Raw genomic sequence first — 144,179 nt, forward strand, 5'->3', positions numbered from 1 at the left:
GGACCACATTGAATGATTTTGGTCCTCCAGCCCCGCAAAGAAACTGGAGTACTCTGGGGAGAATGCCCACTTTACATATTGGATACAGCTTTGGCTGTCCTTCAAATGAAAAGTCTCCATCATTTGCTCATAGAACTACAAGTATTCTCAAACAGAGTACTTGGCGTTCTTATGATAAGGCGTGATGACACTCCTGATTGCCTTAATCTGTTTCAATGGGTCCTTAAGCAAGGCCCTTTTTGCCTTATTGGCCTTTTTGGTTCGGATAACCCTGGTCCATACATCCTCTGACTCAGAGGCACTGCTCCCAGAGGTTCCTGCCTGATCTTCCAGGTTTTCCCGGATTCTGCGAGCCTGGGAATGGCTGGCAGAATGTGGGGACCTGGTCTCCTGTATCCTGCGCCGTTCAGAGGAGTCTTCAGATTCCTCCTTGCTGCCAGGATTTGATGGGTACCCCCCCCCACTGACCTAACTGGGCAGAAGTTTTCAGGATGCCCTTAATGGGCCTATTCTCCTGGGGTTCCCCACTAAATTGCACTGTGCTTGGGTGCCCATACCCGGATGCCCGCCCATCCATTCCTGGGAGGTACTGGTCTATGAGCCCCATGCTTCTGGCTGGATAGTAATCTGCCATCCCTGTGGCCCGGTGCTCATGTGCGCCAGGGGACATGGGGGTGGCAGAGTCCAGGGACTGAGAGAGATAAAGGCCTCTGGTACTAGGGCTCCTGAGGTTATGCTCAGGAGTTTCCCTTTCCCAGCGAACCTGGTCTCTATCCGCCCCTGCTCCCTGTTGCAATGCAAGAGCCTGCGCTTTCAGTTCCTCAGTTAAGGCCTTACTAGACTCTATCAGTCGCTCCTGCATCGCTACCTGTTGTTGGAGCCTATCATTGTGCTGAAAGAGAGCCTCATTTTCTCTCTGTGCCTCCTGATTGGTCCTGGAGAACTGGGCCAGTCTCTGCTGCAGGAGGGTTACCTCCTGAGCTGTGTCCCTATTGGCCTGCTCCTTTCTTGCCAGAGCATCCTCCACCCTCCTGGTGTGCTCTAACAAGTTCTGGTGTTCTTTTTGGAGGTCACCCAGTCCCTGGAGGGCCAGGTGATTTTCTTCCATTTTCCTTTTAAGTGGCAGACTTCCTGGCCTAAGGTATCCCTTTCCTGACTAAGAGCCTGCATCTGTGCCGCCAGGTCGTCCCTTTGCCTTTGGAAGGCACCAGTTTTCTGGCGCTCCTAGTCAAACTCTGCCTGGGTATCCAGGTCTTTCAAAATCAGTTTATTGCTCTCTGCCTTCTCCCTATCTAGGTGGCTTTGCAGGGTGACTACCTGCTCAGCACATGCCCTATTGAAGTCTAACTGTTGCTCCAGCTTTTTCTGGCTCTGCAGTAGGGAGTCCAAACCTTCTTGGTACTCCTTCTGCAAGGCCAGAAATCTGGTATCTGGTCCGCCTTTTCCTGTTGCAGCACATCCATATCCTCCTGTATTTTAGTGATGTACCGTCTGCTGTCATTTTCTGACTCCTGGCTCCTGAGCAGCCTCTGCTCAGAAGAGTCCAGATAAGATTGGGCCTTCTGTAATGCCAGCAGTTGCCTACTCGCCAGATCTTGGCCTTCAGCACATTTGTCCTGCATGGCTCCCATATGTAAATATAAATATGTCGCTACCCTGGCAATCCTGTTGTGCTCATCCTTGGCCTTAGGGGCCATGTATAATTCACTCAGGGCCACATGTAGGGGACCCTGATCTCCCCATATATCTGACCATGTTTCAGTGACCTGTTCCGCGATTGCCTGCAACCAGACCGTTTGGTCCTGATGAGTCCACTCACCTCTCACAAATAGCTTATGTAAGAAGTGCCCTCTGGCTATTTTGATGTCTACCAGTGTCGTCATTCTGGAATTTGAGTTCTTTCCTGACTTACAGAAGTTTGTATTTTATTTTTGCAAAACAAACCGTTTCCTTAGAGCTTTCCTTTGAGGAGTGCTTTACAGCGTAACACAGCGTGGTGATCCGCCCGGATGTATGTCTTCTGTCAGTTAGCACACTGTATTAATCTGCACAAGTGATAAATCTAACCCAGACGTCCGGCTCGAGCCCCCACTTTGTAAGAGGATTCAATCCAGCACTACAGCTAAGTCAATGCCTAGTCTGGGATACTGAATGGAAACCCTTATTGATATATCTTTATGTCCAATTCATGAGTTCTGGATGACTACCCCTATATAACACCCCTCTCTTGGAACCCCCCTGACCCCACTGAGCCAAGAAGTAGTTCTGTTTTGCAAGTTTAAACGGTTTATTTGAGAATGTAAACAATATATATATATATCACACTTTATAATAAATTAATAATTAATATCACACTTCAGAACATGAGCAGTTAACAACAATGGGTAATGTTCTACTAATAAACTGATTTGATTACCCAGGAGTAGTATAAAAGATGAGGTAGCACGCTTGGGAATAGGAACAGAAGAATAAGGTGGTAGGGAATGCTTTATCTAGTTTCAGATGGATGCAATGTTGAATGAAAATGCAATACAGAAAATACTCAATATGATTTCAACAAAACAATGTAATCACTTTTCTCTGGCAATCCACCCCCCCCCGCCCCCTTATGCAATGTAAGGAAATGAAGAGGAGAGCACACAGTTCTTAGAAATGCAATCAAATAGAATTCAGTTCAATTCCCCCTCAGCAGCTTATACAACAATAGGAGTTTTGAAACACACGCAAAATGCTTTGAATATGGTGACAATGCAGCGAGAAATATGCTGAAAATGCTTTTAATTCCCTTCAGGAGGTTCAGGGTGAGTGGTATCTAGTTAATATGAGTTCAGGCTCACTCTAGCAATGATTCAGGGATGGTTGTTAAGAGGCAAATGAAATTTGAGCAGTTAAGGCAAAAGCTGCTGATTTTTACAGTAAAGAAATCGGGCCAAATTGCAAATCGTGGCAAAATTCGCGAATGCGTGAATCGTGATTGCGGAGAAATTATAAGGAGTAGGAAGTCGGTTCTAGGATTGTTGGAAAGGTATGATTCTAAGCTTCCGGAGGAAAGTTAAACCAAGTTCCTAGCCCAAACGGTTACGGAGTTATGAACAATTTTGTGAAGGTTGTTTTTCGGATTTGAAATTTTAAAAGTTCAAAGCGACAGGTTACAGCTTGCAGCTAGAAAATGACAGGTGACAGTTAGGAGGCAGTTCTGGTTAGATTAAAATAGTTTGGATTAGATTATTTTAACTAAGAGATTGGTTCTGCACAGTTCTGCTAGATACTCACAATATATTTTTGAAATAGGCCTCGCCACGGATCTGGTCAGGCTTTGGACTGGACTCCGGTTCGGGTCTCGGCACTTCAGAGTGATCTGGATCAGCTCTCTGGTTCTGCTAACAGCGGTCTGGGTCACTCTGGATCTCTGGCCTCTGGTTCTGGATACTGCTCTGTTTTCTCTGGGTACTGCACTGCTTCTGGATTTTTCTGGCACAGGGTTTTAGGCCAGAATCAACAGCTGGGTCCGCCTGTGAATAGTCTGCAAATGATTTTTGGGCCTGCTGACAAATACTTTTGCTTGCAGTGGGCCTTCTTGCTTCAAGGTTCTGTGGTCTCTGTTTAGCTTGGAAGTCTAAGTGTAGGATCTCTGGATGTGAAGTCGTCGGTCAGCATGCTCCGCAGCAAATGGAATTGAATCCCTCTACCTGTCCCAGCAGTCTCTTTTTATGTGTTTTGAAAGTGGGTGTGTGCCTGGGCCTAGCTAAGCATGCCCCTTTCTACTTGTCATTGGCCCAATTCTCCCCTCTCCCATGATTGGGGGAAGGAAATGTGAGTCAGAGTGATGCTGTAGGTTTTATGGGTCAGAGGATCCTCCCCTGGTCAGTTTGCCCACAAATCTATATTTGACCTAAAGACATATTTCATAGATACACAGTGGTTTGAAATTACATGCACCCATCATGTATCACATGAGGTATACTCTGTTCAAACTCTAATGTTTCTAAGAGCTTGCATTCAGAAACAGCAACATTTTGCGTTTTTTAACTGGTTTTGCAATATTGGTTTTTCATTAAACATTATACACATATACACGGTCTGTCCATACATACTCCAGTAAATTCCCATGTCTCTAGCTTAAACACAGAGTCTGTAGTATCCATAAATAGCGGGGTTTTGCCCCAGAACATCACACAAATTGGAGTTTGGGCTTGAATCGAAGGTACATTTTTTAAATTAAGGCTCTCAAAGTTATACATTCCTGTCATTTGATTACAAAGAGTTATCAGTGTTTCTGTAAAATATATATTTTGCTTTCAATTCAGTTCTTAAAGTGTTGGAGTCCGCCTCCAAGACTTGGGTGGGTCAGTGATCACATGTGTCTTCTGCTGGGAGCTTTTTGTGTACAGTCAACAGTCAACATCAGCATATTCTATTCAAGTGCAAGAGCCTATTTTGTGGTCTCCAGGAGGCTGCCAGCCAGTCTGCCTTCTATCAATCAAGAGGTCATGTGAGATTCTGACTCCTGGTGTGAATCTCTGGAGGTGAGAGGTTTCCCAGCCTTTGGCCTGTTAATTAAATCAGATTGTCTTCTGGGAACAGCATGTGGTTAAGATTTTAATTAACTCCCAGCCTTTGATGTAAAGGCCTCTCCTGCAACTCCTGACATGCAGTTTCCCTGTCAGAGTTTAGACCGCTAGCGCCGCCCTCAGTCAAAAGCGGGTACTGCATGCATTTTTTTGGATCAGTCTTGAATTCAAGCATTTCAAACAAGAGATATTACATGGAAGTATATTGTCCAGGTTCAACAAATGGCATTGGTGTAGTTCTGCAGTAAAATAATTTTGTGCCCATAAATTAGCCATGTTTGACCTGAAGAAAACGAATTCCCAACAGTTATGGATTGCTTTTGGCAATCAGCATTGCCCCTTTTACAATGGTTTTAGGCTCTGTACCCTTCTGTGCTCACAACATAGGCAAAAATGGGTGGCACCTTGGGTGACCATCTTGGTGTGCGCACAAACTACGTGGTTCTCCTGGATTCTGGCGCACATGTGGGCTTTTTGGCCATCTTGGATTTTCTAAGCCCACAGCACCAAATGTTGCAGCATGATAGCTCAAACGTGGGTCAGGACACCCAACATGTACTACTAGGTCAGACATACAATATGCCAAGGATGCACAAAATATGCGTGCACCTACGTCCCTCGCATGCACACACACCCCTAGGGCAAGATGGTGAGTATGGGCTGTGTTTCAGTGCTTCCTGTCGTACGACCTACTGGAGGGTTTCTAACCAAACAAGTGTGGAAGACTGCCCGGCCAGAGGATGTAATGCCTGGGATTGTTTAGCTCATGCAGTTTGGGTATCTGCCCATAGTGTCTGTATGGAAACAGAATCTAACCAATGCATTGTTTGTGCCAGAGACTTGGGAGGCAATATAATGTAGCTCCTGGGTGGGTTAGGCTACTCTCACACCAACTGGACATTGGGCCCCCCCAATAAAACCTCTGGCCCACCTAGATTATACATTCTGGAGCCGGGCCTGAATGCTTTATAACAGTAAATTGATAACAGTGATATCTGTTAGTATCTGACAGTAACTGATGAACCATGTCGGAGCCAGTAATGGATTAGAGATAGATAAGTACCATTTAACAGTGACCGCACAAAGCAAGCGAATGCAGCATAGAGTAGCACAGGTGTACAGCTACAACGAGAGTGACGCTGTGACTACCTCCAGCAGAGAGGAGGAGCCGAGGACCCGCTTCGCACTCTCGCACTGCTTGTGCGACATCAGCATTGCACTTCAGTGTTCATAAGAGCCAGGCCCGGCGTTGACTATTGTTATCCTCATTAACCAAGCAAGAGCGCTCATACATTCTGAGCCGGAGAATCACCAGCAGGGTTTAGTATTACTCCGACTCATCAGGAAAATCCTCATGTTTCAAAGAAGCGCAAAGATATGCGTGAGAGGCACTTGACCAGAGCTGACAGCTCTGACTACACCGCAGCCCAGAGCAATCAGGCACACGAGACATATGAAGAGGAAAGACAGGTGCTGGCCACAGGAAAACAAATAAAGCTTGGTACATCAAAGTACTAGACAAAGGAGATTATTCTCTTTTACCCTAGGACGTCAGTACCAACGCAGCAGTGGGCATGCACAAGACACCGTTAAGGTACCAGCCACACACTACTCCGGGATCTTGTCTGAAGAAGTGAAGCATAATGCTCGCCTGCTAGTCTTTAATAGAATCAATACTCCCTGTGCAATGAGCAGGGGGAATCTTCATTTTATACTACAGAAACTAGCAATGTTACACCATGCTCACTTAGCATGAGGTTATTGGGATAATTAATTAAAACACATGCATACTAATCAAACATCCGTATGCACCAAAGTCAAACGGATGTTAAGGCACATGTAAATCTATCAGGAAGCACTTTAAACCAGTGTGGTTATTTACACTGTTTTAGGCCACTTAGATTAATAATATGGAAACCAGGATATCCTTAGAATAGCAATAGGAAAACACAGAGGCAGATTCAGGAAATAAGCAGCATGTAAAACACTGGCATGTTTGCTATTATGATTTAAATGATATGATGTCATGTGTCACATACACGTACTATCATCTGTATGCTATAAATGGTAAACAATACACAGACCCACGAGGCATTTGCACACGGGATGCCGCATATCGGCAGGGATGATTTCGGGCTGGACATCCCGATATATATATATATATATATATATATACATATGTACATACACAGATTTAAAAATTCAGGTAGGTTTAATGTTATCTCCTGGGGGCAACCAGACGTGGTCTCCCTCTCACTGTGCTTAGAGAGGCATCAGCTTCACCTCACTGATGATCCCCAACAAGGGTGAAACACGTGTATGGGGTTGCTGGTGGTACTCTCGTTCAGATTGGAATTGCCATTGTATTTCGGTGCTGGACTGCCCCTGGGCAGGACAAAGACTGATATGCAAATGGATATTTCCCATCTGTGAAAGGCACAGTGAGTAAAAGCAGTGGCTGCGAACTCTCAAGTGGTTAATAACCACTGAACAGGTTATCATGTCTGTTCTTGCGAGAGAGGGGCGCCCGCTACCTTTGTAAAATTATTTGTTAAGGAACCTGGGATTGGTAACCCTAGGTCTCCTGGGGGCAACCAGACGTGGTCTCCCTCTCACTGTGCTTAGAGAGGCATCAGCTTCACCTCACTGATGATCCCCAACAAGGGTGAAACACGTGTATGGGGTTGCTGGTGGTACTCTCGTTCAGATTGGAATTGCCATTGTATTTCGGTGCTGGACTGCCCCTGGGCAGGACAAAGACTGATATGCAAATGGATATTTCCCATCTGTGAAAGGCACAGTGAGTAAAAGCAGTGGCTGCGAACTCTCAAGTGGTTAATAACCACTGAACAGGTTATCATGTCTGTTCTTGCGAGAGAGGGGCGCCCGCTACCTTTGTAAAATTATTTGTTAAGGAACCTGGGATTGGTAACCCTAGGTCTCCTGGGGGCAACCAGACGTGGTCTCCCTCTCACTGTGCTTAGAGAGGCATCAGCTTCACCTCACTGATGATCCCCAACAAGGGTGAAACACGTGTATGGGGTTGCTGGTGGTACTCTCGTTCAGATTGGAATTGCCATTGTATTTCGGTGCTGGACTGCCCCTGGGCAGGACAAAGACTGATATGCAAATGGATATTTCCCATCTGTGAAAGGCACAGTGAGTAAAAGCAGTGGCTGCGAACTCTCAAGTGGTTAATAACCACTGAACAGGTTATCATGTCTGTTCTTGCGAGAGAGGGGCGCCCGCTACCTTTGTAAAATTATTTGTTAAGGAACCTGGGATTGGTAACCCTAGGTCTCCTGGGGGCAACCAGACGTGGTCTCCCTCTCACTGTGCTTAGAGAGGCATCAGCTTCACCTCACTGATGATCCCCAACAAGGGTGAAACACGTGTATGGGGTTGCTGGTGGTACTCTCGTTCAGATTGGAATTGCCATTGTATTTCGGTGCTGGACTGCCCCTGGGCAGGACAAAGACTGATATGCAAATGGATATTTCCCATCTGTGAAAGGCACAGTGAGTAAAAGCAGTGGCTGCGAACTCTCAAGTGGTTAATAACCACTGAACAGGTTATCATGTCTGTTCTTGCGAGAGAGGGGCGCCCGCTACCTTTGTAAAATTATAGGTTTAATGTTATGTAAGGTATCCTGAGCAAGTGCAATCCATATTTAAACTAGGATAAGCTGTTAGAATTAAAGCAATTTGAACTATATGATGAAACATGAAATTACAACGGGCATCGTATTTTAATGACAGTAATACTGACCACACACAACAGGATTACTTCAGGCCCCAACAACCATGTAATACCTCACCGGGAACAGCGGTGAATAAGCAGTATGGATCTTTCAAATTAGGCTCAGCAGTAGGAGTGAACAGTATATATTTTAACTAATGGCACTGTACTGAGTTGTCTTCTTCCTGTGAGCCCAGAGAGAGAGGATGCCGGTGCTTGGCATTGTAACGTGGATGTTACCATCTGATAAATATGACTCTAAGAACTGGATGTAATACTCTGGAACTTAATAAAGAAGTGACCTATTCATCTCATGATGTCAGAGTCATCTTACCTGAACCCAGATTTCTACATTAGCGACAAGGATGGTGGCTGTGATGGGGGGACAGCACAGAAGAAGGAAAAAGCACTGCCCCCCCAACCCAAAGAAGACACTCTCTCTCAGGTAAGGCGAGCGCTTTATGCAGTAGGCGCAGGAGGGCCCAGCGCAAAGGGCACAGGGGCAAGAGATAAGGAGCTGTGCCAGTGCCAGGGGCCGGAAGATCTGGCAGCTGTTGAGCAGGTCAAGGACACTGTGAGAGCCAAGAGAGTTGCAAAGGAACGTTGGCAGTGCTGAGGGCCCAAGGACTGTTAGGCAGAATCACATGAAGTACCCTTGGGGAACACTACATTCAATTAAGACTACAGGTATCAGTAAAATGTCACCTTTGGTACAAGCTTGTACTATACAGTTATGTGGTAGCAGTGGCTGAGCAGCCAGAGTTATCTCAAGAGTGGAGTGAGCAGTAGACCAAGTTACACAAAGGACCACCTAATACAGTGATTCAAATACATACAGATTCAAGGTTTCGTGGTAAAATAATATACATGGATTTACTCAGTCAGTTAGAAAACTTTACACTAGCATAAGTAGCTCAATATCACACACTAATAAACCACAAAAATCCACCCGGTAAGTAACTGAACAAGTTTAGCTAAAAAATGAAGTGTGAGCAAAATGGCACTTCAGGTACTTAATAAAGGAGGGAAAAGACAAGGTTATAAGAATAGGCAGCCCAAATACATTCATAGGCTGGGCAAAGGGTTTCAGTTAGATACAACTTAGCAATTCTTCTCAATAGGCCTTGCCAAAGTCAATGGCTCAGAGTCTTTTGTATAGGATATCACAGTTCTGTAAAGTAACGGTTAAGTCTTTGCCACAGATTTTTAAAGGATTTGGCTAGACGAAAAGTTTGACGAATGTTTAAGGAAGGACAAGCCTTCGGGTTTGAGAAAAGTTTCACGCATTTTCTCGATTGCCGAAAATATTTCCGCACCACGTTTGCACAGTACCTTGTCAATGAAGAAGAGCTGTAGTTGAGGCAGTTGTTCCTGGCAGATCCTGCAGACCTCACTGTTCCTGAGCTTCAGTCATGGGAACCAGAAGGAGGACATCGGGAGGATCCTGCACTGCCCAGGGAAGAGGGCAAAAGCTGTAGCAAGATGTCAGTTTAAGGTGTTTCTTTTCCCTCTGGCTAACCGGTTTTCAACAGCACTCTGATGAAAATCCGACCAGATGGAGACGGTGTCCAGGTGGCTTGTGAGTTGGTTAGTCCCACCAAACTCAAGGGAAGAAGTTAAACTTGAAGGGCTTCTCTTTCGTCGGAGTTTCAGGCAATTCGGACCTGCAGCAGAGCTTCACCGGTCATCCAGGAGTTGCAGCAGCCCTCTTCCTTCCTCTCCTCTTCAGTTCTTTTGTTCCAGTGGTCGACTCTGCTTTTCAAGTCCCAGAAGCCTGCTTTTAAACAGTTTTTCCCCCATTCATTCCAGCCTGGCTGTCACACACACAGCAAGGTGGCTGTCCTTGCCAGACAGCAAGACAGCCAATCACGCCAGAGTGCATTGAGGTCTCCTAGCAGACTAAGCACAGGGAGTTTCGGGCACCTCCCTCACATCCTGTCCACCCCAGACACCCTGGCGCCAAAGGAGGGCTTCAGTACTGAAGCCCACCAAAGGACAATGAACAAAGGGAACAAACATGGTTTGGCGCGCAGAGACAAACAGAAGAAGGACCTTTCCTAAAAGAAATGGTGAAAAAAGTCGACCGGAGTCTGTTTTTACAGACAGATCTTGGCCGTTATATTGAAAAACATGGCTGACCCGATTTTTAGCTAACGCGCTTTGCGTTGGGGAAAAATCATGGTAGTTTGATCTAAACCACTGCCACCAGTCATTTCAAGTAGGAAAGGGTAACATTTGACTGTGACATGCGTGTTTTGACTCAGGGGGAGCTAGGCAACCCCTCCAGCACTCTATAGTAAGATAGGGTGTGCTGGGTCAGTAAATTTAAAGAGAGTAGTAAAGTCAATTTAACTTTACATACTCTGGGAGACAGTATTCTGTCCCAGAGAAGGTATTTAAACCTTGGGGAGTCTGAAAGACACCCCTGGGCCACTGCACTGGAGGTGTTTTGTGACACACAGAAAAAGATGATGCCATGGAGTTTGTTTAAAACACCATAACCAAAGAACACAAAAGTAAAACACACATCAAAATACATGGGAGAGTGGGGAAAAAAATGCTCACACTCTTCCCAGGTAGAAAAATCAACTCCTAGAAATCCAGCAAAGTTGCTGGGGCTCTCAAGGGAAATAAGCACATTTTGAGAATTCTCCCTAACGAGGACTGTATTGAAGGGGTTTAGGAACCCAAAGCTGCGGCATGGAAGGGCTTGTAGCCCTTGGCAGCAGCAGTTGAAGGGGCTTGGAGCCTAAGCTGCGCCTTGGAAACTAGAAACTGGGAACCCATGCTATGCAGCTGAGGGTCTTGGAGCCCATGGCAGTAGCATTTGGGGAGGCGTGGAGCCTGAGCTGTGCCTAGGAGAATCTGAGAAGTTATCTGGAGGGGCTCAGAGCCCATATGCTGTGCAGAGGAGGGTCCTGGGGGCCATTATAGTGTCTGGAGGGGCACGGAGCCCACACCAGTGCTTTGCTGAGAAGGAGCATAGAGCCCAATGCAGCACTTGGAGGGGCATAGTGTCCACAGAACTGTGCAAAAACATTGAGCAAGTCTTACCTGGTGTCGTTTGGGGCAGGAGGAGCGTAGCAGAGGAGACTGTGTGCTGCAGGCTGGATGCACAGGCACTTTTGGTGGTGAAGAAGTTCTGGTTGCTGTGTTTGGAGCTCATGTGGGAGACGTTGGGGCCCTGCACAGGTTTTATGGGACTGCGGTGATGGTTGGAGCACAGAGCTCCACTTCCCTCCTGTTAGTGAAGGCAATTGATGAAGTCACCTGAGGGGCCTGGGGAAATGGTGATTGGGCGTTCTAAGATGTCACTTAGAGCTTTTGTAGCTGCAGTGAGGCAGAGAGCTGAGTGTCATTTCAGGCCCAGGGAGTTTAAAGGAAGGCACCTAAGATGTTGTTCAATGTGATCGCGTGGGGTTATTCCAAAACAGGAAGTGAAATCCGCATTGGCTGGTTCAGACGACGCGACTGTCAGCATGCATAAGGAAGTGAATCAAGCGTTTTCATTACACGCCGACAAAGGAGGAGGGCGAACATGGAGAGCAAGTTTTGTCAGCATAGAGCAAGTTTTGTCAGTGGCAGCATTGTGGGGCACAGCGTAGAAAAGTCTTGCCCCATGTCAGAAGAGGTGCTGGCCGCAATATGGAGAGTGACACTGCTGGTAATGGGCGATGCTGAAATCTATGACAGTGCTGGCAAAGCAATGCGAGTGGATGCTGTGGACAAAGCTCCAAGCTGCGTGGGCAGCTGATGGCTGGGTTATGACTGTGGTCAACAAAAAGAGATGGGGCAGTGTCCCCAAAGGTACTTGTGGTATAACAGATGCTGACGAGGAGCAGTGAACAAAGCAATTTGATTATTGGTGCCATGTTTGTATCAGTTCTGTCCAAGTATAGTTGTTTTGGATTTACGTGTCATGTGAGGCTTGTTAATGATATAGACATCTTTGAGTGTAGCTGAGTTGGGATGAATGAAGTGAGAGTGGATGTTGTAGCCTCTGTTAGGTGAATTTATGTTGTGACTTTATTAGGTATTTAGCAAAACGTTGATTTTAGTGTTATTGGCGTGTTTAACAATGTATTTTTCCCGCATATGGACTCTAAAGCTAAGTGTAGTTTGGACTAGTCAGAATTTCAAACAATGTTGTTGAAGAGTTAATTTATTAAGTTTCTGCAACATTAATCATTTTCTTTTGCAGGCGGGACATTTTAGATGATGGTGGGAAAGACTGTTGATGAAAGGGTATGACTAAACTAATGTTTTCGTTCACTGGTGGGACTTGTATTCATGCTTAGTAACATGGAAGTTACCATCTGATAAATATATGACTCTAAGAACTGGATGTAATACTCTGGAACTTAATAAAGAAGTTAACTTTATTACCTATGCACAAGGAAGTTCACAATTAAGTTCCACTTTGCTGCTTGGGAACGCTGCTTTTCGTGTGCTCTGTGTGTTTCCTGCTGTCAGCTGATTCTACTGACTTGCTACGGACTTTCCTGATTTAATCAGGTGATTGACTCTTTTCAGCAGCACACTGACTTTGCCTTTTGGCCTTGCTGCCTGATTGTTTTATCTTGTTTGATTGTAGTGTTTTCCTGCCACCTGCAACTTTTGTGAGTGACAGGATACTTTTGTCCCGCCCAGGAACCGGCGAACTTCAACGTGCATATAATCTGCACCCACACGCACAGCGTGCGCGCACGAAGAAGTTCATGATTAAGTTCCGCTTTGCGGCTTCGCCGCGACGCAGCAGCCATGGCTCTTTCTCTTTATAGTGTCTGGTGATTGGTTTTATTCAAGTAAAGTAAGCGCAAATTCTCCTGGGTGATTGTTGGTTACTGGTGTCTGAGGCTGGTATTTTGTTCATGGTTTTTATTCCCTACTCCTTAAAAACTAACATGCCTGATAACTCTCCCAACATTTTTTCAAACTCAGCTACCCCCTTTCACCTGGTCTCCTAGACTACCAGACACTCACGCTCCAGTTTCCCTTAGCACGACTATGCCCCAAAAAGCCAACCTTGAGCTGAAGTCGCACAAGCCACAGCTTGAGACGATTGGTGAGAGTTCTGAGGTGGTGTCCAATTCCACAGCTCAAGCTTCTTTGATACTCCGGCTCAACCTACTTGGTATCGGAATCGCAGCACAAGCACCATTGACTATATTTTTGTTGACCAGAGTTTGTTCAGAATGACCCAATTGTTGATAATCATTGACTACCCCTGCAGTGATCACAAGCTGCTAACCCTTTCTATTGCATGGCAAGCACCTAATACCAGAGTCACTACACTAAACTGTGGTTTGGGATTAACAGTGCAAGGTCTAAAATAAAATGGACGGATGCTAGAGTTATCGAGTTTGAGAAATTGTTAACGTCTAACCTGTCCAATGTGGGTGTACAGTACACTGAGATACTCACTCCCTTTGTCCACACAATCTCTATTCCAAGTAAGAATCACATAAAGCACTGTCACACTTATGATCAAGTGGTTAAAGAGAGAAAGACTGAGAAAGACTCAAACGAAATATTCTTGCATCAGACAATAGAGACCGCTGGCAATTACTAAAAAATGCCAAAACCCGCTTTAAGAACTGGGTAAAGAGTCATAAATCACTAATGTTTCAAAAAGATAGTGAAAGCATGGCTTGGCCAGGGCAATATCTAATAAGAACTCTGCTAAAATGTGGCATCTTCTTGGAAATTATGCTTGTAATAGAGATGCAGATGCCCAACTAAACTCGGTTAATGAACATCAGTGGGTCGAGTATTTCCAAGATCTTTATGCAGATCCCAAATTTGACCATAAATCATTTCTTCAAACGCGGCCAGCCTGATGGCATCTAGTTTTTACCATTGCGGACATAGAAGAAATTATCAAGAAAGCAAGCGGCTCAAGGGCCACAGGCCCCAATGGCATTTCAAACGCCATGCTTAAAGCTAATCGGGTCGAATGGGCACGCATCCTATATCGCATATTCCAAACACTTGTCAATTCTTGTACTATACCATCATCTTGGAAATCTTCGATCATCATTCCGATTTTCAAGAAAGGGGACAGATGCAAGCCCAAGAACTATCACCCAATTGCACTTTTAGATTCCCCTGGCAAGATCTTTTCTAAAATTATTCTATATGAATTTAACAAATGGACTCTTACAAATTTGTTATGAGATCTTTACCAGACTGGGTTCATTGCAGGGATGGGCATCCAGATTAATTTGTTAACATTAAATTCAATTAAAGCACATTGTCGGGATACAAAGCAAGCATTATTCTTAGCCTTCATTGACTTGCATTCAGCATTTGATTCCATCTCAAGAGTGCTCCTATTTGACAAATTGAAACGTGACCGCTGCCCTTCAACCCTATTTGAAATCATTCTTGCCTTTCACTCAGAGACCTCTATTTGTGTTCGTCTCTCACTGGATGGGGTCTTGTTATCACCTATACCAACAGCTCGTGGGTTAAAGCAAGGTTACCTCTTGGCTTCCTTGATTTTTAACTACTTCATTCATGACACAAAACAAATATTCCAAAATGTGACCTCTGATTCCCCAAAAATCAATAACCAGCAAGTAAAAAGCTTGATGTACGCAGACAACAATGTTCTCATGTCAAAAACCCAAATTGGTCTGCAAAAGCTTCTTACAGCTTTTAACAACTATATTGTGCATAACCAATTGAAAATTAATACTAATAAAACTGAAATAGTTTTGTTTTCCCCAAAAAGGAAAGTCAATTCATTTTTGTGGTCCATTAACCAAACAAACCTTACTGTTGTTCCACAATACACATATCTGGGCATGATACTTGAACTGGCTAATCATTCCAAAGCTCATCTGGAAAGAGTGGAGAAGAAAGTGGATAAGGCCATTTCGCAAACTAGACTAATCATGTACAAATACGGGAAATTTTCAATCAAACCAGCATTAACGTATTGGAATCAGAAAGCTGTTCCAGGCCTGTTATATGGCTTGGAACCCTTACCCACAACTACCAGTCTAAAATGTGATAAATGGGAAAGCAAATTCTGGAAAAATACATTAAGACTACCACCGTCTATTCTGGTTTGCTGGATCCGTTATGAGATGGGTCTAATATCACTGCAAGCCTTGTACAACTGGCGCATATGCACCCTCTTTAGGAAATGTTTAATAGCGTCTGAACACAATATCCTCTTAAGGGAGCTTACAATTCACATGTTTGCCACTACTCATACCTTCTTCATGTTGTGGCTTAACACTGCGTATGCCGTCTTGGGAAATGTGTGTGTTTCTATTGATACTCTAATCAAGAATCTGGATAAGGTAAAATCCCAAATTTACACCTATGATTGGATTAAAACATGTGAGCTATGTTTGTCTTATGTGGATGGGGACTCAACACGTTTTCCCCTAAAAAAATGCGAACTTTGCCTTTACATCTCATTAGAGCACCTTCTGTTAAAACTCGCTCCGCAATTTTGCGACTGTGATTTAATATCTGGCCGTCCAGAGCATTATTGCTGAAGCGAAGGTTAATCGCAGCCACAGAAAGTCACTGCCGCTTTTGCAACATTACTACTATCCTTGAAACTCTACAACATCTAATCACTCAATGTCCAGCATTAGCCCCTCAAAGATCAAAGCATTTTGGAAGACATTGTCGGTACCTTGGTAATTTAGAACCTGAGCAATGTTGGTCTGTGATACTGAACTCCTCATACATACCAATCCAGGTAGCAACTGTTGCTTCCTAGAAAGCTTGCATCTGGACAAAGAATCGGTTATTAATAAATAGCCGAACTTGCTCTCTTTCTCTCCCCTCTAGGGCTACATAAGTTGAGAGGCAAATTATAGTTGAGTATAGCTGTGGGTAAATGATGAGTTGCCAAATCTTTATTTCTGTTTAGCATGTTTTAATGTGCCTAAAATGTGAAGCCTATCACTGTTTTAAGTGACCTTGTATAGTTCAGAATTAATATTTAGTATCTTATTGTATAGACTGATGAAAAAATATTTTAATGAAATCTTCTTGTTTTATATGTTCTTTTTTCTTTCTTTGTTCTTTTTTTTGTAATGTTAAATTTTATCTGTGTGTAATGACAAACACTTTCTTTGAAAGGTTGATTTTTTTAACCAATTCAATAAAAAAAAAGAAGTTACCTTTTCATCTCATGATGTCAGAGTCGTCTTACCTGAACCCACATCTCTACAGGCACCTACTTATTCTTTAGAATGCAAATATGGAAGACTACTGGATATGCTACATATACTACTGTAACTAGTGGAATCATGGAATCATCATTGATGTACTAGGTTGAGCGCATTACAATTTATAAAACAAGTAAACACAGGAAAATAGAGACAGCACGATTTGAATTGACACATGCACACTGTGGGACTGGAATTATACTAACCAGTCAATGAATGAGCACGCGTTGTTACTTACAATTCACATCAAGCCATAATTTTCACTTGGAAGTCTGGGTGTCTAGCTGCTCTCAGAATCAAAGCACAGAAGTGTATTAGGCTAAATCAGTACATGATGGGATATTGACGTGACACTAGTTTGGAGATGTCACGTTGTGTTTTATTGTTACACCGTAACAGTACTTTGCGACCAATTGGTCTTTACTAACTTTACTAACATGTGATTAGAGATTACTGGTAACAAATCTATAACCCATGTTAAGCCTTGATGAGAATCAGAATGGTCGACACACATGGCAGCGGGGGCACTTTTGATCTATTCTTTATACATCATTTAATGATGATCTCAGTACAAGAATGACAATTGTTTTCTTCCCTATTATGTGCAAAGTACATGTGTTTTGCTTGACACCAAAGATGATCGTAGGATTATTGCATTCTTTGTGATCAAATTGCATATTAAATGCCAGAGGCCAGCTAGTACATACAGGAGTCCTTCACCTTCAGTGAGGTGCTAGAGTAGCAATGCAGCAGGCAGACAGCGACAGGTGGTCTTGCCCCAACAGCAGTTCTCCCCCAATTGTGCCCTGGGGATGGTTAGGGAGTAGAGCCTGCCTCTGCCCTGGAACATTCTATCTTCACCTTAATGGCCAAGGACTTTGGAAAGGTCTGCTCTCCCAATAGAGGGGTCCACATTAATTCTTCCTGATGTCCTTGAAGGTCCAAAACGTAATCAAAGAAGGACACAGAGACCTGTTCCTTATAAAGTCAAAAGGTCAACAGAGATGAAAAAAGCAAGTCTGCTTAAAGGGGTCCAACCCATCTTAAGGTAACAAGTGGCTGTTGCATTATGAAAACAAACCCAATGTTCTTTGCTGTGCAGAGAGTGTAGGATGCAAAGAGAAATGAAAATCCTACAGAAAACCATGAAGCAGAAATCGTACCTCGCTTCTATTATGCTCTGCCTAACTGCCTACCCCTGCCCCCTCCCTAAGTCGGCACTTCAAAGGCCTTTGGTATGCAACACCTTAATGGGTCTAATGGCTGGTCCTTTTGTTTAGAATGTGCCTTTTGAAACTCATTAACGGGGGGGGCTCATGCTGCAAGTTGCCCTGATGGAAATAAGTGTTCACCGATCTTACAAAGGATCAAAGAGAGTTGCAGTCTTCATGCTCATTGTCCTGCTGGCTGTGCAGAGATGGCAGTCTGACTAGAATACCCACAGCCCTTCCCTGGCTGGCTTTGGATCACAGTGTTGACATGTGAATGCTACAAAACTGGGGTGGATTTTTTATAATTATGGGAACTGCCAGGAACCATGCCAAAAACTAGGTATGGCTTACATTTCGAGATTGGCCTGTCAACTGGCGGTAGTTTATGATAAATAATTTGGTTTTAGAGGTGCAGATTTAAATGCATCCTCTGTACTGCAGTGACTTTGCTGTCACAACAGCTGGCAAACAGGGCACCTGTACTCTCTGAAGCTACTGTGAGCTGCAGATTAGGTGAATTATGCGGAGGAAAGCAGGGGTCACTATGCTTTTGGCATGGAGATTTCTGAAAGGGAGGGTCTGATTATCAGATCACCCTCTCTGTGATAAAAACCAAAAAAGCCTGGGTTCCTACACCCAAGCTGGAATTTATCAGCTGCAACCCTGAATCATATGGCTGGAATTTAGGGTCCAAGTAAAACCAAGGCAAGCTACCTAGCCTAACTTAAACATCTGTCAGATATTAGAGGATGCCCTCACGGTTTTCCATCATTTTCACTGGCTTAGGTCGGGAGCAGACACTTGGGGTTTCTACGTCCCACATCATCCTACTTCACTATATATTTTTAATTGGTGTGACAAGTCAGGTGTGATTTTGTAAGGTAGACTCTCTAGTCTCATTCCTTGTTCACGCCTATGATGTTAGTTAAGATGTACACAACCCCATTCATTGTTCTGTATCTCTTAGTGGTTTCTATGTAATTCTGTTAGTTGATGTCATCCATTAAATGGTAAGAAAATTAGCACAGGTGACACTTTTTGTATCTATCTTGCCAGTAGCTTATGAAAGTTCAACATTCCTACGTCTTCAGACAATCAGGCATTTTCTCCAGGTCAGCAAAATTATAAAATGTCACTTGGGGCCAAAAGATCATATCAGCAACACATGGGAAGAAGCTGTAGGAGAGGACCTATCAGAATAAAACTTGATTGATATCAGTAGAGAGGTTTCATCGTCCTCAAACACGTTCTACTTCTTGCTCCAATTGTATTACAATACACACGTGTGGTTGTCCCATATTACCACTTCTGTCTGAACCGTGTGATTGAGGAATAGCAGCAATAGACCTAGTTTCATACAAATATAGTGGTCATGCTGTGCAGTCCATAAGTGTTGGAAAGAAGCAGTTAGCTGTATACATGAGTTGACAGATGTACGTTGCCCTCTCTACTCTTTCAAAATCATCTTGGTGGGTAATCATAAGGGATGTTCTCGTATAAGAGCGTATTTTGGGCCCCATCACGAGGTGTGTGGTATACCAGTGGTAAATCTTCCAGAATACTGCCCAACGTAATTACTGTTACCGCCACTTGTTCCGGTAGTGGTGGCAGTGTAAGTCCCCATTTTATTAGCGTCCATTGGACTCAATGGGGCATTTTCAGCGCAATTACTGCTGCTGTAATTCCGTCACGACAATTGTGCTGAAAATGGCAGAAAAGTCAACAGATTTACTTCCAGCTCAGAGCTGAAGGTGAATCCTCCAACTTTCCACCCAACACATAGTTGGGCCGTGCGATAATGCAGTGGCAACGATATTACCACCATATTTGTACTGCAGCGCCCACCTCATGATGAGGCCCTTTATGCATAAAGGTTTTTCAGGTCAGTCTTTACTTTTTCTTATTCATTGCTCATTGTTCCTATGACAATATGTATCCTCTGTTTTGGCTCTCTCACTTTCCTCCATGTTTTTCTTAATAGTGGTTCCTTAAAACAATACAGATTTCAGGAGACTTTACAGGATGTACTTTCCAACAAACACCAACTGGTCACACTAGATCAATAGAATAGTATTCAACCCTGTTCGATTCCTGGAGCACAAAAGAGCATTTACAATATGCGTATGTCAAATATCTTCTGTATGGTTCCAGTAGTGTAACTCCCTAACAGTATTTACTCTCATTGTGTGACGTTTTCTAGAATAATTGCTTCCTCATGCAAACGCTTGTTTAAGTATGAGCAACCGAATACATCTCTGCTATTTCCTGAAATTAGACTTGCTCCTCATAAACACGGCAATGAAATAGAGGAATAAGACTGGAAGGAGCTGAGCTCCTGTAGAAGGTTGCAAAACTATGAGGTAACCTGCAATATCCTTTTTAGTGTGGGCTATTTGGTGTTGCTTGCACCACCTAAAAGCTTAAACTATTGCTTTAGAGTACAGATAGGGAGAAATGTCATAAGAGGAGGGACACATAGCTTGTTGGTGTTGTTTGGTGTGTCTGTTGACTGCCAATGGCCAAGTTAATCCCTATGGCTATTCACACCCAGTTCCCGCCCCTCCCCGCTCAAACCACCTCCTCCTGGGAACTCTTTCAGCTCCCTTTAATCAAGGATTTTTCACTAGAAGTGCCTGCTAGTGTTTTTCAAAACATTCTTCTGGGAGTTAATGACTTAATGGAGCTGTAAACTAACTACTGGTGTAATAGAAATGTCCTAACCAGGTCTGCCTTCAGTCACTCGATCTATAGGCACTATGCGTGTCCTTCACTGAAGTCCAGTTAAAAACAAGCATTGGTAAAGCAATGACAATTGTTTCTAATGTATATGTATTGGACATTTTCCAGGCACTGGTGTTAGATTCCCTTGCACTTGCACCATTTTGCACCCGATATAATTAATGGCCTGTTCATACCACTACAGCAGTGCCTGGCAAGTGTCTTTCCCATGTCTACAAAAAAAGGCCAAACTGCTGCACAGCCCAATGCTGGTTGGTGAGTGGTAGGGTGCATTTTATTCCTTATAACACACATTCGTGGTTGCATATTTGTCCTCTTCAATACTTTTTCATGCACATGCAAGATACCTTCCAGTTGATCATAAATAGAAGAAATGAGAATCTCTAATGGATGACAAAGGCCCACCAAAACACTTTTTGTAATTTCGACTAGACAGCCGACTGCTCTCCTCTATTAAACATCAGCAGTGCACTAAATACACACGCTAAAATAAATCTCTCCATATGTAACAATGCCATTGAATTGTTGAAGGCAGTTCAGAAGAAATACATCTTAATAGCATGTGTGCTTCTAATGCACTAGCAACAACCATGGCAGCAGTGCCAGACAATCATGTGGCCAGGAATGCATGTTGTATTAGTCAATCAAAGACCATGTCCCATGATGGCTGGACACAGCACATCTGACACTAACTGCCATTTTGTTTCTGCCCTCTCGCCAGCACCCAGCCCCTCACCTTCCGACTAGAATCGATTCCTGGCATCTGCTAGCTGCGGCCACAAGCACCATTTACCTGCTTTGTCTCGTCATCACACTCTGACATCTGAACACTCAGAGACCTCATCAGTCTCTGTCCACTGCCAGCAAAATAGAAAAGAGACCCACTGATGCTCCCTTTACTGTTTATCTGGGGGCCATCTGGTTTGTAGTTTCTTTTAGCCAATTTGTTGTGGACTGATTGCATGAAGAAAATGATACCTTTAAAAAAAAAGCCTGGCACCCCAGGCATTCAACCAGGATGCTAATAGCATGAATAGCAACGGGAGGCTGTACAGTACAGGCTCACCAGGCTGGACATGTCCCTGAGCGCTTGGATCGCTCTGGCCTTTCACCTCGGGTGAGCAGTCAGGAAGCAGCCATATAAGCCCTGACGGTGAACGGTAAATTGGCGAGTGGAATTCTGCTCTGTGTTGGCTCATGCAGTAGCATTGAGAAGTCACAATCACCTGCAATGAGTTATTGCCGCTGTTTAATGATGTAATTTTCTCATTGGAGGTGCTAAGGTGATGTGCGATTTCACAGGAAGAATATACCAACAACGTCATATAAAGGTATGTGTACAGCTATTACAGGCTTCCATGCAGTAATTCTTCTATGGCACGCGATTGTTAGGTTGAAAACCCTCTGCCCTGATGATGAAAGGTGATCAGTTATTTAGGCCTTGTTAATGCATAAACATTTTTTAAATGTAATTTCACTTTCAACAGGGGATAGTTAAGTCATATTTGATGTTATTTCCCATAAATATAAACAAAACATTTAAATAAATAATAACAACACAGCACTTTCACAAAAACCACATACTGGTATACTGGGCATGTTATTCATTCCTAAAATAGAAACAAGGGGAATATTTGTTTTATTGCAAAAGTGCTTTTAGTAGGATTATGTATTTGAATTACATATAGACAACACATTCAGATGACTATCGTAGCGTTAACATATGTCCTTACTTGTATTTCCTTTTTATTAAGACGTGCAATCACTTTTCCCGACTGGCTGCATGCTTTTATTGTGAATCGCTGTCCCCAGGTCTACTGTATGAGTACATAAATTAAATTGAAAGGGCACCTAACATGACCGCCGGCTCGCCTGATAAAAGAAGGAAAGCGAGCTGCTGCGGTAAAGCCGTCCCTCCATCAACATGATTTAGTAGGAATCAAATATGTGTGTCTAGCACAGTCAGGAAACACGAGTAGACAAATCGGTTTTATTTGAGTGTGTGATGTCAAGTAAGATCGGGAAGACTCTTTGAAGCTGGGAGCGGAATTTAGGTGAAATTCAAGCACACAAAGCACAGTAGCTAGGGAACCATCTTTTACAATCCCTTGACTGTGTTTAACTGAGGCTACACGTCTAGAAATGTAATACAATGTGGGCATTATTCTTATTGTGACATGGGCACGTGGATGTAGTGTAAAATATACCCAAAAAGTCGTGGTGTTTTAAATTCCTTTTGGTTCCACTTAAAATAAGACTCATGTAGGTAGGGCGGTACTGAATAGTAGATGTAAGTATTCGGCCGAATAGTTGGTCAAGTATTTGACTGTAGCTGAATATGTAGCTTAATAGTTGCATTTTTAATAGGTTGAGCATTAGGTATGTGTGATCAAGAGCTTTTAACATGTCTGCTGTATCAATGCTCTTCCCTTGGCTCCACATAATTTCCATAACGTTTTTTTATTTCCTAAAATAATCTGCCCACTTTAAATCTATGAATGCATTTTAACTAGAGGTTTTAGGTGTTTCCAAAGCCGCGAGGGTGTCTCCACGTGCCAGTGGATGATGGGCCCGTGAAGGCATGGGGACGATCGCCTAGTTACCCTTCCTTGGTCATCATTGCATTGCATTGCAGGCAACAGTCACAGAACCCTGTGTTTTGGACACCACCACCCCTTAATGCAGAGTCTAAAGTGCTCTGTACAGACCCTCCAGTTTATAGCGATTTTGCGATCCCGTACAATGCCGCAAAAACGGCCGTTTTGCGCAAAATGCTGCAAAAATTGCCGTTTTGTGCAAAAATGGCAGTTTTTGCAAAAACACCTGCAAAAACTACCATTAAAAAAAAAAAGAATACTCAGGGTGCCAGGTTCTCAAAAATGTTTAAAGCAAGAAAAGAAATGCGCTAACACATCTCATCACATGCACCCAAAAAAAGAGCAGCCCAATCCACAAGGGACACCTGAATGGGCACATTGTTATGCTAACCTGGTCTCTGCGGAGGCGATGGGGCACAGTTGCAGCCCTCCCAGGGGTGAGGTTGCCGGGTCCGACTTCGCCCTCTGTGCTTATGTGGTGACTGGTGGTAATAGGTGATGCTGCTTGGGACTGCTCCTGCCTGGAGAATAGGGGGCATGAGTATGCCAGCTTGTGTGCCTGATCCGCTTCCAGACCCCTTCTCCCAAACCGCGGTAGCCGTGTAATGCGCTGTCCCTGGAAAGCTCACCTGTTGATTAGTTTTGGCGAGCACTCTGTCCTGCTGCTTCTGGCAGGGGCGCTTGTATGATCTCGACCCATTTCCTTCACTGGTCCCTTGCACGTGGTAGTCCAGTCCTGCTGCGACTAAGCCACTGTACTTCAGGTAAGTGTTCCTGTTTGCCTTTGTCTTTCCTCGTCTGTTTTTGTTGTATTGTAAAGTTTGTTGTCTTGTATTGCTGTCCGTTCCACTTTTGATGTTTGCTCTTTTCCTTTCTTCCCTTGCAGGTGATCTTGCCATCCCCGCAGAAGCTGCGGAGCTCGAGGCGGCAGCCGGAGGGAATGAGGAACGAAGCTGCAGTGGTACAGTAGCTGGTAAGTTTTTAACTAGGGGGCACGCAGGGTTCAAGTGCGGCACGGCCCTAGGACGGATGTTCTAACCTTGTCTTTCTTCTTCTTCACAGGGTCCGAGTTAGTTGATGCGGAGTGCGGTACTGCGGCGTCGGGATCAAGATCACTGGATGTCAAGAGATGGGTCTTCAGATGAAGCGATGAAGCACCGGTTTCCTGAAGGTGAGTATGCAGGTGAACACCTGGTTTCAAAGGTAAGTAAACTGGTCCAAGCGGCGGTGAGCATCAAGTTTCATGCGAGTGCACAGTAATGCGACGCACCGGCCTTAAGGATGGAGTAGCTTATATAGCTGAGCTTCTGAAGCCACGCCCACCAAGTTCAGCCTGCCTGCCACACCCTGCCACACCCGAGTCAGCACATGAAGATGTTCTCTGAAATAAAGGCTTTCAGCTCCTAGAAAGTTCTTGTAAAATAAAAGCACTCCTGCCCTGAAATAAAGTGTTCCTGCTCACATATCTATATGAGCCTGGTGCCAAAGGTGCCAGGACTGAGTCCAGCTAGGGCCCCTGTGTTTATGGGTCCCAAAGGGACATAGGTGAGTCAAGTGACCCATTGCCCCCATCACTAGATGGTGTGGTTTTTGTGTTCTAGGGACTTTAGCCATGACACACATTTTATATGCGCGCCCATTCAGATGGCTTTTTTCACCTCCTTGAGCAAATCAGGGGGCGTTTCTGCAATTTTAAAATTGCATCCCAAACTTCCAAGCAAGATGCACTTTTAAATGTGCAGAAATTGTAGGCAAACTTACGCGCACAGGAGGTGGGGGTGCCACTGCATGACAAGGTCTTTCCTGACCCTGTCATGCATTTCTTTAAAGGTTTTAACTGCTGCTGTGTCGCTTGCATTTCTGTTCCTCCTACAGGATAGAAATGTGTTTTTTGGGTCACATTCTACAGTGGCAGGCCCCTGTAGGGCCTGACACTGTGAAAGGCACTGGGAGCTTGCAGAACACTGTCAGGAGAGCACTTCTATTCAAGGCACTACCCATTTTGACTGACAAAAATCGATCGAATGCTACAATTTGACCTATTTGGCCCAGTACAATCCGATCGATTTTTATAAATACTGAACATGGGGATCGGGGATTGCGGGGGTGTCACCCGCTCCCCATGTTCAGTATTTTTGGCCTTGGGGGTTGCAGAGGTGTCCCCTGCTTCCACAAAATTGGAGGTGGGGGACCGAAAAAAACCCTAAAAACTAAAAAGGGACCATGCGGTGTCAGATCCGACCCGCGTTAGAGGGACAGATCTGACACTGCAGGTTTGCAGGGGAAGCGGCATCGACCAAGCAGTTAAGTAGGGTAGGGGGGGAATGGTGGTGAAAGGTACATTTTCTGTTGTCTGGCTGAAATGCAAATCAATTTGCGGCCAAACTGACAATGGTCTATTCTGCCGCAAATAATTACACTTCAGTCCAACAACCCAGAACCCTATTCAAGGCAGCTGGCCAGCACACAATTTGCATTACAACTCAGCCCCGTGGAAATGCGCAGGTTACCTTTTAGAATAAGGTGACCTGCTCATTTCCAAAAATGGGTTGTCTAAAAATAGCATATCCTCAGATCTATTTTTAAATGCCCAGTTTTTTGAGGATCTGGGTCAAAATCTACATTTAAAAAAATAATAAAAAAATTGTCACACTATGAGAGGGAAAGGAGAGGGAAAGGAGAGAGAGCGAGAGTGATGGGTGAGATGTGATGTGATAGGCAAGAAAGCAGAGGGAGAGCAGTGAGCTGCAGATTGTGAAAAAAGATGTGTGAAGAGTGCGATAGAATAGCCGATAGGATGCAAGATGTAGAAGCAGCACAATATTGTGGGAGGAATTGTAGAGTGTAAGGTGTGAGTTGAGGGTATGATTTGGAGTGTGGCAGGAGCTGGGAAGTGCAAATTGTGACTTGACAGTGTGACATAGCACGTAAGTGTTTGTATGACAGAGGGAGAGCTTCAGGAATGCAAGTTGTGATGGGGAGTTGGTGAGATGTGTGTTGGTGAGAGAGGTGTGTGGGTGTTTGGAGGATTGGAGAGCATAGAAGGGGAATATTTTCAGCATTACAACTGATAATGATCAATTTAGTTAATACCATTAAACCAAAAATATAGCCAAAACAAAAACCTTTCTGCCAAGCCAGAGACATATGTTGTAAAAATGAATACAAAAGATACATCATAATGACACCCTGGCTCTCTTGTAGCCTTGCACTCTGCCTCTTTCATGCAATGTAGCAATCTTACACCCTCCAGGTAGTACAAAATGTCCCGCAAAAATGCTGCAATAAATACAGGTTTGTGCTGCAATATTTGCCATTTCATGCCGCAAAATCCTGAAAGGTCTGTCTGTAGGAGAAAAAAAAAGTCCCAATTAGTGAAAAGAAATGCTTAATTTCAACCAAAGTCAATTTATTAAAATGTTGCTAGCAGTATTTGTTCTAATGGTATTACAGTTCAACCCGTAGTGTCAGAAGAAATTATAAATTATTCCCAGTAGGATGCTCCAGGAGCTCAGTGGACTATGCCTGAAACAGTGCTACAAAATTGTCTCCAAATGGGGGTTTCTGCACGTATGAGCTCTGCAGAAGTGCACTTGAAACAATGTTGTTGTTTCAGGATTTCCAACTAATTGATCTACCGGCAGAGACCTTTTCTCACCAAAGAAACAAGTATGCAAATCCAATATTCTGTAGACAGAGAGTTTAAACACCAAACCAAGAGTTTTCTGAGCACTTGAAATGCTGATGGAATAGGAGAAGGAGGCCTGTGACCTGCACAGGCAGGCCTACAGCGAGTGCAACTGAAGACGGCAGAAAGGCCAGATGAAGGATTATACCTACACCCAGGGCAGACGTCAGGCCAGGTGCACCCTTCAGTAGCAGTCCACCCAACCTTTCCCATTTACTAGAGACAGATGTAGCCACTCAAACAGATCTCACCCCATGGAGAACATTATAAAAACAGATTTTCCTCTCAGTGAGTGTGCGTTGTTAGAGAAGATTGTGTGGCAGTTGAAGAGCACTGGAGAGAGATATGAGGACTGTTAATGCAGTGTTGGCGACAATGGGGGGATAAGTGCCAGGACAAGGTTATAACACAGAGAAGGAGGTGGTATCAACAGAAAAAGAGGTGGAAAAAAGCTGCAGAGGGGCGGGTAATAACATAGGTGGGGGAAGTAAAAGTAGAGGAGTTGACAGCAACACGGGAGGGGGTAGTAACAGAAGACGGGTTAGGGGTAACAGCAGAGAAGGATGTGGTAACAGCATAGAAGTAAGGGGGCTACCAGAACCATACAAAGCAGGACCGCCAATAATCTCTTTGCTGTGGCCCAAGAAAAGTGAAGGTTCTTACTCCCAAAGAGTTGTAACCTCTGCCTGGTACAGGCACTGCTGCAGAAATGCTTAGAGATAGAAGAATTACACTCAAGAGAATAAGCAAACTCTCAGAGATCGATTACCACGCATGTTGATTGGAACAGAGTCTCTCTCATTTGAGTGGGGGTTATGTGCAAACATTCTGAAGGAGATGCTGGGAATCCCACGACATAAAAAGCAGCCTAACTCCACAGTCTTATTCATTCTATATACACACACACGCGCACACACACAATGATTAATACATTTGAGCAAATGAACTAGTTACTGATAGTAACAACATCTTATCTCTCCTCTGACGATGCAACTTCAGGAGACTTGATGTTCACTAAAGTCCACAAATGGTACATGCTGCTTAGCAAGTCGTGTGCTTCTCCTATCTCTATAAAAAGATGCAGTCTTTGCAGGCAGCTACATTTGTGATGGGCAGCTGTGTTCTATTTGTGTGCCCTTCCAAACCCTGGATCGTCTCCACCACAACCAGACAAAAAGGATATCAATACATTCTGTGTCTTCACGAAGAAAAGACTCCTTCAGTGCGTTTACAGGCTATTGTCCTAGAAACGGTTTACAGCAGAGAAACAAATAGATTCTGTATGTTCATCAGGCAAAAAGGGGTTTAGTATTTTTAACATTTAAAGACCTGAAAAAAGTTCCTTACAAAAAAAAGTGGCAGTATGAATGTTGTTCAAACGAGAAAGGTTTTCAGAGTCATGTCTTACAAACGTCCAAGCAATTGATACACAAAGGCACAATTACAATCATAGCCTTACATTTGTTTAAAGCTTAAGCAGATGCAAAGCAAGATCACACATTATTGGCTAGGTAGATGCATACACAGTTAAGCAATCTGGGATTGAATTAAGTGCCTAAACATGCACGATTCAAGTTAATCCTGCAAAGGCCCAGTGTCATGAGTTCATGGTTTAATGCTCTGATACCTTTCTGTAGGTGAAGATTGTCATAACAGTGGTGACAGCAGAAGAAAAGGAGTGGGCAACTAAATAGGACGAGGTGGTGACAGCAAAGAAGGCATAAGTAACAACAGAGGAAGAGGCGCTAACAGCAGAGCACGATGGGGGTAATAGCAGAGGAGGAGGTGATTATATCAGTCCAGAAGAAGGGGGGCAACCCCTTAGCAAAGTACAACAGGAAGCCACAATGAGGCCGAGATGGCCACAGGCAGGCTGAGGAGATAGGAGTATAAACACAATCCTGGCAAGGGCAGCAGAGCAGGAATAGGAAGGATCTTTGGGAAGGAGTGGACTGGAACAGACCTGACCATAAACCAGGCGTCTGAAAGGGGGGATGGTAACTGCTGTCTCCAATGCAACCCGACACAGAAGATACAAATATCCCTTCAGCTGGTGAGGAAATGATACATCCTACCAGGGAACAAGGACTGGCAACAGGGTTAAGGAACCCCTAGGTTTGAGGTTTTGTGATCCCTGGGAACCACTGATGGGGGATACAGCATCACACTGCATGCTCAGCTGTGGGACAGGTTGTGGTTAGTGCCAGCACACATGCATGAGGAGCACTAAAGACTGCAGGAAGTTGTGGGATAAACTGAAACTGCATGTGTGCAGCATTATGTCTGAACAGTGGCAAGAATGAATGGCAACAGGTGAGGCACGGCCCCTGATCCACTCACGTAGCCCTGGAAGATGAAGGCAGCCAGCCAGCGTGGTGAATGTAACAAGAGTGACAGAAGACAGGGATGCAGAGGTTGGCCCAGAAAAGTAAAGTGACTCCTTTGTGTCTGTGTGGTTGCAATGTGCCTCTGTAGGAATATGTAAATGCACCTATCTGTCATGGAAGCAGAATAACTTTTACTCGCTCATCTTGACCACTGTATAGATAGTGCATGGTTTGAGACCATTTGGCACGTGTGAAGGCATTTGTAATGCTGAATTTTTGTTCTAGCGTTGGTCATCACACATTGTGTGAATTTTTCACTTAGAATTACAGCTGAATGCGTTGTTAATCTGGTACTGCTGGTTTTATAAGGGCAAACACGTTAAAAAATGATGCTTAGCAGACTGTAGCTTGCAAATGGACACAGTTCAAATGTTTGCGTACTTACTGGCCGTTTTCTCTAAAATCCCTTTACATGAAGTCATCCTCTTTAATATTCGACTGTATTCATTTTTCTTGTAGAACACAAAGTATCCTTATAACGGCATAAAATAGCACTTTTTTTCAGAGATCGGTCATCATTGATTGCCCAAAAATCCCCATTGGATAGTGAATTTACTTACAGTTCAGCTGACCGCAACTCTTGTTCTCATGCTCCTCGTTTCATCGTATCTTCTCAAAGTGCAATTACAGTTTTCAGTGCAAAAGATAATCCATGTGCAAAGAATCAACAGCAAAACTGAATTGAAACGTGTTGTAGCTGCACAGCCATGGCGCCTGATTTACAAAAGCGTGTTACAATGGCACAATCCCATTGGAAAACGTTTTGTAAATCAGGCCCCTGACTTGGAATCTCATTTTATTTTTGGAGTCTCATTTTCTTTTTGGATTGGGCGGTGCATTTGGTCCCATATGTATATTCAGCATAAGGGATTGAAGAGAAGTCTATAACGTGTGTCCGGTCATTGCATTTCAGTTTTGCAAGCAGCAGAGAGCTTTGGGAGTGCCGAAAGAGTTAAAAGGCTAGCAAACTCGCGTAAAGCAGTGATTTGCAGTGTGGTGGAGCTGAGCAGAGAGGGAAACGAAACATTCAGGATAGAGCATGGCCAGAGCAGACAAAATACAACTTGGCTCTTGTGAGGGACACATAACAAGCTGTTTAAAAACAAAAAAAGGAGAAGAAACTTGTTACTTGTAGAAGCATAAGTCATTTAAGCTGAAGGAACATTTTAATGGTGATGTGCTTAACACATGGTCAAGCAGGCAGGTTCTTTGGGATGCGTTTCAATGAGTGGGCTGTTTCATATACAGTACAGAAGATGGCGTGTATTAATAGATATTATAATAAGGAGACAGGAATAAAGAAAATGCTAGTTCATTTGGCTTTTGATTGGAATCCGGGCTCTCTCTGTGGTTGGCATCTGGAGCTCTCGCCAGTAGCACACGGGCCAGGAGCCTGGGGAGCTCTCGCCAGTAGCACACGGGCCAGGAGCCTGGCAGCTCTCGCCAGTAGCACACGGGCCAGGAGCCTGGCAGCTCGCGCCAGTAGCACACGGGCCAGGAGCCTGGCAGCTCTCGCCAGTATCACACGGGCCAGGAGCCTGGGGAGCTCTCGCCAGTAGCACACGGGCCAGGAGCCTGGCAGCTCTCGCCAGTAGCACACGGGCCAGGAGCCTGGCAGCTCTCGCCAGGCTGCTACGGTATAGGGCAGTGGATTGGGGTGACTGCTCGCCCTCCCTTTTGACCTGATTTAAGGAGGGCCTGCCACCATACACTCAGGGACATCCTGGGTGTCACACCCACAGCATGCCGCCTACTCCCCACATTCATAAGATATCAATTTTTGATGCATTTTAATTTGGCGAGCGAAGAGTCATTTTGATGAGCTCAAATGAATGCTTCCTTGTTATCTGTGAAACTCCATCACATAACCATGGGGTTCCGCTTCCAAATGATAAGGATACATGAAGACATCTCTTCAAAGGCAAGTGATACATTAGAAGTGGCCTTGTTCGCCTCTCTTGATGAGTGTGAAAAAGTGGGTTACTTCAGTCTCCTTTTTTTTCTTGTTGCTAAAAGTTAGTCGAAAAGTGGACGGATTCTGACAAAAGTGAAGAACTTGGTTGCTTCCTCATTTCTCCTTTCTTCCCACCGTCTTCACTTGACTGGAAAAAACACGATTCACATTTCAATTGTAAAAGGCATTCGTGTGTAAACTCTGAGAAATGTTTTTGTTTTATACCAATTGAATTGGGCTGAAAAGTTGTTGTGATCAATTAGTGGGCAGCACTTCCGTGATTCAGGGCCTCACTCACAGAAGCATTTTATAATCCCACTGGAAAACGCTGCCGAGTCCAATTACACAATATATCCATAGGTTCATATTAAACGGCGTTTTTGTGTGCGTGAACAAGTAAAATAAATATTGTTTCAACAAAGTTTGTTCTGAAATGAGTACAGAGTAACTGGTAAATCAGAAATGCAAACACGTATGCAACGTGTGTGCTTCCTTTCAAGGTAGTTCTCAGTGTTCGGTCCAAAATCCCTTTTATCTTTATTTGAGGTCCTACCCAAATCAGCAAAGGTTATGTTTGCCTGTAGGTGCTTGGCAGCTAAACGCCTGGGTTCAGAGAGGTTTTAAACAAACATGTTGTGGTTGCTTTGTTCGTTTTGTGGCTTTCCGTTCTAAAGGGAGCATGAAACATGGCTTAGGCCATTGTAAATGAACAAAGCAATTACACAGAATCCAGGTTCTTTGTATTTATGACGTTTTTATCTCAGAAAGTTGAGAATAATGACATTCGAAGTTAGCCAGGAAGGCTAAGGTGATTTATTTTGCACGGGCAGTATTTTATACAGCAGTTCCATGTTCACTGTATTGTCAACAAATGACAATGATTCTGAGAAAGAATAGCTTGTCATACTCACCAGACAAATATTGTTTGTTTGGAAACGTGTTATTCAATCCAGGAATGAGGTAGTGCAGACAAGCGTGGCTTGCAAAATCGCGGCAGATAAAAGAGAAAGTTACATGTTTAGAACAGAAAGTGTCTTTGATAAAACACCACGCCCCAGCCGATGATACTAAACCTGTGACCGAGGAGGCAGGCAATTAAATTCATTTGGATCAATTAAAGATGGTACGCATTCCTGAACCATGAAGCATGCTCCCCTAGACAAGAGCAACACTGAGAACAGGAAGGAGCAGAGAGCAGGCAGCTGCAGGAATACTTTATTCAGCTCACACAGGAAAAACAGAGATTGAATAATTCCCACAATGAGAGGGACAAACGAATGGAGAAAGGGGCACAGGGCTTGAGTACACAGAACAAACAACTAGCAATGCAGCTGGAAGAAACTACAAATAATGTTCTCAGCTCTGCTGGAATGCGTTCGGAATCTCCTGATTAATGTGCACAATATAAGACACAGATCGCTGAACTGCAGGCTCCTGCTGCAAGGATGACTAAACAGTGTGAGATGGGAAGTTTGTTTGTAAACCTAGACAGAGAGCTTACGAAACAACAAAGCCTGGACCAAAACAGCCCTTATTTCATGTCCTGCCTGTGTCTCCTCCTCTTTTTTTGCTGCTCTTCCAAGCAGATAAGTCACCCTCTTTAGTGCTCCTGTATGTATATGGAAACAAAGCAGTAATGCAGGGTTTATAGTAGATCAGTGTGTTAGAGTGCAGAGTGTGGATGTAACATAATAGACAAGGGATTTGTAGTAGGGGAGTAATGCGTCCTCATTGTATCGAGCGTCTTCGCTGTGCTCTGAAGTTCCTTGAGTTGCCTATTGTGGGTGGCGATCACCAGGTTTAATATTCTGAGTAAAGGTATTACGGGCGGCGACAGCTGCTTATTCCTTAACACATCGTTTGTTCACGGCAGCCCCAGTGAGGTCATAATTTCATGGAGTACATGAATTACGGGTGGCGGAAGCCACATATTTCTTAACACATTGTGGATACGCAGCAGCCCCCCCACCCCCGTGGGAGAGCACAGGGACCACAAGTCAACTCGCTCACTTCAGGTGACCGGTGCGCACCCTGGGGCTCAAGTGCACTTTGCGTAGTTGCTTTCTGACTGGAAGAAGAGTTCAAGGAAAGGACCTAGTGGAAGCGCAGGGTACATGGCGCGCCACAAGGGTAGGCGCAGACGCATTACACTCTCCGAACACAGAGAAGTTAGGAGTTTTTCAACCGTTGCCAGCCATTTGTAGCCACTGTTCCACAAGGATAATGCACACACTGCGCGAGTTGGAGCTCTTATCTCTCCTACAACAGCCTGCGGCACTCAGGCACTGTAGGCACACGTTCAAATGGCAAAGAATTTACACAAAAAAAAAATGATTTGTGTAATTGCTGCCCTTTTCCAGGAAAAGAATATATACTGGATCCAGAGAGCACCAGACTAGAATACAGTGACTGGAAAGAGACAGGGACCTGTCCTTAAGCTTTAAGAGAGTCCTAGGGGACTCACTGCCTGTAGCTGTTTCACAGGGAGTGCAAACTATCCAGAAACACCTTACGGTCCTGGAATTCCTCATTGCTGCAACTGAGATAACCCCTAAGAAAAGGAAGAGAGAGCTCAGCCCTGGCGAGGGCACCTCACATGACTGACCCAAGAAACAGGTTGTGCATAAGGGGGAGGACAAGACTCAGAAGAGCCCCCACTCTTCTACCCCCCCGGATCAGAAAGTAGGGGACCAAATGATGCCCCACGAAGTGGCCGACCCAGTCGGCAAATTGAAGAGTGCCTTTCTAGGTAGAACGGTGGTGCCAAACCTTTTACCCCCTACCCAAGGGGTGATACACACAGGAGCAGCCAAAGATGGCAGTGAGATCTCCGGCGAGGGGGAGTAGGATGGAGATGATGCCCTGATTGATAACGACAATGTCAACAGTAGCAGCAAGGGTGGTGACCCCAAGAGTACACAATTGGCCTTACTGAATCCAGAAGTAGGAGACGATATGGGTGATATGTTCGATCCCTAGGGCATTAAACACCCAAAATCCACTGAATGGTCGCCATACCAGAGAGAGGATGAGGGTGGAATGCTCCAGGCCACAGCTCCCGGGTAAGGTTATGGAGACACCGGAACTAGACGCCAGGATGGTCACCTCCGTCACCAAGGCTATGAAGGACATAAGACAAGGTGTCAACTGGGCCTGCAAGGGTTGCCAAGATAAAGTCCTGGATATGGCAGGGCCCCTGGCTAAAATAATGGATTTAGCAGAAAGATCCAGGGATACTGGCGACTCCGTAGATGCAACCACCCTATCCAGTTGGGCACAGAGAGCAGTATGCTTTCTAGGTGACGCCAGCTGTGTGTTATCCTCAGAGAGGTGGTGCAGTCTCTTGCTCAAGATAGATAGTAAGGTGGGGGACTTCGCCAACTCAGAGGTGAGGGAATCAGCCCAAGGTGTTCTCTTCGGGGAGGTCTTTGCAAAAGAGATGTCCCAGTTTGTTGGGACTTACACAGCACTGGAGAAATCCCAGACATCAATCCACAAGACATTTACCGGGCGGGTTTCCACTGGAACCGGCCATCACAGGCCGTTCCAACACAATGAGGAGGCCTCAAGGTCCCAGAGCCCAATACTGGGAGAGTAGGCAGCAGGATGCCTTTTTCCCCTCCTGGGAAAGTGTTTCCTGGGGTTGTAGAGATTGTGGAGGATACAGACAGCAATGTGCAGCCGGCGGTACGTGTGCGATGCAGGGGTTACCCCAGGGTTGGGGGACGAACCTTATTGTGTATAGACAAATGGCACAAGCTATCAAGTAATGCTTGGGTTTTACAGAGAGTAGCAGGTTTCAGACTGGAGTCTGTGGGCTTACCACAGCAGGCACGCACTCTGACGCAGCTCAGGATGACAAAGGAAGAGGAAGGTCTCCTCGTGGCAAACCTGTTAGAGAAGGGAGCTATAGAACTGTGACCTTCCAAGCTAGTGAGATTTTACAGCAACAGGTTCCTAGTGCACAGGAAGGGAAAGTCGAGGCCTGTAATCAACCTCAAAGAGTTGAACAATTGGTTAGTTTAAAGGCACTTCAAGATGGAGGGTCGTCACCTCCATTGGGACATTCTTTGCAAAGGGGATTGGCTAGCAAGGTTACCTTTGAAGGGCACCTACCTGACAATTCTAGTGACACAGGAGCACAGGCTGATCCTGAGGTTTTTCTGGAGAGGAAATAGTTGGCAGATCACATGTCTGCCGTTCTGTCTAGCCTCACCTCCCTGTGCATTCACAAAGATGATGATACTGGTGGCGGAGACAGAGGGATCAGGATCATTATTTACCTGGACGATATCCTGATTCTAGCATAACTAGCAAGTCAGATGCACTAGACAAGTGCCCTTCTGTAGGATTTCTATTCATTTGAGAGAAGTCAGAGCTAGTCCAAGACAGCGGATGGAGTTCCTGGGGTTTGTGGTAGACACCAGGAGAGCCATGTTGCAATTGCATCAACAGAAGATGAAGGCGATAAAGAAAGAACTGAGGTTTGCAGTTCAGAAGACACATGTTTTGCTTCGGAGTCTAGCGAGGATAGTAGGGATGTTAGCGGCCTCGATCCAAGTGATATTCCAAGGTCCCCTACACTACAGTGGAAAGGATCAGACAGCTGCAGGGAATTGTGAGATATCATCAGGTAATACAGTTAGACAAAGTGGAGCTACACTGGTGGTGGAAAAATATGGAAGCCTGATATAATCAGACGCAAGCAGGTCCGGTTGAAATATTAAAAGAATATCAAGGCTTAATACCACATAATAGAAATACGCCAGTCATGAGTATTAAGGTACAAGTACACTTTATTTTAGCAGAACAGCTGTCTGGATCTCAACCCCCCAGCAATGTGTGCAAGCAGACACCATGAGATGAGAGATTGATGGACATTTAACAAACATGAGTATTTATACATTTTTCTCACAACCCTGGACACATTGTCCAGTCCCTCTCCGTGTAACACATTTACCTGGGGTACATAGCCTTTCCACATAACTAATACATGTTAAAACATTTTTGAATAGCTGAATAGCTGGTTGTTGTCTGTTAGACACTTCATATGTTTTTCAAACATTGGACACAAAGGTAACAGTCCTTATTTCATTTACTTATATTTGTCTTAAGTTTAAAGTCAGCTTAGTTTCAAGGAGTGAAAACCTTCTGGCAATCCATGTTCCATGGTAAAGGCAAAGAATTGTCCTACTTTGTCAGTGCCAACTTAGGTTTTATCATCAAAGAATACTGTGGGATCCACTGTCTACAATATGAGGCCATGACTATTCAAGCTCTGACCTCTTTCTATTTATTTGGAACAGACATATCAGAGTTGGTTTGTATCTGTTCAGGTGTCAGTCTTCTTCCCTCCTTCGACAGGAGAAAGCCCAAATAGGCAACCTCCTATCGACAATACTGAAACTTCTTCAATGAAGCCTTATGCCCATGCTCTGCTAAATGAATAAGCAGCAACACAGTGCCCTCTTTGCAAACAACTTCAGAATCAGTAGCTAGAATTAGATCATCAACAAATTGCAACAATGTGCAAGTGTAAGGTAACGCAAGCGTTTCAAGCTGTTCTTTCAATGCTCTACTGTGGATGCTTGGACTCGACACACGAGTGAATGTGAATGAGTGTCCGCCTAGGGTGAACGCGAAGAAATATCTGATATCAATATGCACAGGGATACTATAGAAAACATTTTTCAAATCCACAAAACTAAAATGTGTAGCCGGGGCTGGAATCATAGTCAGAATTGTGGTAACATCAGTCACAATTCGAAACTGGGGAGCAACAATCTTATTAATTGCGCGCTAATCAATAATAAAATGAAAAGGAATCGCATTATCCCCTCTCTTGTAAAATGGTAAAATCAGACTATTACACGCACTCCCTGCAATTTCCTCAATTACACTTCGGTGTAAGAATCAGAAATAATACTCTTCAAAGCCTGTTCACCTTCATCCGAAATCTTATACTGCAGAATACGCGGCAATTTAACTCCTGGTTTCAACACAATTTTAACGGGTTCAGTTTGTAAAATTCCAATGTCATTATCACTAACTGCCCATAAACATGTCCTTATTCAATTCAATTGGTAAAGGCATTCACAAAAGTTGTGGAATGAAAGTCTGTTGGCGCGAAATCGTTGAGTACACTCCATCTGGAGAACAGTAAATCACAGCATTCAATTCCTTTAATAAATTAAATCCCAACAAAATGTTGCCGCAATTTGCCGTCAATAGAAATGGACAAGAATCAGTTAATGGTCCCAGTGAAATTGGTACGAGCAGAGAGACCACACTTACCACTGGCGTACCAGAGAACCCTACAGAAATGTTGTACTGCCCTGACAGTGGAAGATCTGGAACCCGTGAATGATCAATAGAACACTTCTGTGCTTCTGTATCTATCAAAAAGAGATGCTCTCTATTCCCCACCTTCTTTTCAACGTAGGGCCCTTTCTGATCGATGGAAATAAGTATCGGTTCCAGACCCTGCTTCGGGCTGTCCTAACGGAACAGTATATCGTCAGATCAAAAATCCTCAGAAAAATAGACATTCAAAGGATTATCAAAAATATTCCCACAAGTAACACTCTGTTGCTGATTATCTTGTGATGGTGTCTGTTGATTCTGTGCAGACTTACTTCTACCAGGACCCCCTATCCCATGACGGCCTCTGGATGGTCGACCTATGGCACCATATGGGTGGTTTCATATCTGCTGAAGGATAGGAAATTGTTCTCGCCAATGACCCTCCTATCTACAATATGCACACTGGTTCATATGTACAGGACCCAGTTGTGTGCCACCCTGTGGTGTAAATGGACCTCTGAACTGTGTGGTATGTTTTAACCCACTTCTGCTCTGCTATGCTGCAGCACTATGTTATGATGGTGCCAGAAACATCAAAATGGCCGCAAAACCCTTGTGCGGGCAAAAACCCCTGAAAATCGTGCTTTGCAATGCACAAAAAGATGGTTGCCCAATCTGCCACTCATGTTGTCAGTGGTGGAACAGAGATCTCACTCCTGAAATATGTCACTGGGCTCCACAACAAGTAAAAATGGAGTACAGAAGGAAAAAGCAGTGTTGCTAAATGAAAACCCAAAATCTTGCTTTAAATCCCTTGTTCTTTGTTGCTGAAACTGCAGAATGCCGGTACAGAACACCCTCAAACATTCAAAATTCTTGCTGGGTGCTACAATTCACTTAGTTTAAGAAATCATTGTGAACTTGCAAGGTCCTGAAAAGCTGAAAGCATAAAGGGATTTCCACAGCAAAAGTGGCCTCTCAACATCTCAAACATCTCTGTGCTGCAGAGGACTGCTGTGATGACAGCTGTCAAGAGCCTGCCTGATTAAACTTTAAACATGTATAAACTGAAATCAAATGTTTGCAATCTAAGATGCCTGTTATTGAGAGTAGCCATCTTGTAATTGTTTTGATCCTATGGTTTAAAATCTTGAATCAGAATTCTAGCTGCTAGAAATCACCAGTTTGTTTTAAGCTAAGGAAACAGAATTAACAATTAAATCAAGCCTGGCTAAAAGCTACCAAACCGGAATATCAGGTTTCTCCACAGAAGGACGGCCTTTCCTTCCAGCAGGAAATCACACCAATGCGATAATTATAGGGTTTGGAAAGAACCTAGTCTACAGAGGCAAAAGGGAACAATGAACAGCTGCTGCTAAGGAAATGCGAGGTGTGAGGACAGTCGTAAATGGCCTCTGCAAGGAGCAACCATGGGGGATGGCTCCTGGGCTTCCAGGGAGAGACCAAGGGGTGGAGCTAAAACAACAATTTGCTGCTTAACAAGGACAAAGAACACATTTTAAAAAGACGGATAACTTACTGTTTACAGTTGTGAAAAATATGAAAATAACAGATTTGTGAATGTAAATGTTGGCTGCACGTTTCAAGAGGCGGAAAAATCGTGTGACATGTTCTGGAGAGAAAGGTCAAGAAATGTGATTTTACACAAAATTTATTTCTGCTAGAAGTATGAAACTTTATACACTTATGCCCATGTTAAATGCGCATACTTGTAGACATTTGCTTATAAATTGGACACTGTGTTCCTGATGAAAAGGGCAAAATTCTGTGAAAAGCTAAGACAAGATTCCACAGCTACGGGGTTTTGAGGAATAGCTGCCATATACAATATGCAATCTGTATATGTGATTCTTATAGAGGTTACACATGTGTAAATATGTATGGTGCCAAAAGTAGATTTTGTGTTCAAGGGGCTAGGGGTGGATTCTCTGCCTCATAAAATCACACCATAAAGGTGACACACTGTTTCTCTCCTCCTATCAAGGCAGAGAGGAGACTCTGACCCAATCACCTGTCAAAAGGGGCGAGCTTAGGGGAAACCAGCCCACACACCCCCTTTATGACATTTGTTTATAGCATAAATAGAGAGAGCTCAGCACTCAAAAAGACAGACAGATTCACTCACTATCCTGATACTGGCGGAGCACCCTGCTGCTGAACTCTACATCTTCCTTGCTCCAGACTCTAGAAACTTGGCAAAGCAGAAACCCATCGCATAGCTGAACCATTTTCAGCTAGGCTTCAAATTCCAGAACCAGAACCCCACAAACCTAAGGGGAAGCATCAAAATACAACCAGGCTGTGCTGTACTGCTTGCCGGCTAAAAGAATTATCATCAGAACCAAGAAGGGCAGATCCAGTCCCATGCTGTGCCGTGTTGTGACCAGAGTGCTTTGGAGATCCAGTCCAGTCCGGTGCCGTGCTGTGACCAGAGTGCCTTGCTGATTGCAGATCCAATCCGATGTGCCCAGCTGTCTGTCCTGGAACCAGATCCAATTCCCTGACCAGAATCATGGCGGACCAGAATCCTGACGGTCCCGTTTAAAAACATATCTAGTGAGTATCTATAGATAGAACTGTGTCACTATCATATGTACCCTGCTTAGTTAATCCCTATCTTAAACCCATCGTATCTTGTATTCAGAATCTGTGTTGTTAGGAGTATTTTTTAATTGTCTGAACTCTCTATTCAAACCATCCTATCTTCCTCCTGTACTAGTATTGCTAAAACTATCTTTGTGCTGATATTTTCTCATCTGAAGAAGGCGAGTCCTTAGCAGGCAGTCATTCTGACCAAGTGGCTGTGTTCCTGTGGGGTATTCATTTTGTTCATAGTCATCCTCTAGTGTAAGCAACCCATTTGTCATTTTAAAAGCGCATTCCTGTTTCCCATTCTTGTGCCTATCTCAAAAAACGACTTCCACTGAAACGTCCATAACTCCCTCCGTTTTTGTGCTAGAAACAAAATTCAACTTCTGCTTGTAGCTAACGTCCACAGCTTTAAATCACATCCCAAATCCATACGGTTCTCCCGTTATTGCGATTATTGCACAGTGAAATGTTTGCCATGAATTGTCGTTTAGGGAAATTCTTACACTTGTAAAACAGCTTTTGATTGCTTCCGACTTGAATTTTAAGATTTCAAATTGTTTCTTGGTATTAAATCATTGCTTGTGTTTGGGTGCAACTATCCAAAGCGGCTCCCATAAGAACTTTTTTTCAATTTCAGCAATTGTGACCATATTTGGTGTTTCTGCCCAGTCCATTCTAAGATAACTTTAAAAGCCATTCTGACAGCTTGACTGTCAATTCCGTTTTTCTCTTGTGTTTGCTGGTGGAAAGTGGGATTCATATTCTGTTTGATTCTTCCATTCCTAAATACCTGCTCTCTCCTCCAATCTCTTTACATTGCCTATTGGGGGTTGAGGGGTGTGCCGGGGGAACCTTTAACCACAGTGTTATCTGATCTGAACACACCCACAAAAGTATTATTTGTGTGCTGAATTGTTTTACTCACTATTACTCCTTGTGTATTAAAGAGATTATTTAGTGTTATATCACCCCATTGGTGATTATTGTGTACCCATTAAAACATAGTGTGATTAAATTGTAAATACATAAATAAATATTTTACCTTTGCAAACCAGCCTTATTCCTGGTTCAGTGTGACCGGGGGGAGGGGGGGTTCCAGGAGAGGGGCGTGATATGAGTAGTATATCGTTCAGAATAAAGACGTTTTAGACAAGAATAAATAAGGATTTCAGTTGTGCATTACACGCTAGGCATTGACTTGGGTGTGTGCCGGATTGAAATCACTTACAGCTTGGGGGCTCGTCACGAGATCCTGAATTAGACATACCGGGGTACATACACCTTGTTGGGCTACCATACTGTGCTACACTGTAAAAACACCCTTCAATAGAAATACTCAAAGAAGATGGGCCTGTTTTGCAAAAATAAAATTACCGTGAGATAAGTCAGAAGGAAATTAATATTTCCGGAATGGTGACCCCAGTGGAAATCAATATGGCAAAAGAACATCCACTGCACAAGTTGTTTGTCAGGGGTGAATGGGTAGAGAAGGATGATAATGTCTAGCTGAAGGAAATCAAACAACAAATCACTGCATGGAACTAGATACATGGCAGGACCAGGGTCTGTTACACCAGGCACTTAGTGAATTGTATATGGCCCCAAAAGTAAAAGAAGAGCAATGTAAAATTGCCAAAATAGCGGATTACCTATACCTCCATTGAGTAATACAGGAAAAATATGCCGAAAACTTAGATCTGGCAAAGAGGCAAATACAATCCCTAGAGAAAACCCAAACTGATTTGGACTCTGCAGAGCAAAGGCTACAAAAGAGCCAAGAATCAGAGAGAGAAACCAGACAGTACCTGACAAAATGAAGCAAGAGAAGGTAGAGCAAGAAACCAAATTACTGACACTGCAAAAAGAGTGTCAGGAAAGATTGGACTCTCTACAACAGAGCAAACAAAAGCTGGAACAACAATTAACTTTGAGCAGAGTCTGTGCAGAACAGCTCCACGTTTTACAAGACCAGATAGACCAAGTAAAGGAGGAACATAATAAATTAATAGTGGAGAATCTCCACATTCAAACAGATTTTGATGAGGAGCGCCAGAAATTATGTGCCATTAGAAAACAAAGGGACGTCCTGGCTGCACAGAGGGTCACACTAATTCAGGAAAGGGACGCCATAGGCCAGGAAGTCAGCCATTTAAAAACCAAGGTGGGAGAAAATCACCTGGCCCTTCACGGACTGGGTGAACCCAGAATGGACTACGAAAAGCTGTTAGAGCATACCAGGAGGGTGGCAGATGCTCTGGCAAAGAATAATCAGGCCAATAAGGATCAGACTCAGGAGGTGAGTCTCCGGCAGCAAAAATTGGCCCAATACTCTCAAAGCAGACAGGAAGCACAGAGAGACAATGAGGCTCTCTGTGAAAAAAATAACATGCTCCATAGACAGATAGCCATGCAGGAACAACTAATTGAGACCGGTAAGGCCTTAATAGAAGAACAAAAGGAGCAGATTCTTGCATGCCATCAGGGAATAGGGGCTGAGAGAGATGAGGTCAGATGGGAGAGGGAAAACCCTGAGCATAACCTCAGGAACCCTACCCTCGCCAGAGACTTTAATCCCTTCAATTACATGGACTCTGCCATCCCCATGTCCACTGGCTCAGATGAACCAAGGGCCACAGGGATGGTAGACTTCAACCCAATGGTAAATATGGGGCTAATAGGTCAGCGTCTCCGAGAAAAGGATGGGCGGGCATCTCTGTACAGGTTCCCAAGTGCTAGGTACATCGTCTCTGATTAGGGTGACTCCAGTGAGGGGAGATCCTCAGAAATATAACTTACCAAGAGATCAAGAAGTGAAATTTGGTGGGGAATTCCAAGAGACTAGGCCCACTAAGAGCATACTAAAAACCTCTTCCCAGCTAGGACAGTGGTGGGGGGTACTCAACCAATTCTGGGAGCAAGGAAGAGACAGAAGACTCTTCTGAGCACCACAGGTCCCTAGAGACTAGGCCCCCACAATATGCCAGCCATTCCAAGCTCGCAGAATCTGGGAGAGTCTAGAAGACCAGACAGGCACCTCTGGTAGCAGTGCCTCTGAGTCAGAGGATGAGTGGACTAGGGTGACCAGAACTAAAAAGGCCAACAAAGTTAAGAGGGCTTTACTCAAGGATCCCCTGAAACAAATAAAAGCTATTAGGAGCGTCATCACGCCCTAACACAAAAATGCCAAATATTTGGTTTGGAAGCACCTTGAATTATTTGAGCAGATGATGGAGACTTTATATCTGAAGGACAGACAAAGCTGTATTTAGTATGTAAAGTGGACGTTTTCTCCTGTATTCTCCAGCTTCTTTGCGGGGCTGGAGGATCAGAACCATACCAGATGGTCCACCTATAGGGTGGCCATCCTGAAAAAATATTCTATTCATAGGAACCCTCAAGAGGCTCACAAGGCAGCCTACAACTTACAATGTGGGGAAGACCAGGCCCCACAAGAATTTGTTCAGGAATTGAGACGCGCCTTTGCGCAGACCACTAGAAGGGTGCACACGGACAGTAAGAAATTTGTGAACACCTTCTTTCTCGCTCTCCTGAAATGCATTATGACCCAGCTAGTGAGGGACTTTCATGAGAAAAGATCACTAGACTGGGTCATTGAACAAGCAACGTGCATCTATGAAGTACAGAAGCCACTGGAAAGTAAAAATATTAGCAAAAGCACAAAACCAATCAACACCCCTGCTGCTGCTAAGGTGACAGAGGTGAAGGTTGCCCCCATTTTAGATCTGGAGATGGGGGGGCCTAAAAACCTTCCTGGGCAAAATCCGACCATCCCAAACCCAGAAGGCTCTCGGGCCAATCCTAAACAGGGAGCCAGGGAGGCAACCCCACACATGGGACCCCTTACTCCCCTGACTACATCAGCCCACGCTACAAGGGAAATAGACCAATCCTGGGCTATGTGTGAACTCCTCCAGCCCAAGGGGGGGGTCCAACCAGACACCTGGAAACCCAGGAAACTTCCCTCCTCACTTTCCCCAGGAGGGCAGTAATCCCCCAAATGCCGGTCCAAATTTCTTTTCCCGGTACCCGCCAAACTTCAACCTCCAAAACAACCCTTCTTTCTTTCCCCACTTTCCTGAGCCCAGAAAGCCCAATCAGGAGAGGGGAGGCCAAGGGTGGAGGGGTACCCAAACTATCCTAACCAGGGGTATTATGCGAGAAGGGATAGTTACCCTTCCTGGGATTAACCCAGGGTAGACCTGAGGACCCCGTACCAGCCAGAGCGGGTGTCCCAACTAGAGCGCCAGGTCCAGAAGATGACACAGGAACTGGGTCGCATGCTGAGGGCTCAACAGAACCCTCAGATGAGCATGACGGCTCAGAAATCCTCAAATCCAGGGTCTGGTGCTCCAGAACAATGACGGGGGAAGAACCCTGACAACCCACTGGTTCCCAGGGAGGAGGCACAAGGGGAAGGGGGGTATAATGCCTTAGAAGAGGCTTCCTTCCCCACTTGTGAAAAGCCCCTGGAAACCCAGGAACCGGAACCAACATCTCCTGCCCCCGAAAGTCTGCAACCCAAGGAACAGTCGTGGAGTAGGAGAAATAAAGAGCCTAAAAAGGCCCATTTTGAGGAGGTGGTGCAAATCTTCCAGTTTGAAGGAGAGGGGTCCTCAGATGATTTTGGGAAAAGGATCTTCTCCTTCAGGGATGGGGGAACTCCTCCCAAAGAAAAATGGGTCCCAAAGGATCCCAATCCAGACTGGGTAGATGTGGGGACCAAGTTAAAACCACCCATCATCAAACCCCAAAATTACCAGCACAAACATCCCCTTATTCAAACCCATTCTGGTGACTGCCTCCAAAAAGGGGGGAGCAGCCCAGAATCAGAACCAGGGGAACCCAAAACTTCCCCCGTATCTTGCTGTCACCTTTTTCTTACAGGTTCCCAAGATCCCGAACAGAATCCAGCCCAAATCACCTCTCTGTCGGTATCCAAAGCAAGGAAAGTAACCCACCATTTGGCCAAAAATGTGCATTATCTTTGCCCCCTCGAGGAGAAGGAGGGAAGATTTTATGCCCCAGTCCAAATACAGGGGCAATGTACAATGTTGGTAATGGACTGGATCCCAAACTACCCTTCTGTCAAAAAGGGCCTTTGATCAGCTGAATTCTGGAAGGGGGGAGAAATACCAAATTCCTCTCACCCCTCTTCCTGGACAACTTCAGAACTTCGATGGCAAGGAAATTCCTGTCGAGGGGACTGCGGAATTAGACATTAAAATTTGGCGACAAAAGGTGAAGTACCCAGTTTTAGTTGTGACTCCAGAGGGCACACCATGTTTACTAGGGAATGACATCCTGCGTAGATTGTCTCCCCTCATAGATTGTGTAAACAAGGTCCTCTGGACCCAGACTAACCGACCAATAAAATTGAAACATAGTGTCAACCATGTTAGCTTAAACGGCACATGCCACATGGTTGAACAAAACCTGACCAAATTGAATTCCACTTCCAGAATAATCAAATCCCAAACGTGACAGTAATTGCAGTAGGACAACAAACTGCTGATGGGGAGTCCTCTGTCATGATGCCTACCCCCGGGCATCCGGGTCAAGCCCATCAGCCCCGGGAGCAGGCATCCAGACATTTACAAAAACCCCAGCAGCCCCAGCTAGGGGCTGTCTGGGTTCAGTCCTGGCGCAGTAGGCACCAGGCTCATAATAAAAATCAGTCCTGGCGCCATAGGCGCCAGGCTCATAGACATTACTTACCTCATGCAGACCATGCTGCAAATAAATCCAAGCCAACATGTGGCCTGGATGGTACTATTTTACTACAGGGACTATTTTTTACTTGGGTGTGGTCCTAGGGAACTTCTTTCCTGGGACTACTTTGGAGGCTATTTAAACCACGCCCGAACAGCAGCACATGCTTCGTGTTATTCTGCATCCTGCAGCGTGACTCTCATCGTGCCTGTAGCCAGCATCCAGTCTTCTGCCACGCCCGCCTCGAATCCGGAGCTCCTAGAATAAAGAGGAAGAAAAGGACAAGGTTAGAAAACAAACTTATTTCAAATTCCTCACCTGATTCCGGATCCATTTCATCTCCCGACCTGGAAAGTACATCAGTCCTGCACGCGTCGCTTCGCCAGCTCCAGCACGGTGCCATACTCACCAGTTCTCACAGCATCTTTTGATCCGGCACTTTCTCCATCATTTCTTCGCCGTACTCTGGCACCTAGGGGCACAGGAATAACAAGGTGAGCCAAGGGAATCAACAAATACCTCTTACCACCATAGACTTACCTGATTTACCACCGGCGGTATTATTCTCCATATCTTCATATGCCGCATCTATAAAGAGGGAGAAAAACAACACGTTAACGCATGCAATAGTTACCGGACAGCGTTGGGTAACACAGACTCTTACCTGAACGCCAGCAGCAGCTACAAGACCTTCTTCTCACGAACTCAGTTGCAACTTAAGGAAGGAAGGGGACAAGAGTGAACATCGGGCACATTGAACTCTTTGAACTTGATACTTACCAATCCCGCCTGGGACTCCAGAGTCAATATTTACCAGAACTCTCCCAACGCCTTCAAACCAGTGAAGTAACTGGTATCTACGCGCCCCTGCAAGACACGCAGGATGGAGAGCTCATCTTTTACAAACATAAGGTGAGGTTACTAAGAGGATATCAGAGGTGATGAGTGGGGGAGAGCGAGAACAGTTGGGAGGCCATCACTAGAACCCACAGGTGGCTAATCCCTGTCTCCATTTGCAGGAAAATACTTCTTCGGGTCCAGCAGACAAGACTAGGCGGGCCAGTCCAGACAGTCATCTCTGCACTATGCATCACGTTGACAGAGACCACCGTTGTCCGGGTCCGATCGACGCCCCTGTGGGGTCCAGGTGAGCGTAACAGAACACAAAGCCTTTCTAAAAATACCCACACGGGTGTTATGGAAACCTCGGAAACCGACCAACTGGCCCAATTATTGGGGGAACCTAGGGCGGAAGTACATGCCGCTCACCAAGAGACTAATGCCCTCAGGAGAGAACTGATTGTCTCAAAGGAGCGCACAGATGATCTGGCTAGGCAACTACTGCAAAACCAAGCTGGGCAAAAGCCCCTACCCGGATATGGGGGAAAACCAACCCCCGTTTCATCAAGCAATCCTGTGCAAGTGGTTTTACCAGGAAATATTCCGTTAGCTCCACCCGAAGGCTTTGCTGGGGACCCCAAAAGATTTGCCGTGTTTATGAACCAATGCCGCTTGCACTTTTTATTCAGATCGGGAGCCTTTCCAAATGACCAAGCCAAAGTAGCCTTTGTATTGTCATATCTTAGTGGCAGCGCAGCGGATTGGTCCATTCCGTTAGTCAACCAGGATGATCCTCTTCTCCGGGATTTTCAGGGTTTTCAAAGGAGCATGGAAAAACTATTCGCCAGACACTCACAGGGTCAAGCCCTGGACAACGAACTTTTATCCTTACGACAGGGTAACCAGGATCTGCTAACATATATTGCAACCTTCAATAGGTTGGTGTTGGAAACCGGGTGGCCGGAGGAAAAACGAATTACATTGTTTCATCGTGGACTTCGGGGAGAACTCAAAGATGTCTTGGCTCAAGTTGTGAACCTACCTCAGGATTGCACAGAATTTATAGACTTAGTGGTCCAGCTAGACCACCGACTTCAGAACCGAAAGACTGATCGAGCTAAGTTTGAGAATCGGGTATTGGTTAAACCCAACGTTGCCCCCAAAGGAACAGATGCATCTGAACCTATACCGATTGGGGGGCTTAAAGGACCCTTAACTCAAAAGGAAAGAGAAAGAAGACGACAGATGCAGTTGTGTCTGTACTGTGGAACCTCAGGACATTTTCTACGGGATTGCCCTACAAAACCACCCAAGAAGGTGGTAGGAGTTGCTGATAAAAGCCACATAGAGCCTGATTCAGGAAATGACCACGCCCGACAAGCATAGAGGTCCGCTTGCCGAGCTTAAAGAAGGACACTCATAATCCTTGTATAGAATGGCGAGAGAAGAGAATAACCTTCCCGGATTGTGCACACACCTGTTACCCGGAGAAAACTCTGAACAAAGGCCTGGCTACAGTTGTTAACCCAATCATGCAGTTACCTCAGGAATACCAAGAATTTCAGGATGTTTTTCAAAATGAACAGGCCAATACATTACCTCCTCACAGATCATACGATTGTCAAATCGACCTCCTACCAGGTGCACAACCCCCATGCAGTAGAATCTACGCCCTCACGGAACCTGAAAATCTTCACCTACGGCAATACTTGGACCAATACCTTGCTAATGGCTTTATTCGTCCTTCCAAGTCTCCTGCATCCTCAGCTTTGTTCTTCGTGTCAAAAAAGGATGGTGACCTTAGAACGTGCATAGATTACCGCGCATTAAATCAGATTACAGTAAAAAACAGATACCCATTGCCTCTGATCCCCGAATTACTAGACCAAGTAAAGGATGCTTGTATCTACACTAAATCAGATCTCCAAGGGGCATATCATCTGGTACGTGTCAAGAAAGGCGACGAATGGAAGACTGCCTTTCGCACAAAGTACAGATTGTTCGAATATCAGGTGATGCCCTTCGGGTTGTGCAATGCACCAGCAGCCTTCCAGTATTTTATGAACGATGTCCTTCGTGAACTCATTGACGTCTGTGTCGTCGTATACATAGATGATATTCTAGTGTACTCCTCCTCAGAATCAGACCATGTTAAGCACGTGCGTGCAGTACTTGAGAAACTACGGCAGCACAAGTTATATGCAAAATTGGAAAAATGTGTTTTTCATGCTACAGAAGTTGAATTTCTTGGATTTATCCTGACTCCAAAGGGAGTGCGTATGGACTCTCGAAAGGTGGACGCAATTCTCAAGTGGCCATCACCCAGTTCAGTCAAAGGGGTACAAAGCATGCTCGGATTTGCTAATTTCTACCGCAGATTCATTCCGGACTTCTCCCATGTTGTACACCCCATCACAGCACTTTTGCAAAAAAACAAACACTTCTTGTGGACCGAAGAGGCTGATAAGGCCTTCCAAGACTGAAAGCGAAATTCACATCAGCACCTGTCTTAAAGCATCCACGCCCTGAGCTTCCATACATAGTAGAAACTGATGCATCCAGTTTAGCCATGGGAGCTGTCCTGTCCCAGAAGGATCCTGAAACTGGTCAACTTCACCCAGTAGCGTTTTGGTCCAGAAAGTTCTCAGCACTTGAGTTAAACTTTGCGATTACCGAAAAAGAGCTATTAGCTATCAAATCCGCCTTTAAGGCTTGGCGGCACTACCTTCTTGGTGCCAGGCATACCATTACCGTAATCACTGATCACCGGAACCTGCAGTATTTAAAAACAGCCAAAGCCCAATCATCGCCACAACTTCGATGGGCATTGTTCTTTGCCAGATTCGATTTTGTGATCACTTATCGACCAGGCCGCAAAAATGGCAAAGCAGATTACTTATCCCGAATAGGGATGGGAGAAGCATATGCAAACCCAGAACCGGTGCCAATAATTCCAGAGCAAAGAATTCTTGGCATAACTACTCAACAGACACTAGAAGATATTCATTCAAAAATCCAACAACTCTTCGATCCAGCAACCCTGCAGGATTGCGTAAAGAAAGGCCCGGACTACTCAGTCGTCAATGACCTACCTTACTATCAAGGATGACTATTTCTACCACACAAGGAAATACAAGAACTAGTCATCTCCAATTACCATGACACCCTGATGGAGGGGCACCCAGGTATCGCAAACACTGAAGCGAAAATTAAGAGACAGTTCTGGTGGCCCACTTGGCGAAAAGACATAAAGTCATTTGTGATGTCTTGTTGCATTTGCGCCCAAAACAAAAGCCAGAAGAAAAAACCCTCTGGCCTTTTACAACCTTTGGATATTCCACCTACACCATGGCACACCTTGTCTTTAGACTTTATTACAGATCTACCTCCATGTAATGGATTTAACACCATCCTACTTATTGTGGATCTTTTTTCCAAGATGGCCCACTTTACTCCTTTGAAAGGATTACCTTCCACTTCAAGTTTGGCCAAAGAGTTCCTCAAAATCATTGTTCGAATACACGGATTTCCTTCTGTATTGGTCTCTTACTGAGGCAGTCAATTCATTTCACAATTTTGGAAGAAATGTTGTCAATTGGCGCAAATTGACGTGAGGTTATCAACCAGTCACCATCCCCAGACCGATGGTCAGACGGAGAGGACCAACCAGACCCTTGAACAGTACCTACGTTGCATGCTGCACCAGACCGAAAGCAATTGGAAGGATATTTTATGGATTTCCGAATATGCATACAATAACTCAGTACATTCTGGAACCGGACAAAGCCCCTTCTATACCATATACGGACATCACCCTCGAACCTCAGAACTTGATTCGCCTCAGCACTTAGAAATGCCTGCAGTTAGTCATTTACACTCTACTATTACACAAGCCTTTAAGGAGGCAACAGAACATTTGAATCAAGTGAAAGAGAAATATAAGAAAAATGCTGATCAACATAGAAGCGATGCTCCACGATATCAGATTGGGGATCAAGTTTGGCTGGCTACAAGACACATACCTCTAAAAGGAACTCAGACTTTTAATCCTAGGTATTTGGGACCTTACACTATTATGGCCATTATCAACCCGGTGGCCGTCAAGTTGGAATTACCCTCTAATTTGCAGATCCATCCTCTCTTTCATGTTTCACTTCTGAAACCAGTTCAACCCGGGACAAGACTTGCCAAACCACCTGACCCCATCCTAATAGATGGAGAACCTGAATTCGAGGTAAAGAATATCCTGGACTCTAAGTTGGTTAAATCAAGACTTTTTTATTTAATCGACTGGAAAGGTTACGGACCACAGGAAAGGTCATGGGAGCCTAGTGACCACGTTCATGCACCTCGGTTGGTGAAGAAATTCCATCGGAACTTCCCAGACAAATCAGGGCCAAGGGGAAGAACAACTTTAGGAAGGTCCTTGGGGGGGAGTGCTGTCATGATGCCTACCCCCGGGCATCCGGATCAAGCCCATCAGCCCCGGGAGCAGGCATCCAGACATTTACAAAAACCCCAGCAGCCCCAGCTAGGGGCTGTCTGGGTTCAGTCCTGGCGCCGTAGGCACCAGGCTCATAATAAAAATCAATCCTGGCGCCATAGGCACCAGGCTCATAGACATTACTTACCTCATGCAGACCATGCTGCAAATAAATCCAAGCCAACATGAGGCCTGGATGTGACTATTTTACTACAGGGACAATTATTTACTCGGGTGTGGTCCTGGGGAACTTCTTTCCTGGGACTACTTTGGAGGCTATTTAAACCACGCCCGAACAGCAGCACATGCTTCGTGTTATTCTGCATCCAGCAGCGTGACTCTCACCGTGCCTGCAGCCAGCATCCAGTCTTCTGCCACGCCAGCATGCCTGCAGCCAGCATCCAGTCTTCTGCCACGCCTGCCTCGAATCCGGAACTCCTAGAATAAAGAGGAAGAAAAGGACAAGGTTAGAAAACAAACTTATTTCAAATTCCTCACCTGATTCCGGATCCATTTCATCTCCTGACCTGGAAAGTACATCAGTCCTGCACGCGTCGCTTCGCCAGCTCCAGCACGGCGCCATACTCACCAGTTCTCACAGCATCTTTCGATCTGGCACTGTCTCCATCATTTCTTCGCCGTGCTCTGGCACCTAGGGGCACAAGAATAACAAGGTGAGCCAAGGGAATCAACAAATACTTCTTACCACCATAGACTTACCTGATTTACCACCGGCGGTATTATTCTCCATATCTTCATATGTCGCATCTGTAAAGAGGGAGAAAAACAACACGTTAACGCATGCAATAGTTACCGGACAGCGTTGGGTAACACAGACTCTTACCTGAACGCCAGCAGCAGCTACGAGACCTTCTTCTCACGAACTCAGTTGCAACTTAAGGAAGGAAGAGAGAGAGTGAACATCGGGCACATTGAACTCTTTGAACTTGATACTTACCAATCCCGCCTGGGACTTCAGAGTCAATGCTTACCGGAACTCTCCCAACGCCTTCAAACCAGTGAAGTAACTGGTATCTACGCGCCGCTGCAAGACACGCAGGATGGAGAGCTCATCTTTTACAAACATAAGGTGAGGTTACTCGGAGGTGATTAGTGGGGGAGAGCGAGAACAGTTGGGAGGCAATCACTAAAACCCACAGGTGGCTAATCCCTGTCTCAATTTGCAGGAAAATACTTCTTCAGGTCCAGCAGACAAGACTAGGCGGGCCAGTCCAGACAGTCATCACTGCACTACGCATCACGTTGACGGAGACCGCAGCTGTCCGGGTCCGATCGGCACCCCGGTGCGGTCCAGATGAGCGTAAAATCCTCTCTATTTCTTAAAATCAACCTTCCTTCCAGTCTAAGGTGGCATTCCACACTGGAAGGAAACACTTAGAAATTCTATACAAATTCACAATCATAAACTCCCATTACTATAGTCCAAAAAGATGAGAAATCAGCTCAAAGCTTGGCTGATGTTCAGAAAATTGGAGAGCAGTTGTTGATCCCTATTCAATTTAACTATGGGAAGGACTCTGTTCTCGTCCGAGTATGTGTGAACAACGGTAAGAGCTTCATCAGCAAGGCCATGTTCCGCAAACTCTCAAAAAGATCCAGCCATTCCCACATTTAAACTGATAGACAAATAGGAAATGGATCTGGAAACACCCAATTCCAAACATCTCCTGCCTAGCAGGTGTATGCTCAAAATTTCCATAGGCAACAAGAGCATAGTCCATAATTGTTGGGTTGTGCGAGATGTCCCTGCTGCATTTTATTTAGACAGTGACATTCTCAATCCCTTTGCCATTAGTTTGTACCTAATATACTTCAAAGCTTGGTCCCAATTAGCGGGTAATACCATGGATTTTGATGACCCAGAGAAAGCATTTCGGTCAGCTCAACTGCTGCCATATGAAGTTGAAATTCAGATTGGAGAGGAAGTCACCATTCCAGAACGGACCTGACAATTCTCACTGGAAGTAAAAATTAAAAGAGGACAGAAATCGAAAAATCCTGACGCCTATGTCCATCTTAATGCCCATTTACAACAGCAAGGGTTGGGGGTAAACCCAACACCACTAGTCAACATAGAACAGAACACCATTCCCATAGAGGTGGATAACAGTGACCTAAAGAGTATTACTCTGGGCACAGGCACCATTATTGGAATGGCGGTTGATGACAGACATTTTTCCATAGATTTAGGTAACAAACTGTTAGGACCAATCCCCAAGGACTGCTTTGACGTGATAGCGATGATGACACAACACCAGACAGGATCTTCACCCGGCATGGGGGGAATTTCCTGGTGTACTCTTCCTGCCCTTATGGTAAGGAAGATGTGACCTGTGACTTCAGGAGGGATGAGGTAATCTTTCAAGTACACAAGGACTGCCTTCCCGACCTGAAGCCATTAGTCCAAATTAGCACTCTGACCAGGGACTTCTCCACCCAGCTGGAGGAGGCCGCTGAGGTAGCCAAACCGGATGTCTTTCCAGGCTTCAGGCAGATGGTTGAAGAGAGAGTCAACCTAGCTGATGCCTGTGAGACTCTGGAGCAAAAGCAAAAATTGAAACATGTTTTCTTAGATTTTCAAGATCTCTTTGCGGTGGACTCATATGACTGTGGTCGCACCGACATCCACACAACAACAATTCCCACGGACCCTGGCATGACTCCAGTGTTTGTGAAGCAATACCGCTTGCCTCTCGCATCAATGGAGTCCCTTACTGAAATAATTAAGAACCTTGAGTCCTGTGGTATAATTCGTCCAGTCCACAGCACATTCAATAATCTGGTGCTGGGAATTTTGAAACCAAACGGCCAGTGGAGACTCTGTGCTGACCTAAGGGTGCTCAACAAACGGGTCCATACTTCCCAATGGCCTCTTCCCTACATTGACCAAGGGCTGGCCCAGATCCAGGGGTCAAAAGTATTCACTGCCATTCACCTGACCAAAGGGCACTGGACTGTACCTGTCAGTAGGGAGGACCAATACAAGCTGGCCTTTACCTTCAGGGGCAGCAGTACACTTGCACCCGGACCCCCTTCGGATACATCAACTCCGGCAATTAATTTAACATCTTTCTACACAAGGCCATGCCCGACTTGGGTGAAAGGGGTAACCTGGCCTACGTAGATGACGTCCTAGTCAAAAGCTCAACTGTGGAGGAACACATAGCAGAGATCCGTTATGTCCTGACACAGTTGAGGGCTGCCGGAGAAAAACTCTAGTTTCAAAAGGGACAGTAGTGCAGAACCCCTGTCAATTTCTTGGGGCATGAGATAACTCCTCAGGCTCTCTGTCCCCAGGAAAAGAAAGTAGAAGCCCTCCAGAAAATAAAAGACCCCACAACTCTGCGGGAACTAAGGAGCCTCCTTGGACTAACTAACTACAGCAGAAAGTTAATTGAGGATTACGCAGAGATCACAAGACTCCTGATCCATCTTTTGAAGGGGGGGGTCAAGTGGGAGTGTGGTCCAGAACAAGCCGAGGCAGAAGGACAACTCAAAAGAAGCCTCTCAATAGCACCTTGCCTAGCTTACCCTATTAAAAACAAGAAGTTCTTCTTGGAGACAGGGTTCTCAAATACATGCTTGACTGCAGTATTATATCAAAAGCATGACAAGGTCAATAAAGTAATCTCCTATGCGAGTAAGACTGTATCCTCTGTGGAGGAAAAATTCAACGATTGTGAGAAGCCACTCCTGGCAATGGTGTGGGCATTGAAGAATTACCAGCCGTTTATCCAAGGGGAACACATCATAGTGGAGACTCCACACCAACCTTTGCAATTTCTTCAAAGTGACAGAATCTGGGCCGGAAATGTGAGTAATTCCCGAATTACTTCTTGTATTCTGTCAATGCAAGGCTTTCCTGTAGAGGTCAGATATGGCCAAAACAAGAAGTGTCCCCTCGCGCAAGAGCTGGCTGACTTGCATGATTGTGCCAGAGAAAACTGTCCCAAGGACGAAAGTCTTAAAATCAAGGACAACATGGAGGCCTACCTTAATTCCACACACAAAGTCCATGGAGAAGACCAGTGTGAGGGAATGGCCGCTGTCTATGTGGATGGGTGCTCCTACCATGTTGACAACAACAGGGAAAAGGAACTTGTGGCCGTCGTGGGGAATGCATGAATGAATGATGCCACAGAACCCTCTGCTGGGTACAAAATCGGTGCCCGAAGTAGTCAAGTGGCAGAGTTGATGGCTGTGCATCAATCCATCCTCACTGCTGTCCAACACCAACTCCACGAACTGGTCATAATCACAGACTCCGATTACGTATGGAACAGGTTCGTGGAGGACCTGGTTAGTTGGAAAACCAGAGGTATGTTATGTGCTAAGAACAAACCATTGAAACATGGAAAATTAATACAAAATATTGATGATCTGGTCACCTCGAAGGGGATGACCATCTACTGGAAAAAGATCAAGGGTCATTCCAAAGTAGACGGACTAGACAAAACTGGAAATGACCTAGCTGATCAGCTGGCCAAACCCGGAGCCACCCAAGGGGATCTACTTGAGATCGAGTCCCTGTTGGGTGAAATCCAGGTCACTACTATCACTAGGTCCCAGACAAATGCTCACAATGAACTCTCAACAACACAATGGAGCAAGGAGACCCCAGATGCTGATTTGATTACGGCTCAAAAAGGGAATCCAATAATTGGTAAGTTTTATCAACACATTGAGGACCCTGAGAACTTTCCCCTGACGGATACCGATTACATAGGGAAAGAGGATCTCAGAGTGTTGATGAAATGTCCAAAAATGTTCCGAATCCAAGACGATATGCTGGTAAGAACATCCATAGCTGGCCATGACCAGTGGGTGGTCCCTACCTCATTCCGAAGCCTGATGCTAAGTCACGCCCATGATGTGGCCACAGTCGGTCATCGGGGGTTTCATACGACACTAGAAATCTTGTGAGAGGTTGCATACTGGCCACACATGGGGCAGGACCCCGACCAATACTTGAAGGAGTGTCTTGTGTGTGCACAATTTCAGCCAACATCACTCACACACCATGCTCCCCTCCAAAAGAGGGGGATGACACTGCCTTGGTCAGATTTACAAGTCGATTTTATCGGGCCCCTGATTCGCCACTCTAGGCGGAACAAGTACATGTTGACCGTAACGTACCTGTTCACTAAATGGTGGAATGTCTCCCTGACCCAAATTGCAAGGCAGAAACAGCAGATGCCCTAATGATCAATCACATCTTCTCGTGCTTTGGACTACCCCAAAGGATTGAGTCAGACTGAGGCAGTCACTTCACTAGCGAAGTGATCACAAAGATGTGGGAGATACTTGGGGTCAAAAGGAAACTACACATTGCCTACCGGCTAGCCTCTAGTGGTGGAGTTGAGAGATAGAACAAGACTATTGTGAGCATATTAAAAAGGTTTGTGGCAGACTCTGGGCCAAGTCGGGACATTTGCTTACCCCTTGTCCTGATGGCTATCAGATCTACCCCTTCTTCTGCAACAAAAATGTCTCAATTTGAGCTGATGACTGGATGAAGGATGGTGCTACCCCAGCATCTGCTCTACAGAACCCAAGAGCAGACCTTGGTAAATGCCTCCACAACTCATGAGTATGTTGAGAATCTGAGAAAACATCTTCAACATGCTTTTGCCTATGCTCAGCGGAATCTAGAAAGATCTGCAGACAGTATGAAGACCCACTATGATCATAAGAGAACTAAAAAAGAATACCAAGTAGGAGTCTATTTGTACAATTTCCAAAGGAACCAAGCCAAACAGCGCAAATTCCTCCCAACTTCGCGGTGTCCTTTTGAAATTGTAGACAGAATCTCACCAGTCGCCTACAAAATCTGCATCCCAAAGGGCAGTTTGGCAGAAAGGGAAGACAAATGGGTCGACATAAACCATCTGAAGAGTTGCCATCCCAGGCATGCTTTGCGGCAAATAGAGGAGCCGACCGGAAACCTAGAGAGGGACATTCCGGGAACCTAAAAGAATCCACCTGTTAAAACTATCAGTAAATACAGGCGGGGAATATTGTAAATTGTATTTCAATGTATGCATCTGCCCCACTACATGAGTAGTAGTGGGGAAATGTCCATAACCATGCTCTGTTTTGTCTCATAGCATTGGAACCAAGAATTTCTAAGTACCAAGGAGGACCAGTCGGGGACCGGGAGGAAAGACCCAAGGAGCCCAGAGTATCGCTCCATGTTCCCATCCAGAACCAGTGAGGAGAGTATGTCCATCCAGCATTTATGGGAGAAGCAGATGACTTTCTCCACCTGGACCAAAGAAAGAAAGAACATCCTAATCTCCCGTCTTCCCCTTGACGGGCGGTCAAACTCAAGTCGTGAGGGGGGCTCTGTGGGATGTTTTAACCCACTGCTGCTCTGCTATGCTGCAGCACTAGGTTATGATGGTGCCAGAAACATCAAAATGGCTGCAAAACCCTTGTGCACACCAAAACCCCTGAAAATCGCACTTTGCAATGCACAAAAAGGTGGTTGCCCAATCTGCCACGCATGTTGTCAGTGGTGGAACAGACATCTCTCTCCTGAATTATGTCACTGGGCTCCGCAACAAGTATAAATGGAGTACAGAAGGAAAAAACAGTGTTGCTAAATGAAAACCCAAAAACATCCTTTAAATCCCTTGTTCTTTGTTGCTGAAACTGCAGAATGCCGGTACAGAACACCCTCAAACATTCAAAATTCTTGGTGGGTGCTACAGTTCACTTAGTTTAAGAAATCATTGTGAACTTATAAGGTCCCGAAAAGCTGAAAGCGTAAAGGGATTTCCACAGCAAAAGTGGCCTGTCTGTGGATGTCACACATCTCTGTGCAGCAGAGGACTGCTGTGATGACAGCTGTCAAGAGCCTGCCTGAATAAACTTTAAACATGTATAAACTGAAATCAAATGTTTGCAATCTAAGAGGCCTGTTACTGAGAGTAACCATCTTGTAATTGTTTTGATCCTATGGTTTAAAATCTTGAATCAGAATTCTAGCTGCTAGAAATCACCAGTTTGTTTTAAGCTACGGGAACAGAATTAACAATTAAATCAAGCCTGGCTAAAAGCTACCAAACCGGAATATCAGGTTTCTCCACAGAAGGACGGCCTTTCCTTCCAGCAGGAAATCACACCAATGCGATAATTATAGGGTTTGGAAAGAACCTGGTCTACAGAGGCAAAAGGGAACAATGAACAGCTGCTGCTAAGGAAATGCGAGGTGTGAGGACAGTCGGAAATGGCCTCTGCAAGGAGCAAACATGGGGGATGGCTCCTGGGCTTTCAGGGAGAGACCAAGGGGTGGAGCTAAAACAACCATTTGTTGCTTAAGAAGGACAAAGAACACATTTTAAAAAGATGGAATACTTACTGTTTAAAATTGTGAAAAATATGAAAATAACAGATTTGTGAATCTAAATTTTGGCTGCACGTTTCAAGAGGCGGAAACATTGTGTGACATGTTCTGGAGAGAAAGGGCAAGAAATGTGATTTTACACAAAATGTATTTCTGCTAGAAATATGAAACTTTATACACTTATGCCCATGTTAAACATGCACACTTGTAGAAATCTGCTTATAAATTGGACATTGTGCTCCTGATGAAAAGGGCAACATTCTGTGAAAAGCTGAGACAAGATCCCACAGCTACGGGGTTTTGAGGAATAGCTGCCATATAAAATATGTAATCTGTTTATGTGATTCTTATAGAGGTTGCACATGTGTAAATATGTATGGTGCCAAAAGTAGATTTTGTGTTCACTGGGCTAGGGGTGGATTCTCTGCCTCATAAAATCACACCATAAAAGTGACACACTGTTTCTCTCCTCCTATCAAGGCAGAGAGGAGACTCTGACCCAATCACCTATAAAAAGGGGCAAGCTTAGACGAAACCAGCCCACACACCCCCTTTATGACATCTGTTCATAGCATAAATAGAGACAGCTCACCACTCAAAAAGACAGACAGATTCACTCACTATCCTTATACTGGCGGAGCACCCTGCTGCTGAACTCTACATCTTCCTTGGCAAAGCAGAAACCCATAGCATAGCTGAACCATTTTCAGCTAGTCCTCAAATTCCAGAACCAGAACCCCACAAACCTAAAGGGAAGCACCAAAATACAGCTGGGCTGTACTGTACTGCTTGCCTGCTAAAAGAATTATCATCAGAACCAAGAAGGGCAGTTCCAATCCCGTCCTGTGCCGTGCTGTGACCAGAGTGCTTTGCAGATCCAGTCCAGTCCGGTGCCGTGCTGTGACCAGAGCACCTTGCTGATTGCAAATCCAATCCGATGTGCCCAGCTGTCTATCCTAGAACCAGATCCAATTCCCTAACCACAATCTTGACGGACCAGAATCCTTACGGTTCCGTTTAAAAACATATCTATTGAGTATCTATAGATAGAACTGTTTCACTAGCATATGTACCCTGCTTAGTTAATCCCTATCTTAAACTCATCCTATCTTGTATTCAGAACCTGTGTTGTTAGGAGTATTTTTGAATTGTCTGAACTCTCTATCCAAACCAGCCTATCTTCCTCCTGTACTGGTATTGCTAAAACTATCTTTGCGCTGATATTTTCTCATCTGAAGAAGGCGAGTCCTTAGCAGGCAGTCATTCTGCTCAAGTGGCTGTGTACCTGTGGGGTATTCATTTTGTTCATAGTCATCCTCTAGTGTAAGCAACCCATTTCTCATTTTAAAAGTGCATTCCTGTTTCCCATTCTTGTGCCTATCTCGAAAAATGACCTCCAGTAAAACGTCCATAACTCCCTCAGTTTTTGTGCTAGAAACAAAATTTCAACTTCGGCTTGTAGCTAACATCCACAGCTTTAAATCGCATTGCAAATCCATACGGTTCTCCCGTTATCGCAATTATTGTGCAGTGAAATGTTTGCTGCAAATTTTCATTTAGGGAAATTCTTACACGTGTAAAACAGCTTTTGATTGCTTCCGACTTGAATTTTAAGATTTCAAATTGTTTCTTGGTATTAAATCATTACTTGTGTTTGGATGCAACTATCCAAAGCGGCTCCCATAAGAATTTATAGCAATTTCAGTAATTCTGACCATATTTGGTGTTTTGCCCAGTCCATTCTAAGATAACTTTAAAAGCCATTCTGACAGCTTGACCGTCAATTCCGTTTTTCTCTTGTTTTTGCTGGGGGAAAGTGGATTGATATTCTGTTTGATTCTTCCATTCCTGAATAACTGCTCTCTCCTCCAATCTCTTTACATTGCCTATTGGGGTTTGAGGGGTGTGCAGGGGGAACCTTTAACCAAAGTGCTATCTGATCTGTATTAAAGAGATTATTCAGTGTTACATCACCCCATTGGTGATTATTGTGTACCTATTAAAACATAGTGTGATTAAATTGAAAATACAAAAATAAATATTTGAACTTTGCAAACCAGCCTTATTCCTGGTTCAGTGTGACCATGGGGGTCCCAGGAGAGGGGCATGATATGAGTGGTATATGGTTCAGAATAAAGAACTTTTACACAAGAACAAATGAGGATTTCAGCTGTGCATTACACGCTAGGCGTTGACTTGGGTGTGTGCCGAATTGAAATCACTTACAAATGTGTATTCCCACCTCTGGCTCCTCTAGCTATTTGCTGCAATAATACTCTAGTTTGCAGGTCTCCCATCTTTTTTTCCACCTTCTCCTTCTCTGTATTAACCCTATTTTCATAGTACTGAGCCATGTGTAACACTTCAGATTGTGATTTCGCTTGCGATGCACTGTCCGAAGTCTTGATCTGTGATTGGAGTTCAGGCAATAATCCACACACAAATTTATCAACAAACAGCCTCTTTCCTGGCTGAGAGCGCAGAGGAAACCCTTTCATGCAGTAGCCTCGGCCACCATAGCTTGATGGGTGAGAACAGTTATGTGCTTAGCATGTGTAGATTAAGACATCTTTGGGGCCATTCTGTAAGGGGATCAATGGCATCCAAGGCATTTGCGGCAGAAGCCTCTCTGCACAATATATTAGGGTCTGCATATTTGTCCTCTGAAGCTACGTTTAAGACCTTAAGTTTCATCTGTAGCTACAGTAGTATTTGGCAGCTTTGAACATGCATAATGCTCACTTCCGGTCTTGATATAGAATGAAGATTATCCAGGCTTATAGCGCCAGGAGTCTTGATTATATTAAAGACACGGAGGGTGGGATATTTGCATGTTGTACTGCAGATATCATTTCATGTACTAATGCTGTGCTACTGTCACATTGTTGATTTTCATAGCAGCATATTGCCTGCCTAATTGTGTGTCTGGTTGATTCCAAGGGGATGACCTTAAAGGCAATTGAGCTGAGAGATTTCTGGAGGATCGAACATGCTGGGGAAGACAGGTCATTTGTGGATCAGGAGCAAGATCCGGAGTTGGTGAAGTGTTTTGTTCTGAGACTTTTAATTGTGAAGATTTTTGGTTAGACTGTTTACTGTTGGTTCATCAAAGAAAGTGGAGGATACACAGGCAGGACATGACATAAGGGCTTTGTTGGTCCAGGATTAGTTGTTTTGACAAAGTCAGAAAACTACAGAAACACTGGAGACCTCTGGGGATTTGTCGTCCCGTGTAGTGGAAGTTTTGTTTGAATTTAAATGTTTTACTGTTAAAAAAATGTTAAACAGAAAAAGTAAAGATTTCAAGAAGCTGCTGTGAAGAGTGGCATTAAAAAATTAAGCATAATGCTCGCCTCTGTGTCTTTAGTAGAATCAAGACTCACAGCGCTATAAGCCTGGGTAATCTTCATTATTCACAGTGAAATATCCCACTGGCCCAAATGCAGAGAGGCAGTTCAAAAAGAAGCTAGAGATAGAGAAAACAATAATGTATGTTTTTGAGCTGGGTGCCCAGAGCTCACAAAATGGAAATTTGAGATTTTCACTCCCCATCTGGCACATACAGGTTTATTTGTGAGCAGGAACAAGCAACTGTTCATCATCCAGACATTCCACAGGAAGCAGTGAAAACAGCACAGGCCCACATGAAAAGGTAGAGTACCGCATTGGCCACAGGGAACAATGTATTTAGTGATGTGGGAGAAAAAGCCAAGAGGCAAACACAATGTGATGCAAGAAACAGAAATGTGATTCTGAATACCACCAATGTATTAGCCAAGGCAGAAGGGGAATGCCTAAAAAAGTCCTGCAAATCATGCATGAAAAGAACAACTAGCCAGTAGAGCAATCTGAAATCATTAAGATTACAGAGCTATTAAAAATATACACCAAAGGTGGGAGTCTTTCTATTGAGGAACATTTTGACATATATAGCATTTTCAACTTTGGGGAATGTAAGGAAGGAAAGGTCTTTTCAGACCCCCCTGACATTCCCAGGTGAAATGGATCTCGTGTTTACCCCAAATGGAGGGAGACGTCACCTCGTTTGTTTGTCGATTCTAATAATTTGGCTTTAAAGTAATTACACAAAAGACGGTAAACAAAGCCATTTGAGGCAAAATAAGACTTTGTTTTGTGCTACCCTAAAACGCCATCTTTTTCCATGCCCTGTCACGATTTTCCAAAAGTCATCGCTCCCTATGCCCAGCGCCATGCACAGCGAGCCCAGCCAACACCCTCTTCTCCTCCTGGCAGCTCTGCTCAGACCCATTTCTCATGGAAGCTTTTGGTCGTGTATTGCTGCAAATACTCATTATCCTTCTTTCTTCTTCTGAGCTCCTTGACCTGTGTGTGACTGGAGCAAGCTCTGGCCTGCGTGCCCATCCGACTGCACAAACCTGCCTGTGCCACCTCAACACCCACCTTTAGAAGTTACAGCTCATAGGCCCTTTGCCCACATTCCTCTCTCTCTTTCTTTGAAGTAACTGCTGGATGACCCTTCCCCCCCGGACGGCCCAAAATTGGCCACCATACATCTAATCCAGTGTGATCATATATCCTTCTGCAAAACAAACACCCCTCCATCCACCCGTTTCAACCATGAGGCACCAGGGAGAACAAGTCACGGATAAGGTCTTGAAGATAAGACACCTGGGAGAAGGGCCAAAGGTACCCTTGCCTCCGTAAAAGCCTGGGTTAGAATGTACATATATCGGTCCACATTGTATAGCCTCGTCAATCCAAATAATGGCTTCATGTCTAACATTACTCTTCGCATGCCAATGGTCATTGTGTAGTTTAGTTAGAAGTATACCATCTTGTGAACAAGGTCTGACCTTCACCCTGTGAAGATGAGCCCAGCTGACCCACGTGCCAACTGAACCGCCCCAGCCACGGCAACCAATTGGAGGCCAACATCGCCTACATCCTACATGGCACCACGCAGGCTGTCCAACTAAAATGATTGTACTGCACTATATGTCATTGCGTCACTCATGACGATTCTCTCGTTCTTATTGTGCTGCCCATGTATGTGTTGGCAGAGCTCCCTCAGGGCAGCAGAGTTCTCTGCATGCGCAACTTTATTGATATCAACTTGTACTCTATCTCCTGATCTCATTCCCTACAGGGGTGCATCCTTTATTTGGTTTTTGTTTTGTATCGTGTTGGCACCAGGTGCCTTCAAAGTGGTGACCTTTCTGACATGATCTTTCTTGGCGCCCATGTGGCGAGATCCGGGGCTTCCCCAGGAGGGCCAATGCCACCTACGGCTTGCAGACGTCTACAAAATGCATACGCTCCTGAGCAGGATATGTGGGTCCCGGCATTGCGAATACCCAACTGCTCACTGGAGCTGCCGCGGGGAGGCCCCCCTTCTGGATAGATCGCAAGCGGAGGCTCTCGGAATGCCACAGACACGTGAGTATTTATTGCAAGAAGAATTAAAGGTGGGAAATATGAAGGGTATGGAGCAGATTTAATTAAGGGAACAGCGTTATGGGCAGATTTTTAAGGTTTCATGTTTTTTGTTCAACGTTCTTAGCAAAATTTATCAGTCCGTTATGTCTAAATGTTAATTGGTTAAATGTTTTTGTGCTGCGGTTGGATTATCATTACAATGCATAAGTAATTGATGTATTCACGAAAATTGAAATTACAAGTTTAATATCAAAGGTTGAAAGCTGGTGCTGTAAGCACGTAGATGTACACACTCTAAGAGGAGAAGAAAAATAGCAACACCATGGGCATAGACACGCCACTTTCACATATTTGTAAGCAACTCCCTCTATATAGCGACAAAATAAAGAAATATCATGGGCAATGTTTAACAGAAGTAAAAGGGCAGGGGCCACCCCAGGTCTGGCCAGAAGAAGGGTTTTTTGATAGAGTAGTTTTAGATCATGTAGAAACGTATTTAATGGCCAAATATAAAGGAAAAAAGCTCCAAAACAGACGTGAAGTATTAGATTTGTGGAGGATGTTTGAAGAAATGCCCACTACAAATAATAAGGCAAAAGAACCAGAGATCTCATCAGTGCCAAAGGACGAGGGAGGGGAAAAGGACAAGGGAGGGGCATAACCGAAGGAATTTTACCCACTACTCACCTCCCCACTGAAGAGTATTTACCACAACCAAGCGCTCCGACCACCTCAGCAGCTGCACCACCTCCCCCATATGTCCCAGACAACCGCACAGGTGCCTCAGATGTAGAAGTATTAATGACGAACACACAGGCAGAGTTAGCGTGATTGCAGACATTTTGCCAAACAGCATTGCCCCAGCTGCTGCCCCCCTTACAAAGCTCTACCGAACTGCCAGAAGATCAGTGGAAATCTGGAGGTTTCCTGTTCTGAATAGACAGTATACCAATCAGGAAAGTTTGGATATAACGCGAGGGAGAGACAATGAGTGTGGGGCATGACACAGTAGCATCAGACGGGGAAGAGGAATGTTGGAGCAACTTTGATGAGATAGAGGAAGGATCAGTGGGAGGAACACAACAGATAAAATGGGAAACTCCACAGTGGACAGAAGCAGGAGAAGAGGGGTGGGAAGAAAGGCTTCGCAATAGGCTAAGGCGAATGGCAATAGCTTAAAAGAAAGGCGGAAAGGTAGGCAAAGGAAAAGTGAGGTCAAAACTGCAAATGCCCCTCATCCACAAAGATGCAGGGCCTCCCCATTATGTCCCTTGGGCACTGATGGACAAGATTCATTTAGTAAAAACACCCGCTCCACTTTCAAGGGGGTGGGAAAATGGATATACGCCTTTGAGAAAAGCACAGCGAGGGTCACCCTAGCAATTGGGGACATTAAAAGCCTCTTGGTATCGGCAGTGGGTAACCAAGAAGACATGGTGTGGGTGAAAGCAGGGTTCCCGGCTGTGACAATGGGAAATTATGAACATGATGGGCCGTCCTTTAATAACGTAAGAGCACAAGTGTGGTATAAATGCGGAGGACCTTCCCCGACAACCCAGATCTATACTCCATATGCAATGCACTATGGGGGAAGGCTCTGCAGTTCATTCTTCAGATGAAAGATATGTGGCGGGCGGAGACGGGTACAGCGTGGCACCAATCCACATCTTTGTTTTATTTCATTATCAAAAAAGGTGTCCCAAAGGAAGTACAGAAGGCCTTTGATAAAATTGCTGAGATAGAAGCCAAAGGATGGCCAGAAATTCAGAGCACCAGAGTACACCAATGTAGGAGGATCAAAGAGAGAGAAAAAGAAATAGCACAAAGAACATTAGCAGATGAAGCAAAGCTGGTACAGAGCAAGTTAGTGAAGGTTGCAGCGTTAACTGCAGGACTGCCCCAAGAACGGCAGGGAGAATAGGGGAAGGGAACGGTAGCATTACAGGCCAAAATGGCATCTACATGGGCGGATAATGGCCAGGAGCAGTGGGGAGGAGAGGAGCAATACACCAGACCCCAGTGGCAGGGCAGGCATGCAAGAGGAAGAGATGGGTACAGAGGCAGCATGGAGGAGGGTATGGAGTCGAAGGACCTAGAGGAGGAGGACAGGGGGCATGTTGGTCATGCGGGAAGTGGGGTGACTTTGCTAGGGAATGTCGTACCCGTCCTATGGCCAACTATCAAAATAATCAAAGATGCCAGTATGGGCACCCGCACCCAGGGAGCCCCTATGGGTTGCCGATGGGGGATAAGCACAGGATGAACAAAACAATAGCAGATACACAGCATCACCCAATGTACCCCGACAACCACCGCAAAATACGCAGACACATCTTACATGTCAAAACCAAATGACACACACTCATGCCAACCCCTTTATTACAACTGCAAATGGTGCACCGACCCCATTCTGGGGAGCATGTGTGCTCAGCGACAATGCTTTCTCATGCCCCAGAATGGACACTCACCCAGACTAGGAAAGCTCACAGAGAGCCCTTGTGTGTCCAGTCCTGTCAACTACCTTACGCCCAGAGGAGGAAGCACTGGTGGGGCAGAGATAGGAAACAAACATTTAATCTTTATGGTGGACTCGGGGCAGAGAAATCATGTCTATGTGAAGGCAAGTTTCCGTTATCTGGCAAAAATCTCGAGACGTAGGATTCTCTGGGGCTGTGGTCATGGTTCCTTACATTAAAGATTTGGATGTAAAGATAGGGGGCAAAACAGTGAGAGCACCTCTACTGTACCATGAAGACTCACCTGTAAAATTGTTGGGAAGGGATCTCCTCAGTAAACTCAACATGACCATCGCATTCATAGAGAGGGTGTGGTATGTTCTATGCAATGCTATTAATAAAAATAATGGCAAATGAAACAGCAGTGCGAAGAATTCCCACCAATACAGATATCTTCATGTATGGCATACAGGTATTGGCAAGAGTAGTGCCAGAAATAACACGGAAAGAGCGGAGAGTACCTTCTGATTTTATTTTCCGCCCTGTAGCAACACCCGACATACTACCTGGTACAGTGCTCTCACTAGACTTGCAGGGAGTGCAGGTGTCGGCAGAACGGATTGTGATGATTGGACTGGACACGCACAGGTGTGAATGGTGAACAGTGTTATGCATAGACCCAAATAAGGCTTTGAATGAATTGACAGATGAGCAGCTGTTCACTGATGATGACCATGATGGAGAAATAATTATGGAAATATGTATGCCTTGTGATATAATGGCTCATGGCTATCGTCAGTGCACCACCATCATTTTGCAATACAGATTTACAGCAGTAACCATCACATTTTTGCACCACTAATCCCCATGATGTAAGGTTATTACAATAAGTGACCCCCATAAGAATCAAAATAAAGCCAGGAGCAGTATTGCCTAGGGTTAAACAACACCCTTTATCAAGAGAAGCAGAGGAAGGAATATGAGAAACAATACACGCATTACTCCAACAAGGTATTGTTGTCCACTCCAACTCCCCATGCAATACTGTGATTTATCCGATCAAAGGGGGGATCATGGAGGATGGTGCAGGACCTTCGACCTCTTAATGACATTGTCAAGAAAGAATTCCCTCTTGTCCCAAACCCGGCATCCATCTTGTGCAGTATCCCAAAGAAGGCAACACATTTTACTGTAGTAAACTAATTCTAAATTAATAAATTAATTCTTCTCCGTGCCCCTGGACCCAGACTCACAATACCTGACAGCATTTACATTAGGAGAGAAGGTATCAACATTGTAGATTTCCCCAGGGGTACTGTGAGAGCCCCAGTATTTTCAACAGCGTACTGCACGAAGCCCTAGGTAACATTGCCTTTCAAAGCATAATAATTCAGTATGTGGACCAGCTACTAATATGTAGTGAGGGAGAAGACATGTGTAGGAAGGATTCCGTCCAATTACTCAACCTGTTAGCCCACAAGGGGTACAAGGTAGACAAAAGTAAACTCCAATATTGTCTCAAAGAAGTATTGTATCTGGGATAACTGATCTCAAAAGATGGAAAAAGAACATTTCCAGATAGAGCTGCAACAGTAAGAGCAACAGCAAGACCCCACACAGTGAACGACATGCAAACATTCCTTTGCATATGTAATTACTGCCGAGCATGGATATTAGATTACGCCGCCTACACAAGACCATTACTACAAAGGCTCAAGGAAGCAGAGAAAGAAAACAAAACATAACATGAATACCTGAGATGCTAAATGACCTGATTTGCACAGCACCCGTTGTTGCTAAACCAGATTATGAGCAGGAATTGTTCTTATTCTCCCACTCAGAAGGGTCATTGCAGTACTGACATAGAAAACATCATTAGGGCACAAGCCCCTCGCATACTACAGCAGTACTCTTGATGCTGTAATGCAAGGCCACTTCGCTTGCAAACAGGCTCTTGCCACAGCTGCCTTTCAATTGAAAAAAGTTCCACCATCGTGATGGGATGTTCTGTCACCTTGTATGTGGAACACTCCCTGTTTGCAATATTTCCACCCTAACAACAAAGAGAGAAACAGCATACAAAATAATAAATCAAGCACAAACATTCATGTTGTTCGTTGTAAAACAGTAAATCTGGCCACTTTTCTCACAGAGAAGTACAGTAGAAGACATGCAGAATCATGATTGTGCCACATATGAAGGGGAAGGAGATGACATTCCCAAAGCAAGCGAAAATGCATTGAACGAAGGGGAAGTGTATTTTGTAAACGGATCAGCTTCAATTTGTCTGGAAACAGGTGAAAAACACGTGGGAGCAGCAGTGGTGAGGTTGGAAGAGGGAGAATATGAAATACTGTTACAAAAGCACTTGCCCATGCACTATTCACCACAAGCCGCCAAATTGGTAGCACTAATAGAAGCACTCCATGCAGCTAAACGGTACGCAGTGACGATTTATTCAGATTTAGCATATGTGACCACAACGGTACATGCTGGGTTGTCTAGATGGAGAAGAAGGGGGTTCAGGAGAGCAGATGTGTCCCCAGTACAAAACGCTGAACTTTTAAATGAACTAATAAAGGCACTGGCAGAAGCATCAACAGTAGCAATGGTAAAATGCAAGGCCCATATGAACAACAGTGATGAAATCTCACTAGGGAACGTGGCAGCAGACGCTGCAGCTAAAAAGGCAGCATACTTCTTAAAAATATTACCTACAGAATGCGTGCAGAAATGCAAAGTGGAGGAACAAAAAGAAGATGGGTATACTGCATTGCCAATAGCACAGGTGATAGAATTACAAAAGAGAACCCCACCAGTAGAACAGGATTTATGATTAAAAGGCAGTTGTACACAATCACCAAAGGACCTCCTTTGGAGACAGAATGCAACAGGAAAGGTGGTAATGCCTGTAGATTTATTGTAAATAGCGTTCCAACAATTGCATTTCCCTGACCACACGACGAAACAGCACATAGCTGCAGATATTCAGGAGGATAGGTTTGTTCCAAACCTCCAAGAACATCTTTCCAAAATGTCTATTGAATGCATAACGTGTCAAACACATAGCTCAGGAATGACCCTTCGCACATTGCGCAGGACATTACCTCGCACCATTGGACCTTTCCATGAACTGCAAATTGATTATGCAGACATGGGAGAAAGGAGCAATGGAGCACAATACTTAATAGTGGTGGTCTGCCCCTTTTCACATTGGGTGTAAGCAGGACCTTGTGCACATCCGGACACAAAATATGCAGTGAAATTCTTGGTGAGAGACGTGTTCCCATGTTGGGGGATATGCGACATCATTCGCTCTGACAATGGAACACATTTCGTTTTAATGACCTATCCAAGGAAGTAACTGCACTATTGTCATGACCCTCGCCCAAAACCCCCTCTGGCAAACCCACTGGCCAGGTGAAGTCAGGACTCGGGCCTCTAGAACCTGGCATCCTCTTCAAAAACCCTACTGGGGCCAGTCCTGGTGCCTATGGCGCCAGGCTCATACACCATGAAAAACATTGTGCTTGGGAACTACTTTATTGTGTTGTCAGCCAACATGGAGGCATCCACATAGCAAGGTTCTTAGGAACCAAGCTATGCGGTCTAGTGTTTTGGGTGTAGCAGCCTAGGGACTACTTTACCTGGACTATTTTGTTGGGGCTATTTAAACCACACCCGAGCAAGACAACACGCTTTGCGTTACTTTGCAGCTTGCAACGTGACGCTCACCGTGTCCAGCTATTCCCTCGAACCTCAGAGAAGCAGAACCTGCAAGGAGAGAAAAGGAACATCATTAGCAGCAGCATCTTACCTGCAGTCTTCATCTTTAAACACTTGCAGCTACTGAGAACAGCTTCCTCGAATCTGCATGCCTCCCGGACAGAACGACCTGAAAGAGGAAGACAGAGGCAACATTAAAGAAAGCAGTAGAGACATTTACAAATTACGAACTGCTCAAAAGGCTTAGCTGGCTGGTCGCCTCTCGGTTGGCACCACTCCGGACATTCCACTCGCGCTGAAGAACACTGCGACCTACAAGGAAAGAAAACACTGGTTAACAAAGGCAAGACTTCGCAGCGCTGCGCATATCGCTTACTTACCGCATTATAGCGCTCTTAATGCGCCATCATTTACCAGCGGGGCTCAACCAAGCCAGTTCGCCGCACTGAAGCTCTGCATAACTAAGGGAGAAAAAAGAGACATTTTAAACAAAGAAAGGCATGCAGGATAGCAACAAAACTAAAGAACAGCAATAAGACCTATCTGAACAATATCAAACGGGCCGGCGTCAGTGAAGTAACTGGACCGCACTCACCCATGAAAGACAACGAGCCCCTGCAAAGAAGGCAGGACGGTGAGCACGCCTAATTCTACCACAAGGCAGAACTTTCCCCGCAGACCACATCAGGGCAAAGCTGAGAAGCATACCAGCGAGTAACCTGGCTGGGTGGCGTCCCTGTGGATGCCAGGTGAGCGTAACAACTATTGGGCATAAAACACAAAGGGCCTAATTCATGGAATGTTTTCCTATAGGATTGCACCATTATAAACCACTTCCATGAATCAGGCCCAAAATGTGCTTGCTCGATGTATCACCTGAAAGCAAACAGGGTTGTCCAGAAGATCAACAGACTCCTTAAGACCAGGCTATCAAAATTATGTCACACCCCCAAGAAAAATTGGGGGTATTGCCTACCTTTGGCACTGTTCCAACTCCCCACACAACCTAGCAAAGACCACTTGTCACTGCATGAAATAGTGATGGGAAGGCGCATGCAAACACAACTTTCCTGAGTAAGGAGAGTGTCAGACGCCCATAAACAGCAACGATACTGGGGGAAGAGTTCAAAGACTACTTAACACAGTTAACACGAGCAGTAAGAAGCATTGCTAAGCAAATAGCGCCACCCTTCACACAGAATATTGGAACGGACACTTTAACCGCAGCAACAGATAGTCCTGCAACACAACTGAGGCCAGGGGACTTAGTATACATCCACAGTTTTGTAAGGAGATGGAACTCTCCAAAATTTTTACGGCCCTTATGAAGTGATATATTGTTCTGCTTCGGCGGTGAAGGTAAAGGGCTTGAAATATTGGATCCATCTGTCTGATGTTGGCAAAGCGCATGACAGTGTCGCACCACAGACGGTAGTGCCAGAGGAACATGTGGCAGTGCCCTAATGAGATAAATTTGACAGGGAAGTAGGGAAGAGTAAGATGCATAAAAGACAATGGGCCTCATTACGACCCTGTTGCTAATGGGTTAACGGTGCCGTAAAAGGCTGTACCGTAGGTACCGTACTTAGCGCCTTCGCCATTCCCATTATGCCCTATGGGGCAAAAATGGGAATGGGGAAGGGCCATGGGGAAATGGGGAAATACCGCCCCGCCAACTTTGGAATGAGGCAGTATTTCCCCATTTCACCATGCCGGACACGTTACGATACCAGCACCAACCATGGTGCTATATAGCACCATGGTTTAGCACTGGTATCGTAATGAGGGCCAATGAGGAGTAGTGCACACTACTTTTACTTCTGTGATTATGAAAAGAAACTAAAAGAATACAAATAATGAAAATGTATAATGCATAAATGAATAGTGTCTTTCTCTCTTTCTCTCTCTCTCTCTCTCTCTTGAATTAAGCATCTCAATGAATATGACAGTAGTGTAATAACTGAATGTGTACTTAACCCACTTTCATTCCATTATATGAGCAACAATGGCTGAGACAAGCCCTCTGAATACAGACAGAAGAAAGTCAGATAGCAGTAGGGGCAATGTTAGTGCCACTAGGGCTTACTCTTATGAATGCAGACTTTATTTTGAAGCAATATTGTTTTCCATTATACTGTTGTGTTTGGGTTTCTACTAGTGTGTCTTTTATCATTGATAATGTAAAAGAAGGGGGAAGGGGAAAAATTAATACAAGAAGGCACTAAGCTAATATGGGATGGAGTAAAATTGATATGGGACCACAATATTTCTGCAAATCTCACCACGTTACATAAGAACCTTACAATTACCCCTTTCCAGCATGACTTGCCTATGATGAACGTTAGTGACAATATAATATATGTGTAAAATGATTACCACCCTACTGCAGAAGCATTTGCAACACCACACACTCCTTTGCATCCTACCTCAAATGTCGAATTCATGCACACTATGCCCCAAGCTACCACACCAGCTAGTGCACCAAATGCGCAGGCAGTATTGGAAATATAATAGTAATTATGAGGAACTGTTGAACACGGGTATTTTTCCTATTTATTTTCAGAAAGCTATGTATGTCCATGGTGGCCTAGGGGGAAAAGGGCAGAGGAAAAGGGAAATACAACAGCATAAATATGAGGCCTATCATGGCTTGGGATTAGATGCAATTGAATACCCCGTCACCCAGAACAATCTAACAAATTGTACTCAGATATGAGCATCACCGGCAAGCAGGCCACTAATGAAAGTTGTTATGTGTGTTCACTGATCCCCCACGCATCAGGAGCACCTTAAGTTTTAGTGCTCAGGAAACCGCATAGTGGAAGCTCAGTGTCTCCTTCATCTCGCATTGTGTAGAATTTGAAGTACCTTCCAGGCACACACAGTGAAATTACAACTAGAACCTCCTGACTACAACCTCCTGACGAAAAGCTATGCAAGAATAGACAAGAAGGTGCAACATGTTTTAAGGAGCCATTTGTTTTTTAAATTAAGGGGACTATGTTTACTGAAAGCAAATGGCATGATGCAACAATGATGTGCAACGCTGAAGCACTATGCAAGCAGACAGATGACAGACTGAAGTGGATGGAAGACACATGTGCAGGAACGTGGTCAAAACACATCACAAAGCTTACTTGGGTCACAGCTCTCGAGAAACCAATAAAAGTACAGCATGAAGACACATTTAAACTTTGCTTTCGTGGAGAAGGAAAGGTGGCCCTGGGATCAAATAAACATTGCAATAGAACACTTATCATTCCTGATATGCGAAAAGTAACTGCTGCTTTGATGGTCAAGTATTGGGTATGTGGCAACCAGGCATATTTGCATCTCCCGCAATCATGGGGAGGCGATTGTGCTCTGGCATCGCTGCATTCTACCTTGATGGTGATCGCTGAAAGCCATGTCCAGGGGGAGAGGGTGCCCACCAGGCTGTCGCCGGCACCCCAGTCGACGAAGGAAAAACCCCCATCCATAATGTACTGACAGAAATCCAGCTGCAAGAACAGGTATTGTGCAAAAAAAAACCATCCAACTACCCCTCTCGAGACTCTTCCGACCTTCTGGCGCAGACACCTGACAAGTACAAACTGTTCAACTCAGCAGAGAAATTTTTTGCATTACTGATACCAAGCATCCAGAGATCGAACAAATGCCAAATTGCTATAGATAGTCAGATGGGAGCTGACCCAACTGGCCAACAACACTGAAGAGGGGTTCAACATCCTCAAGATGGAACTAAGAATCTTGCGGTTGATGACCATGCAGAACCGCTATGTCATGGACCTCCTTGCAGCAATGGAAGGCAGTGTTTGCCAAAAAAATCGGGAGCGCATGTTACACTTTCATACCTTCTGCAGATGCCAACAACGGGACACTATCACATACGATTGCTGCTGTACATGAACTCCGGGTGAGAATGAAAAGGGAAGGAGGGGTTCAGCCCAGTGACTGGTTCGACGCAGTATTCGACTGGGTACCATCATGGCTCGGGACTGCAATGAAGATGCTGGTCCCTATCATCGTTTTTCTGCTGCTGATTTTCTGTGTGTGCCAGTTAGGGGGTTCATGCTGTGCTAAAGCAATTCCTAGTAGTGCTATGATGATGGTGACAGTGGGTAACCCAAATAAGGTGCTTCACGATACTAGGGAATCATGAGTGCAAACAGGTGAAAATAATGAGCCTAAATACTGCATGACCGCAGTGTATGACATGGAAGATATAGTAGATAATCTCTGGCATACAATCATTGACGAACCCCAAGATTTAGAGAACCATCAGGAGGTATGGGTGGACCTGGATGGGGATGGGGGTTGTATTTATATAATGTGCACTGCTGAAGAATATGCTAGGAGGGGTGAAAGCTTGAGACATGTATGCCATGCATGGGATGCAGCAGTAAAGAAAGCAGAAGAATGCAGAAACACTGGTCAAAGGTATTTGTTACTTTAGTAGTAGCGAAAGCGGGGAATGTAAGGAAGAAAAGGTCTTTGCAGACCCCCTCTGACATTCCCACATGAAATGGATCTCGTGTTTACCCCAAATGGAGGGAGCCGTCCCCACGTTTGTTTGTCGATTCTAATAATTTGGCCTTAAAGTAATTACACAAAAGACGGTAAACAAAGTCATTTGGGGAGATGTACAGACTCCATTTTGTACAGACTCCATTTTGCGCTACCCTAATACGCCATCTTTTTCTAGGCCCTGTTACGATTTTGCAAAATGTGAAGGATTCGAATCAGGCGTCAGACACCGGACCAGGACCCTTGGTCTTAGTCTAGGATGTAGCGCTCAATGAGAATACTTTTCTTTATTTTCTATGCATTTGAATTGATCCGATACTTAACCCGTCTCACACCCCCTTTTACAAATACCCCGGGTCACAATGGACCATGAACCAGGCCGGTGGGTGGTAGCACAATATTTATTTATTTTAAATTCAAAGAAAATCACACAATTTTTATATTGGGCAGCAATCACCAATGGGGTGATAATTACAATGAAAACCACTGAAATGCACGTTGGTAACCTTCCACAAGAACATACCCAAAGCACAAATGAATAGGAGTAGATTTACTATTTGAGTAGATAGCACCTGAGTTAAGGTTTCCCCCTGCAATGTTCCCTCAACCCCAATTAATTGAATTCTGAGTGGATAGGAAGAAGCAACAGGGAGTCAGGGATATGCCCTTTGCAATTGCACAAAATGACACTCGGATTTTGACAAATAATTAATCATATGCAGAGAGCACTTTCCCAGGGCCCACACCTTGGAGGGGGCCCCAAAGGGCTGCCTGTTCTGAAGAAGATTCAATTGTTCACCAGTCCTAAATAGAACACATCAGGATATTTTATGGGGTGCTTCTGAGGCTCTAAACCCATTGCCTTTCGGTTCTGACAAGTACATTCTGCCTTGATCAATTTATCATGTATTGCTTTCTGTGTTCCCTGTGGTATCCATAGTTTGTGTGTTCCTTACGGCACAACTCTGTAGCATTCTTTCCTTCCTGTGGGAATTATGTTGATCATGTGCAAAAGGCAATGGTGAAATGCATATTGATAAATTGAGTGCCACAATGGTTCAGAAGTTAGCTCAGTGTGTGAAGCTCCCTTTGCAGAGATATGTGTTCATATGTAAAATTAGAATATCACATTCCAGCAAGGCAGGCTGAGCCTTTTCCATGTCTGAAGTTTATATATCTGACTGCATATGTACTTGGCTTTGGAGAACAACATCTGCTATTATCAGCAAAGTACCTGCACCAAATAGGGGTTGCTATAAAAACTAACATGTGATCTGTATGGTGAAGGTCTAGAAACTGGTTTGTTCAGGTGAGGTGTTGGAAAACCTAGGCAATCGCCTCCCACTGTGGCCTAAACTTTTAGTCCAAGAGGTGAATAAGTATCCAAATTCAAGACTATGGGCCTCATCACGACCTCGGCGGTAACCCTTAAATCCGGCGGTAGCGCTATTACCGCCGGATTTAAGGGTCTGCCGAATCAGGGCCTCGGCGGATTTCAACCCAGCTCTGAGCTGGTGTGAAATCCGCTGAGAATTCGCGCTATTACCGCCGGCGGGAAATCCGCCGGCGGTAAGAGCGCAAATTTTCCCCATTGAGCCCAATGGGGAATGGGGCATTCCCGAATGGGCTCAATGGGGAATGGGGATTTACTTTACCGCCGAACTCGTGATCCGGCGCTATTTGCGCCCGGGAGTTCGGCGGTAGGGCTAATACCGCCGGCAGTAATACCGCCGGCGTTACCGCCCAAGTCGTGATGAGGCCCTATGGAACTAAAGTGTTCATGCTTGTATCCTGGATTTGCCAGCAGACGATACAGTGATCCTGGTCAAATCATCTAAAATATCTTACATTACTGTGCTGTCTTCTGTACATTTTGTCTTCTTGCATGCTGCTGGTATCGTTTAGCCCATTACCTGATCTTTCTTCTTATGTAGGCCATATGGGTGGAAGGGTTGGTAGACAGAAGAGAGCGGACCAGATGTTTCAGGCCTCAGGCAAGCATATTTTAAGGTCTGCTTGTTTGACACAAAAAACGGTTTGCTTTTTGGTAAAAGTCAAAGGTTTTTATGCACGTTTATAAATGGAAATGTCACAAGCCATTGTTTTGGAAGTATTTAAAGTTTTAAAATACAAAAGACAAACCCAGATTAAATTTGTTAAATCACATCTATTGGTATACCGGGACTTATATACTTCCCTTGATGATGGAGAGAATGAATCTAGAATCATTCCAATTTTGCATAGCAACCTTCTATAATATTTTGTTTAAAAATGGTCATGTTTGGTAATGTGATTTGTGTACTTTCCAAGTCCGTTTTTATATAATTAGATTGTTTTAGTTCACAGTAAGAACTGGAAAGGAACGTGTTCAAATGCAGAAATTGCAGAATTGGCACAACTCCCAGCTTAAACCCTTCACCCCTTAACCAATGTGTGACCTTGGGCATCCCATTTAATCTTGGATTGCCTAACCTCTCAATATTGCCAGTATGTAAACCTTTCAAAATTGTCAGCCCTTCAGAGTGATTTCCTTCTCATGGTATGATCTTCATAAAAGCTTTATTCATGGTCTCGCTGGCTATAGGGTTTCTTCCACTTTAATATTGAGGTTATTTATATCGCACACCACAGACATTTGTTCCTTTTTTATCTAATGGCAGCACTATTTGAAAACCATATCCCACATCCAATCTCTGTCTGGATAAAGACATCTTCCTAGTGGCTTCTAATCTGCATCCAGTATCCATGCTACGGTATGTGTAGCTTTCTCCTTCCTTCCAACTGGTCTCCTCTATACATGCTTGAGCACTTTTCCATTCTGTGAGGCAGCTAATGTGAGTTCTCTGTCTATTATGGGTTACGTGTACCTTTTACATACGGTCCTGCATTAATACTACAGGCTGCATACCTTCATAGATGTTATTGATAAAAAGTATCCTGTATCTATACTAGAACAGTAACCTCTTCATAGACTGCTAATGTTGGTCTTCAAATGCTACTTGTTTATCATTCTGATTAGAGCAAGAATGAAGAGGGTAAGGGGACTTAAAGGGAGTAAACGTGCCTACTATGCTGCGAGACAGCATATCAACCAATAGGTTGTGAGCGCGATGGGTAGGGGGTGGGGCGCGACTAGTATTCTTGATCTCTTCATTCCTTTGGTTTGGTGGAGGGGGCCCCAAAGATGTCAGTGCCCAGGGACCCAAAAATGCTTAAGATGGCCCTGATTATATGTGTGGTTAAATAATGAGGTACATATGTTTTATCACAGTATCAGGGATGTAATATCATTAGCAACTGCAAGGCAAGGTATCACAAAGGCCATACAGTTCAAAAGCAATTTGAAAGTGAGGACACAGTGCAGTCAAATTACACGTGGAAAAGTTGCAATTTACCCTTTTTTCAGATTTAAATGTCAAAACGGTTTTTAATATAAATGGGTGAAATATACAGAATTGGAATGCTGTTTTTAGGCTGGGGAATAGATGCACATCACAGGGACAACATAAAAGTGAAAGAGCGACTCTAGCTAAATAATTGGATGAGATTTACAAGGTAAAACATATTTGTTTTTGGTGAAATAAAGCCGTTAAAAAGAGAAAATCAGTTTGGAAAGAAAGGGCAAGTTTTACTTAAACTACACTATCAAGAAGATAGCGCTGCCCATAAAAATAGGCTAAGCGGCCGCATTAACCCCCTTCATGCCGCGTGTCTCTTTATGTGTAAATTTACAAAATTATTCAAAATACTGCTAAGTATTTATGCAAGAGAGATATGAATGGCAGAATTGCGCTAGCACTAGAAAATCAAAGACAGGGTGCACAGAAAATTCTAACAGTCTTAAACAAGTTACCAAGGCATGGATAGGATTAGTTAGAGAGTAGAACAAAGGCAAAGTATTAAGATGTGGTAGACTATGGATGGCTATGGGATGGGGAAATACTCACAATCCGCGCTTGAGTTTGGGATTTGGGATAGCCAACCGGGTTCTGAACTCAAAGGGCTCTGGTCACAGCACGGCGGGCGCCCCTTACAACAAACAGTTGGGCAAGTCTGGTCATTGGATTGCAAGGGTATAGCAGGAATGCAGGTAATACTCAAAGATCCATTCTGGTCACAGGATACTCCCCAAAGGGTACCACAGCTTTCCCCCCTTGTTATCAGGATTTTAGTGGGGTTTCTGGATCAATGGCCTTGCTGGGATGGGGTCAGCTATGCTTTGGCCTGGCAGTAGACTCTGGAATCTTGCAAAGGTAGATCTGGGAAGTCTGGATATGCAGCCGCTGGAAATTCAGTAGAGAGTGTCCTGTCCCTGTGAGCTCCAACCCCTTATATAAAGCGGGTGACACCACTCGGTATATTGTTGGGCAGAACTAAGCTAAACCTACCCCCAAGAACCGGATAGGTCATCCCATGCTGGTCGCCTCCTCCAGGAGGGGACTCATTTCAGGGGGTTGTGTTTTATGAGATGAAAAGCCATCCCACAGTCCTTTTTGCCAAAAGTCCATCTTAACATAAATCACACATTTATACAGTTGCAGCATTTTTGCAAATTACATAAGCAGATTATATATTTCACATAGAGCATGGCAGTCCAACTCTCCAGTTTGTAGGACTTTGTTTCGTCCGTATAATTGTTTTCCGTTATTTTCTATGAAGTTATTTTACCTAAAATTCTATAACTTCAAATGTGTATAGATTATCATAAGGCATGTAAATATATTCTATAACTTCAAATGTGTATAGATTATCATAAGGCATGTACATATTACATTTCAAAGTTGTATCATGTACACTTTCCTCAGAATATCCAGTTTGCTGCCATTTTTGTCCCCACTATGCCAGTGAAGGCTACCACATCTTAAATTAAAGCCACCAAAATTACATTGATTGTTAAACCTGCGCCTTACTGCGTTGTCCAATTTTGGAGATAAAAAGTCTTGACATTTATTAATAAAATAGCCTTTTTAGCTAAATGGCCAGCATTGTCTTCCAAATAAGGGCATAGTTTACAAAGCTGCTCTGGAGTTGGTTTATAAGCTCCCCAGTAGAAGTTGAGGGGAGGTGGGTTTCCAAAAGTCACACGTAAGTCTCCCAGAATCTTTTGTTTCAACCTGGAGCACAGACAAAAGTGTGACGAGCGTGTGATATGCTGCCTCCTGGTCCATTCAAAGTTTCAAAGGGCATAATTAACATGTAGGTGTCCCTGAAATCCCTTGTGGCTTCTCTTGGGGCTAGGGCCTTCCTGTTGTCAGCCTCCACATGTCCCTTTAGCCATAGTAGAAACCCTGTTCTGATTTCCCAGTACAGCCAAAACATGTATTATTTGATTTTGTTTTGAATCAGAAGCAAGCCTGTTGAAATAAAACATCCCATATATGTTTCCCAGCAAAACACCCTTTACATTGCTAGGCCAAGACAGGGCCTTATTCAACATTACACTTTTAAAACAGGTATGTTTTCTTATTTGCAAAAGCACATTTTAACATGTGGTGAAGTCTGCTGGTGTGTCCCTTATAAAAGGTTTTCTCTTCTATCTGACTTCCCAACATTATTTTGCAGCCCTAGTCGGTTTCTCTAATACATCAATCCATTAAGGACACAGGTCCACTGAAATTGACATATGCCCTTAGAGCTAGGGTTTCTTTTGAAGCATTGGTTTTTGACATTTTGTAGCCAAAAAGACAAGCATTTTTCCATGCAGCTGAAAGTAAAACTTCTGTGGATTTCCCAGATATGGCCTGACACAGCCTGTTATTCAGGGATAATGCTCTCATCTGCAGGAGCACAAACTGAATATGGATGGGCATGGCAGGGCCTCACTGATAAAAGCAGTGTGATGTTGAACAGATGAAAAGAGCATCAGAGCGGCATCATTTTAAATGTGAAATATTCCCCTTTTTCAATGGGAAACTTTGGGCTAGCAGCAAAGCAGCGCTGCTTTTCACTTTGCTTCTTCAGTACATACAAGCACACACCCTGGCAGCCTTTCTCGGGGTGCTCCCTGTTCCAACTTGCTCAATGGTGCTTGGCAAAACAGGGCAGCCATCATTTTGTATCTGCAAAACGCAGTTTTAATGCGGGGCAGTGGTGCTCAAAGGAGCCAGGGCAGTCATTTTGCTGTTAACTGCTGGAGTGCATCTTGGTTATGGATGGGAATTCTGCTGAGTGGGTCAATATATCCCACCAAAAGCCATCTCTCCCTCCGGCCAGCCCCGCACACACCGAGCCCAGCCAACCCCCTCCTCCTCCTGGCAGCTCTGCTCAGATCCATTTCTCACAGAAGCGCTTGGCCATGTATTGTTGCAAATACTCTGTATCCTTCTTTCTTCCTCTGGGCTCATTGCCTGTGTGTGACCAGCAAGCTCTGGCCTGCATGCCCATCTGTCTCCACAAACCTGCTTGTGCCACCTCGACCCCCACCTTTAGAAGTTACAGCTCATAGACCCTTTGCCCACATTCCTCTCTCTCTTTCTTTGAAGTAACTGCTGGACGACCCTCCCCCCCCCCCGGACGACCCTAAATTGCCCACCAAATACCTAATCCAGTGTGATCAATATACTTTGGCAAAACTAACACCCATCCATCCACTCGTTTGAATTGTGAGGCACCAGGGAAAACAAATCATGGATATCATGGATAAGGTCTTGAAGATAAGACACCTGGGAGAAGGGCCAAAGGTACCCTTGCCCCGTAAAAGCATGGGTTAGAATGTACATATATCGGTCCACATTTTATAGCCTCCTCCATCTAAATAAGGGCTTCATGTCTAACATTACTCTTTTCATGCCAATGGTCATTGTGTAGTTTAGATTAGTAAGAAGTATGACATCTTGGAAGCAAAGTCTGACCTTCGCCCCGTGAAGATGAGCCCAGCTGACCCACGTGCCAAATGAACCGCCCCAGGCCCCAGCCACAGGAACCAATTGGAGGCCAACATTGCCTACACCCTATATGGGACAGCACGGGCTGTGCAGCTAAAATGATTGTACTTCACTATATGGCATTGTGTCACTCATGACGATTCTCTCGTTCATAATGTGCTGCCTTTGTTTCTGCTGGCAGAGCGCTCTCATAATAGCAGATTTCTCTGTGTGCACAACTTTATTAATATAAACTTTGTTCAACTTGCAGTCCTTCTCCTGGTCTCATTCCCTAAGGGGGTGTGTCCTTTATTTGGTTTTGTTTTGCATTGTGTTGGGAGAAGGCGCCTTCATGAATATGAGTAAGAATACATGATATTCTATCAATGGACAGTTTGAGCTCAGTACTCCAGTTTGTTCAGAGATCGCCTCTTGGAATTTGTACAAGGATGAAGTCAATAAGTCTTTTTCTCATGTATCAATCACAGCAAGAGAGCAAAGGGAGCAGCATACTCGATAACAGCGGGCCGGAGGAATCACTTAGGGAATTTTCACTCGCTCCCTGGAAGGAATTCCTCAGAATTGATCCTGAATTAAACAAAGAATGAAAGAATTTTAAGAATTTCTACTTATGGGTTCAATCCTAAAAACAATGTGCAAATAGCTAGGGTTATTCCGATTGGAAGGTGCCACCAAGATGTGGGAGGTTCTGTCACACATCTGATCTCTGATCCAATGGAAAAGAGCAGAAGGGTATGAATCAAGAACAAAAAATCCAGCACAATTGTAACTGAGATAAAGTCTGGGAGGAGTCTGGCATTGGGGCGTAGGAAAGGCAAAGCGCAGTGTACCCCAGAGAAAGAAAGAGAATTTGCTGAATACAAAAGCCCACATGAAAAACTACCACTGCACCGTCATTCACCTTTCATTCCATTGATTCACCTAGTTTGTGATTTCGAATTATCAGGCCCTATATCTGGTTTCCAGGTTTCATTACAGTCCAGCTGAAGAGAGGAGCCCCATAAACCAAGTGCCATTAACAAACATTTGGGGATTACAAAGAATTAAGACTAGGAAGCAGATGTGACCACCTCGCACTGACATCTGGGCTCGACAATCACCCAGGGCTAAGGTCAGCATAATGCCAACCTAAAGCTGCATGAGTCCTCAGATTTATGCAAGTGTACTGCACAAGGTGTATGTGCACACTAATAGGCCTTCAGCAAACCCAACCCTCTCGCCATTCACCCCACTGCTGAAGCAGGAGTTTGGGAGAAGCCAAACCAACTGCAGATACCGCAGCATATTGTAACAATAACAATTGAGCTGTCTAGTATAACTCTAACCAATACAGACCCAGATTAAGAAATGATGCTAGGGAGAAAGAAATACACCTGAATATTGAAACCCATTTGAGGATCCTTGGATAGCAGGCTGTGTGACAATCCGAGGAATAACCAACAAGCCCCAATGCAGAATCAGAAGAGATAAAATACAAAGGAGAATCAAGTAGCTCATGAATCATGAAAGCAGGGGGAAGGCAGCGGTGTCATAATTGACTCTTTTTATCCTTTTAATCTGAATCTAATTTGAGTCTGAAGAAAGCACACGTTTGGAATGACAATGAAATCAAAAACGTAAACAGAAGGCAAATGATATTTAATTTAGCCCATAACCAAGCAACCAACCACCTGTTCAAACAGATTATTACTTTAATGTGTATTAAGAGTACAGAATCAACACTATCCTACGCAAGTTGGGAACCTCCAGAGCAGCAAAGAAAAATACATACCAGTAAAAACATAGTATTCTTGAGGATGAGGTGAATATTGAGACATTATACACAAATCAGCACACACAGAAAAAATGAAGTCACAAGACAGAATGAACAAAGCCAATTCAGATCAGGACTCTGGTTACATGTTAAGATACTGGGAACAAATATGCTTGTCTCTTTAATTGTGGGGCCCAAGCGTCCCCTACCAAAAGGGGTGGTCGAATATTTTACAATGAGCAGAATACTAGGACAAGTGGTGTTAATGAGACACAGAGAGATAAAGGATATGGGCAAAAACTGGCAAGAAAGTTGACTCTACAGAAAGGAAAAGCAGTGATTTTATTCTATTCTTTAAAAAAATCTAATGGCAACTCTATTTCCACAGATCTAAAATCCAAGCACGAGGTGCTGTCGGTGAGAGACAGCACAGGGTATTTCTTCTATCACACATTTTTTTGTGAAATACAACCAGCAGGTCAAGTTTTACATGGTAAAACACAGACACCGGGCACATATCCTTTCCTCGCAGGAAGTGCCAATATATAAACCTGGGTAGGAGTAGCGCAGTGCCTCTGCTGCCTTTTGGAAAACATCCTCAACCAAGTAAAATATTTTTTTCATTTGTCCACTATAAAAATCAAACGTGTTTCTATATACTGGGGATGAGTCTAGCACATGATAACCCCAACTGTGCCGCTATGGCCTGCCCCCAGAAGCAATTCCGATATCACAATCTTAGTACTGTATGCATGAATTTTAAAAACAAACACTACATGTAATACACATACATATTTCTAAACTAGAACCTGATCAAAAAAAAACATTGGACGAAAATGTGTTACTCTCTTTGATGAACAGATCTTAAATACATAAGACTCGTCCTCACGTCTTTTTATTTCCAATTTAAACAGATTATACAGAAGAGAAACTCAGGAGAACATGGCAGTAACTAAGTACACTGCAAACACGTGAAAAGGTCCCCCATGTGTTAAGGGGCACCAGTCCTAATTCATAAAACCAAACAGCGAAAGGGGACAATATCCCAACCTCTCAAAATGCCTACCTCCATTACCACACCATCAAATACATACCTTGAACCCCAATGTCATGAAATGGTTGTAAAAAAAAGGTTGACCATTCACAGCCTCGAATCAATGTGCATTGCTGTTTTGCTGTTCCTGCATAAGGAACAGATAGGACATCACCACACTCTTGTAATTCTCTCTGAGAAACAACAAGACCCAGCATGGACTAAAACCAGAAATATGTCTACATCGTAGCAGATTCTTGGATTCACTGGATAATGATTTACAGCATGCAGTGAAATATTCAAGCATAAAAGGAGTAACTCGGCACAGCTGAACTTCACTGATCTTCAACGTGTGACTAAATACCAGACTCTGTAGTCAATTGTTCTCATTGATTTCTCAACTTATTAGCTCTATCAATGTATAGCAGTACGGTACACTTAAACATCTTTTCAAATTCTAAAATATTTATTCCTGTTATGACACTTAAATTGACTGGTTTTAACATATACATTGGGGCTCACTATGCAAGCCCTGGAGCATTACAGTGTTTAAAGTTATTTTACCACCCCATGACATTGGGCCTCATTACGAGTATGGCGGTAGGGGGTTAACGGCACCGGTAAGGATGACGGTGCCGTTAAACCCTACCGCCGCATTCCGAGGTCCCTTAAGGGGTCCCACTAGGGCCGGCTGGTTTTACCAGCTGCCCTTAACGGGACCCGCTCAGGGACAAGTCGCTAATAACGGGCCCGCTATTTGCGGGCCCATTATTAGCTCCTTCCCCATTCCTATTGAGCCCTATGGGGGCTCGAACGGGAATGGGGAATGGTTTTCAGAATGGGGACTTACCGGGTCCTCCAAGGTTGGAATGACCCGGTAAGTCCCCATTCCGACTACCCAGACCCAGACACAGGTTTGGAGGCAGCCATGTTGCTGATAGCACCATGGCTACCTCCAAACTCGTAATGAGGCCCATTGTCTTCATGTTTTGCAGGTGGAGTAGGAGACGCAAGGGCAAATACGTTTTCGCCATCACATTACCGCTCTGCCTGAGATTTTCATGCGTTTGAAAAAGTAATGTATTCTTATGGAATCTGCCACTAAATTAACATCTGCTAAAAGCAAGTGGGTCCCTTAGGAATACATTGTAAAGGACCCCCTGCATAGTATAATTTTCAGGTGGCATTTACATTTTTCACAAAGCGTACAGAAAAAGAAAAGGGTAAAGGTGATTTTGCCTGTATTTCCTCTTTCCTTTTCCACTCCTTTTAGTGAAAGTTAAAAATTGAATTTAGGGGATTCACAGCACACTGGCAGTCCCTGCATGCAGTTTGCATACATTTAATAGCTAGCTCAAAAGTGGTTCCCTTCGTTACAGATGTCTTCGAATTATGAAGCACAGCACAGACCCATGCTGTATCCACGACATGCCTTCCAAATTCTAATCATGTTGCTGATATGCATTGTCTGTCACACTCTTGACCTCTTTAAAGGTGAAGGACACTTCTTTTACTGTGCATGACTCAATAAAGATTTACTGTATATTTTATGTTAATTTATCAAATGAATTTGTTCCATAACCACCAAAATAAGGGAGACTATGGCCCTCATTAGGAGTGAGCCGGGTCCGGTTACGGGACCTTTTCTAGACCGCTCACTTTGAGTCTGCCGGTAGGGGCTGTGAAATACTGGCAGGTCTGACGTGCTGGTAGTTTAGGCCCATACCGGCAGATAAATAACTAAAGCACCGTCACTGCTACTTCAGTGTTCCCATTCCCATCGAGTCCTATAGCACTCCACGGGAATGGGAACTTACTGTTTCACTGCCGCATGTAATATCCCGGTATTACTGGGATATCGGATGCTGGAAACAGGAAGCCGAGGTTGCTGGTAGGCCATCATCGGTACTACCGGTGGCATAATGGCAATCTTATAATGAGGGCCCGTGTGATTTACTGGCTACATTTTAAACTGTAAACACAGAAAACCAGTTCGCAAATTCCAGCTTCTCCACTTGACCCCATTAAGTGATCCTTGGCAAATTGTTTTACCTCAGAGTGCCATATTTCATTAACTGATAAAATGTGGATTTCCTCGTGGTGAGTCAGTTCCGGGAAAGCTATCTGAAATGTCTTACTTATACATGGGGCCTCATTACACGGATGGCGGTAAGGGTTTACCGGTACCGGTATTTTACCGGTACCGGTAAATCCTTACCACCTTACTACGAGGTTCCTTTGTGGGTTGGGGAATTTAACTCCTGCTTTTTGCAGGCGTTAAAAACCAACCCGCAAAGGGACCCAGGGAGCTAATTACGGTACCGCAATTTGCGGTACCGTAATTAGCGCCTTCCCCATTCCCATTATGCCCTATGGGGCAAAAATGGGGAAGGGCAATGGTGGAAGGGGGAATTACCGCCCCGCCAACCTTGGAATGGGGCGGTAATTCCCCTTTCCGCCAAGGCGGTGCCGGTATTTTACCGGCATGAACCATGGCGCTAATAGCACCATGGTTCTCCGCCATCCGTGTAATGAGGCCCCATCTTTCTCATTGTGTGACTCATTTATAGTGTGGCGAATTGAAAATGTGCTGATTTTCCACTGGCAGAAATGGCTGTATTTAAAGGTTGTACAGTCTTGGTTTTACACTAGACATCCACTGGTAAAATGCTGGCAGAAACGTATTGAAAAACACTTTGTGAACCAGGCCGCAAGGTTAGGTTTCCAAGGCCTCCTTCCTAACAGTAAAACAAACAGAATAAAATGTTTACCGCTCAAATTCACTTTGTCACATTCAAAACCATACCTCGATCGGTCCATCTTACACCCGCTCTGTCGCCTGCTCCACCTCCACACCCTAACACCTCACAGGGCCCTTTTTGTCATTCTTGACCACATGGCCCTTTGTCTTAAACCTGTCACTGGCTGAAGTGATCCACGCCTTCAAAAATCATTAGTACCCGGCACGCGCGGCTGAACAGGAATACTGTGTGGTGATTGGCTCATTTGCGAGCCATACCACACGGTATTCCCGTCCACGCCATGCGTGCCGGCTACTCTGTTCCCGGCAGGGGGCGTGGCTGCCCTTCAGCCAATGAGGAGGCTTGAAACGGGGCAATCCAAGCTCTGCGCCTCCCCATGGCTGGAGGCTTCTTTCGTCCCCCGCCGGGGACTCAGGTAAGAATTTTTTTTTTCCCTTCCTCCTCCCACCTCCCACCCCACCCGACTTACCTTCTATCCTGCAATCTCTGGCAGGGACGATGGAAGGTTCCTGGTGTAAGAGGATTCAATTCAGCACTACAGCCAAGTCAACGCCTAGTCTAGAATACTGAATGAAAACCCTTATTGATATATCTTTATGTCCAGTTCATGCGTTCTGGATGACTACCCCTATATAACACCCCTCTCTCAGAATCCCCCTGACCCCACTGAGCCAAGAAGTAGTTCTGTTTTGCAAGTTAAAAGGTTTATTTGAGAAGTAAAGCAATATATATCTATCACACTTTATAATAAATTAATAATTGAATATCACACTTAATCTGAGATGATAAAGATTAACAACGGAGAATCTGGCACTAGCACACTTCTTGATAATCACTAAGGAGTTAACATGAAATGGATAAGATAGCAACAATACTTTTATGGTTTCAAATGGATGCAATGTGGAATGAAATGCAGTAAAGAAAATAACTTGATAGGATTTCAGCAAAAGACAATGTAATCACTTTCTTGGACAATTCACCCCCCCTTTTATGCAATGCAAGGAAATGGAAGGAAGGCACACAATTCTCAGAAATGCAATTCAAATGTAATTCAGTTCACCCAGCAACTTAGACTACAGAAGTTGAAAACACAGGCAAAATGCTTTGATATGTGCTGGCAATGGAGTGAAAATATGTTAAAATGCTTTTAATTCCCTCTAGAGGTTCAGGGTGAGTGGTATCTAGTTAATATTAGTCCAGGCTCACACTAGCAATGGTTCAGGGATAATTAGCAGGTTAAACGAATTTCTGGCAACTGAAAGGCAAGCAGCAGCAGATTTTTACACGTGAAGAAATTTGCAAATCGCGGTAAAATGTCAAATCGCGGCTAAATTTGCAAATGCGCCGAGCGCGATTACAGAGGAACTACAGGGACTATCACTATCTTTTTGGGGTCATAGAAAAGCCTAGGATCTCAGCTTCCGGATGAAAGTTACTGCAAGTCTCTAGCACAAACGGTCACGGAGATATGAGCGATTAAATAAAGGTCGTTTTTCAGATTTGAAATTTTAAAGTTCAAAAAGACAAGTGCAGCTTGCAACTAGAAAATGACAAGTGACAGCTTTACAAATGACAGGTGACAGTTAGGAGACAGTTCTACTTAGATTAAAATAGGATTGAATTATATTATTTTAACTAAGAGATTGGTTCTGCACAGTTTTCTAGGTACTCACACTATATTCTTGAGTGAAATGGACCTCGCCACGGATCTGGTCAGGTTTTAAACTGGACTCTGGTCTCTGCACTTCACAGTGATCTGGGTCTGCTCTCTCTCTGGATTCTGAAGATTGAGAGATTTAAAGTCTGGATCTTTCTGCACAGCTTTCTCCAGAGATTGATGGAGGTAAAGTATGGATTTTCCAGCAGAGCGTCCCGCAGCAAATGGATTTGAAGGTCCCTATCTGTCCTGTCTCTCTGCTTTTATGTGTTTTTAAAATGGGTGTGTGTGAGCAGCATCACTAGCCAGCCCCTCTCCACTTATCATTGGCCAAGCTTTCATTTCTCCCCTAATTGGGGGAGCTAAGTTGTGTCAGAGTGATGTCATTTTACAGCCTGCAGAAAGTCCACTCCTCCTGTCAACTTACACACAAATCTAGATTTGAACCAAATACATATTTGCAGAGGTACATATTGTTTAAAATTACATGCACCCATCATGCATTACAGGAGGTATACCCTGTTCAAACTCTGCTCTTCCTGGGAGATTGCATTCAGAAATGGCAATATATTGCACTTTTTAACTGGTTTGCAATACCGGACATTACCCCAAATTTACACACATGTGCGCAAGGAGTATGGACATTAGTTGATGAAGTGTCAGATTTTTCACATGCACACATTTTGAGTAATATCCTCTTTTCCGCTAAAACCCCCCTGAACATACCACCGGTTCTAAAAACCTCTTAAAATGTGGGCAGAAAAATCACAAGAATTATGGTATCATTTATAAAATTTTCACATGTCCGCTCTATGAGTTATTCATCTTTTTAGAGTTATGTTCTGGCCCCAAAGGGGTGTGGTTTTCCTCCAGCACAAGGTTGAATTTCTGGTTTTTCCAGTTCTGCCAAGCCAGCTTGCTCTCACGGGCAGTGCCCCTCCTTTGTCCTTCCAGGAGGAAGCTACATTTACGACATCTGCAATAAACCATCTGCCTGGGTCAGGACAGGGCTTTGTTCAGAGCTCCTATATTCTGTGGGGGCTCCCCTTAATTCAATTATCAGAGAGATGGCATATCCTTAGTGTGGCCAGCAAAAGGCAGATAGGCCTGGGAACACAGCTGTGACTCAAGTTTCACTCCTGATGGGGGGTAGTTGGTGGGCAGAATTCAGTTCCTTAAGCCAGGTTTCAGATAAAATGTCACTTTTTGTTACCCAGTTTAAGTCAAGACAATTTTTTACATATGCAGCTAAAATGCTGATTCTAAGTTTAAAACTATGACATTTAAACAATTGCAACCTATGTGCCACTCAGAAGTAGGTCACTCATTTCTCTTAAACATTGAGATTTTTAATGTCTTTCAGTCCAAATTTACTTAAACTGCTGAAATCCACAGCTCAGCCAGTCTTGTTATAAACCTTCAAGTCACTTCAGAATATGACTTTAGATTGTATCCACCTCTCAGTAAGTCTTTCTTTGGCATGTTTTGGGTTCATTTATTCCGTTTTCTACAAAAAAGTAAAATCTGGTTGTTTTAAAACGCCGGCTTTCTGATAGTGGTGAGTACTGGTACTGCACCCCTTTTTGGGATTTAAGAAAATGAATTCCCAACAGTTATGGGTTTGCTTTTGGCAATCAGCATTGCCATTCCCAATGGTTTCAGACTACTGTGTGGGTAGTCCAATGGTGGTTTTAGGCAGTGTCCTTCTGTGCCCATAACATCGGCAAAAATGAGTGGCAGCCTATTCTTCATGCATTTCCCTGTGCATTTTCTGGGAAGCTCTGGCCATCATGATGTTTTCCATGTCAGTACTGCACAGTTTTGAGGTAGGGCTCGGATGCATGGGTAAATACATCCCACAAGCCCCCCTCTTGCGATGGCCATTCGGTTTCACTGATGGGACTTGCAAGATCTGGGATGTAGTTCTCATCTTCTTCCGGTGGATGGCCAGTTCAGCATCTCTTCCTCCATCCGGTACTGGTCGATCGATTCTCCTCGCCGGTCCTGATGGGAATATTGGGCGGTACCCCGGGCCCGTTGCGTCTCTGCTCCCGGTCTCCGGATCGTCCTCCTTGTCCCATCTCCAGGTTTTCTTTCTCCTAGGACGACAAAGGAAGAGCGGCAATACCTATCCATAGACATTTTTCCACCACTGTTGAGATAGTGGGGCAGCATATGCATTTCATCATAACGAAACATTACATTCTTATTTTGAAAAAAAAAACAGTATAACTAAGAGACAGTTTCATGCAAATCACAATATTTTAGAGACTAGATGTGGTATGTGTTATGGTTGGAACTGAATTAGTCTGAGACAGTACCCGCTAGGATTCCAGAGGATTCCTCCAGTTGTTGCAGAGTGTGCCTGCGATGGCAACATTTCAACTGGTTTATGTGGACCCACTTGTCTTCCCCCGCTGCCAAAGGACCTTTGGGGATGTGGATTTTGTAGGCCACAGGGGAGATCTTGTCGATGATCTCAAAGGGTCCCTTCCATGTAGGCAAAAATTTCCGCTGTTTTGCCTGGTTTCTTTGGAAGTTGTATAGATAGACCCGGTCCCCTACCTGATATTCCTTCCTGGAAGTCTTCAGGTCATAGTGGGTCTTCATGCTATCAGCCGATCTTTCTAGATTCCGCTGAGCGTAAGCAAAAGCATGTTGGAGGTGTTTCCTTAAATTCTCCACATACTCATGAGTAGTGGAGGCATTTATCAGTGTCTGCTCTTGGGTCCTATAGAGCAAATGCTGTGGAAGCACCATCTTGCGCCCAGTCATCAACTCAAATGGTGACATTTTGGTTGCAGATGAAGGGGTAGATCTGATGGCCATTAGGACCAGAGGTAATCGGATATCCCAACTTGGCCCAGAATCTGCCACAAACTTCTTTAATATGCTCACAATAGTTCGGTTATATCTCTCTACTGCCCCAGAAGAAGCTGGCCTGTAAGCAATATGCAACTTCCTTTTGACCCCCAGTATCTCCCACATCTTTGTCATTACTTCACTGGTGAAGTGGCTACCTCTGTCTGACTCAATCCTTTGAGGTAGACCAAAACGGGAAAAGATGTGGTTAATCATCAAGGCAGCTGCAGTTTCTGCCTTGCAATTTGGGGCTGGGAGACATTCCACCCACTTGGTAAACAAGCATGTCACAGTCAACATGTACTTATTCCCCCTAGCAGAGCGAATCACGGGGCCTACAAAGTCGATTTGTAAATCTGACCATGGCAGTGTCATCCCCCGCTTTTGGAGAGGCGCGCGGTGCGTGAGGGATGATGGCTGAAATTGTGCACACACAAGACACCCCTTCAAGTATTGGTCGAGGTCCTGCCCCATGTGTGGCCAGTATGCAACCTCTCTTAAGATTTCCAATGTTGTGTGAAACCCCCTATGACCGGCGGTGGCCGCATCATGGGCGTGACTTAACATCAGGCTTCGGAATGAGGTAGGAACCACCCACTGATCGTGGCCAGCTTTGGATTTCCTTACCAGCAAACCGTCTTGGATCCGGAACATTTTTGGACATTTCATCAACACTCTTAGGTCCTCTTTCCCAATGTAATCGTTATCCGTCAGGGGAAAGTTCTCAGGGTCCTCAAGGTGCTGGTAAAATTTACCAATTATTGGATCCCCCTTCTGAGCGGTAATCAAATCAGCATCAGGGGTCTCCTTGCTCCATTGTGCAATTGAAAGGTCGTTGTGAGCATTTGTCTGGGACCTAGTGATAGCAGTGACCTGGATTTCCCCCAACAGGCACTCAATCTCAATTAGATCCCCTTGGATGGCCCCGGTTTTGGCCAGCTGATCAGCTAAGTCATTTCCAGTTTTGTTTGGTCCCTCTACTTTGGAATGACCCTTGATCTTTTTCCAATAGATGGTCATCTCATTCGAGGTGACCAGATCATCAATGTTTTGGATCAACTTCCCATGTTTCAAGCGTTTGTTGTTAGCACATAACATGCCTCTGGTTTTCCAATTAACCAGGTGCTCCACGAACCCGTTCTGTACATAATCCGAATCTGTGATTATGACCAGTTCGTGGAGTTGATGCTGGACAGCAGTGAGGATGGCCTGATGCACCGCCATCAATTCTGCCACCTGACTACTTCAGGGACCAATTTTGTACCCAGCGGAGGGTTCTGGGGACTCATTCACCCATGCATTCCCTACGCCAGCCACCAGTTCTTTCTCCCCGTTGTTGTCAACATGGTAAGAGCATCCATCCACATAGACAGTGGGCATTCCCTCACACTTGTCCTCTTCAAAGACTTTGTGTGGGGAATTAAGGTATGCCTCCGTGTTGTCCTTTATTTTTAGACTTTCGTCCTCGAGACAGTTTTCTCTGGCACAATCATGCAAGTCAGCCAGACCTTGCGCGAGGGGACTCTTCTTGTTTTGGCCATATCTGACCTCCACAGGAAAGCCTTGCATTGACAGAATCCAGGAAGTAATTCGGGAATTACTCACATTTCCAGCCCGGATTCTGTCACTTTGGAGATATTGCAGAGGCTGCTGTGGAGTCTCCACTATGATGTGTTCCCCATGGATAAACGGGTGGTAATTCTTCAATGCCCACACCGTTGCCAGGAGTGCCTTCTCACAATCGTTGAATTTTTCCTCCACCGAGGATAAAGTTTTGCTCGCATAGGAGATTACTTTATTGACCTTGTCATGCTTTTGGTATAATACTGCCGCCAAGCACGTATTAGAGAACCCCGTCTCCAGGAAGAACTCCTTGTTTCTGACAGGGTAAGCTAGGCAAGGCGCTTGTGAGAGGCTTCTCTTGAGTTGTCTTACTGCCTCGGCTTGTTCTGGACCCCATTCCCACTTGACCCCCCCCTTCAGGAGATGAATCAGGGGTCTGGTGATCTCTGCGTAGCCCTGAATGAACTTTCTGCTGTAATTAGTCAGTCCAAGGAGGCTCCTTAGTTCCCGCAGAGTTGTGGGGTCTTTCAGTTTCTGAAGTGCTTCCACTTTCTTTTCCTGGGGACAGAGGCCCTGAGCAGTAATCTCATGCCCCAAGAAATTAACACGGGTTCTACACCACTGTGCTTTCTGAAAGGAAAGTTTTGCTCCGGCGGCCCTCAACTGCGTCAGAACATAACGGATCTCCGCTATGTGTTCCTCCACAGATGAACTTTTGATGAGGACCTCATCTACATAAGCCAGGTTAGCCCTCGCACCCAGGTCTGGCATGGCCTTATGTAGGAAAATATTGAACTCATTACCGGAGTTAAGGTATCCGAAGGGAGTCCGGGTCCATGTCTACTGCTGGCCCCCAAAGGTAAAAGCCAGTTTGTATTGGTCCTCCCTACTGACCGGCACGGTCCAGTATCCATTGGTCAGGTCTATTGCAGTGAATACCTGTGACCCCTGGATCTGGGCCAGCCCTTGGTCAATGTAGGGCAGAGGCCATCAGGAAGTATGGACCCGTTTGTTGAGCTCCCTGAGGTCGGCGCAGAGTCTCCACTGGCCGTTTGGCTTCAATATTCCCAGCACTGGATTATTGAAGGTGCTGTGGACTGGACGGATTATTCCCCGGGACTCAAGGTTCTTAATTATTTCAGTAAGGGACTCCATTGATGCGAGAGGCAAGCGATATTGCTTCACAAACACAGGAGTCATGCCAGGGTCCGTGGGGATTGTTGTTGTGTGGATGTCGGTGCGACCACAGTCATATGAGTCTACCGCAAAGAGATCTTGGAAATCCAAGAAAACTTGTTTCAACTTTTGCTTTTGTTCCAGAGTCACACAAGCATCAGCTAGGTTGACTCTCTCTTCCACCATCTGCCTGAAGCCTGGAAAGACTTCTGGTTTGGCTATTTCAGCGGCCTCCTCCAGCTGGGTGGAGAAGTCCCTGGTCAGAGTGCTGATTTGGACTGGAGGCTTCAGGTGGGAAAGGCAGCCCTCATGGACCTGGAAAATCACCTCATCCCTCCTGAAGTCACAAGTCACATCTTCCTTACCATAGGGGCAGGAAGTGTACACCAGGAAGTTCCCCCCATTCCGGGTAAAAATCCTGTCTGGTGTTGTATTGTCCTCACTGTCACTGTCAAAACAGTCCTTGGGGATTGGTCCTAACAGTTCATTTACTAAGTCGATGGAAAAATGTCGGTCATCAACCGCCATTCCAATAATGGTGCCTGCGGCTAGAGTAATACTCTTTAAGTCGCTGTTATCCACCTCTATTAGAATGGTGTCATGTTCTATGTTGACTAATGGAGTTGGGTTTACCCCCAACCCTTGCTGTTGGAGAGAAGCGTTTAGATGTATGTAAGCATCAGGGTTTTTCAAATGTTGTCCTCTTTTAACTTTCACTTCCAGGGAGAATTGTCGGGTCCTTTCTGGGATGGTGACTTCCTCTTTGATCTGAATTTCAACTGCATAAGGTAGCAATTGAGCTAACCTAAATGCTTTTTCTGGATCATCAAAGCCCATGGGATTATCCGCTAATCGGGACCAAGCTTTGAAGTTTATTAGGTCCAAACTAATGGCAAAGCGATTGAGAATGTCACTGCCTAAGTAAAAGGCGGCAGGGACGTCTCGCACGACCCAACAATTGTGGACTATGCTCTTGTTGCCAATGGAGATTTTGAGCATACACCTGCTTGGCAGGAGATGTTTGGAATTAGGCGCTTCCAGGTCCATTTCCCATTTGTCTATCAGTTTGAATGTGGGAATGGCTGGATCTTTTGGGAGTTGGCAGAACATGGCTTCGCTGATGAAGCTCTTACCGTTGTTCACACACACTCGAGCGAGAACAGAGTCCTTCCCATCATTTAACTGAACAGGGATGAACAACTGCTCTCCAATTTGCTGAATATCAGCCAGGCTCTGAGCTGATTTCACATCTTTCTGGACTGTAGGAGTGGGAGTTTCTGATTGTGGATTAGTAAAGAATTTCAGGGTGTTTCCTTCCAGTGTGGAATACCACCTTAAACTGGAAGGAAGGTTGATTTTCAGAAATAGAGAGGACCCCCCATCACCAGTCTGTTGTCCTACTGCTATTACTGTCACGTCTGGAATTTGGTTGTTCTGGAAGTGAAATTCTACTTGGTCAGATTTTTGTTCAACCATGTGGCAGGTGCCGTTTAAACTAACATGGTTGACACTCTGTTTTAATTTTATTGGTCGGCTAGTCTGGGTCCAGAGGACCTTGTTTGCACAATCTATTAGGGGTGACAACCTTCTCAGGAGGTCATTCCCCAGTAAACAAGGGGTGCCCTCCGGAGTCACAACTATGACTGGGTGTTTCAACTTGTGTCGCCCAATTTTAATGTCCAAATCTGCCGTCCCCTCGACGGGAATTTCCTTCCCGTCAAAGTTCTGCAGTTGTCCAGGAAGAGAAGTGAGAGGAATTTGGTAATTCTCTCCCCTTCCTGCATTCAGTTCATCAAAGGCCCTTCTGGACAGAAGGGTAGCTTGAGATCCCGTGTCCACCAGTGCCAAAATTGTACCCTGCCCCTGTACTCGGACCGGGGCATAGTATCTTCCCTCCTTCTCCTCAAGGGGGCACAGATAATGCACATTTTTGGACAACTGGTGGGCTAACTTTCTGGTTTTGGACATCGCTAGCGAAGAGATTTGGGCAGAATTCTGTGGAGAGCCTTGGGAATCTGAAAGAAAAATTTGGCAACTGGAGATCAGAGCCATTGTGGGTTCCCCTGGCTCCGGTTCTGGGCCGCCCCCCCCTTTTTGGAGGCAGTCACCAGGATGGGTTTGAACCAGGGGATTTTCTTGCTGTTGGTTCTGGGATGAGATGGTGGGCGGCGGTAGCTCAGTCTCCCCATCTCCCCAGTCTGGATTTGCATCCCTAGGGACCCATTTTTCTTTGGGAGGAGTTCCCCCCTCTCTGAAGGAGAAGATCCTTTTCCCAGGATCCTCTGAGGATCCCTCTCCCTCAAATTGGAAGATCTGTACCTCCTCCTCAAACTGTGTCTGTTTGGGTCTTTTGTTTCTCCTACCACCCCTCTGCTCCTTAGGAGGCAGACTTTCAGGGGCAAGAGATTTTGTTTCCGGTTCCTGGGTTTCCAGGGGCTGTTTACAAGTGAGGAAGGAAGCTTCCTCCAAGGTTTTACACCCCCCTTCCCCTTGTGCCTCCTCCCTGGGAACCGGTGAGTTATCGGGGCGCTGCCCCCGTCATTGTTCTGGGGCACCAGGTCCAGAGTTGGGTGCGTTCTGCGCCGGCATGCCGATCTGAGAGTTCTGCTGAGCCCTCAGTATGTGACCCAGATCCCGCGCCATGTTTTGAACCTGGCGCTCTAACTGGGAAACCCGCTCAGGCTGATACGGGGCCCTGTTTTCTCCCCTGGGCTGATCCCGGGAAGAGTAGCTGTCCCTCCTCTGGTAATACCCCGGGTTGGGAAGATTTGGGTACCCCTCCACCCTTGGCCTCCCCTCTCCCGGATTCAGTGGTCTGGGCTCAGGGAATTGGGGAAAGAAGGATGGATGGTTTTGGGGCTGAAAGTCGGGTGGATATCTGGGGAAAAAGTTCTGCCCAGGATTTGGAGAGTTTCTGCCCTCCGGTGGGAAGTTAGGAGGGAAGTTCCCTGGGTTAGGTGCTTGGCTGGATCCCCCCCCTTGGGCTGGAGGAGTCCACACATAACCCAGGATGGGTCTGTTTCCCTTGTAACGGGGACTTACATAATCAGGAGAGCGAGGGACCCCATTTGTGGGGCTGCCTCCCTGGCTCCCTGTCTGTGACTGGCCCGAGGACCTTCTGGGCCTAGCATTATTAGGTGCAGGTAGGTTTTTAGGCCCCCCCATCTCCAAATCTAAAACGGGGGTGACCTTTACCTCTGCCACCTTGGCAGCAGCAGGGGTGCTGTTGGCTTTGGGGTTTTTCTGGGCATTACTTTTGCTATCTACCGGTTTCTGCACCTCATAGATCCGGGTAGCCTGTTCAATGACCCAGTCTAAAGATCTTTTCTCGTGAAAATCCCTCACGAGCTGGGTCATTATGTATTTGGGCAAGGCATGAAATAATGTATTAATGAATTCTCTACTGTATGTGTGCACCCTTCTGGTGGTCTGCGCAAAAGCACGTTTCAGTTCTTGCACAAATTCTTGTGGGGCCTGATCCTCCCCACATTGCAAATTGTAGGCTGCCTTGCGAGCCTCTTGAGGATTTCTATGAATGGAAAAATGTTTCAAGATGGCCGCCTTATAGGTGGACCATCTTAAATGATTTTGGTCCTCCAGCCCCGCAAAGAAACTGGAGTATTCCGGGGAGAAGGTCCACTTTACATATTGAATACAGCTTTGGCTGTCCTTCAAATGGAAAGTCTCCATCATTTGCTCAAACAACTCTAAGTGCTCCCAAACAGAATACTTAGCGTTCTTATGGTAAGGCGTGATGATGCTCCTGATCGCCTTAATCTGCTTTAAGGGGTCCTTAAGCAAGGCCCTTTTTGCCTTATTGGCCTTTTTGGTTCGGGTAACCCTTGTCCATTCATCCTCTGACTCAGAGGCACTGCTCCCAGAGGTTCCTGTCTGCTCTTCCAGGTTTTCACGGATTCTGCGAGCCTGGGAATGGCTGGCAGAATGTGGGGACCTGGTCTCCTGTGTCCTGCGCAGTTCAGAGGAGTCTTCAGATTCCTCCTTGCTGCCAGGATTTGATGGGTACCCCCTCCACTGACCTAACTGGGCAGAGGTTTTCAGGATGCCCTTAATGGGCCTACTCTCCTGGGGTTCCCCACTAAATTGCACTGCGCTTGGGTGCCCATACCCGGATGCCCGCCCCTCCATACCTGGGTGGTACTGGCCTATGAGCCCCATACTTTTGTCTGGATAGTAGTCTGCCATCCCGGTGGCCCGGTGCTCATGTGCGCCGGGGAACATGGGGGTGGCAGAGTCCAGGGACTGAGAGGTATGAGGGCCTCTGGTACTAGGGCTCCTGAGGTTATGCTCCGGAGTTTCCCTTTCCCAGCGAACCTCATCTCTATCCGCCCCTGCTCCCTGTTGCAATGCAAGAGCCTGCATTTGTGCCTTCAGTTCCTCAGTTAAGGCCTTACTGGACTCTATCAGTCTCTCCTGCATCGCTACCTGTTGTTGGAGCCTATGATTGTGTTGACAGAGGGCCTCATTTTCCCTCTGTGCTTCCTGGTTGGTCCTGGAGAACTGGGCCAGTCTTTGCTGCAGGAGGGTTACCTCCTGAGCTGTGTCCCTATTGGCCTGCTCCTTTCTTGCTAGAGCATCCTCCACCCTTCTGGTGTGCTCTACCAAGTTCTGGTTTTCTTTTTGGAGATCACCCAGCCCCTGGAGGGCCAGGTGATTTTCTTCAATTTCCTTTTTTAAGTGGCAGACTTCCTGGCCTAAAGTGTCTCTTTCCTGACTAAGAGCCTGCATATGTGCCGCCAGGTCGTCCCTTTGCCTTTGGAAGGCACCGGCTTTCTGGCGCTCCTGATCAAACTCTGCCTGGGTATCCAGGTCTTTCAGGATCAGTTTATTGCTCTCCTCTTTCTCTCTGTCTAGTTGGATTTGCAGGGTGGCTACCTGCTCTGTGCATGCCCTGTTGAAATTGATCTGTTGCTCCAGCTTTTTCTGGCTCTGCAGTAGGGAGTCCAAACTGTCTTGGCGTTCCTGCTGCAAAGCCAGAATTCTGGTATCCCGGTCTGTCTTTTCCTGTTGCAGGATGTCCATATCCTCTTTTATTTTAATGATGTACTGCCTACTATCATCTTCTGACTCCTGGCTCCTCTGCAGCCTCTGCTCAGAAGAGACCAGGTCAGATTGGACCTTCTCTAACGCCATCTGTCGCTTATTCGCCAGATCTTGGCTTTCAGTACATCTATCCTGCATGTCTCCCATATATAGGTACAGGTATGCCGCTATCCTAACAATCTTGTCGTGTTCATCTTTGGCCTTCGGGGCCATGTATAGTTCACTCAGGGCCACATGTAGTGGACCCTGATCTCTATATATATCTGACCCCGTTTCAGTGACCTGTTGTGTGATTGCCTGCAACCACGCATCCTGGCCCTGCTCGGTCCATTCACCTCTCACAAATAGCTTATGTAAGAGGTGCTCTCTGGCTATTTTCATGTCCACGAGTGTCGTCATTCTGGAAATTTGATTTCCTTCCTGACTTACAAGAGTTAGTATTTTATTCTTGCAAAACAGACCGTTTCCTTGGAGCGTTCCTATGAGGAGTGCTTTACAGCGTAACACAGCGTGGTTATCCGACCGGATATGTGTATCTGGTCAGCTGGCACGCTGTATTAATCTGCACAAATGGTAGATCTAACCCAAACGTCCGGCACGAGCCCCCAATTTGTAAGAGGATTCAATTCAGCACTACAGCCAAGTCAACGCCTAGTCTAGAATACTGAATGAAAACCCTTATTGATATATCTTTATGTCCAGTTCATGCGTTCTGGATGACTACCCCTATATAACACCCCTCTCTCAGAATCCCCCTGACCCCACTGAGCCAAGAAGTAGTTCTGTTTTGCAAGTTAAAAGGTTTATTTGAGAAGTAAAGCAATATATATCTATCACACTTTATAATAAATTAATAATTGAATATCACACTTAATCTGAGATGATAAAGATTAACAACGGAGAATCTGGCACTAGCACACTTCTTGATAATCACTAAGGAGTTGACATGAAATGGATAAGATAGCAACAATACTTTTATGGTTTCAAATGGATGCAATGTGGAATGAAATGCAGTAAAGAAAATAACTTGATAGGATTTCAGCAAAAGACAATGTAATCACTTTCTTGGACAATTCACCCCCCCTTTTATGCAATGCAAGGAAATGGAAGGAAGGCACACAATTCTCAGAAATGCAATTCAAATGTAATTCAGTTTACCCAGCAACTTAGACTACAGAAGTTGAAAACACAGGCAAAATGCTTTGATATGTGCTGGCAATGGAGTGAAAATATGTTAAAATGCTTTTAATTCCCTCTAGAGGTTCAGGGTGAGTGGTATCTAGTTAATATTAGTCCAGGCTCACACTAGCAATGGTTCAGGGATAATTAGCAGGTTAAACGAATTTCTGGCAACTGAAAGGCAAGCAGCAGCAGATTTTTACACGTGAAGAAATTTGCAAATCGCGGTAAAATGTCAAATCCCGGCTAAATTTGCGAATGCGCCGAGCGCGATTACAGAGGAACTACAAGGACTATCACTATCGTTTTGGGGTCCTAGGAAAGCCTAGGATCTCAGCTTCCAGATGAAAGTTACTGCAAGTCTCTAGCACAAACGGTCACGGAGATATGAGCGATTAAATGAAGGTCGTTTTTCAGATTTGAAATTTTAAAGTTCAAAAAGACAAGTGCAGCTTGCAACTAGAAAATGACAAGTGACAGCTTTACAAATGACAGGTGACAGATAGGAGACAGTTCTACTTAGATTAAAATAGGATTGAATTATATTATTTTAACTAAGAGATTGGTTCTGCACAGTTTTCTAGGTACTCACACTATATTCTTGAGTGAAATGGACCTCGCCACGGATCTGGTCAGGTTTTAAACTGGACTCTGGTCTCTGCACTTCACAGTGATCTGGGTCTGCTCTCTCTCTGGAATCTGAAGATTGAGGGATTTAAAGTCTGGATCTTTCTGCACAGCTTTCTCTAGAGATTGATGGAGGTAAAGTATGGATTTTCCAGCAGAGCGTCCCGCAGCAAATGGATTTGAAGGTCCCTATCTGTCCTGTCTCTCTGCTTTTATGTGTTTTTAAAATGGGTGTGTGTGAGCAGCATCACTAGCCAGCCCCTCTCCACTTATCATTGGCCAAGCTTTCATTTCTCCCCTAATTGGGGGAGCTAAGTTGTGTCAGAGTGATGTCATTTTACAGCCTGCAGAAAGTCCACTCCTCCTGTCAACTTACACACAAATCTAGATTTGAACCAAATACATATTTGCAGAGGTACATATTGTTTAAAATTACATGCACCCATCATGCATTACAGGAGGTATACCCTGTTCAAACTCTGCTCTTCCTGGGAGATTGCATTCAGAAATGGCAATATATTGCACTTTTTAACTGGTTTGCAATACCGGACATTACCCCAAATTTACACACATGTGCGCAAGGAGTATGGACATTAGTTGATGAAGTGTCAGATTTTTCACATGCACACATTTTGAGTAATATCCTCTTTTCCGCTAAAACCCCCCTGAACATACCACCGGTTCTAAAAACCTCTTTAAATGTGGGCAGAAAAATCACAAGAATTATGGTATCATTTATAAAATTTTCACATGTCCGCTCTATGAGTTATTCATCTTTTTAGAGTTATGTTCTGGCCCCAAAGGGGTGTGGTTTTCCTCCAGCACAAGGTTGAATTTCTGGTTTTTCCAGTTCTGCCAAGCCAGCTTGCTCTCACAGGCAGTGCCCCTCCTTTGTCCTTCCAGGAGGAAGCTACATTTACGACATCTGCAATAAACCATCTGCCTGGGTCAGGACAGGGCTTTGTTCAGAGCTCCTATATTCTGTGGGGGCTCCCCTTAATTCAATTATCAGAGAGATGGCATATCCTTAGTGTGGCCAGCAAAAGGCAGATAGGCCTGGGAACACAGCTGTGACTCAAGTTTCACTCCTGATGGGGGGTAGTTGGTGGGCAGAATTCAGTTCTTTAAGCCAGGTTTCAGATAAAATGTCACTTTTTGTTACCCAGTTTAAGTCAAGACAATTTTTTACATATGCAGCTAAAATGCTGATTCTAAGTTTAAAACTATGACATTTAAACAATCGCAACCTATGTGCCACTCAGAAGTAGGTCACTCATTTCTCTTAAACATTGAGATTTTTAATGTCTTTCAGTCCAAATTTACTTAAACTGCTGAAATCCACAGCTCAGCCAGTCTTGTTATAAACCTTCAAGTCACTTCAGAATATGACTTTAGATTGTATCCACCTCTCAGTAAGTTTTTCTTTGGCATGTTTTGGGTTCATTTATTCAGTTTTCTACAAAAAAGTAAAATCTGGTGGTTTTAAAACGCCGGCTTTCAAAATGAATTCCCAACAGTTATGGGTTTGCTTTTGGCAATCAGCATTGCCATTCCCAATGGTTTCAGACTACTGTGTGGGTAGTCCAATGGTGGTTTTAGGCAGTGTCCTTCTGTGCCCATAACATCGGCAAAAATGAGTGGCAGCCTATTCTTCATGCATTTCCCTGTGCATTTTCTGGGAAGCTCTGGCCATCATGATGTTTTCCATGTCAGTACTGCACAGTTTTGAGGTAGGGCTCGGATGCATGGGTAAATACATCCCACACTGGCGTGTGGAGACTCGGAGCGGGGCTTCCATCGTCCCCTGCAGGAGACGGCGGTACGTTTTAATGTTTTAAAAAAAATGTTTTTTTTTTCTTCCTCTCCATCCCCTCCCTTCCGCCCTCCCGACCCCACTTACCTTCTTTTTTCTTCTGCTCTTGGAAGCGAACGCGCTGCGTCTGCTCCCGATGGCCGCCATGGAAAGGAAAAACAGACTACTTTTTTTGGCTTTGTTTTTCTTTTTTTTCTGTTCTGAAACATGTTTCGGAACAGAAAAAAAAAGAATTAGTACCCCGGTCTAACGGGCCGGGGTACTAATGGCAATAAGCCCGTCAGTGGCGGGCCAAAACCGCCCGAGGTAATGCCCCCGGGGCACCGTTAAAGCTCTAGCTTTGCTCGGGCCTATAACTCGCCCCGGGGGCATTACCTGGGGCGGTATTGACCCGCCACCTCGTGGCTTATTGCCACAATACACGCCTTCTTGGATAAGACTATCTGGGCCTGATTTACAAATCATTTTTCAATGGGGTTGATTTTGCACCATTGCAAAACGCTTTTGTAAATCACGCCTTCTATGTTTTATGAATTCTGCAATATGATTAAATCGATCAGCACATGCATTTTTTCATAAATAAAGCATTGTCATATGTAAGGCGAAGAAATATTGACGCAGCATAGCAGACACAGCGACCACAGCGGAATTAAAGGCCATTGTCCTTGAGCAGTCAACACATTTAAGAAAAGTGCTGTAGGGGACATGTAAAATACAGAGTTTTTGTATTTTCACCTGCAAGTATGAAGGCTATCACTGACGATGATTTAAAATGCATTCTAGTGTGAAATACATTTCAAGAAAATAGCCTTGAACCAACAGATTACAATTGTAAAGTCATCTGAAATGTTGTACAGAAGACCTGACAGAAGAATTAGAGAAAGTCATCCATGGTCATATTGTCTTCGCATGCAATACACACAAGTACATGAGCTTGAGCGGACTGCAACACATATTTCCAGCATAGGCACTGCAGCATACAACTATCATTCGATTGCTAGTGAACTGTGCATGTCCCAAACTGTACGTTCAACACAAACAATGAGGACAACAATCGCCATTCACAAAGTAATGAAGACATATAACATGTGGGAATGTGAACTAATCCTAGATTAATTCCCCTCACTGAGCATGTCCCATAAACTCCTGATATTGATTACTGGGCGGCACTGTGTACACATAAACTCTTGATATTGATTACTGGGCGGCACTGTGTACACATGGAGAAACGCACCTGCACACACTCCTCCCTGATCTGAAAGAACGTTCTGGAAATGTTTATATCTGTCCTTACTCACAGAGCGTTTTCCTATGGGCTCTTAAATTGGAGATTAATTTAACACCACTAAGATTGATGAGGTTTATCAAAGGACACATTCAGCTAATGATCAGATGTTGTGCTGAAAACAGTTTCACTTTGCGCCCACCACCAAAATGTTTCCTTTCTGAAAAAAAAAAAACACGAGTAGCCCACATGATACTGAAAAAGATCAGGGGGAACGTGACGGTGCTGCCACATGCAAACGACGTGTTTGATTTTTTTTTCTCCAGTTCTTTTAGGAAGGGATGGCGTCATTGTGCAACGCACCCATTTGTTTGTGCTATGAGGCACGTTGTCGCTTTGCAGGCAAAACAGTAGCCTTTTTATGCGCCCGAGCCATTTCCGAAGTGCTTCGAATTCATCTCTCACTCATCACCCGGCCATGAGTCTCCCACTCCAGGGAATGCGTCAGCCATCAAAGGCACCGCAGGAAGCGAGCTGCATCTTAATGGCGCGCCTTTCAGCAGGCTCACTTTCCTAAGGGCATTTAATCAATGAGGACAAGCAGGAGGCAGATTTTTAAGTAAATATGTCACTTCAGGTTAATCCACAGCAGAGTTTAATGTGTTTGTTTATTCTCGCCACCGAATGTGCTCCTCTGGTGCCCGGCAACATTGATAAACTGTACATCAAAACAGGGGGGTGCATTGAGAAAAACTGGCGGATGAAGCAGCCGCCTTTTTAGACCTCCTGCATCTTGTGGAAAGTCTGCAGTCATTGCAGGCCCAAGGATGTTTAAAGGTTGACACGTTGCTGAGTGCAGGGAGTTTGCACACATCACAATGTGCCGTCCCGGTAATTGGCAACCTCGCTCCCTGTGAAACGGCTGTTAATTTGGAAGTCTCGAAAAGAAAAAGGCTAACATTTTAGTAATTGAGTTTTTTTTCCATCTATTTGGACTGAAGTCATGAAGACACTTTGAGACATAAAAAACCTTAACTTGCCTTTTTATTACAAACATTGGTTGAGCAGCTCCATAAAATATTCGATGCCTGATTTACAAAAGCCTTTTGCAATGGCGCAATCCCACTGAAACCTGCTTTGTAAATCAGGCCCTCGGAGGAGAATCCGGATTTACTGTGCCTCAGTGTAATCAAACCCTGGTGAGGTCGTTTTAATAATGGGCAGAGGACAACACAAAGAAAATGTAAGTGCTTGAAAATATTGCAACACCTGCAAAAGGCTGTTGAGTTGGCAGAGGTGGGAATGCACAGGTTTACATTTCAACACGTGCTGGGGGAGGGGAGGTCTGACACACAGGGTCCGATTCATAGAATTTTTTGCACAGTTCAAAGTGACTTTGCACTGCTGAAAAGTGACTTATTTTTACAGTGCAAAATGACATTTGCACTGACATTGCCCCCCAAAAATACACTTTGCACAGTTCCATGAATCAGCGTGTGTGTTGGCAGTGCAAAGTGACATTTGAGTAGTGCAAAGTTACTTTTCGCCATGCCAGAAATTCCATGAATTGGGACCACAGTGAGCAATCTTCAAAATTTGAAATCCAATGGAGATTGGTGAGTAATGTAATGTAATTGGTTATTTATAACACACTTAATACCCAGAGGTTTTTAAGCACTGACCGGGGATAGAACCTGTGTTGCTCCCAAGACGAGCACGTTGCCCCTGAGCTATCCTCCTGAGACAAGTCTACTAAATAGGCAATCTGCCTGTAAGCAAAGAGGCAAATCATGAAACCCGGACCGTGTGAGACCACCAGAGATGGGCTGGTCTGATATCAGCAAGACAATGTTACATTTAAAAAAACAATTTAGAGGGTAATAAAAAAAAGGAAATAACGGGAAAAGGCTGCCCTTTGGAAGACTGGGAAATTCTATGTATGCAGGAAAATGCAGATCCCAGCTTCTTCTGACCGGTCCTGTAGAAAATGGAGGCTGTAATGCATATCTGAATTTGTTGTAAAAGGACAGGAGGAGGTGGTCCATCAATGCTGTACGTCATAGAGAGACGAGTAGTGTTATAAGGAAATTGGCTCTCGCATATACGTCTGGCATCCTGCCTTGGCTATTTACATGAACACACATATTGAACATGTACGATTAGAGCTCAACCTGACCTCCCTATACATTATTGCCTTCATGAGGAAATCCACAATTTTATCTTAATTTAAATTCACAGAAAGTAAGAGTCTATTTAGTATTTGCAGAGACTCATTGAATACAGGAAGTTCCACTTTATTAAATGAATTTGCGAAAGTAAACAATCAATTTGTGCAGACAATTGGCCTGGAAAATATTGGGAAATTTGCAAAGTATGAATTATTGGAAGAGGTTAACGCAGGGCTTTATTACACGACTGGGAAAGAAACTCAACTGTCTTAACCTCCACATCTCCAGATGCAAGAATATTCAAAGCTTCTGCCAGTGTAGTCAAACCAAGAGTAGGGCACTTAGAAGCTAAATCACCTGCGCTGCCGTAGGATTCAAATAGAGCACCAATGATGAAACGGAAAAACAGGACTGCCGCAGCAGCTGTCAGTGCATAAGTGTGTTCCAGTGCCCGGCCATTCTCCAAAGATAGTTACTGTTGAAAGAAACACTGTTTTACAGCGCTGTCCAAATATTATTTTATTAAATGCTATTATGTGATTTCGGTAAAAAAAACATACAAAATGCTGAGATTTACATGGCCAAAATGCTAAGAGTAACACAGCCAACACGTGTTTTGACCCTCTCTGTCTTCTTCAAAACTATCCAAATAAGTCCAAATTCAAAAGGGAGCCATGCAAATGCAATGGCCTCCTGGAAACGAATCTGTGAACTCCTGCAATGACAGGTTCTAATGAAAGGATTGTAATCATCTGCAACCAGAAATAGAAGACAAGCGGTCCTATAACCCTGCTGAGGCCGCGATAACCGTCAGGACCGTCAATGCGGGAAAGGTATCCAGTGCTGTTTCCAGCTCCCTCAAAAAGCCTTCCATTATATGCTGTAACTCACCCTATATTCAAATCTTCCCTCCTGGTGTTCAATACAGACGTTTTGCGTTTTAGGTTACATCATTTGGGGACCTTGGAAGTTTTGGGACCACAGCTTTAAATCCCTGTTGACATACCGGTGATGTAATTATCTGGAGAACGAAACAATGAAACATTTATGTATTTCCAGCGTGAGTCAGCGATTTGTTCACTGCACAATTTGTAAATGATATATCATTCTTAAAGTCTGAATTTTTGTGGTCTTGGATGAGATCTGAAATTCAGCTTGCAATGTGTTTACAAGTTGTGACGTGTTGACATTTAAGAGAAGTATTTCTAATTTGTACAGAAGTCAAATGTTAATGAATTGATGTGTGAATATGTGATTGTATGTTATAAAATGTGTATAGTGATATGTGAGAGGTTTGATTTCAGCTAAGACACATAAATATAAATACATACGAGTACATTTGTGCGGGACTAGACATACTAAGACATTGCTTCTGTCGTTTAGTCAGGGAAGTAATTGATCTCGTCTACAGGGATATCATTATTTTACTGCTGCTTTATTGCCTCTTTCCTGCATAACCAAATTACAGGTTTGGAAATAAACGGGAGGAGATACCTCGAGAATATGTGGTGGTATCTCCTCCACTTTACCTCCAGAAAATTGAGGAATTACCAGGGGTAGAAGAATTACAACCCACAGTAATTCCTCCAAATCCCCCATGGTGTTCTATGGACTTGAAGAATGGTGATCAAAACCACCTTTCTGCCACTTGTAATTAGCTGGATTTAGCCCAGTTGCAAGTGGTGGTAATGGAAGCCTAGTTTGGCAGTAATTCCCACCAAACGCTTAATGAAAGATCTTTTTGCTTTTCTGTTTGGCCTTCTTCTTTTAGAAAACTGCTACTTTTTGGCGGAAGTAGAAAGAGCAGTCTTTCTGCATCACTCCTGCTGGAAGTAATACAAGTATCTGAAAATGGAACATGCATTCTTATAGTAACAGTTACCTTCATGTCTCTGGTTTCATTAAGGCCATTACTTCTGTGGATTTTAGCCTTGCGAATATTCTGGGTGGATGTAGTGGTATGTTTTTCTTCTCTTTGTAGAAGGTTATATTTTTAAACTTACTACTCTACAGTCTTATTCATTTCTTTATTCAGTTTAGATGACTTGCAGTATCCTCTAAACAGTAAACTCCTATTTATGAGTGGACAGGGCCAATAGCATCCCACCTGGCACCTATAAAGTGGATTCAGGTGAAGCTGGGCATCTGTGAGAGCTTAGGTCCATTACTAGCTCTGCCCATTTCCGAGCATCAGGGTGTTGCTATTAGCAACACAGAGTTCCCTCTGGCCATCTCCTAGGGTGCAAGTTGCATTACTTTCTATGGACATGGGCTCTTTGCTTATTGCTCATGCCCATTTTCCTTGAAAACTAACTACAGAAAAAGATGGGTGTCTGTTTCTTTGGTGGCCATGATGAGACGAGAGGGCCAGCCTGGGGAGAGTCTTCGGGCAAGAGCACCAAGTGTCTAGGTAAGTGAGGTGGGGGCACATTGGGTTGTTGCGTACTGTCAGAGAAAATGCAGCACAGATAGTTTTCTTGAAGTGAACTGACAACAGAAAAGCCTTTCTGAAAGAGTGAGAGAGGTGCCATTCACAAAGTATGCTTCTTTTTGGATTGCCATCTTGCTTGTTGCCATGATGAAAAGAGTGACACTATTAAATGTGAAGTGTATACAGTCGTACGCTCACCGGAGAACATTTTCAACAGAGTAACAATCAATCACATAAACTGTGACCATTGCTAAGATCTTTTAGTTGAATTTAGAGACTAGAAGGGTGATGCTAAGGACATGAGACCGAATTGTAACACAGGACTGATTTACTAATGTCATTAAATGCATAGTAGGACTACTGTTAAACCACGTTAAACTAACTATAAACCCATTCCTTACTGAAACATGCACAACATACTGAAAGACAGCATACAGCAATTTACATAGATGACCCACACTTAATTCCCATGCACATAAGTTCATGTAATGATTCTCAATAAAGAGCAATAAACGAATGCACAATTAATTTCATTTTATTAAAAGAAAGAAGTAATAGAACGTGTTGTAATTATCACTGCGACTACACGTAACACACTCAATAGAAGAAAAGGTATTAATGAAAGCACTTCTATAATTTTCTAGTCTATATCCCCACTTCAAATAAATCACTCAAATTAAAAATCAAAAAAGCTTCTTGCTGCTTCTCAATACGATGCCTCATGAACTGAACTTGCTTTCAATACCTCTACCCTTTCTCAATATGATGTTAAAAAAGGTACAACCATCTCTCATGCTCACAACAATCCTCTGTGATAGTAGAGACCTGAAAGCCAAGCTGACAGCCAGAAAATGTAGGAAGGCTTGAGTTGTACATTCTCCAAAAATCAAGAAAATATTCAAAATATAAAATCCAAATCAAGCACCACCTAACAAAACCCCTCATGGTCTCCAATGGGTATAACAAAAGCCTTAAAAATAGATATGGTGTCAATTGTATAGATTATAATGCAAACATAAGCCAAAGCAACAATAAAACAGTCCAGTTGGTTTGAGTTCAGAAAGGATTGGTCTCTCAAAAAGTCCAAAGCAGAACCTTTTTGAGCCTCTGTAGTCAAGATTCCAATGCAATGCTGCAATAATCCCAGGTATGAAAAAGGAGTAATAAACCATCCCATTCTCCATAAACCAGAATGGCGACAGCTATTCAGCTTACTTTGGTCCTTAGTTAAGCTCTACCGGCCAGCACTGTTAATGCATATGACCCAGGCGGATGCATAAACAATATTCCCCACACGTATGCATAAATAACATTCCCCAGGTGCTTGTATCAACAATATTCTCCTGTTCCTTATTTACTGGAACGTCGGGGTACTGTTTACATAAACAAAACATCCACTGGATCTCAGCCCTGTTTGCGTGTTCTTTTGTGTACCATGAACAAATGAGAACTTGTTTGAATCCCAGACTTCTCGCAAGACAGTAAAGGATTGCGTAATTATCAACTTGCAAAATACAATTTAAATGAAAAACTGCCTCATAATACTAAAATGCTTGTAGACATATACATGCCTACCTATTTAACTCTCATGTATGTCCTAACTATATAACAGGACTACACAGTTTGAGAATGAAGCTCCCATCTCATAAACATGTTAATGTATTTTCTTCCAGTTCATCTAAAATACCTGACAACACTATGGTTATTTTGATTATACCTTTGGAACCCATCAGAAAAGTTCTGAGTAAGGTAATGAAACAAAATTACTGAATATTGTACTTTGATTCCGTTAAGGGCTGAGAGGAAAAGTTAAAGTTATCATTTTGTCTATGTCACACAGACCCACAATCATACACCTTCTAACCCATACTTCCTTGCATCTAGATGTACCAAACTGTCACAATGCATGTCAAAACCTGCTTGGCCTGGAGCCTTACACACCAATGTATTAACATCTTCTAAGTCCTTTTCTCTGTGTTCTGACCATTTAAACACACCTTTTATTTAACAAGTCTCCCAAAGGGCTTATCCTATAAGTAAGATATGGACCTTCCTGCTGGGTCACTTGACAGTGCCAATGCCACACTCCTCATTCTTTTATAATGAGCTTGAATATCCTTAATGAAGATAAGAATGTCATTCTGAAAAATAATGTACCCTTTCCTTTTCCAATAATCACATTAGTCACCCTCTGGAATACCAAATCTTCAGATAATAGACCAAATGGCACATTTCTAAATGGAAACAGACTTTTATGGCTAATAAATGCTGTCAGATTGTTTCAGGAAAAATTCAGATTAATCTGGTGGTACGATGAGACAAGATGCAGCGAGGTAAACACGTTGCATCAACTGTTAGAGGTATCAATCTCCCTATGTTTGGCAAAGGACATTTTCTTTTTATAAAGGCACGATTAAACCACCTAAGTCAAGACTAAGACAAATCTGTCCAAATCAGGCAAACTTTGCCATACATGGATATACAGACATTCTTCATTTTTTCAGCAATCAGTACTGCATCACCCCTTAAACCGATATGCTGTTGGATACCTTTCAGTCTTTCAAATCCTTCTTAAACACAGAAAAACATTGCATTTCCTCACTTTCTAACACCTTGCTGAATTCTCAAGAATTCCGACCTGCTCCATTCTGCTGGGATGGTGAATCATTCTCTGTATTGCCTGCCCAATAGGCTCCCTTCATTCTTAGTCACATAAATGGATGACCTCATCATATTAACTTGAAAACACGTATTATCCCCCCCCCCACAGAAATGTTGGGCACCTACATCTGAACCCCGATGAAAGTCCTTTGTTCATATATCAGTGTCAATGAGTGCATGACTAGCTCCTAAATCCACAAGGATTCTAACGCAATCTCCACTGCCATAGACATGAGCAAAGTGTTTCCTTCTCCAGGAGTCTCGCCCACCTCACTTACAGATAATACTGCTTCTTCAAAATCCTCTGAGCATTCAGTAACATTTCATCGATTGCACTTTTGCTAATGGTTTTGCACGACAAGTGGCCCTGAAACTAAACATTTTTGCAAATGACATCATGCCTATGGCAGTCCTGTGTTACGGCAGATGGAGTAACAGCCAACACGGGAATCAAGAAACAAGGTTTAATCAATATATATTTTCCAACACAAAGCGGCCCAGGGCTTCGAATGAATTGGCTCCTGAACAAAGGGTTTTCAACAGAAATTCATAAGATCAATTCCAGCTTGACTGAGCTCTGCAGTCTGTCATTCTGCCCCTTAATTCCTCGAGGCTCCGTCTCAAAGTGTAAAACAAAAGCAGGTCCTACTCAATTAGATTTTAAGAGTGTGCATCATGTCTTTCTTGACTTGTTTGATTCTTTCTACTGCCTTCACTGTAGTCAGGATGCCGCGCTCTCTCTTAGTGGTGTAACAAGGCCAATAACCTGGCCTTGTCAAGAGTGGATGGAAACTCCTCTGGTGCAAGGCCTAGCAGGGAGCCATTTCATGTCAATCCTATCCCTGAGGTAGACGGTGGTATCAGAGAAGACCCTAATTTCTGCTCTACTCATATGCCAGCATATATGTTTGCAGACCGTTATCTCCAGCTTTTCCTCAAAGAACAGAAACGCTCTAGTCTTTTCTTTCATTGACAGTCCCACAGACGAAGAGGGAGAGCCACATTGCCAGACTGCTGCAGGAAACTGAGAACATTATTGCCAGACCACTACAGGGAACAAAGACATCCCAAAAAAGCATAGGGAGAGTTGCCGCACTCTGAAATCCAGAGAGACGGCGCTACACATGGAAGCTGCGAGCTGATGCAAAGATACACTGCAACCCGAATTGAGGAAACTGTATGCACATAGCACTACCAGAGACCTCGCCAGACTGCCAAACAGTCACTGCGAGCCCAGGCAACATCACAGGTGCCCCCTTACCTTGAGGAACTAAAAAGGGGGAGCTAAACCAAACCCTTATCACTGGACTTACTAGAAGACTTCTGGCAGAACAGAGAACCCATAAAATGAACAGAAACCCTGGACTTCCTGGGCCACTAAACATGCTGCGCAGGACGCTCACATGGAGAAAGTGGGTGAGAATTAGCCTTTATTTAAAACGTTTGCACCTCACCGCCGAAGAGGGAAAGGCCAAGTCATATTCCCCAACAAAGTATAGAAACCAGGAACAGGAAGCAGGAAGTGTGAGTTATTCAGGGAAGGTAGCATTGGAAGTAAAGGATGACGAAGAGACCAGCAGCAGTGAGGACAGAGTAGTAGCAGATTCTGAAGGAGCAATGTAGAGAAAGTGAGGTATTGGCTCGGGAGTGGAAGTGTTACTGCAGTTCGAGTGTATGTGTTTCTGTGGAAAGTGTTTATAGGCATTAGTATGAGGAGTAAGTGTGAAGTGAAAGATACAGAGTGAAAGAAGAGTGTTTGACTAGTAGTAGGAGGAGTAGAAGTGTGGGAGTAGAAGTGTGGCAGGAGGAGTAGTGTGGAGGGAGGAGTAATAGTGTGGGAGGAGGAATAGTAACATCACAAGTTGGAGGCTGATATTGGACGAGAGTAACATTGGAGGGATGGAGAGAGGATGGAGGAGTGAGGTAGGTAGTGTAGAAGGGAAGAGGAGAGCTTGGTGTGATTCAACCTAGCCAAATCCAACAGAGTATGTGAAAGGCACTATCCCAAAAAACACCTTTACAACATTGACCCTTGCATAGTGTGGGAGAGTTGGGATGTCCCTGAGAGTGATAGACAGCCTGCAACCACCATTACAAAAAGGCAGATTTTTAGACAGAAGCCATCAACAATCTAACCAGGGGTTATGGACACCTGGTTAGGGAGGAATGTCATGGGCAGATGAGAGATAGAGGGCTGCCCTACGTCCTTCAAATAAACTAAAATTCCTTGAACTGTCTCAAAGATGTGCATTTATTTCTGTGCCATCTGTGACAGTGGTGCTCCACACCTGCTGGATTCATGGGGCCAGAGCTTGCCTCACGTTTTTACACACCTGGGTAACTTCCAGATCTGACTCTGCCAAAAGGTTGCTCATACAGGATGGACACGTACTCTTTTTGCAGGACCTCATTACTCACCACCAACTTCACCTTGTCAGCTCTATAATAAAATCACATACACCATGTCTGGTGTAAGTGTTGCAATATAATATTGATAAGGATACATAAATGATAAGGGCCCAAGCCTGGGGCCTGCACCTGCACACTACTCACTCCAACTGCTAGAATGCGATCATTGGGACAGAACACTCTGAAAGATATGCTCAATACAGACGCTTGCACAATAAGCTTGACTCAAACAATAAAAAGACCATGGCACAACATTCTTTTGCAAAACATACATATACTATAAGTATATAGCGGAACGGCCAGTTATACCAATTTTCTTTTTTTGGAGGGGGTATTTATATTATTTTGTTCTCTTGCTAAAGAAACACATAAAGAAATTAGAAAGATCAAAATCTGGAAGTGTTTTTAATAGTAATATATCTTATGACCCTTCACTGATACCTTTTCTAGTCACCAAAACCTCTTTTGAATATGCCATGCACCAGTCACTTGTCTATGGAGAAGCCCTATTACTAGTGATGGTTATATTTCCAAACATAACAAACACTAATGAGAATTTAATCAGCTTTGGGTCAGATAATAATCGACTCCAGATTGGATACACCATCACTCTTTTCTGTTGTGGGAGTGGAATGCATCCAAATTCAGATAAGAAGAGAGGCCGATTATCTGGCATGCATCACCCGGTCCCTACACCTGCCTAGAAGGCACAGTGAACAGAGGACAACTATATGACACCCTTCCACTGTATCCAATCGGCGTGGTCCTCCACAAACACATCCCTTGTAGATATAATGTCGTTTTGCCATCAATCAGACACCAATCAACTAAGTGCCATCCCCAGGGGGCCTCTTCTAAACCATCTCCACTGACAGACTGAAGTCACATTCATCACTTGTATGCTTCCTGCCACTCCATCATCCTATTGTGACTGTGGTTATTTCAAGGTGTCTCAGGGGCTTTTACAATTCGGGGCTAAAACAATGAATTAAATTTTGTTCCCGGTAACCTTCAGGTGGAGTTAGATATCCGCCAACCACTCACTGGGTGAATCGGTCCTCTTGAACCACACCTAACACTGGTGCTATGGGGAAATTATGACAAATTCCGCCCCCTGTTTCTTAAGGATCACTAGTGAGAATGAAGATGCTGTTGAGGTTAGGTTCTAGATGACATTATGGAACAACATGACTATCAAAAGCTGGGATCTATTCTCTTCTCAACCCCTTAGTGTGCTTGCTGAGAGAACCGTATAGCATATGTACTCGCCCTCAAATCTGAGAAGATTGAACCCAACAATCCCAACATCAGTGTTACGGAGAGCAAGGCAGCGCCAACATTACCCGTCGGCCTGAGAGTTTCCCTAGTGACAATGGAGACAAGAAAATCTGTTTGAGAGTTGTTGAAAAGCTTTTGCTTTGCCTGTTACTCTACAACCAGTCAACCGTTAAATATGCCTTTCAGCAATTTGGTAATGTTGTTTTGCAATAAGTCCCATCACATGAAGATAATCAGCCCAGACTTGAGAGCAGGTTCATTAATCAACTCCTATCTCCATCTTTCCCAAGAGAGACATCGGAATATATTGTTTTCACAACCCCCCTAACCTTCGGGAATGCAGCAAAACGTGTACATGTGTGTGTGCCGATCTCTGTGGTAGTGCAGCAAAACATGTGAATACATAAAATCATGGGATGCAGAAGAACATTACACGAATAAATAATTATGTGGCTAAATACATGAATAATTACAAATAGTGAATGCATTCACTGGAGACCTGTGCTTATATCCTATTATGATGCATTACTTGGGAAAAACCCCCAAAAATGTTACACTTGGATAACATCACACATGGTGAAATACCATTTGACATATCTCCACAAATGTAGAACTGGTACATTGGTGGGGCTCATACAAGTTTGGTGGTATCATGGCAGTATTACCGTTACTGCCACTTGGTCCAGCGGTATTACTGCTGGATTACAAGTGGCGGTGTTAGACCCCATTAATGTTGAGTCCATACGACTATATGGGGCATGTTCACAGAATTACCACATGGATAATTCCACTGGCGGTAATTCTGCCAAAATTGGGCAGAGAGTTTGTGGATTTATCACCAGCTCATAGCTCTGGATGTGAATCCTCCAACTTTCCACCAACCTTATAGTTGGGCAGCGTGGTAATGCAGCAGTATACAGTAATACTGCTGCATATGACCCACAGCGCCCAACTTGTAATGTGGCCCAAACCAAAGCAGACAGGAAAGGAATGCAAACAAATAAATAACAACAAACTACAGTATGTTCAGTAGTGTCCACGCAATATGACAAAATAACATTGGTGGAGCAGATCGACATCTGGTTCACAGTTGATTCAGGGGTGTGCTCACACTGAACCCTGAATCCCAATCCTTTATGAGTACACAAGGCTGGGGTTCAACCTCTCGCCCAGCAATGTTACAGAGAATAACCGGCACCTGAACATTTACGTCACACTCTCCTGCTCCTCAGAGCACATCTATGTTTCTTATGCACAGGCCATGCAGGGGCTGATGCTTGAACCCCAGTTGAATGACAGGGATACACTTAGTGGTGTAATGCTGTGCAGCCTCAGAAGCTTGTGTCTGGAGCATATCGTAGATAAATTGAGGCCAGAGTCATCAGTGAAATGTGTCAGTGAGATAAACGCTTCGGCAAATAAAAAAGAGAGCAATCCAGTGGTATCCTGTTCTTGGGGTGACTACATGGGCGATTTGTCCATCGTCTTTGTCCTGCTGGTCCTCCATGCATGATGCTAGAACATTGGTGCCTGTGAACGATTAATAGCTCAGGGGATGTTGGACAGATGATGATGATGCAGGAGTGTTCTTTGCATGTTGGTTTGGGCCTGAGCTGTGGTGACTGAGGATGGAGCGGCAGGTGTGCTTTCGACATTTAGGGCCTCATTCCGAGATGGGAGGTAGCCATGGGGCTATTTGCGCCATGGCTGCCTCCAATACCGGGTCCGGCACCGGTCTCGTTCAATGGGGACTTACCGGTGCATTCCGCCCCTGGAGGGACCGGTAAGTCCCCATTGAACCAACCATTCCCCATTCCCATTTGAGCCCCACTAGGGTTCAATGGGAATGGGGAGGGCGCTAATAATGGGCTCACGAATAGCAGGCCTGTTATAAGCACCCTGTTCCCTTAGCGGGACCCGTAAAGGACATGTGGTCAGACCACACGTCCTTTACGGTTCCCGCTAAGGGACCTTGGAATTGGGCGGTAAGGGATTACCGGCACCGGTCTCCTTACCGGTGCACGGTATTCCTTACCGCCTAACTTGTAATGACCCCCCTAAGAGTAAATGGAACATGTAGAAAGGTAACAATAACGCTACATGACTTCTACATGCTTAACTATGTGCCTCTGTGCCTACAGCGCCACCATCTTTCAGCTTCACGGAGATCCATGCTCTTGGGTATAGTACATGCTTAAAAATAACTAGCCACTAACTAAATTGATGCAAATTTATATTGCTGCTGTTAGAAATGGGAGCAGCTGTACCTGTACACACAAGGCTACAGTAAGGAAACATTAACTTGCATAGTACTATGCAGTTATGGGTACATCAAGTATCATAATAATTGTTACACTGCCTATTTTAGTGAGTGATAAAGAAAGAAAAAGATGGTACTTACTGCTCGCCTCTTTGAAGAGCGGCATCATGCTTCGAGCAGTGCTCTTTACAGGAAATAAATGGCCCATCTATTCTCCGGGAAAATATCTATTTGAGACAATGAGGCAAGCAGGGAGTTCATTAGTTTTGAATGAAAGAGGAAGTATCTCTGTTCAAGAAAGGAAAATAAAGCTACAATGTGAATTCTTTCTAGTGTGATGCAAAGCGTTCTGCTTCAGGGAAGATATACTACTTTATAATTAAGTGCAGCAACAATGCATTCATGCCATTTAATTAACTGGCATACATACGTAAGACCACAATAAAGAGGACATATGTATTAAGTATTGCTCAAAGTAGTAATCAATTATTGTATAACAAAAGTGAATACATTCTTTTTTAACAAACATGTAACCCAGCCCAGAACAGCCAGCAAGCGCCCCCCCCCCGCACATGCAAAATATAATAAGAGTACAGTAAGAACCATCCCCGGTTCCGGAAGCACCTCAAAACCTTCCTCTTTGCTTCTGCTTTCTCTCTCCCTCTCCCCTGCTAAATTCTTCACTGAAACTGCACTGAATCTGGAACTGGGCCACTCTCACCGACCTCGGTCCTTGGCCCAGCCACTCTCCACTTGCACTGCCTCCCTGGCAACCACTGCACTGCGGGACTGTCTCTGTATCCTTACAGCCCCCCCTTCCCAGCACTTGTCTGCACTTACCTTGCACTTGCCACCAGCTGGCCCTATTATTTATTTTTATTCTTCTTACCCTTTACTGCACTTCCCCCTTCCCCTTCCCCTTGCACTTTTTCCCTTCCCCCTATCCCTGCACTTGCGCGATCTGAATGACACCTGGCCTAGTAGGATCGTTGTCTGTCTTCCCCTTGTTCCCCCTCCCTGCTCCCTGACTCGTCGCGCCTTGAAACACTTGTGTATAGGCATGTTACAAATGCCATATCATATCATAAAGAGCACATCATCTTGTTCTATTTTTGAAGATTTACTATCCGTTCTTCAGTTACTTCAACAACACTTGTTATGCCACCAAAACTATGTTTTTCAATAGATTCATTATACATCAACGGTACTCTGAGAAGCTTGCTCTAGTTTGTTGCCGCTGAATCGTTGAGCCGCTTGCTTTGCCTGCAAGCCCTTATCTAAGAAGCACGCAGCGTGTAGCGCTCACGTGCGTGGAAGCGGAGAGAAGCTGAGTGATTGGCAGTGCAGTCGGGCAGTGGATGGACTTTTATAGATTAAACAAATAAATCAGCGATACTATAGCAAATACAATATGAGAGCAGAACGGAGCGAACTGACGTCAGAGGTTGCCATAGGGACCCAACGCCTCACTCGGTGCTCCGAAAAGTTTGCTCTGGTCTGTTGCCGCTGGATTGTTGAGCAGCTTGTTAGCCCTTATCTATGAAGGACGCAGCACATAGCGCTTGTGTACGTGGAAGCGGAGTGAAGCTGATTGATTGGCAATGCAGTCGGGCAGTCAGGCGGACAGGCTGCTGGAGGCCATAAGACTCTGTTAAGGTACTGTAACAATGACCTGCTATATTTGGGGAAGATCTGCTAAATTCTTTGGGTCCCTCTCATTGTATACAATTTGCACAGCAAAAAAAGGCACATGGAGCGCAATACGACTGACCAAATGTCATGAATCACCCACTTTGCAAGAAGTGGACTAGTAAACTGCCTACATACTTAGGTGAAACTGTAAAAGAGTGCTAGAGGTGCACAGTGATAATCAACTACACAGTAGTAATGGTAAAAGTCTTATTCCGACAGATAACCGAACAATGGCAGAGGTAGTGGCAGGGGTGGAAAAAACAGTGGGTCAGCATAAACAAATTAACACCCGGCCTCCGGTATTTTGGCTAGCACTTCAGTACCCACTATGTCACATGCGGGAGAAACTATGTTAAGCATAATTAAATCTGGCGGGGATTTAAAGCTGGTTAACTCTGAGAGATCATGTTCCTTGATGAATATTGTTGTAGATTACTTATTGTCATGCCAATATACTCACTTGATTTCTGATGTTTCGTTATTGGTGCCAGCCATTTCTAGGGAATTGGCAAAGAGAGTGCACCTATCGCTGGATTTACAGTCATCTTATACATTGGCCTGGGATGGAAGGGAAGTGGTCCCCCTACATCGCATGTCACCAAGAGTATCAGCAGGTTCTTCTCCAATTTTTACAGATAAATTAATCCAGATGGACAATTGCGGAGTCACCCCATGAGACCTATCATGCTGAACAGGCCGCTGGTTTTGTGGTAAGAGAATCTTTTGCCCAAAACAAAATAAATATTGGATGTTCTGTCTTTCCCTGTATTATCAAGAATTCTGAACACAATGGACAAGGCTCAGGATAACTTACACTATGAGATATGGGAAATATGGGCAGTATTGAAGGACTTGTTGGGAAAATTATTTTTTTACAGGGTTTTGTTATGACTTGTGGTAAGCCCCTAATGGAAAATGAAGATTAAAATTAGGCCTGTTCCTGCCATTATAGAAGGGGGTTATGTAACATTTGTTGGGTGGACATTTTGAAGGCCACACAAACTATGACAGTTTGTGGTCAGGATACGAGGTTTTCAGCTGACCCGACTGCTTCCTCTGTTCAGTATATGTCGGACGAGGTAGCCAAGGTCAGACTAAATGCACTTAGTGAGGAGGATGGGAATATTATTTTGTTAACTAAGAGAAGTTTGATGAGGAGGGATTCCAAGTCTGTGACTGCGACCCCAGATGTCTATATTGTGAAGGCTGGGCCTTCGCCTGTGGTGGAAATGGATTCTGTGATAGAAAGTAAGATTAAAAGAGTGGGGAAAAAGCGTCAAAGAAAAAAAATCTAAACATTTGAAGAATTTACCTAAACAAGGGATAATGGGTCCCAAATGTTTCTTCGTGCACTGGGGATTTAAAGCAGGATAACTCTGAGACATCACGTTCTTTGACAGATGTTGATACAGAGTACTTATTGTCATGCCAATATACTGACTTGATTTTGGATGTTTCAATGTTGGTGCCGGCCATTTCTACGGAATTGGTGAAGAGGGTACGCCTATCGCTGGATTTACACTCATCTAATACACTGGCCTGGGATGGAAGGAAAGAGGTCCCCCTACATCGTATGACACCAAGAATATCAACAGTATCTTCTCCAATTTTTACAGATAAATGAATCCAGATGTACAATTGCCTGAGTTTTGAGGAGTCACGCCATGAGGCTTATCATCCTGAACAGGCCGCCAGTTGTGTGGCAAAATAATCATTTGCCCAAAACCAGGGGGTTAATCAGGGCGAATAAATACTGGATGCCCTGTCTTTCCTTGTATCAAGAATTTTGAACACAATGGAGAAGGGTCAGGATATTTTACACTATGAGATACAGGAAATACGGGCAGTGTTGAAGGACTTTGTGGAAAAAATGATTTTTTAGAGGGTTTTGTTATGGCTTGTGATAAGCCCCTAATGGATAAGGAAGATGCAAAAGAGGCTTGTTGTTGCCATTCTAGAAGGGGGATATGTAACATGTTGGGGGTGGAAGTTTTGATGTGCACTCAAACTATGACAGTTTGAGGTCAGGATACAAGGTTTTCAGCTGACCCAACTACTTCCTGCATTCGGTATACATCAGAGGAGGTGGTCAAGGTCAGAGTTTATGCACTTAGTGAGGAGGATGGGAATATTATTTTGGTAACTGAGTGAAGTGTGATGAGAAGGGTTTCGGAGTCTGTGATTGCTACCACGGATGTGTATATTGTGGAGGCTGGGCCTTAGCCTGTAGTGGAAGTGGATTCTGTGATAGAAAGTAAGATTGACAGAGTGGGGAAAAACGGTAAAAGAAAAAAAAATTGAAACATTTGAAGAATTTACCTAAACAAGGGGATAAAGAGTCCCGAAAGTTGACAAAGAGACAGCCCCAGAGGAGGATGTCATTGTGCCAGAGCTGCTGTTAGTACTCAGAGAGCCTCCACCAGCTCAACTTTCATCTTGTAGGCGGAAACGAAATATTGGCCCACAACAAGGACTGGTCGATGTGAACAACATCAAAGTGGGCCCAAAACTCAATAAAGATTTATCAAAATCACTAACCAAAGGTAAAGGGTTGATAAAAAGCTTCTTCCAGCCAAAAGTATTACCAGTTGTAAGCAACCATGAGAATGTTAGCGTGTTAAGCATTTATTCAGATGGCTCAGAGGGAGGTAGTTTAATAGAACATATTGATAGGGATTTAAGCCTAGCCCAAAGTACAAAACCAGTGGTTAATCCAATGACAGTGGTGTAACAGAGGAGTTTAGTGACTCTGCAACTGTCAGCACAAACATTTTTGCCTGCGGTGCAACAGCAGTCACTAATCCCAAATGGGTTGCCGATATTCCAAACTATGGAAGAAAAAAGGATTAAATGCGTGACTCAAATGGGGCCAATTGGGAGTACAGATTTGGTAACTGCTGACCAAGAAATAAAAAAAAAAACAACCTTACAAATTGCCAAGACGGGAAAATTCAGCCCTTGCGCAGCAACCAGCTACAGGTAAATTAAAAGGGACTTCCAAGAGGGATGAATTTTCTTGTATAACTCTTGAAAGAGCTTTTCCAATGAGTTGTGTTTTCCCCTTGAATAGACAGTATGTAATTGCACTTCCCGCGCCTCATCAACTTCCTTTCCTCTCCTGCTGTCCCCTCTTCTATGTCCTCGGCTACCTTGCCTCCACCCTCTCACCCTGCCTTCTCTCTGGCTCCTTCTTCTTCAGCTCCACAGGGTGTACCTCTGATCTGTACCCTTCCCCGGAAGTCCTTCAAGGATGGCAACCTTCTCCACATTGCCACTCTCAACTCTCGCTCTGCCTCAAACATTCCTCTGATATCTGTCGCCTTCTTGAGGAACTGGACCTTGACATCCTCGGTCTCACTGAGACATGGTTCACGGCCAGCTCTGTCACCAGCTTTGACACACTCCTACCTGACGGTTACAAGATCCTCTCCTTGCCCAGGCCCAACCGTGTTGGGGGGGTGTGGCCATTATCTTCCCTGAGTGGATTCCCGCCACTGTCACTCCTACGCAGACCTACTCCTCCTTTGAATGCCTTGTCTGCCGACTCTCTCTCTCTCCCAGCCATTCCCTTACCTTGGCTACTATCTATCGGCCACCTGGTCAAATTTCCTCCTTCCTCTCTGAGTGGGCTGACCTCTCCTCCTCACTCCTGTCCACTGAACTCCTCTTTCTTGGAGACTTCAATATCCACCTTGATGCGTCCTGTCCTCCCTCCAGACTCTTTCATGACCTCTGCGACTCTCTCTCACCCTCTGTTCTCCTGTCTGGGCCAACCCATTCTGCAGGGCACACTCTTGATGCTCTGATCTCCTCTGACCTTCCCCTCTCTGTCCCTCTCTCCACTCCTCTCTCCTGGAGTGATCACTTTCTCCTATCCTCCCACCTCACCTTCCCTACCCCACAGGCAAAGCCACCTCATCCGACCCATGAAGCGCGTGTCAGTTGAGGCTTTCGCTACCACCTTCTGGCCCCCCCTCCTCCTTCGGCTGACTCCCACCCTGACACAGCCTTCTCCACTCTCCACTCTGCTATATCTGATACCCTTGATATCCTTGCCCCTGTCATGAGAATCCGCCTGAAGCCCAAAGCCAAATGTAACTCCTGGTATGACTCGGATCTCGTCACCCTTAAACGCAAGTGCAGGGTGGCAGAGAGGAAATGGCATGCTTCATGTTCATCCCCTGACAAACTGGCCTGCCGCCTCCTCCAAAGGCAATACCGGCTCTCCGTTCTCACTAAGAAGAGAGCCCTTATCGAAGCCCGCATCTCTGCGGCATCTAACAATTCAGCCGAACTCTTTAAAATCTGCAAGGAGCTGGCCCACCCTGCTGCAGTCTCCACCTCTCCTGCCCCTCCCAGTCCCTCTGCACAGCACTGGCCTCTCACTTCATTTCAAAAACTCAGGACATCCTGTGCTCACTCTCCTCCTATCACCTCCCCTCCCCTATTCCCTGCTCTCCCTCTGGCCTTTCTGCAGCCACCCCTCCTCCCTCCTTCCCTGCCTTTCCCCTTTTTTCTGCTGACGAGGTTTCGAGACAAGTCCGATCTATGAAAGTCTCGTCAAAACAGGTCCCCCCCTGTTCCTCCAAAACTATCAAGGACCACATCGACTCCCTGGCGCCTACCCTGGCTGACTTCTGCAATCACTCCTTCGCCTCTGGAGTCTTCCCATCCCCCCTCAAGCACTCCCTTGTGCACCCCCTTCTTAAGAAACCCTCCTCCGACCCCTCCTTCCCAGCTAACTATCGCCCAATCTCTATCACTCCCTTCCTGGGCAAGCTCCTGGAGAAACTGGCCATCTCCCAGCTTAATCTCCATGCTGAATCTGTTGGTAGTCTTCATGACCATCAGTCTGGCTTCAGAGCTGCCAGAAGCACGGAAACTGCTCTCCTGAACATCCGCGAGGACCTGCTCTCAATCCTTGACTCTAACATCCCTTGTGTTCTCATTTTGCTCGAACTCTCTTCTGCCTTTGACACTGTCAACCACACCATCCTGCTCAACCGTCTCCGTGATAACCTGGGTATCACTGGTCAAGCTCTGGCGTGGCTGTCCTCATTCTTCTCCAATCGACCCTCCCAGGTCCAACTGGGTTCCTTCCTCTCTGACATATTTTTCTCTACCTGTGGTGTCCCCCAGGGATCTAACCTCTCCCCCTGGCTGTTCAACCAGTATATTGCACTTCTTGCTCACCGCATCGCCGCTCTCTGTCCCAACTTTCAGTGCTACGCGGATGATACCCAGCTCATTTTCAGGGTACCCTCGGCCTCCTCTTCCACTTCCCTCATCTCTGACTGTCTTTCTGCTATCCAGGAATGGTGTGCCACCAACGACCTCTGCCTTAATGACAGTAAGACTGAGATTCTACTTATTGGCACACCCACTCCCTCCTTCCCTGCAGCTCTCTGGCCGGCCTCCCTTGGCCCTCTTCCTGCTCCTACCTGCACGGCAAAAAACCTCGGGGTCATCTTCGATTCCACACTCTCCTTCTCTCCTCACATCTCTGACGTCTCTAAGAAGTCACACTACCAGCTACACCTCCTCAGAGGTATCCTCCCTTTCCTCTCCTTCCCCCAGAAGCTCACTGTCTCCAGAGCACTGGTTCTCTCTAGGCTGGACTACTGCAACAGCCTCTATCTAAATCTTCCTGCCTCTACTCTCCGCCCTTTGCAACTCATCCAGGACTGCTAGACTTGTCCTTGGCCTCAAGCCCAGGGACCGTATCTCTCCAGGACTGAAATCACTACACTGGCTCCCAATGGCTGCGAGGATTAAGTTCAAAACCCTCTGCATTGTCCACAAGGCCTTCTGGGGCCTTGGGCCAAAATACCTGCAACTGTCTCTCCCTAAATACCTTCCTTCTCAAGCTCTTCGCTCATCCACCTCCAACTACCTCAGGGTCAGCCGCTTCTCCAAGCAACGAGCTGGGGGTAGATCTCTCTCCGCAGCAGGGGCCTCCCTCTGGAACAGTCTTCCTGACTCCCTGAAACCTGAGGAGAACCATCTCCGGTTCCGGAAACACTTCAAAACCTTCCTCTTTGCCTCCGCTTTCTCTACCTCTCTCCCCTGCTAAAATCACTGAACCTGCACTGAATCTGCAACTGGGCCACTCACCGATCTCGGTCCTTGGCCCAGCCACTCTTCCCTGCACTGCCCACCTGCACTACGGGACTGTCTCTGTATCCTACAGTCCCTTCTCCCGGCACTTACCTTGCACTTGCCACCAGCTGGCCCTATTATTTATCTTGTATTCTTTAACCATGTACTGCACTTTCCTTGCACTTGCCACCAGCTGGCCCTATTATTTATCTTGTATTCTACTAACCATTTACTGCACTTTCCCCTCTCCCCTTCCCCTTGCACTCTTCCCAGTCCTCCTACCCTTGCACTTGCGCGATCTGAATGACACCTGGCCTAGTAGGATCGTTGTCTGTCTCCCCTTGTCCCCCCCCCCTGCCTCGTCGCGCCTTGAAACACTTATGTATAGGCGCGTTACAAATGCCATATCATATCATATCATATCAATCACTATTCGGGGGTATCCAACGGTTAGAATTACTCACTACAAAAGATTTAGCCCAATGGCCGGGTAGATGTAGTAAGATTGGGATTTTTCTCTGAAATTGTAAAAAGCATTGTTTTGTCAGAAACACCAGTGGTTAAACAACTGGGCTAGGTAATAGCTGATGCAGTAGAACAGTAATGCTGAGTGTAAGTGCAGACATAATACCAAGCAATCAGGTATTAATGCAGAGGGACCTCTTAGTAATCCAAGTCAAACAAACAATGGACAATGAGAAGGGGGGGTCTTTCGAATAATACGGTGGAAAGATATGTAACATATGATTGGGCTTTTATTCTGAATTCGCTTTATGGCAAAAGTATTAACCAACAAAAAGGATATTGAAGTGCATCTGTAAAACTTGCCTCATGGAATACGCATGGATTTAAACATCTTTGATCAAATTATAATTTATGGTCATCTTGTGATATAATTTGTCTCCCAGAGATCTGGTTGCTTGATATGCCAGTGCTGAACGGCTTTGATTTTTTTTTTTTTTTTTAGCCCGTGATAAAGGGATGTAGAGGACAACCGCAGGGTGACTTGTTGTGTGCTGTGAGGATAGATTCTGGTATCACCATAGAAAATGAGCAAGTGGGCAGGAGTGATATCCTGCGAATAAAACTAAAATGATTGTATAATTTAATGTTGGAAGAAAGAACATGTATTATTATAAACATATACTATAATCCCGCCATAATGGTCCTAAGGGACCTACTTGAAGCACTATTAGTGATCCTAGAGGAATACTCATAGAGCTAAATATAAGTATAATTCTTGTTGGCGATTTGAACAGTGGATGTCTAGAAGCTGCACGTTATAATACATGTTATAATAAGTGAGAGCAGTTTGAATGGTTTTAGATGAATGGGAAATGTGTGCATTAAATGGTAATCTGCTGGGATTTACCCCGCCCCATTACACATGGTCAAACGCATTAGCGAGATGTACGCTACACTATTGTCCGCCTTAAGAGGTTGCTGGTAGGCTGCTGGTAACCGTTTCCATCACTTGATATCCCAGTGATACCGGGATATTACGGGTGATGGCGCAATGGGAACACTGAAGCACCGGCACCGTTAGTAATGTTATCGGTGCCTCAGTGATTTATCTTCCGGTAGGGGCCAGAACTACCAGCTGGTCAGAGTGAGTCAGTCTGCAAAAGGTGCTGGTAACTAAAAAGGCAATAAAGGGTCCAGACCATAGCACTGAAGTAAGGCCAAGAGACCAGGCAGATATATGGCACCCACAAATGCTATTTGGGTTCAATTTAGAATTTGAAGCCTATTACAATAGTGGGGGGTCCAAAATGTGAATTAGGTACAAATAATAGCAGGCTCAGTATGGGGATTGTACTTCACTAAGCTTTATTCTAACAATTCAAGAGGAAATATGGCATTAATCAACACAGAGGTGATACCTAGCCTGGGCGTATCATGGGATATTTTGAACATTGAATTGTTTGATGTTCAATTGTAAGGGTGAAAGTGTCTAATGCTGCGTGCCCAGATGGCCTTTCAAATTAAACATTAAAATCAGATTCCGTGTTTTTTAGGCAAAAATTCCATTTGACCTGTTCCAGAACATTTAACACTGTGAATCCTTTCCTCCATCATGGAGGGACTCAATGGTCAGTAATTTATAACAGTGGAGACAGGTCAAGTCCATCTAATTACCACCCAATTTCTTTACTAGATGTTTCTTATCAAATATTTTCCACATTTATTCTAAGAAAGCTTAGTAGCTGATCTAAGGGTATCAAGTGCTCAAACTATTATCAATCTGGATTCAAAAGAGACCCTAGTACCTCATTAAATTGTTTTGTAATTCACCTTATATCTAAACAAGTTAAATGTGTAAAGCTTTATTTGGCTTTCTTAGATGTTAGTAAAGTCTTTGATTGTGTGATAAGAGCAAAGTTATGGGAGAAAATGAGGGAGCAGGCTTTGCTAAAAATGATGACAATACTACACACAGAAAGACACACAGACACAAAAATGAGGGTCAGGCTGGATTTGTATGGAACATTTTCGGCCTGGATACCAACTGAACAGGGCCCAAAGCAGGGTTGCGTTTTGGCACGTTCCTGTTTAACGCAGATATTTCAGACTTGAATTAATATTTGCTTGAGGTAGAGGCAAATTTTCCAAATCTGGGCTCTCTTCCCATAAATAATCGTTTGTATGCCGATGATGTGGTCTTGTGTGATTACATGCCAATTGGATTCCAGCGCTCGCTCACAGCAGTGCACAAATATTTCCAGAAATTAGATCTAGAGTTTAACATTCCTAAATCTAAGATTATGATTGTGAATCCTATTGGAAAGGCAAGAGGCCAAAAAACCTTGTTTGTTTGGAAGATTGGCAATTCAAAGTTAGAGTGTGTCCAAAGTTTTAAATATTTAGGAATTAAGATGATTGGTAAAGAAACAATGGAGACCAGAAAGGCTGCACTGAATATTGCAGGACCTGTTGCTGCTGCACAACTACAGGTTTTGGATAAATAATGTGGTTGCTTTTCCTTATACACAGTAATTAAACCTTAAAAGCAGAAGATAGGACCAAGAGTCATATATCGAGTAGAGACTCAGGAATGTGAGGTGGAATAGGTACAATTAGAAACTAAGCTATGGAATAGAGTTTTGTCACTTCCAACAGAAATCCCATTGGCGGCGATTCGACATGAATTAGGGATTACCTTATTAAAGGCACATATACATTGGTGCCGTATCCAGCTGATGGCAATTCTACTTAGTCTGCTGGAGGGTACTCTGTTTGTTGGTAAATGAGCTATGGCAAAATGGCTCATGAAGAACACTGTCGTTATGGATAGGCTCTGGTGTAATATTCTTGGGTTTGATGGAATCCTCAGCAGATGAATTGTTGTTTTCCTCACATAAAGTGAACATAAAAATCTTTGAACAAAACTGGATAATAATAAACAATTTTTTTCTGGTTATAAGATTTTTCACCATTTTAAATTTGAGATAAAATCATTTAATGCATTACAATCATATTTTTGGAGACACCCTTCTAAGAAATATAGGAATGTGTTATTAAGGGTGAAACTCAATTTATTATGAACATTGCATGTTTTGGGTGCAAGATGAACATTTCTAAAATTTAAAGAATATGTTGCTTTTGTGGTGAAACGGTAGATACATCTATATGTGTAATGTATGGGATTAGACTCTGTATGTGCACTACTATTTGGTAATGTTATGACAAACACGGGGATGCCATCCATGGGAATGGATGTGGTTTTCCCTCCTATCTGTACCAACGGACAAATTTTGTATACCAGAGGGTGGTTTGCAAATCAAATATTTGGGGAAGAAGTTTTTTTTTAAATGTCAGATCAATTAGGGCAATGTTGGTACCATTTTGATGATTCAATGTATTTATATGCATATGTATGCATTGTTGTTATTGGTGATCTTAGATATTTATTGTTTTGCATGAATGAACTGGTTTTATTGTGATTCTTTTTGTAGAATTGTACAGTGTGAGACGTTTCGGATTGTTGCACTATTTGCCTTGGAAACTAGAACACTCTATAAATAAATACAAATAAATTACACATCAATTGATACAATATTGGACCATTATATATGGGTATTACCCAAAATAATCCTTTACATTTATATTTAGTTTGGGTGGATTTGACAGCAACAAAATTGGCTTGGTGGCTGAATTGGCCACGGTCAATACGGCCACAATTGTGCCATTGCCAAACCGTATACATCCTATATATGAAGTGAAAAAAAAAACAATTAAAGATTTAGATTTAGAAAACGAGAGACTTAGTGATGATTATCGTTCAAACAACTTACCCCCATAGACCAGAGCCAGTAAATAACTACAGGCTCTTCTGGACAAATGCAAGCCGGCACATGGAAATGGCTTTGTAAAACAGAGGCCAGGGTTCCTGTACCAGTATTTTCTTAGAATGGTAGTGCATGGACAAGGGCTGGAAGAGAGAAAAGGGGATGGAGGTGAGAAAAGGGTCTGGAGGAGAGAAAAATGGGGGATTAAAAAAAGTATTTTGTGGATGGTGGTGCAGGGCCGAGGGGAAATGGGGGAGAGAAAGGGAGATGGTGGTGCAGGTGATGGCGTAATCATAGGAGTGGTAAACAGTGCCATTTAGCAAGTACTGAGCTTGCGAAGCGACAAGTTTCAAAGTCACTGCCCGTCGCATCTCCCCTCTGCCCTTCCTGCATAATAACAGAAGTGATTAGATTCCCTGTACCACTCCAGCCAATCAATGAGTGGATTTGAGGCTGTACAGGAAGTCTGGAAACAGTGTTCCTGTTTGTATCGTCACATCAGGGAAGTGTTTTTTTTTTTTTAACACAGGCACATGTGGGGTATTGTGGTCAGCCCCTGCTTTAGGCAGTACACAATCAAAATCATCTTACTAAAAGCCTTTACATTGGAATTGTTTCTTTAAAGTGATTAAAGTGGTTACATTTGGATTGGAGCAATGGTCCATGATGTCATAGAGCGTATTTCCATGCTCTTGGTATCCTTTCAGTATTTAAGACCAGCATCTCTTTTTGACAGTGACAATTTTAATGTCAGACTTACTAATTAATTCACATTTTACTTACCCTATCTAGTTGATTAGCACAAATAATTTAACATTGACTACAAAGTTTTGTTACGTTATTTTCAAATAGAAGTCTGTTTTAGAATCGAATTTAAGAAACAAAGTGATCTAAAAACATTTGAATCATGCAAAATCATATTTTGTCTGCAGTTTCCTACTTTTTTACTCAGAGAAATGATGGCCACTCAGGCCTTGGATCCTTAATTGATTGGGCTAAATTTCCAAGAAACATAAGTTGTGGTCCATTGTTGTTATATTGAGACTTGTTATATTGAGACTTGTAGTAATCGAGTCTATGGGCCTCATTACAAGTCCGGCGGTAACCCTGCCGGTGCTACCGGCGGGTTGCCGCCAGACCATAATAATTTACCAGAGCCTGACTTCCCAGTGCCACTGGCTCATTACGAGTCCGGTGGCCCGGGAAGTCAGGCGCCGGCAAATTGTAAGTCTCCACTCCCATAGAGTCCTATGGGACTCTATGGGAGTGGGGACACGCAAGCACCGGCACCATTAGCAATGGTGCCGGTGCTTCCATGAACAGTCTGCCTAATGTGGCCAGAGCACCCGGCAGAGTCAGACCTGTCAGGCACAGCAGCCACGACGGGCACACTCAGAGTTTGCCGGTCCTGAAACAGGGCTGCGGGTGAGCTTACTGGCACCCTTGTTTACAGACGGAAACTTGCAATGAAGCCCTATGTGTGAATTTCAAGACGTCTGCAGCTTCACTCCCTAGGCACAGTGATAATGTGTTCCAGTGAGTTGGCCTTTGAACATGAAGAGTGTTGCCTCTAAACATTAGTGTTTTGGATGATGGACTGTGTAGAATTATGCCTTGAAGAATTTGCACAGGTTCAGAGGGCTGAACATTTGAAAGCTCTTCTTCAAAAGAAAGAAGGACATACATCGAGTTCCCTCCTTGATCAACAGTCAGTAGAGTGCTATACGTGCAGGTTTGATTTGATTTGTCTGATTGAGACCAATTATAAGAATAATGTCACAAGCTGAATTGTCTCTTGGCGCTTGATAATAGTGTTACTATTGCCCAACTCAATGTTACTCAATTTATGATCCTCAAACGGCCTCAGGATTCATTTCAACAAACCTTAAATTTGACAAGAGAGTTGTGGTGAACTACATGCCTTTTGTGTCTGCCAGGACTTAAAATATAAAATACAGCATCAGTATAAATGAGTAAAATGTAAGTAGCAGAATTAATTGTTTCATACACCTAAGCTTTTTTGACGATATGATTGAGAAAGTGACATCACTGGTGAGAGCAGAGGCTTCCTTACCTGGTGACATGGCAAATTCCAAGGGTCCCAAAAGTCCAGAAAGAGAGACTAAAAATACACATATTCTCCCGTTATAGGAAGTACCATGCTCACTCCCATCTGGAAGACCATTGCCCACTCAGAGGAAAGAACAAGAGACAGATTAATCTCAGTTACATATAGCCAATAATACAGGCCAGATCTTTCAATTATCCCCAAAGGATGTGGTACGATGCTGATACAAAGCACAGCACAAAGGGAGTGATACAACCACATTCAATAGAGGGCTTTATTTAGCTGAAGCTATAAGAGGAACTGTGGATATGAAATCTGATAGGGTCCAGAGTACAGAAGAGGGAGCACACACTCCAAATCAGCCCATGCCAGACCGACATGCATGGTACAATCAAATGTAGTCTGGCTAGCCATTCTGAGAGAGAATGTCTCTCTATGCTGTCCTGAGTTTCAACTACCTCCTGCCCCTAAAATTAATTAACAGACTCATATTGGGGAGCTCATATAGACAATGAATATTGACTGACAGCCGAGGATAATTACTTCTGGGGATATCTCAAATGAAATGCTGTTTCACCACCCAGAAACATAGTCATAAAATCTCCATAAAATATTCCCTTCTCCTCTTTAATAAAGAGAAAGGGGGAGATAAGATAATAAAGGAACAACTGGATGTCATTTTAGAACAAATGCAGTTACCCTTTGATAAGGTAATCTCTTAATTATCTGCCTAACACATGTCAATTTGTAAATGAAACACGATTTTGTATCATTAGCATAGTGTGGGATTTGCTTCCGCGAACATTACAGCAGTGTGAAATAAGCAGGGAGAATATGCATGCAACCAATCAATACAAATTAGTTTATCTGGTTGATGTTTGTATCAACATTTGTACCTGAATTCTGAATTCTAAAATGTCAGTCAAAATTATCTGATTGACATAAAGAATAACGTTTAATAACCCATTTCAATGTTCAGATGATGACCGGTTGCAAATAATGGTGATGTTTGCTTTGAAGTAGCAAGATGAAATTGATAAATATGATCATTTAATGTGGCCTTGACACTGTTCTTCTTTTGTGTTGCATAGCACACTGTTATAATTATAGCAAAATAATTATTGTCTATCCCATCAGATGGTGGTGTTGTCATATCTGGAGATCATCAAATTGGGGTTGGCCTCTTCTGTAGAGAATTGACTAGACAGAAGGCCATTCCAGTACTGAGGTGGTATGGTAGACAGCCATAAAGCAGCAACTCTTTCTGGGTGGACTGGAAATATACTGCCCCTAAGAACATTCTGTGCACTGGCATTGCAGGAACCTCTATAGCCCCTGTTGTGTGGGGGCCTCACTGCACCATGTCCTGAGGTGGCTCTGTGAAGCTTCAGAAAGAAATACTTTCTTTCTGAAGTCCCAGTGCTTCATGTTTATGAGGTATGTGTGTTTTTATTACGAGTATGTGTATGCAATGGTGTGTTATGTATTAAGTAATGTGTGTGTGAATGAGTGAGTGTATGATGTATGGGTGGCTGGGTGCATGTGTGAACAAGTGAGCGAATGGTCTATGGGTGCGTGTGTGAATGAGTGAGTGAATGGTGTGAGTAAATGAGTGAATTTTGTGTGAATGGTGTGCATGCATGTGTTGGTACTGGACCAACCACAGAGCAGCTGGTTTTGGCAGGTGCAGGGTGAGGAGCGGGATGTGGTACTACAGTATTTTTAATGGACATTCATCCATGATGTACATGGCTAGACTGTCATTTTGGTGCAGCCAGTCTAGCTCTTTATTTTACTGTGGCAAGATAATTAGTACTGGGCATCCATGATAAAGCATGCAAGTATGATAATTGATGTTACCTGGCTAGTATGACATTTGGTTGCAGCCAGTTTAGCCATTTCCTTCTGTGATTTTCTTTTACTGGGCATCTGATAAAGCAAGCATAATAATGTTATTATGTGGCTGGACTAGCATTTTAATACAGCAAGTCTAGCTATTTCTTATTGTTTCTTATTCTTATTTTATTGTTGGTATCTATGATGAAGTAAGCATGATAAGTTTTATTAAGTGGCTAGACTGGCATTTTGGTGCAGTCAGTCTAGCTATTGCTTACAGTGGCATGACATTTAATTCTCTTCATCGATGATAAAGTAAGCAAAGTAAGTGTTATTACGTGGCATTTTGGTACAGCCAGTTTGGACAGGTTTCCTGTTGTGACATATAATTTTTAATGGCAAAGCCAACAGGACTATATCCTTACTTGGGGATACTTCCATATATTGGCAGAGCCAGATTGGACGTGTTTTCTTTAGTATAACTACTGGGATTATGCGCAAAGCAAACATTAGTATGTTCTTTTATGGGAAAACTGGCTTAAATTGGTTCAGCCATCATGGACATGTACGGGCAAAGCCAGCAGGAAGATGTTTTATACTGGCATGCATTGTGAGATAAGGCATCATGAAAATGCATTGGCAAATGCTCCTGTCCACTGTTAGTGAGTTGTGTATATTGGATGTTTTGATTGGAGTTACCCAACAAAACTAATTGCAAACTGTGCGACATTTTACACAATTTTTCACAGACAGCACACTGTGTAATGTTCCATTTTAACCCATTATTCCAAAAAAATATGGGGGGAAACCCAAACATCTGTTTCATTGGTCCAAGCTGGCTCACTATGCTCAGTTGATCTGAAATATTTGAGGGAAATGTTTACAACCCTCCACTTAAACAAAATCACCAGCTGCCACTGGGTGAGTGGCTGGCGGGTGAATGCGTATCATATGATATGATATGGCATTTATAACGCACCTATTTCTAGGCGGACAAGACAAGGATGGGGAAACATAGGAAGGACAAAACAAGGCTTTTGCTAGGCCTTGTGTCATTCAGATTGCGCAAGTGCAGGGAAGTGAAAGGGGACAGGTGCTGAGGGGGGATGGGAGAAGTGCAGGCAACTCAGTAAGTGCACCCAGAGGGTGGCTCATAAGTGCAGAGAGAATTTTGTATTTTTGTATTTTTATTGTATTTTATATAGTGCCTTTGTCCAAAGTGCTTCACATAGTTAAAAACAAACAGTACAAAATGATGATCAGTAATACATGTGAAACAATTCTGGTAGCGATCAATCAGGGACAATGAAAGGAATGAGCTTTCAGAGAAAGGTGGAAAAGAGAGTATACAGTGATAGATCGCAGAGACAGGGCAAGAGCGTTCCAGTGAAGAGGAGCAAGAAGCTGGAAAGATCGGAAGCGGGATTGAGCACATGGAGTATGGGGAATGTTCAACCTAAAGAGGCAGGAAGAACGGAGAGAACTAGGAGGAGTGTAGAAAGAGAGAAGTGAAGAGAGATTTAAAGACTAAACAGAGAAAATTAAATTTAAGTTGCGAGTGAAAAGGTAGCCAGCCAAGCGAGACAAGGAATGATGAAATTGATTCACGGTAGGAAATAAGACAAAGTAGACAAACAGAGGAGAGATAAATTGATTTGAGTGGGGCAAGTCGAGAGCATGGGAGACAAAAGAGCATAACAGAACAGTAGAAAAGATGAGAGAAAATAAGCAAAGAGATAAGAAGTTTTGTAGCATGAAAAGTGAGAAGGGGACGGACTCTACAAATATTATAGAGATTAAAGCAACAGGAATGCAATGTGAGAGAGATATGATGAGTAAAAGAAAGACTAGAGTCTAAGTCAGGGGTGCACAACTAGTTTTGCCAGTGGGCCAAATGTACCTTACAAGCTATCTACCCGGGGCCTGATTGTTTGTGTGGGGTAGCCGGGCGGGGCATGTGGTGAATTTACGACCCCTCCCTCAGACATTTATAGTAAGTATGTGGGGGAACAAATGGACATTTTGAGGTGTACTTCTTGTCTTTATTTCTATTTGTGCTTTCAATTCTGTAGTACACGTTATTAACAAGCCAGAAGAAAAACTGAATTGGCCCTGGGCTTCAACATGTTATCAATAGTGTGAGAACAAAATCATCCCCGCACGCCCAGCAGCAATAACCTAACAGAACTGGCTGTCCTGCAGGTGAAAAAGAGATGTGCAGATGTGGCTGATGAGTGATCTGCCCACGTTGACTACATGACTCCACCCGCCACCACAAAACACCTCTGCTTTCAGAAGTACTGCCACAAAAGACTTCAATACCCACTATCAACATTGCTTTGTCACAGGGGCAGTAAATGAATGTTCTCTTTACAATACTTTTATTTGAAGCATCATACAAAGGTGGTGTGTACAGGCTATGGAAAGAAAATATTACCAATATAGTTTTTTTTCTATACTGCTTATTACCATGCTTTATAGCACTAGTGTTGATAAAATTGTGTACTAAATTAGAGGGGTGTAAATATTTCCTCCAAATATGCCAGTGTGATGGAGCGTGGCAAGGAAGCCCAAACCAATCAAGAGGTGTTGGAGGTAGCAGGGGGTCTTCCCCCGCCATCACCCTGGGAATAATTTTAAAATGCAAGCACACACAATGACATACATCATTTAAATTAAAGTACCTTCTGCCCTGGTCCTGATGTTTCCTCCCAGTGCTACAGCTCCTGCGTAGCATAAAAAAGAAGCAAAGAGCGCGTCCTGGTTCGGGCACATGAACCCAAGAGCTGGAGCGCTGATAACTAAGAGCCCATCTCCCTTTGTATGTGGTAGTAAGCGCAGGAGCCCCTCCCTCATACATACACACATGTAGTTCATCAGCCAGCATCCCCAATGGGCCATGCAAGGTTGGGGAAGCAAAATGCCCTTTTTTTTACATGGCTCACTGGATAAAATCCAATGAGCTGCAAGACTTAACCTTGGCCTCAACCCCGGGGACCAAATCTCTCCAGCCCTAAAATTTCTCCACTGGCTGCAAGGATTAAATTCAAATCCCTCTGCATCATCCATAAGGCTTTCTGGGGCTGGGGACCACGGTATCTACAATAGGCTCTCACCAAATACTCTCCCTCCAGATCTCTATGCTGCTCCAGTGCCAACTCTCTGCGTGTCAAGTGCTTCTCTAAACAGCAAGCTGGTGGCCGATCTCTTTCCTCGGCTGGCACCCTACTCTGGAACAGCCTCTCCCTTCCTCTCTGTCTAGAACCATGTGTTGGTGCAACCTTGCCCATTATGGAGAAGTGCCACTGGTGCACCGTCAAAGAATGTATGCACAGTCGGTGTGGATGGAGATGAAATACTGTTGACTTTGAAGTCATGGACATGAACTGCACTGTTGGTAATAGTGATTTTTGAATACATTAATGACTCATAGACAGGTGCTACAGAAGAAAGCTACCAGGGTAGCCCAGCAGGTTGAGTGACTGTTGCTAAGATGTTATATATTTAAAACTGGCTGCAAATCCTATGACTTTGCAATTCCTTATAAAAATAATTGCTATAAAATATATGTGGCCAGGGGATATGTTGGGCTGCTAGCTTGCTTATATTCAGGGTGAGGGTGGGGGAATTTTTGCTCACGCAGTGAAAATCAAAAATTGGCACCCATGAACCCACAGTTTAATTTCCTGATAACTGCTGTCAGTGCAAAAGAAGCATTTATTTGTGATTACGCAGCTTGACAAGCAGCTTTAGAAATGTATCCTGTGAAAAAACACAAAGGAAAGGACAAAAACAACAGGGTATTTGTGACAGACAAAAAAAAGAAACACATTTCAAAGGACACAAATGAATGTAAATTCCAGAAGCATGTTTCAGTTTGGAAATGTCTTTTGTTGTTTTTTTTACCAGTGTAAGTTGCACATTTGGTAAACTAAAGTGTGCCCACCATGTACATAGCCTGCTTTTATCAGTGATAGCCCCCACCCCAGTGATATTCATGGCCCATTGCTTCCCGTGGTGTCCCTTTCAGGCCAGATGAAAGAACACAGGCAGTGCAAATGGAGCCTGCTTGGCGCGAATGATGGCTGGACTGAGGAGCACCTTTAAGGCCCTTGCAAAGAGAACTTTGCCGGAGGTCTGGGAGGAGGGGAACAGGCCATCAATTTGAAAGGCAATTACCCCCCTCCTGGGACGCCTCGCCTATGCCAGCAACATGTCAGGCTTCAAAGACTTCATAATGAAGTGCGGCCAGCTTTGTTTACTTTTGCTTGAAGTGGGCCGCACTTCATTATGAAAGTCCTGTTCTTCAGGGGGCCGCAAAGCACAATACCGCGGGCCGCATATGGCCCGCGGGCCGTATGTTGTGCACCCCAGGTCTAAGTGAAGACCAAGATAACGTGCTATAGAAGAGATAGTGAGAATAGAAGGAGGAAAAGAGATGGACAAAGAGGTATCCGGGGGGAGAGTGTTAGCAGGGAAGAATAAAACCTCCATCTTCCCTGCATTTAGAGTAAGGAAATGAGAGGCCATCCAAGAGCGAAGAAATGGAACAAAAAGCAGGTACACTTTAGGAATGAGTACAGAAGGAATAGGGTCCGTAGGAGCTGCAGTAGGATGGGCTTTAGCCAACAGGAGTAGTTTATTGGAGTCAGAGACAGGAGCAAAGTTAGAGATTTGACTAGAGGGAGTAGGAGAGGACGAAGTTAAGATGTCCTGGCATAAAGAATGTACTTTAGAAGAGAAAAAGCAAGCAAAGTCAGATGCAGATAGAGTAGAATTGATAGATGGATCAGACAAAGGAGGGGAAAGAAGCTGAGTTAAGGTTTGAAAAAGACACAAAAGGGGGGCAGATTGAGTATGGAGAAGGTCTGAGAAATAAGTGCGTTTAGCAGAGTTTAGGTAGTTATCATAAAGAGCATGGTAAGAGAAATAAGCAGAATGATTAGATGAAGATTGAGAAGGGACTGTAGGGTTGCAGACACAGGCCCTCTTCACAACCCAGGCGTTAAGGGGTTAACGGCGCCGTTAAAGGTGGCAGCGCCGTTAAACCCTTAACGCCTGATTACGAGGTCCCTTTGCGGGTGGCACTTTAACGCCTGCTTTTTAGCAGGCGTTAAAAAACCAACCCGCAAAGGGACCTAGGAGCTAATTACGGCACCGTAAATTACGGTGCCGTCATTAGTGCCTTCCCCAGTCCCATTGAGCCCTATGGGGCAAAAATGGGAATGGGGAAGGGACATGGTGGCATGGGGAATTACCACCCCGCCAACCTCGGAATGGGGCGGTAATTCCCTATTCCGCCATGGCGGAGTCGGTAAGTTACCGGCATAGACCATTGTGCTATTAGCACCATGGTCCAACGCCTGGGTCCTAATGAGGGCCACAGACTGTAAGTGCTGAGGTAGCCTGGAATCAGTGTGAGGGCAACTGGACCTGCAGGAGCCTGGGCCCCGGGATCAGGTGGTAGCCAGGTGATCAGTGTGTGGAGCAGTCGGGACATCAGCAGGGGAGAGGAAGAGAGAAAGCAGAAGAGGGAGGCCCCAGTCGGTGACAGAGATCTGCCAACAACTCTCTGCTTGCAAAAGCGTCTGACCCTCAGAGAGTTGGAAGTGGATGAGTGGAGAGCTTGAGAAGGGAAATGTGTAGGAAGAGAGAGTTGGAGGTTGTGTGGTCCCAGGCCCCAGAAAGCATTGTGGGTGATGCAAAGGGTCTTGAACTTGATCCTTGCTGCCACAGGGAGCCAGTGAAGAGATTTCAGAGATGGAGAGATATGGGCCCTGGGCTTTAGGCCAAGGACAAGTCTTGCAGTCCTGTTCTGGATAAGTTGTAGAGGTTGGATAGTAGAGGCAGGCAGATTTATAAAGATGCAGTTGCAGTAGTCCAGCCTAGAGAGGACCAGAGCTCTGGAGACAGTGATCTTATGGGGGAAAGTGAGGAAAGGAAGAATACCTCTGAGGAGGTGCAGTTGATAGTTTGACTTCTTAGAGATGTGAGGAGAGAAGGAGAGGGTGGAGTGGAAGATGACACCAAGGTTCTAAGCCTCACTGTAGCAGTAGGAAGAGGGCCCAGAGTGGTCAGCCAGAGAGAGAGAGAGATGAAATGAGGGAGCTGGTGTTCCGATGAGGTGGATCCCAGTCTTACTGGTGTTTAGGCAGAGATCATTAGCAGCACACCATTCCTGAACTGTGGCCAGACAGCCTGGTATGAGAGAATGGCAAGAGGCAGCTGAGGGGAGCCTGAAAGAGAGTTGGATGTCATCTGCATAACACTGAAAGTTGGAGCAGAAAGAAGCGAAGCGGTGGGCAAGAGGTGCCAGCTAGTGGTTGAAAAGCCAGGGAGAAAGGTTAGACCCCTAGGGAACATCAAAAGTAGAGAGAAGAGAAGAAAGACCCCAAGTTGAACCTGAGAGGGTCGATCAGTGAGAAAGGATGTCAGCCAGGCCAGGGCTTGATCAGTGATAGCCACATCATCAGGTTATCACAGAGGCGATTAAGCAAGAGTGCATGGTTGACCATATCAAAAGCAGAAGACAGATCGAGGAGAGTGAGGGCAGATGAAGGTTAGAGTCAAGGTTAGAGAGCATGTCTTCACACGTGTTCAGGAGAGCACTTTCCATGCTTCTGGCAGCTCTGAGCCAGACTGGTGGTCGTGGAGACAGCCAACAGAATAAGTGTGCAGAATAAGCTGTGATATGGCCAGCTTTTCCAAGGGTTTGCCCAGAAAAGGAGTGATGAAGATCAGGTGATAGTAAGCCGGAGAGGAAGGTTCAGCAGAGTGCTTCTTTAGAAGGGGGTGCACAAGGGAGTGCTTAAGAGAAAGGGGAAGGTACCAGTGGCAAACGAGTGATTGCAGAAATAGGCCAAGGCTAGAGCAAGGGTGTCAGTATAGTCCTTGATGGTTCTGGATGAGCAGGGGAGAACCTGCGTTGACAAGGCTTGTCTAGAAACATTTTCTGGGGTGAACAAGGGAAAAGAGGGGGAGAGATGGCCACAGGCGGGCCAGGAGTGGAGATGGAGGAGGTAGAGGAAGAGAGGGTGGACAGGCTGTCCTGAGGTTTAGTGATGACATGAGAAGCGAAGGCCATGCAGAGGGCCTGGAAGGGAACATGAGAGGTAGAGACTGCAGCAGGATTGGCCAGCTCCTTGTAGATTTTGAAGAGTTCGGCCGAGTTGTTAGCTGTCACAGGGACGAGGGTTTGGATGTGAGCTCTCTTCTTAGCGAGGACAGAGAGTCTGTATTGCCTTTGGAGCAGGTTGCAGGCCAGTTTGTCAAGGGCCTGATGCCCTCCACAGCCTCGCAGACTGCCTTTAAGGGCAGCCAGGTCAGAATCATACCACAAGTTGCACTTGGATTTGGGCTTTAAGCGGATCCTCATGACAGGGGAAAGGGCATCGGGAGTGTTAAAGATGGAGATGAAGGTTAGATTGGGCTGTGTCAGGGTGTGAGTCTGCCAAAGGTGCAGAAGGAGGAGCGAAAGTAGTGTCGAAAGCCTCAATTGACACTCGCTTCATGGGTCAGATGACCGAGAAGGTAGGTGGCAGTATTGGAGTCTGCTTGGCCTCAGCGGTAGAAAGAGAGAGAGGTGGGAGGAAAGGAGAAAGTGTTAACTCCAGGAGAGAGGAGTGGTGAGAGGGTTAAAGAAGGGGAGGTCTGAGGGGAATGTGAGGGTATGAATGTGTGTGTGCAATGCTGAAGCCAAGGCTAGAGGCATTGCAGCATGGCTATTATTTTACTAGTGTTTTTGGGCAAAGTCTACTTGATGAATGTTATTAAATGGAGGAGGTTTTTGGGTGAGGGGGTTTATAGCACAAGGGGGCATGCAGACTAGACATTTTCTTTCTGTGGCATGAAATGTTTTTCTCACAAAAGGAGCAAAGCTACTATGAAGTGTGATCTTATATGGGATGTGTGGGGTCACTTGTGCTGTCAGCAAGTACATGTTTTATTACTGTGGCATTAGATGATTTACCAGTGTGAAGGTCAAAGTCAATAAAATGGGCCTCATTATATGTTTGCCGGTCCAGAAACAAGGGTGCTGGAAAGCTCACTGCACCTTTGTGTCCGGACTGGCAAACTATGAGTCTGCCTGCCGGAGCCGCTGAGCCCAACAGGTCTGAACCTGCCAGGTGCAGGAGCTATGATAGGCAGATAGCTCACGGAAGCATCAGCACTGTTAGCACCTGTGCCAGTGCTTCCATGTCCCCACTCCCATAGAGTCCATTAGGACTCTATGGGAACGTGTACTTAAAAATTGCCTGGCACCTGACTTCCCGGGCCACCGGCAGGGTTACTGCCGGACCCATAATGAGGCCCAATGAGTGGTCTTACATGGTGGGTGGAGGCATTTTTGGAGCCAAACAAGGATATGGCTCTTTATTGTAACATTGCATGTTTTATTGTCATTCAGGGTAAAGTCATTCTTACATGATGGTGTGGGGTTTGGACAAGCATGTGTGCAGCAGTAAATGCAGGTTTTTTCCTATGATAGAAGATTTTTAGTGGGATTTAGAGCAAAGCCTACAAGAGAATGTTCATACATGTGGCTACTGGCATATACATGTTTTCTTATTGTATCATTACTGTGTGTAATAGTACTAGCCATGCACAGCGTTGGGTGATAGATTTGAGTGTCCATACTGAGGAGCCAGCCACTGCCTCCTTGTTTCTCTACTAGGCAAAAGATATGAGGTTTGATTAAAGCGCACAATTACATCTTTCACCTAGTGCAATGCATGACGCGCCTCTGCAGCAGAATGCATTGCGCATTTGCTTGGTGGTCCAGGCCAGCACGGAGTGTGGCACAGCCCCTGCTTTATTGCGGACATTGGCTCACAGAGCGGTACCCACATTTTGTTCTACGCCATTCTCTGTGGGCCTCATTTTCCAATCCCCTGAAGAAAAAAATGTTTTTACAATAGGTTTGACACCTTTATATTATGCGCTGGGGGATTTCATTGATTTTTGCAAGTGGAATGGGGCCATGGAACAGACTACTCGCGTTGCCTTGCTTACCCGTTATGCCTCCAAAAACACCTTTTGGGTTGCATGATATTTTCAGCTTTTAGCAGGTGGAGTCTACAGGTATAAATTGTAAATGCTGCATGACAGACATAAATGTCAAGTTGCATTTGCACTTTTTGCAATTCGATTTGCAAAAAATGGTGTAGAAGCAGATGAAATAGCTTCTACAGATTTTTAACACCCATTTTTTGCCCTCTATTATGCAAATGTTAAAATTGCATCCTGGGAAGATTTTTTTTTTAAATAAGCGCAAATACATGAGGTCCCCTCCATGAAGTTTACTATTTTTTACAAAATGAGGCCCATTGCTACTTGATTTTCTCTTACTTCTACTCAACTTGCATTGGTCCAATCTTCAACATTTTCAGCGTTTAAGCAGAAAATGTCGAGTTCTTTTCATGTTAGAAAACATTGCCAAGAACTTGATTCTTTCGGGCAATACAGGAAAGGGAATGGTTTGGCAAGCACATACAGTGCACATTTTAGCGAATTTTGGGGGGTTGCAGTGAATGTATGCCATAATAGGTGTGCAGGAGAGCATAGTAGCGCTGCAACTGTCATGATATGTTCAAATGGATGAAGTATTATTAACTTGACTATGTATTGCATAGGGTATAGAAGCATTTTTATTGTATACATATGAACTCATGTAGGCACTCAAAAGATGTGGATTTATCAAAACCTTAGTGTTGGCATTTTGTATAATGTTTGTGTTTGGCTAATAAAACAACCATTGAATCGTACATTCTGATACAACATAATTGTGTATTATACTGAGCCACGGGAAATCCCTATCTTATCCTGCATGTGCTGTCAGTCATCACCCGAGACAAACCCCATAAAATGGATGAAGAGGGATCCAGCAGGCTTGCGATCACTACAGAGATGCGTAATTTCCTTGGTCTGGCAAAACTTAGCAATCTTAGGCAGTGTAACTCTTGACCTAAGGTGCCAGTCTGCACCAGTATGGCCAATTCATACTCTCAGAGAAAGAAGTGAGTGGGGAAGCTCGAACTGCCCCTTTGCACCATACACATTCTTTAATGCCAAATAACACCCATTCAACATCCAACAAGTTGAATGGACACAAACAGCAGGGGGAGGACTGGTATTCATCAACAAAATTGGCAGGCCTTGTATGATACACAATCAATCACCATTAGATTTAATGAAATCTCTAGCTTGACAGTTTCCTCTGTCACACACTAACTCAGCCACATTCCTCCTAATCTACAGGCCAGTTCACAGGTATTGTACCATCCTAGATGAGATTACAGGCTTACTTTCTATGGCTTCAGTCTCTCACGCAACCAACATCTTCCATGGAGACCTCCAGCTCTCTCTGACACAGTCAACTCAAAACTCAAGAGATGCATTCCTGTTCCTGACATAATTGCTGGACATAACTCAATGCACACTAACCCCCAGACACATTAAGGGTAATACCCTAGAATTCATATTACCATCTTCCCCCACCTAACCTGTGCAGACCCCATCATGCTTGACTGGATAGACCACACCACCATAACAATAACCTCCTCACACTCCCTGACAGCCCACAGGAGTCAGAATAAGAGTTCCATGGTGGCACATCACTCCTTTAAATATTTTCCAATGGAGGTACTGGATAGCAGTGTCTCCAACTTCTCCACCTCTGGGAATATCACCTTGCTGTAAGAAATAATTTGCCAAACCTAAAAGGATTTGGAAGATGATTTTGATCAGAACAAATTGGGCTGCACCAGAACCATTCCACTATAGCCCTTGAGAAAGGCTGGTGCAAGCCCCAAAAACCGGCGGAACATCTATCTCTCAAGACCTTGG

The sequence above is a fragment of the Ambystoma mexicanum genome, chromosome 6p (genome assembly GCF_040938575.1).
Source record: "Ambystoma mexicanum isolate Mex_15411 chromosome 6p, UKY_AmexF1_1, whole genome shotgun sequence".
NCBI lineage: Eukaryota > Metazoa > Chordata > Amphibia > Caudata > Ambystomatidae > Ambystoma > Ambystoma mexicanum.